The 144,179-nt window shown below is 41.8% G+C and overlaps 1 protein-coding gene across 1 annotated transcript; it reads right to left on the bottom strand.

Annotated features, from left to right (window-relative positions):
- Positions 1 to 29,127: 29,127 nt before the first annotated feature.
- Positions 29,128 to 123,098, bottom strand: LOC119653102 (disintegrin and metalloproteinase domain-containing protein 9). Its single transcript, XM_038057617.1, has 10 exons — positions 122,690 to 123,098; positions 64,465 to 64,571; positions 64,201 to 64,383; positions 63,995 to 64,137; positions 57,956 to 58,058; positions 55,626 to 55,796; positions 55,340 to 55,535; positions 43,771 to 44,931; positions 43,578 to 43,707; positions 29,128 to 31,409 (listed from the first exon to the last, which is right to left on the bottom strand). The coding sequence occupies exons 1-10, from the start codon at positions 122,952 to 122,954 to the stop codon at positions 29,357 to 29,359; spliced, it is 4,512 nt and encodes a 1,503-aa protein (XP_037913545.1). The 5' UTR covers positions 122,955 to 123,098; the 3' UTR covers positions 29,128 to 29,356.
- Positions 123,099 to 144,179: the final 21,081 nt, after the last annotated feature.

Genomic DNA, 144,179 nt, shown 5'->3' with positions numbered 1-144,179 from the left:
ACGCCGCTCGCAGTTTTTCCACGATCGGTGCAACCCCATATCGATTGCGGATATCCTTATTATGGATGTGATCAAAACGTGACACGCCACTAGTCCAGCGCAACATCTTGGTCTCCATTACCACAAGACCAATACTCAGAACCATAGACCAATCCTCAGAACCATAGAGAGCAAGGGGACGGACGACATTGTAGTAAATTTTAGAATTGACATGTTTGTTGATACGTCGATCACAAAGAACACCAGCTGTGTAACTCCACTTCATCCAGGTTGCGTTAATGCGTGAAATAATTTCATAGTGCAGTTCTCCATTGGCTGATAGTGTTGACCCGAGATATTTAAATCGCTCAGTTCTGGGCAGGTCGCTGCGCTGATAGTGATTGTGACTGCTTCATGCGGATCGGTCGTCCAAAATTTTATTCAGATTTATTTATTCAACACCAACAGAGACATGAAACGGTTTTGAGCAATGGTATCCAGCGCACGATTTCTTCTGGCACTAAATTTTGTCGTAGAGCATACCTGATGAGTTCGTGTGGCACACGGTCAAACGCTTTCTCTAGATCCAGAAATGCAATGTGAAGAGCGCGATGCTTTTCACAGTGTTCCTCCATGAGTAACCGCACAGCGTGTATTACGTCCGTAGTTCCGCATTTTTTGACAAATCCGGCTTGATTCACGGTTATTTCAACGATTTCGCAAATACGGTTGTCAAGAATGCATTCAAAAATCTTCGTTGTATGGAAAAGTAACTGGATCGGACGGTACTTTGAACATCTGTTTGACTACCTGTCTTCTTCCGTATTGGAACTGTGGTACTTTCTTGCCATTCCGATGGTGTTCTACCTTCATGAATAACCCGATTAAGCCACAGTGCTGGGTCCCAGCTGTTCGCTTTCCAGAGCTCAGATGCGATGTCGTCAGTGCCTCTGGCTCTCTGGCTTTCCACGATTTCATTCGTTTTATTGCCTCCTCGAATTCAGCTGTTCTGATAGGGGGAACTGCTCCAAATATCGGCAATGATTGTGGAGGTAGAGGATGAGCAAATTCTTCAGTTGAAATCTGCTCCAAGTATTCTCGGCATCTATCCGTCGCGGCTCGACGGTTGGTAAGCAAAGTACCGTTCTTGTCATTAGCGCAACAGAAGTGTGCGTTCATTTCGGCTTTTAGCAAGTCAATACAGATCTCTCTCGCCATCCCGAGTGTCCAGTTTATCATAAAGATTTTTGTAAAGGTCTGCTCGGGTGATACCATCGCTCTCTTTGCTTGTTGTAGGTCTTTTCATTGAGAAGTTGCCAGAAGGCATCTTTATCGGCATCAGTTTGACCTGTCTGTGGTGTGTATGCGGTGAAGAAGTGAATAGTGCTATCGGCTGATAAATTGGTGAGCTTCAGCAGCCGATCATCAAATCGTTCGACTTCTTTAATAGCATCACGGAGACCCTCTGAAATGGCAATGCCAACTCCGTATTGAGTATGTGGACTACCAAAATAGAGAAGTTTATAGCCAGTTTTATCGCGTTGACTGTAGCAGCTTTTCGAACAAGGCCACCTGGTTTCTTGCAGAGCGCAGATATCAATACGCCTTTTCCGAAGGACTCTTGCGAGTTCCTCGGTCTTTCCAGTTAGGTTGCCAACATTTAGCGTGCAGGCACGTATTTGTTTTGTTCGGACTAATTTACTTACGTCCTGATCCCGTCCATGCGTCAAGAACCTTTGCTCATTTCTCGACAGGACAGGGGTCCGTCCTGCCGCGCCGACTGAGGTGGACGCCCTATCATTTTTTTGAGGCTTCTTGCTTGATCCGATCATCTTGTTTCTATCGACATTGTATGCATTTTCTTGTTCGGCCTGTCGCGGGACCTGTCACCAAGAGAGAATAGGTAGGATTTAGTATAGTGGAATAACTCCAACTATACTTTATTTATTCCTTTCCCTGATCTCAGCATTTTATTTTTGTTTTACTCTTCCTCCCTCCTCCTCCCTGGGTTTGGGACGAGCATACTATGTTGATAGCATGGCGGAGTTGAACCCGGAGCACTATATCAACGAAATGTTCTGACATTCATTACGGCTGGGAGGTGGCGGCTTTTAGTCAATTTGGTTGAAAGTGGTCCTGGCTGGAGAGACCCACGGCGCTTTCTGTGCAAACCAGGTCCGTTACCCTTGGTATCCTCATGTAAGCTATGGGAGCCGACGTATCGTCTGAATGCAGACCGTTCCTGCTTGTCTGTTGAAATCTCCAAGTATGATTTTGATATCATGATATCACGGGTAATTGTAAGGGCCAACGCCTAGCCAATTGTAGAGGCGGTGAAATATTGCAAGCATAATAGATGCTAGGGCGCAAAGGACGGTTGCGCCGAAGTTAGCTGCTCCTGAAAAAAATAACCAGAGCCACACCTGCTCCGTCCAAGAAGATAGAATACTCGCAGATGGTAAAGCAAGATGCACTAACCAAAAGTAATGACGATGGTAGCCAGATATTGAAAACTATCTTAGACAGACTTGACATTTTAAACAAAAGACTTCAAGTCAAGTCTTTTCTTTAAAATGTCAACCTTTGTTAAAGAAGATATCAAACACCACGAGGTGGTGACTATTGGTGTACAACTATTTAACACAGTTGTGAAAATCTCTTCAATATACTATTCGCTCCGATCTAGTGTTTAAATAGAAGATTTCGCTAGGTACCTCCTTCGATTTAGGCGGTGACTTTAATGCAAAGAAGTCGGAATACCGGAAGCTCGGTGCTTCGGGTACAACGCCTTTGCGTTCACTTTATGTGAGGAACTCTCTGTGCACATTTTTCCATTCCTTCATAATTAAGAATTCAAAATATTTCTCCATATATTGCTAAACTCTTAAATATAAATATGTACACACATATCAAAACAAACCAATATTATTGCTTCTTTCGAAGAATGTATCTAAATTACTCAAGAAACAATTGCTGAAATTGATTTCATTTCTTCCGTTTACTACAAATAATTCAGGCTTTCCGTTATTATACCTTGCGCCTATTCATATCGGATACTACTACATACATATGTGCGCAGATAAATTAATCTAACGCTTCTCCATTTACTCCTACTTTACCCCCTGCTCAAAAGCATACACCAGTAAGTAAATTAAATACCACTGGTACTAACATACACACATGTCCATCTGATTGTATACTACTTGCAAACTTCATTAGCACATACATATACACACACATGTCGGTCTCCAGTAATTGATACTGATATACAAATAACTAAAACAAGTCGGAATACCGGAAGCTCGCGCTTCGGATATAAAGGTTTTGTGTTCATCTTATCTAAGAAATTTCAACTAACATTTTTCTATCCGTATAGAGCTACAAAACTACGAGACATACGTACATATTACAGCCGTAGATGTTACGTTCACCCTAAACAAACAAACTGTATATTTTCGAATACTGTACACATATAGGCACGTATATAAATTGATCGTACCCATATTTCCGATTTACTTCTTATATCTATCTGAATTAGGCACTACCCGCAAAGTCCATTAGCACGCATATATTATATACCTACATACACACACGTCCCGTTGGAATAATTGATAATCACATACAAATGACTTAAAATCTAAAACAAAATAATCCTTTTCCACCCAATTCATTCGTGGTGGTATTGACGAATTGATATATGATGATGACGTCATGCAGGTTGTAGAGTGCACGAAATTCACAAAAAATTGTAAAGTTTTACCCCCTATAACTTTGTTAATAATTGTTTGATTTTCTTCAAACTTCACCAAATTGTGCATTATGTTCTTTTTTATACGTATGCCAAATTTTGTACTTCTGGGATGAAGATAAGGGGGGTGCCGGGTAAAATTCTAAAATGTGGAAATATACTATTATTAACTTTATTTGTGCAGATATCGGAACCGGATATATTTTGAGGCCTAGATTTCGTAGAGATACACTACTGCGATTTTTTTCAGATTTTTCGGTTGGATAAGTTCTGAGAACGAGACCTGTTACACTTTTTGGGGGTCATATTTTGAGCCCTCACTCCCCTATGTTTCACCCAATATCAAATATTGAACCAGTTTCGAAAAGTACTAATTGAGACCTTTCATTCGATATCCCACATGGCTACATTCCGTGAAAAAAAATTTTTCACCCTCCTTTCACATGTATGAGAAGCCCCCCCTTAAACTTAACACAAAGTGGCGTCAGTTGCTGCATGTAAAGGGAACGGCAGATTACACACTTCTACCAATTTTCGTGACAATAGGTTCAGCCGTTTCCGAATAAATCGGCTGTGACAGACAGACAGACAGACAGACAGACAGACGGACAGACAGACAGACAGACAGACAGACAGACAGACGGACAGACAGACATCGAATCGATTCTAATAAGGTTTTGTTTCACACAAAACCTTAAAAAAAGACTTTATTTGTGCAGATATCGGAACGGGGTGTATTTTGAGACCTAGATTTCATACAAATGCACCATTGGGATTTTTTCCAGATACCGCGGTTGGATAGGTTCTGAATGCGAGACCTGTTTCACTTTTTAAGGCACATATTGTATTTTTAGTCTTCACTTCTCTGTGTTTCACCCAACATAAAAGTAAGACCGGTTTCGAAACGTATTAATCTAGCCCTTTTATTTGATACCCCACATGACTATGTTTGGTGAAAAAAAAATTACACCCTCCTTTCTCACAAACACACTCTCAAACACAAAATGATGTCATTAATTTCATGCAAAAGGATACATAGTCCATATGTCCTCACCAAATTTCGGGTCAATCGGTGCAACCTTTTTCGAGTAGATCGGGCGCAACAGACAAATAGACAAACGGACACACAGACATTGAATCGATTTTAATAAGGTTTTGTTTTACACAAAGCGTTAAAAATGGACTCTGGGGAACTAGGCTACCAACACCCAGAGGCTGAGCATTATTTGAAGCAGGGATAGCGCAAAAATGTAATTTCCAGTCCAGTCGTAAGCTTACATACTTGCCGACGTGCGTACCAAAAACAACCGAAGTCATTGATCTGTAACTAAGAAAATCCATCTTGTCAATAATGGAAACATAATGTCCGATTTTGCGCCTGTCGTGATGCTGGTTAGCGAAAAAGTGAAGAGAAAAGATTATCCTTCCATATTGACAATAGAAAGCGGAAGCTGGACACTACAGGTATGAAAGGACATTTGAGTGTGCATTTGCCCCATTAGTACGTAGCACGTAATATATTATGTTAGAGTATCCACTTTCGGGTGATACTGACATTCATAGTTTTGAATTTGTAAACAAACGACAACTTTGACCTAATATAACTTTGTTAGTAATAGTGCGATTTCCACCAAACTTGGCACGATTATGCCCTATATTATAGCCTACGTGGTACTTCGATGAACTTAAGAGGGGTGGTGCAGTCACTTACTAAAAATTATAGTAATATACTATTATTGCCTTTATTTGGAGGGATATCGGTATGGAAGATATTTCGGAGCCTAGGCACCATATAGTGGCAGCCTCTTGATTTTTTTCAGATTTTTCGGTTGGGCAGTTTCTGAGAATGGGCCCGACACTTTCGACTCCCTTCCTTTTGAATCACAACCGATAACAGCTACAATGATGAAATCCGCGCACGGTTGTTTCCAGCCAACAGAGCCTATTTCAGCTTATAAAAACTGTTCCGCTCGAAACGTCTCACCATAGGGTCAACACAAAGTACAGGACAATGATCTTGCCAGTCCTCATGTATTCCTCGGAGACTTGGGTTCTTAGCAAGAAAAATTGCGAACTTTTGGCCGCGTTCGAGAGAAGAATCCTCCGAAGAATTTTTGGCCCCCAATATGAGGATGGACGATTCCGTAGCCTACACAATGACGAAATCTATGAGCGACACCATGACCGTCCGTGTGGATAAAATCCGGCTCAATAGGTTACGGTGGGCGAGTCACTTAATCCGTATAGATGAAGATGATCCAGCCCAGAAAGTCTATAAGGGCAATATGTGTGGTAGAAAAAGAAGACGAGGCAGACCCTGCCTAAGGTGGAGCGATGGCGTAGCCAGACAGCTTTTGGGGATATCGAATTGGTGGACCTCGGCGCAAAACCGGGATGTCTGGAGTTGCTTATTAAGGCAGGCCTAGACCGGATACCGGTTGTTGCGCCGTTGATGATGAAATCAAGATTAAATATTTAGGCATGACACTTAATGCTCAGCTCAGCTGAAAATGCTAAGAAAGAAGGACTTGATAAATGCCAGATGCAGACAGATGTACTGCCTTTTGGGAACTCATCGTCGACAATAAGTTGCTTATTTTACAGCAGATCCTAAGACTCATATGGACGTACGGCATCTACTGCGCGTGTGTGGCAGAGAATCAAACTTGAAGATAATAAAAATGTTCCGAAAGAAATTGCTTAGGAGCATAGTAGACGCTTCCTGGTGCATTCGTAATGAGGATCTACATAGGGACCTGAAAATACAGTTGGTTAGTGAAGTCGTCAAAGAGTGAGCAATTAAGCATAGCCAACGATTACGCTCACACGAATGTAGCGAGGTTCGAAATTTGACTGATATCTCCAATATGGTAGAATTAGACGACTGAAAAGGGTAAAGCCAATGACTTATTAAAATAGAGGATAACCTGTTTCATGACATAAGTTACCAAGGAACCGCAAATTTCTCAGCGAAGCCAACCAAAGTGTTGGTGTTGTCTCTCATCTCTTAACAAAAAAAACTATTCAGGCACTACCATCACTGGATATCGTTTTTTTGCCTACTCCAGAAAATCTTAAACTAGACCCTTTCTATAACAATGTATGTGGTCCAATATTTTTATCGTATAAAACTTTTTTTTTCAGAATTGTGAATAAGTCCTCATCAACTTAATGCCGGACCGGACCAAAGTTGATGCGGACTTAGGACCCCACAATTCTCTCTCTGGCGGATTTGCGCTCAATATAATTCGTAGTCATGTTGTGTTCTTCGAATTATGGAAAGGAGCACTTCACATCTGCGAGCCGCTTCGGTCACGCCGCTCCCAGGGTAGAGGTGAGGCAGCGTCTGACGATTTGCCTCTGCCCTGGTAAGAAACCGTAAAGCCGCCATCGCCTAATTTTTTTTTGTATAAAACTTAATGCTCGAAAAGAAAACTTTCAATTAGCTTCGATTTGATAATAATTTGCGACTCCGATAAAAACGAATTTGGTTGTAAAAAAGAGGAAAGGTTCACTACTTCTCATAATCATATAAAGATTTAGACAAGACAGTGCTGGATGAGCCAATAACTTCACATTGAGACGAACTGTTCAGCGCTAGAGAACATCGACTGTGTAGAGCAATATGAACGATGCTGGTATTTGTATGGGCTGCTTGCATTATTAAGTTTAATAGTCGTATTGTTAACCGCAATGCTGCATAAGCTCCAGTTGATTCTAGACTCCTTAGTAAGTTCGTCAATTCACTAACATGATTTTCTGCCAGAGTTGACGTCGCCAATTTTCAGACTGAATGTGAAGTAGCATATACCAAGCTTGAAAAATTTTCCTGCTTGTTGTGGCCTACACTCCAATAATAAACATCTCAGAACCCAGCCTGACTACGACAGTGAATTAATATATGCAGGTTCGCAAGAATTAAGTACTCAGGATACTCTCTAAATGGAGGAGCTGTGCGTTAACTATGCTGCAATTGCTGTCGATATCAGTTTCTGGCATTAAGCGTCACTGTTCGCTCGATTTCCTGAAAAGCCTTATATATACGTATATTTTTTTGTGAAACGGAGGTGTAAACATCTTAGACAGGTCGGGTCTAGCTCCACTGCTCCTGAGTGATGCCCAAGCTAAAACGGATGCATGTAGAACTCTTACGCATTAAAAACTACGCTTTCGTCTCTGATCCTGCACTGGAAGCCCACAATTTAAGAATTATTTCGTGTAGTGAGCTTGCCTGTGAACTTTCATGATTCTGGCGCTTCTATCCTTCCTTGTTCTTGCTTCCTTTCATAGCGGGTTCTGTACTTTTATAACTGTGGAAATAATTCCGTCTTGACCATCTCCTCACCTTCCACAATCGAATTCTTGGAATGAATAGTAGGGATGTACGCAAGAGGACTTTGTTGTTTTGGGTGTTTATATCAGAATGCAGTTCGATTTGGACAATGTTGACCAAACACAATTATTCGAGGAAAACCTGTGAAAACGAAGGGTACAATCAATAATTTCGAAAGTGGAGGTGTCGATTCGAACGACTATACAAGTTCCTCGGCATATTACAAGCAACAATACATGCTAGGCTAGTTATCAAGTCTAGCTTCCAGAGGGAAGAATAAATCGTGTCAATCAAACATCTTCATCATTACCCTCTTTATGAAGCAGTGAAATGACATAGATTTAGAGTCCGTCAACAGACAGTTAAGGGTAGTTTTTGCAAACAAGAACATGCACAATGGTGCTGCCGGAAAATCAAGCATCATTATTGAACGTCGTCAGGGACGAAGGCCGGTGCTGAATTCATCTGTTCTTCAGTTTTCCTATGAAAAACAATCCTCTAGTTAATTACATCAAGGTACCGCCATGGCAGATAACATACTGTCTCCTTAGAGTGCGATTCCATGCCAAATATAATTTCACTCCAGTGGGAAATTGACATAGGTATGAAGGATCGAAAAATCAGAGAAACTGATTTACGAAGGGCAGATGAAACATTTATTTTTCCCAGGTATCGACACCGAAGCCACTAAGAAATGATGCTTCATCATTGGTCCCGCCTTATCGTCAGAACGTTGCTGAAAAGCAGCAAAAAATACGTCGGAAAAGTATGGTGGATTTATGGATTTGTACAAAGCTCGTAGTGTATATATATATAGTGCGGTGCAAAATTTTTCGACACTCCACTTTATTGATTGCAACAACAAATATTCATCTTTTTTAACCAGATGGATGTATATCCTAATGCATTGAGCATAGCTCACGCTTCGGGTATAAAGGTTTTGTGTTCATTTATGTGGGCAATAATCTGCGCACGTTTTTTCATTCCTCCATATCTAAGGCTGCCAAATATTCGTTCATATATTGCCAAACAGACATTGAATCGATTTTAATAAATTTTTGTTTCACCCAAAACCTTAAAAAGGCGGTCGACGAGTAGTGTAGGTCCAAGGGCGAAACGTGGATTGGTACCCACGATAGAGCATAAAACCTGCGAAACGCTGCTGACCCAACACCAACAGCTTTACTACCAAACTCTATCTCCACTCCAACTGCTCGGACGGAGAAGGATGGAGGCGAGTCTCCCGCGCCTAAAAGCGGGACAAAATGAACCAACTGGTCGTCCAGGTTGGGGTTGGGTAGGGCTGACAATCCTACACGGAAAACCGATGTTACGAAGCCACGAAAGGAGCCTCGGACAGGATGAATCTTACAACTACGAACCCGGCAACAGCAACGGATTAATGATTTGCGCATTTTCTCATGGAGCGTGCACTCCCTGTACAGACCGAATGCTGCTAGTCGATACCCTGTTCCAGTATAAGGCTGATGTAACAGCGTTGCAAGAGATGCGATGGACAGGGACCGGTTTCCTGGAAAAGAGCCACTACACCATATAGACCATGTGCTCAGAGTAGGTTTCTTAGTCAGCAAAAAATGAAACCTGCTGTTATCGGCTTTGAAAATATAAGCGAAAGGCTATGCTTCTCTGCGTTTGCGAGGCAAGTTTAGAAACATAAGCTTCATAAACGTTCACGCCCCTACAGAGGAGACTGCAGAGTGGTAGAAGGATACCTTCTATGAGGCAGTTGAGCGGACCCTCGACGCCTGTCTCAAGAATAATATCAAAATCATACTTGGAGATTTCAAGTAGGGACGGAGCCCGTATTCAGGCGATACGTCGGCTCCTATAGCTCACATAGGGATACCAATGACAACGGATTGCGCATTATCCAGTTAGCAGTATCGCACGAAATGCTTGTTGGAAGTACCTGGTTTGCGCGGAAAGCGGTTCACAAACATACGTGGGCCTCTCCAGACGGGACCACTTTCAACCAAATTGACCACGTGTTGATTGAACGTCGCCACCTCTTAGCCTTGATGAATGTCAGAACATATAGGGAAGCCAATATAGACTCGGACCACTACCTCATTGGCATGATGCTCCGAGCTCGTATTACGACACCACCTAAAATCCCCTCTGACAATCAGATGAGAAAGAATACTGAAGCCATCTACAACGTAGCCTTCCGCGACACCTATAAGAGGGAAATGGATGCCGCAATAATCGCAATCAACAGAAGTCCTGGAGATGGTTCCACGATGAATGTAAGCTAGCAACGGAACGGAGAAATGCTGCATACCGAGTAATGTTGCATTTTCAAAGGACGCGGGCACGCACAGAAACTTATCACGAACTCTGTCTCTTCACAGAGTTCTTCACAGACGGAAAAAGGAAGTCTGGGAGAACCAACAAGTCTGTGAACTAGAAAAGTACAGGGAGCAACCGCACCATGCGCGCAAGTTCTACCAACAAGTCAGCAGGATGAAGCCTTATACACCTCGATGCTCATCCTGCCGAGACAAAGAGGGAAATCTGATTTCCGATAGAATGGGCAGATTGGAGCGATGGGTTGAGTACTTTGATGAACAACTAAACAACCAGAACACCGGCGAGTTGAAGATCCCGCCAATTGAAGACGGCAGGAGCCGATGGAATTACAGCCGAATCAGTTAAATATGGAGGCGACTAGTTACACCAAGTAGTTCATTAGCTTGTGCTCAAGGTATAGGACAGCGAATCAATGCCTGACGATTGGCAACGTAAAACATAAACGTAAACATAACATAAAAAGGAAGATATCAGACAGTGCAGCAATTACAGAGGTATCATGTTGCTGAGTACCATCTATAAGATATTCTCCGCTATCTTGCTAGGCCGGATAGCACGATACGCCCAGAACATCATTGGCCCAAACCAAAGAGGCTTCACTCCAGGCAAATGGGCAACAGATCAGATCTCTGCGGCAAGCAATGGGGAAACTGTTGGAATATGGACAACAGTTGCACCATCTTTTCATCGATATGATAGCATAGCCAGGGTAAAACTGTACACGGCCATGAGAGAATTCAGTATCCCGATGAAATTGATAAGGCTCGCTAGGCTGACCCTGACCAATATGCGAGGCCAGATAAAAGCAACAGGATCACTCTCAAGACCATTCGACGTCAACAACGGTCTACGACAAGGGGATGCCCTATCATGCGCCCTCTTTAACCTGGCCCTCGAAAAAGTGATGTAAAGTAAGTAAATGATGTAAATGCAAGAGGTACGATCCTCTTTAAGTCCACCCAACTACTGGCCTATGCTGACGATATCGACATCATGGGAAGAACCACCCGAGACGTACAAACTGCCTTCATCCAGATCGAGCAGGCAATCGGCGCGAGATCTTGGCCTGCACATTAATGAAGGCAAGACAAAGTATATGGTGGCAACGTCAGTACCGAACCAACCAACCAAGAACATCAAACCGCACTGGTCAAATAAGAAGAATAAGAATAGGAGAATACAGCTTTGAGACCATTGATAATTTCTCTTATCTAGGGTCGAAAATCATAACCGACAACAGCTACGATGATGAAATCCGCGCACGGTTGTTGTCAGCCAACAGAGCCTATTTCAGCTTATAAAAACTGTTCCGCTCGAAACGTCTCAAAATAGGGTCAAAGCTCTTGCTGTACAAGACAATGATCTTGCCAGTCCTCATGTATTCCTCGGAGACTTGGGTTCTTAGCAAGAAGAATTGCGCACTCTTGGCCGCGAGAATCCTCCGAAGAATTTTTGGCTCCCTACATGATGATGGACGATTCCGTAGCCTACATAACGACGAAATCTATGAGCGATACCATGACCGTCCGGTTGTGGACTAAATTCGGCTCAATAGGTTTCGGTGGGCGGGTCACTTAATCCGTATGGATGAGGATGATCCCACCCGGAAAGTCTATAAGAGCAATATCTATGTAGAAAAAGAAGACGAGGCAGACCCTGCCTAAAATGGAGCGATGGCGTAGGTCAGGACGCCAGATAGCTTTTAGGGATATCGAATTGGTGGACCTCGACGCAAAACCGGGATGTCTGAAGTTCCTTATTAAGGTAGGCCTAGACCGGATACCGGTTGTTGCACCGTTGATGATGATGAATATGTTATTTATCTCCCAATCAGGGTATTGTAGGGAATTAATGTCTTAATTATTTTTAAATGAAAGCTTGATTGAGAGTGCAGGCTTCTTATGGACAAGCTAAAGCACATTATTAGTAACCGACAGCGATGACATAGGTATGTTTGGCGCGCTATGCCCCACATAGGAGTGTTATGACCAAAGATGTATTATTTTGTCCGACCGCATCCCCAACAAGAAAACCATGGCGTGGATTTTTCTGAAGACTTTAAGAGAAACGGACGCTAGATTTTACGATCTATCTCCTTCCACTTCAGCATCTAGCACGGTGAAGATTTTTCAAAGGAAAGGTAGCGAAGGATTTGTGAAATGAAAGTGGTAGAGGTTGGATAATTCTTTTTTTTTACAAAGGGCTGAATTATGTGCGCGGATGTGGATGAAAGTCACTTTTATTTATTTGGTTGATTGTATCTGGAACGCTATTAAAGAAATGTTTGCTGAGAACCAGAAATTATCTTCCCTTAACATCTTTTCATTGACACCCAGGGAAATGCTACTTCGTAAGGAATAACATAGATACGTCATTTAAAACAGAAATGCTTACACTTCAATCTTATCTTTGAAAATGCAACCTTCTTCAAGCGCATTGATTCTCCCCATTTCCACTAATGTTTAGTTACTTTCGTAGTCGCATTAACCATTAACCCTTAAATAGAAATAATAAGTATGTGTTTCGACTTTAATCGCCAGAAAAAAACTCTCTTGAACTTGATTAATTCGAAAAGAATTAATTGATTTTTAATGTATTATTGTTTTATGCTTCACTATCTGGACACACTCCAAAACTTTTTGCTGTGTTTGAGTGGCTATTATCAAGGACTGCAACAGTATCCTGGAAATGATTTATTACTTGTTTCGGAGCTGAAAATCGCTTTTAATACGGACGGTGTTACTACGGTGGTTGTTTGCTAGTTAGGGTGACCCCAATGGGTGAAATGAGTGCTGGTGCCTGGTATACAATGATAACCACCCAAAATCAATGCTTCCGTGAAGGTTACGGTCTTAATATATCTTATTACGTACTTGTTCATCTTACACTTTATTGTGTAACAGATCATGCTATCAAAACATGACCCATCCAGTCTGCTATTAAGTCAAGTTAAATAAAAACTTCTAACATTTCTGAATAATAAATAAAAGGACAACCTATTCTGAATTTCTTGTGTTTAATTCCACTGATATCTGTAGAAATTTTCAGCTAAGGATATACAGAAACCATGGTGACTCGCCTGGGAAGTCAGTTCTTGTTCATTGTGCGTTTTTAGTTATTCAGATTTCAGATTTATTTATTGAGCAAAGAAATAGAAATACATGTGCGGTGCAAAAAAATATATATCTATATTAACTTGAAAGCTCAAGCATGACTATTTAGGTATGTAACGCTAACCTACGAAAATATTCGCCGGTTACATGATGTAAAGTGTAAAAGTGTCAACCCTCATTTGAGAAAGCATGTGCGTAAATTTTAGAACAATTTAGAACTTTCAATCAAACAAACAGATAACACAAAAGAACACAAAATAGTACCCCGTCCTGGAAAACGAGAAAATGAGAGTTTTTAGGCACCGGTGGACAGCATTAAGTGACGAATTTGGAGTAAAGCGCAGTCCTTTCTCGTTGGTGATAGCACTCGATTTGGGCCTGTGCAAGGGCAGGCATGAAAAGGACTATGGGATTGCGGGAGCATGGATTGTGGAGCATAATTGGTAGAAAGAGGGACCTTAATTCAGGGGGGAAGTTAATATTTACAGATATCACATATTGTACAGGCTAATTGATGTCGATTGACTTAATCTAGACTAGGTAAAAAATAATGAAAGGTGATCTATGTACAACTGCGTGAGGATTGACTGCCGGAACATTGGTCCTACGCGGCTAGCCACTGTGAAAGTCCGGTACCTGAGTATCGCCCTTTCGAAACGTTGGAGGGCTTCTGCTACGTAAGGTGACATGGCAACCCGTGTTGGGAAACCATAAGTCAGGTTTGGTCGAATAAGAGTTTTGCATAAAAAGGTTTTGAAGGCAGGAAACAGGGCCCGAGATGAGAGGAAGTTTTTTTTTGAGGCAGCTGAGGCCTTAGAAGCATTGGCAACAGCAGATCTGACGTGGGGGTTGGATTTAAGTTTTTTGTTTAGAGAGATTCCTAGGTATTTAATGTTTGGTTTTGGTTTGAGAGTGTGGTTGGCAATGCGTAATTTGAGGTTTTTACTTTCTGGCACTCCCCGCTGGGGTTTCTAGAGCAAATAATCTCAGACTCAAGAGAATTAACGGTGAAGTTCCACCGGTTGAAATACGCAATGGCCCTATTGGTTAGGAGTTTGAGAGAAAGAGAGAGGCAAGTGAGGGTCTGGGCCCGCTCGTGTTTAGTATGGTGTCGTCAGCGAAGAGGATCCCTCCTGATGCGGGAGGACCATTGTCATTGTGGAGAAAGGCAGGATGAGGGGCCGCCTGAGCTGCCGTTGGCGTGGGGAAGTTGTTAAAAAGTTTGGGGCCTAGAATGGATCCCTGAGGGACTCCTGAGTTTACCGAGAAGTCGATGGAACAAAATCCATCCAAGCGCACGTGGCAAGTTCTGTTGGAGATGAAGTCTCGAAGGATTCTGAATAAGGGAAGGGGAAATTGGTTTGAATTAATTTGTAGAGCAAGCCCTCTTTCCAAACTGAATCAAATGTCTTCTCAAGGCCTAAGGTGCAGGCTACGGTGCAATACCTATTTTTCAGGTGATTAAGGATGTGGTCTTGAAGGTATAGAATTGCCTGCTCGGTGGATCTGAGGTTTTCGAAACAGAATTGTTTAAGTGGAATGATAGGGGTTAGTGCCTATTGAGGTGACTTAGTACTTACGTTCGAAGATTTTTCCAATATTGGAAAAAAGAGAGATAGGCCTCATATCTTTGAGATCGCCCGAGCACCCCTTCTTAGGGATAGGTATTAGGAGGTACGGGGGAGTGTCCGTTGTTCAGGCAGTTGTTGAAGAGGATGACGAGTCGTACACTGACGGTAGGCGCACACTTCCGCAGGACAAAAGAAGATTTTTTATTGTTGAACCGGGTGATGCAAGTTCAACTTTTCCTAGGAAGGTAAAGAAGGAACAGGCCAGCTGGTCCGCCAACAAAGTAGGATATTTTGTTTAGTGACTATGTTGGCATCTGCCTCGGAATTAAGGATCACATGGAAGGTGTTAACCCTTTAATTTTCGAAGACGTTGCATCGGGAATTACAGAGTTAATACAGGTTACGCCGATCCGCGTATGAAGGCTTTCCACCCCAGGACTGAATTCGTGAAGGGATGAGGATGAGAGTTGGCTTCCTTCAGGGTGACGGATTGACCTTCCAGTTTCGTGATCTTGGTCTTATGGGTGTTGGAGTAAATGAGCCAGCCTGTCGACCGGTAGCTTCGCAATCTCAAATTTGGCACTTTTGTCGATGTTCTTAATAACCAGGCCCAGTCTCCTGACAATCAAGCTATATAGAAAAAATTGAGGGAGAATGCTAATTCTATTCATATCTTTAACTACCAGCAGGTTGGCCGTGTCAGCAGATTTCGAAGTTCCAGGACATACGAGGCGATACTCGTTGTCAGAGAGCAAGAGGGGGCGGTTTTTATTCGCTGGGGGCTCGATGTCCAAGATGCCCGAATCCGTTTGTTTTCGCTTGAAGACAGGCTTACCTGAAGCAAGTTTAAATTCGTCTTCAAATTCTTTGATGTAGTTATCAGAGGATTTTGCTTCACCGTTCCGAGCGTCCGGCTGGTCCCCTTGAATAAGAATGGGTTCCGCACTAGCGACGCGAGGCTTGTTTCGGCTCCACTTTGTTATCGAGGCACGTGGATTAAATCTCTAACTAACACTGGTTTACCGTTAAATCGGCGGAACAGCCCGACCGAAGCACAGGCGAGAACAATCGCCAGAACGAAACATTCGCTTAGGCGGACACAAACAAACTCGCGTTTTTTAGTTGTCGATATATTGGGTTTAAGCACGTAATTCTCAATTGTACTCACAAAATGAGTTGAACTAATGTTGTTTACAAAGGCAAAATTCCTCTGAACTTATTTGTGCCGACGCGATTCAAATAAACCATGATTATCATCAATGGCGCGTCAACCGGTATTCGGTCTAGGTCTGACTTAGTAAGGTAATGCAGACTTCCCGGGTTTACGACACCAATTCGACATCCCTAAAAGCTATCTGGCTCTGCTTCTGAGTTCGTCAGCGCTATTTGATATTGCCGTTTCTTTCGATTTTGATGCTGACATTGCTACCACATACCATGTTTCTATGGTATGGTGGTTGTATTAATGTGCAGCGTACGCTCACCGCCTGCTCGATCTAACTGAAGGAAGTTTGAAAATCTTGGGTTGTTCTTCCCAAAACGTCAATATCGTCAGCGTAGGCGAATAGTTGAGTGGGCTTAAGAGGATGGTGCCCTTCATATTTGGATCAGCATTGCAGATGACTTTTCTAGGGCCACGGTAAAAAGGGATGCATGATAAGGGGTTCACTTGTCTTACACCGTTATGAATGTTGAATATTCTCAAGAGTGTTCCCGTTGCTTGCATCTGCCCTTGCACATTAGTCAGGATCGGCCTAGTCAGTTTTATCAATTTGGTCGTGATACTGAATTCTCTCATGGCCATGTACAGTTTTACCCTGGGCACACTATCATAAGCAACCGTGAAGTCGTTAAAGATGGCTTGGCGCAGGGAGAAGATCCGATCTGTTGCTAATTTGCCTGGTGTGAAGCCTCTTTGGTTTGAGAGGGCTTCGGCACAAGATTGCGCCGTAATGTTCTTCAGAGGTATTGCCTCAGGCCACCGCGTAAACATGTCGATGATTGTAAGGTAATACTTGTAACCATGCGAGTCTCGCAAAGGTCCTACAATCCCGAGGTGTACAGTGTGGAACCGCTCGGAAGTGCGGGGGAATGAGCCCACTTCTTTCCTTATATGCTTGGTGACTTTACACTTCTGGCATGCGATGCACTCTCTGGCCCAGGAGTTGACATCCTTGTTCATGGAGGGCCAGAAGTATTTCTCGGTGACTAACCGATTTGTTGTCCTGATGCCTGGATGCGCTAAGTCGTGAACTGCGTGGAACACTTCCTTGCGAAAGGTGGCCGGAATATATGGCCGAGGTCCCTTTTCCGAGTCTTCGCAGCACAAAGAGAGGTTCGAGCCGAAGATGGGCAACTCCCGAAATTTGTATTTGGGGTTGGATTTGAGGCTCTGAAGTACTGCGTCATCCTCCTGCGCCTTGGCAATAGCCGAGAAGTCGAGTGAGGCGGGGATGTTAACCTCGGAGACACGAGACAAAGCGCCAGCAACTATGTTGTCCTTGCCGGACACGTGCTGGATGTTTGACGTAAACTCGCTTATAAAGCTCAGGTGTCGTAGCTGACAACAAAACAAAAAAGGCTAGGGTTGCATCTTGCAGAGGAAATGCCAAGAGTGTAGCGTCAGCCAGTTGTTGACGGAATTTGTTAAACGCGCAGACAGCCTCTTCAGACCACACGATCTCTCGTCTGTCCTTAGTTTTGGGGCCAGACAAGTACGCGTTCAAAACGGACTGGTGAATGGCGGCCTTGGGCAGGAAACGACGATAGAAGTTTAGCATGCCCAAGAACCTCCTCAATTTTCTTACTGTTTTCGGACGCGGGAAGCTTGTAATCGCTTGCACCTAGTCTGAGTCGGGCTGTATTCCTTCAGGGGAAATGGTGTGGCCGAGGAATCTCACCTGTGTTTGAAGGAACTTACATTTCTCAACGTTTAGGACTAAACCGGCCTCAAGGAGACGTTGAAAAATGCACTCGAGATGAGCTAAGTGCTCAGACTCAGCGGAAGGAGCGACCAAAACATCATCCAAGTACACGAAGCAGAAATCGAGGTTTCGCAGGACTGAGTTAATGAACTTTTGAAAGGTTTGCGCCGCATTGCACAATCCGAAATTCATCCAGGTGAACTCGAAGAGTCCAAAGGGTGTGCATATTGCCGTCTTGGATATCTCTTCTGGAGGTACAGGAATTTGATGATAAGTCTTGGTTAAGTCCAAGGTCGAAAAATGCCGCAATTCGCGAGGTGATGCGCAAAATCGTGGATGAGTGGAATTGGATATCGGTCAGGAACAGTCTGTGCATTTAGCCCTCTGTAATCCCCACATGGGCACCATTCGCCGTTTGGCTTAGGGACCATATGCAGTGGGGAAGACCAATAGCTATTTGTTGAACAAGTTGTTCAAATTCTTTCGGCACAATAGCCAGTTTCTGGGGTGGTAGAGGACGCACCTGTGGTGCTGCACATTGCGCTTCACTAGTTTTGAGAGACTACACTCGGTAGTAATCTGGCTGAACTTTTGGAGAAGTGCCCGAACACGAGAGTCGACGAATTAAGGTTGGTCGTGCGATCTATAAGGGACTTATTTTGAAAGTCCACCAGCAATCCATAGTGACACAAAAAGTCTGCGCCTAGTATGGGGAAGCTGACATCCGCCAGGATGAAACGCCACGAAAACGCCTGAACCCGTAGGTGTTGATACGGGAGGAATTTGCTGCTGCCAGTTTCAGTGGTTGTGGAAACAGTCGATGCTGCCCGGGTACGGGAAGAACCGAAACCTGAGAGGGTCGTAAATTGTTAGGGGATGTGGCGCTGCGTTCTGGATGCCCCTCGCTAGGACCTCCCACGGACCTAGTTTTTAGCGTCAGGCACGAATTTACACAATCTGGTCGCTTTATCGTCGAATCTGCGATGGTACCAGCAAATGCCTCGGTCCGTAGGCTGTCCTGACGATCTGCTACCCGATCGCCCTTTTCGAGCAGTAGACCGCGAGCGAGCTCGTCATCTGGCGCCCGAACACTGAGCGTCCAGCGTCGCTCGCATTTCGGCCACATTGGCTGTTAAGGCGGCTATCTCGTGCCTTAAGTCGCAAACCTCGTCCGACGTCCGCTACGGTCGGGCGTGCGTGCACCTCGTGCACTTTGTCGGCCGCAGCTGCCAGTTCCTCCAAGGAACCGGAGACGCACGCGAGGACCGTCTGGGTACATTCCGGGAGCCGATGCAGCCAAACCGACTTCATCAGTTCATCGTCGACCTTGCTCCCACCCAATTGTTTCACCACCACGTTCAACTTTCCTGCAGTTTCCGTTCTTAAAGTACCAATGTAGGCTTTTGCAACCCTCTTATCGAGGATTCTGCGAAGTGTCCCAACGTCTAATTATGACATCTTCGCTGAAGTTAACGATTGACTTTACATGGCATGGTTGCAATGGGCAGTGTTTTTTGAATTCGACTCTTTCTCGTAAACCAGCGTTTCGCAATGTTCGACGAATTGTTTTAACTGATATGATAATATTTAAGTCTGAATTGATGGCGCGTTTAATTTGAATCAGATTTCTAAATTTTAGACTTCGCAAATCAAGCAAAACTTTTTTTTCCATTTTTGGCTGCAAAATTGTCTATATTTTTGCGAATTATACTTATTAAGCTAAGGGATACCTTCTTCAACAATAAAATACGCTCACGAGATAAACTATTTCTTTGAAAGTCTTTGCTGGTTGTTTGCTCACATTTCGTTCTTAAAGAAATATTATTTAACTTATTTATTTCCACTTAGATTTATTTTCTTTTTATTTTCACACATACACTTTGCTTTTTACTTACCAGAAATTAATATTAGCCAAGCTTTTTCCAAGCACTGTATGTTTTTATTCAATTCTTCTCGAAAATCAAAATGTGATGCAAAAATAAAACTATTGGTAGAATCCGTTAGAACCTATTGCTAGACATTTCGAGTGATTTCAGCCCTGCATTTACATAAAATATAGATAGAAATTCACACTCATAAGAAGCGTGAGTGGTTTTGAGGGTAACAACGTGATCAGATCATTAGGGTGCCAATAAGTATTCGCTATCCGGGCGAATATTAACATTTGAATACAGAATTCGTATTGTAGTCGTAATCACGAGTGAGCGACTAATAATCTCTCTTCTCTTCAACAACTAACATTTAAAAATCGGAAAAATTAGATCCTCGCTTATGATTACGACTAATCAATTGTTATTTGTTATTAACATTCTAATTCTATAGGAATCGTGCGTACGGAAATTGTATGAGTTGGAAGTTGAAGATTTCATAAAGGAGAGAGGTAGGGTTTTCAGTGGAAAATAATGCACTTTTTTTAAGAATTTCGTTTTGAAAAATGGCTTATTGAAACCTTTTCTATATTATTAAGTATGCTTTTCTGTATTATTTTGATGCAAAAATATATACAAAGAAGACGGTGACAGGGTTTCTCCCAGAGCGCCTTTGTCATGTTCACTGCATGTCAGCTGAAAGTTATTTGAAAGAAAAAACCACTTGAATTTAGCCAAAGTATTAATAAATCCTCAGATATTTTTTTTTTTATTTTAAAATTTTTAGCGGCGATTTTTGCCCTATTTTTCACGAAAAATTCCGCCACTTTGTAAGTAAAAAAACTCAAAATTAAAAAAATGTGAAACTCACCTAACAAATGACACACTTTACGTATAGCAGTTTTTGAAGAAAAAACCCAATTCAAATCGGCTGTCTGTCTAGCACAAGCCTTTTTGTCAAAAACAGTTTTACATGAAATTTAAAATTTACCGCAACATAGACACCATATGTACATAGAATGTCAGTATCACATCAAAACTAATAGTTTGACATACTAAGTACAAACACACTACGAACTTAAGGGGGTCATCCCGTGTGTCGGATCCGCGGAATCGAATTTTTTTTTCGGCATCAATTGTATCTAGATATAGTGTAGAATATATAGGCAAAGTGATTTTCTGATATTCGCAGTCGTTTGGAAATTATGGTGTTGAACACGTGATAAGTCACATGCCAGATTTGTGTCGATCGCCGTAATAAACCGCGTATTTATCTGCCCGAATGACGTTCGAATTACTTCGCTAAACGGACAAGAATTAAAGCCAAGGCTGTACATGTGTTTCTTGAGGAAACCTAAGGTATATGGATTAGGTATAGCAGATTAATGATCAGTTAAGGTTTTATGGCTAAAAATCGCATTCTACTTTTTAAATGCGTTTTTCTCGAAACCGCATGTTGAAAATCGGTTGCCACAATAGCCCAAAATCTATCCAACGAAATTCTTTGAAATTTTCACGACTTATTCAGAACATATTTCTACGGTCCGCAAACTAGGATAATTCATTCAGTAGTTTTTTTCTTTATTTAGTAAAGAAGCCTTGAAGAAAGACCAAAATTCACAAAAAAAAAAAGTTTAACACGGCACCAAAAATTGAGCTTTTAATATTTTTTTAATAATCCTAGTTTGCGGACTGTAGTTAAGTCTTTACATTAAAATGCCGTTTACTTTTTTTCTTCAAGTTGATCACAGCGCCCTCTAGTGTGGCAGCAGAAAAACACCTTTTTTGGAGATGGGTGTATAAATTGCTCTGTATTTCAATAAAGAACTATGCGATCGGGCTGGAAAAATTACAATACACGCTCAAGATATTAATGAATCTATGGTGAAAAGTTCGTATTTGTATCTTTATCCAGTTCTTCACAAAAAATTTCTAAAAAAAACCAGAATAACGGCCTTTACACGGGATGACCTCCCTGATACAAATCGAGCACCTAAATATTCTTACATAAAAATCCACAAAACCATTCGTACTTAAAGCACCAAGCTTCCGGGTACTAAGGTGTTGTTATGGTAGATGTTGCAGTTTTCCACAAGAGGTTGACCAGTTTATGATTTCGGCCCTGCAATGTAACGGTTACACTCCTCAACTGCTTTAAGCCCGTCAGTGGCACCTTTTTCATAATTGGATAATCCAACAGCACGCAAAAAATTAACTGAAGCCCGTACACTACTAAAAAGTATGAAAACGGAAACGAATTTAAACAAAAGTATTTAAGGAAAACTACACTTACATAGGATAAACTAGGTTAAGGAGCATTTGCAAGAAGTAGAGATAGTAAAACGGGGGAGAAGAGCACAATTCTGCAGTCGCACGAAATGGTGGAGGTAACGGTTTTCAAAGACAAACACACATAACAAATTGAACCACTACGAAACCTTCTTTGTTGGAGTAGAGGACCAAGAACACCGTTTGAATACAGATATAGGCATTGCGCACTCATATCTGTTTTCATAGATACCATATATAAAATACAATATAATTATGGTTAACCAATTAAGACAATCGACTCCCCGTCTTATTTTCGCTAATGACGGAAATCATTTCTGTGATGCAATCTAACAAAACTATCAAGTGCGTTTTTGAAAAAAAAAATGTATTTTTAGATTATCAGCATTTTAAATTTCAACCAAATTCAAATGCGCTGAAAAATTCGCGCCATTGTGTGTCATCATCATCATCAACAACGGCGCAACAACCGGTATCCGGTCTAGGCCTGCCTTAATAAGGAACTCCCGACATCCCGGTTTTGCGCCGAGGTCCACCAATTCGATATCCCTAAAAGCTGTCTGGCGTCCTGGCCCACGCCATCGCTCCATCTTAGGCAGGGTCTGCCTCGTCTTCTTTTCCTACCATAGATATTGCCCTTATAGACTTTCCGGGTGGGATCATCTACATCCATACGGATTAAGTGACCCGCCCACCGTAACCTATTGAGCCGGATTTTATCCACAACCGGACGGTCATGGTATCGCTCATAGATTTCGTCATTGTGTAGGCTACGGAATCGTCCATCCTCATGTAGGGGGCCAAAAATTCTTCGGAGGATTCTTCTCTCGAACGCGGCCAAGAGTTCGCAATTTTTCTTGCTAAGAACCCAAGTTTCCGAGGAATACATGAGGACTGGCAAGATCATAGTCTTGTATAGTAAGAGCTTTGACCCTATGGTGAGACGTTTCGAGCGGAACAGTCTTTGTAAGCTGAAATAGGCTCTGTTGGCTGACAACAACCGTGCGCGGATTTCATCATCGTAGTTGTTATCGGTTGTGATTTTCGACCCTAGATAGGAGAAATTGTCAACGGTCTCAAAGTTGTATTCCCCTATCCTTATTCTTGTTCGTGTTTGACCAGTGCGGTTTGATGTTGTTGGTTGATTCGTCTTCGGTGCTGACGTTGCCACCATATATTTTGTCTTGCCTTCATTGATGTGCAGCCCAAGATCTCGCGCCGCCTGCTCGATCTGGATGAAGGCAGTTTGTACGTCTCGGGTCGTTCTTCCCATGATGTCGATATCATCAGCATAGGCCAGTAGTTGGGTGGACTTGAAGAGGATCGTACCTCTTGCATTCACCTCAGCATCACGGATCACTTTCTCGAGGGCCAGGTTAAAGAGGACGCATGATAGCGCATCCCCTTGTCGTAGACCGTTGTCGATGTCGAATGGTCTTGAGAGTGATCCTGCTGCTTTTATCTGGCCTCGCACATTGGTCAGGGTCAGCCTAGTCAGTCTTATTAATTTCGTCGGGATACCGAATTCCCTCATGGCCGTGTATAGTTTTACCCTGGCTATGCTATCATAGGCGGCTTTAAAGTCGATGAACAGATGGTGCAACTGTTGTCCATATTGCAACAGTTTTTCCATCGCCTGCCGCAGAGAGAAAATCTGATCTGTTGCTGATTTGCCTGGAGTGAAGCCTCTTTGGTATGGGCCAATGATGTTGTGGGCGTATGGGGCTATCCGGCCTAGCAAGATAGCGGAGAATATCTTATAGATGGTACTCAGCAACGTGATACCTCTATAATTGCTATTGTGTGTCACGTCAAGAAAATTCAGTAACTATAAAACAAGTCGAGGAACCGGAATCCCGGGGCTTCAGGTATGAAAGGTTTTGTTGGTTTCTTCTGTGACTATATTTGTACGTAGCCCGTTATATATACGCAATTAGTATATCGGTCTACTCACTTTAGTGTGATATTGATATTTAGTTGCAGTAAATTGACACGGTAAAGTCAACTTTGTTAATAATGATTTGATTTTGATCAAACTTGGGGATAACATGCTTCATATTATATTCTATACTACTGCAAACCCTTATAACTCTGGAATAAACTTAAGAGGGGTTTTTACTCAATTTCCCCCAAAAAAATGGTAATATACTATTATTAACTTAATTTGAGCAGCAGTTTATCGATATGAAGAGTATTTTAGTCCTGGACATCATATAGAGGCAGTTTCATGATTTTGTTCAGATTCTTCGGTTCGGATATGTCCGTTAAAGAAATCATAACTTTCTATTTCTCCCACTCCTCGCCCTTGTAAGAAATCTCAAAACTAAGACCAGCTTCGCAAAGTACTAATCGAGACCTTTCATTTGATATGCAACATGACTATATTCGGTAAAAAACAGTTTTACACCCCCCTTTCGCATGTATGGGGACCCCCCTAAATCTCAATGTAGAAGGATATCACTCACTGCATGTCTGGGCGTTCACAGTTTCCACCTTCTCACCAAATTTCGTGTCAATCGGTATAACCGTTTCTGAAAAAAGTGCATGTGACACACAGGCAAACATTGAACCGATTTTAATATCGAAGTTTTAACCGGCCCAAGGGTCGAATTCCGCTCAGTGCAAATCCATTTTGTTTGCGACCTGTGAATACGTTTTATCACCGCCCAAGTAAAGATGCGAGTGAAGTTTCTTGTTCACTCGCATTCGGGCATTATTTCCAAAGCCGTGGAAACATTGTCCTTACGCATTAACTGCATTCCCCCCGCATTGTCTCTATAACTTTCACGCTGGCATATGTAAATCAATTATTGCATTAATTTAATGTCACACTTTTAAAATGCAAAATATATTTGAAGCAATCGATGGAGACAGATGTTCATCAACATTCATCATCATCAACGGCGCAACAACCGGTATCCGGTCTAGGCCTGCCTTAATAAGGAACTCCAGACATCCCGGTTTTGCGCCGAGGTCCACCAATTCGATATCCCTAAAAGCTGTCTGGCGTCCTGGCCCACGCCATCGCTCCATCTTAGGCAGGGTCTGCCTCGTCTTCTTTTCCTACCATAGATATTGCCCTTATAGACTTTCCGGGTGGGATCATCTTCATCCATACGGATTAAGTGACCCGCCCACCGTAACCTATTGAGCCGGATTTTATCCACAACCGGACGGTCATGGTATCGCTCATAGATTTCGTCATTGTGTAGGCTACGGAATCGTCCATCCTCATGTAGGGGGCCAAAAATTCTTCGGAGGATTCTTCTCTCGAACGCGGCCAAGAGTTCGCAATTTTTCTTGCTAAGAACCCAAGTTTCCGAGGAATACATGAGGACTGGCAAGATCATAGTCTTGTACAGTAAGAGCTTTGACCCTATGGTGAGACGTTTCGAGCGGAACAGTCTTTGTAAGCTGAAGTAGGCTCTGTTGGCTGACAACAACCGTGCGCGGATTTCATCATCGTAGTTGTTATCGGTTGTGATTTTCGACCCTAGATAGGAGAAATTGTCAACGGTCTCAAAGTTGTATTCCCCTATCCTTATTCTTGTTCGTGCTTGTGTTTGACCAGTGCGGTTTGATGTTGTTGGTTGATTCGTCTTCGGTGCTGACGTTGCCACCATGTATTTTGTCTTGCCTTCATTGATGTGCAGCCCAAGATCTCGCGCCGCCTGCTCGATCTGGATGAAGGCAGTTTGAACGTCTCGGGTGGTTCTTCCCATGATGTCGATATCGTCAGCATAGGCCAGTAGTTGGGTGGACTTGAAGAGGATCGTACCTCTAGCATTCACCTCAGCATCACGGATCACCTTCTCGAGGGCCAGGTTAAAGAGGACGCATGATAGCGCATCCCCTTGTCGTAGACCGTTGTTGATGTCGAATGGTCTTGAGAGTGATCCTGCTGCTTTTATCTGGCCTCGCACATTGGTCAGGGTCAGCCTAGTCAGTCTTATTAATTTCGTCGGGATACCGAATTCCCTCATGGCCGTGTACAGTTTTACCCTGGCTATGCTATCATAGGCGGCTTTAAAGTCGATGAACAGGTGGTGCAACTGTTGTCCATATTCCAACAGTTTTTCCATCGCCTGCCGCAGAGAGAAAATCTGATCTGTTGCTGATTTGCCTGGAGTGAAGCCTCTTTGGTATGGGCCAATGATGTTCTGGGCGTATGGGGCTATCCGGCCTAGCAAGATAGCGGAGAATATCTTATAGATGGTACTCAGCAACGTGATACCTCTATAATTGCTGCACTGTGTGATATCTCCCTTTTTATGTATGAGACAGATTATGCCTCGTTGCCAATCGTCAGGCATTGATTCGCTGTCCCATACCTTGAGCACAAGTTGATGAACCACTTGGTGTAACTGGTCGCCTCCATATTTAACCAATTCGGCTGTAATTCCATCGGCTCCTGGCGACTTATGATTTTTTAGCCTATGGATTGCACGGACTGTTTCTCCTAAACTTGGTGGTGGCAGTATTTGTCCGTCGTCTTCAGTTGGCGGGACCTCCAACTCGCCGATGTTCTGGTTGTTCAGTAGCTCATCAAAGTACTCGACCCATCGCTCTAATATGCCCATTCTGTCGGAAATCAGATTTCCCTCTTTGTCTCGGCAGGATGAGCATCTAGGTGTATAAGGCTTCATCCTGCTGACTTGTTGGTAAAACTTCCGCGCCTGGTGCGGTTGCTCCCTGTACTTTTCTAGTTCACAGACTTGTTGGTTCTCCCAGGCTTCCTTTTTCCGTCTGTGAAGTCGCTTCTCCGCTCGACGGAGTTCGTGATAAGTCTCTGCGCGTGCCCGCGTTCTTTGAGAATGCAACATTACTCGGTATGCGGCATTCTTCCGTTCCGTTGCTAGCTTACATTCATCGTCAAATCCTCAACTCAAATCATCAACATTACAAGACTATTATTCTACTTAGTATAATTAACATGCGATAAACATCTTATTGGATGGGTTTTTATCAAGAAAACTTGACCGTATTCGGGAGAAGAATCCTCTGAACAATTTTTGGCCCCCTACATGAGGATGGACGATTCCGTAGCCTACACAATGACGAAATCTATGAGCGATACCATGACCGTCCGGTTGTGGATAAAATCCGGCTCAACAGGTTACGGTGGGTGGGTCACCTAATCTGTATGGATGAGGGTGATCCAGCAGGGAAAGTCTATAAGGGCAGTATCTATGGTAGTTAGGCAGTTCTAGATCGGATACTGGTTGTTGCACCGTTAATGATGATGAAACAACACCTTTCTTTTCGGGGACGTTGTACTTGCCAAATTTGCTATATAGCTTGCTATCATTATTGCTGAAACATAGGGTATATTAACAACAGTTTCCCACTTTTATGTTAAGAACTGATTACTTAAAAGTAGAAAGTAACGTACGCGTAGATAAGATTCAAATTGCTCGCCCCGAAACGTCACTTAAAGTGTGAGCCATTCAGCACGTTTTCTGTTCCGCCTTGTGAGAATTCAAAATTTAAATCATTATAATCAATAAATGAGCGTTCCAAATTGTTTTTTTTTTTCAACGGATATGGTAATTGGGCAGGTAAAACTACTATTTCGGCGTAAAAAAACATATAGTTATTTTCTAACGCGGAGAGTCTATTAGATGTTTTTAATTGTTATGGACATCGTCACACGCGCATCTAGCTTTATCCAGATGTTTTCTTAGGCTGATCTAGAGTGATTTGTTCAAAAATGGGATTATCGCTTCATGCAACACGGTGTCAGATTGAATCTGAGTGAAATAGAACTTTTGACGAGCGATCTTAATGAAATACGCACTATCAGTATCAATGGCAGTAACTCGCCAAGAATTGAGCTATTTAAATATCTCGGGCCAGCCAATGTTGAAATGTGTTATGAAATTGCTTCACCCATTAGCGCAAACTGGGTGAAGTTGTGTTGCGCAATCGTATCAATGAACATCTCAAATCGAAAATTTACCGCAGTGTCGTACGCCCTGCAGGCCTCTATGGTTCTTAGTGTTGGCCAAATATAAGAGACAATGAACGGCGCCTCGCGGTAATGGGGACGAAGATGTTGTGTTGAAACATTGGCGCAACACGCCACATCCGAAATGAGGATATCCGCAATTGATATGGGGCTGTACCAATCGTGAAAAAGTTGCGGGAGACATCTCCGACGGTATGATTCTGTAATGCCCGCTAGCGGGAATCCACTCGCCAAGATTGGTCTAAATATTGAAGTCGATGGGAAACAATCGGCCGGCCGGCCGAAACAATGGTGGCTTGAGAAAAAAAGGAGCAACTGATCAACACGAGTTGACCTTGCTTCTGAACGGGACAGAGGTTGAAGAGGAAGGAAAAATTAAATTTAATTTAAATTTAATTTTTTAATTAAATTAAGAATTGTCTTGGTTCATTCCGCTCAAGAAGGCAGCAAATGGCTGCCAAAATACCCATACGGTTATAAATAAATTTCTGTTGACTATAAGGAAGATGGATTTTTTTGCAGGTTTTGAGTTCTCATTCGATATTTTGATGAACTTCAAAATTCCATTGAATATGGTTCACTGGCTTTCGAGAAATTATCAAAAGATGGGTGAAGCTGAAAGCATTCGCGGCAGTGTATATAGCGAATCAGTTCGCGTAGTTTATTTTTGAGATGACTAGCGTAATTGCTACTTTTGTTTGAATCGTCTGCATGTCGGTAAACCGTGAACAGTAAAGATTTGCTATTTTTCGGGTTTCTTTGATAGCTCTGCTTTCATGAGTGCAAAGCATACTACGAATAGTATCCGACTTGGAGTTGGCTCGATCCTCTCTTGTTGCCGGTTGAGTCCAAGTGGACGTGCCTGACAAAGGTTGTTTCGGGTTATTCAAATAAAAAAATTATATAACTTTTAATGTTTACATGGGCTTTACGGTGGCCGTGAGCGACCATAACGGTTTTTGCGAGCCCATAGTTCTTTGCAATTGATTTAAACAATTAAACGTAAGAATATCCAAATTTATTAAAAAAATCATACAAAAACAAAAGGTTTAAGCATTTCGAAATAATCTCATAAAATTGTGCTAGTTTTGGAAAATCATTTATTCGCGCGTGTATGATATATGTATAAATATAGGTGTTAAATTTACATTTATTCTATATATATGAATATATACAATTTAACAATAAAACATAGTCAAGAGTCTTTTAAGAATTCGTTTAACTAAAGGACATTACGCAGAAGCGGTATTATTTGGTTTAGAACTGGACGAGGAATTACTATTACTTGTTGCGAAGCGAACATTTGTTGTTGCATTGTCTAACTTATTGTTCTTCGTTTCGAACCTATTAACCACGGATGAGGAAACATTCGGCTGCCTATCGGCAGACGAATGCAAATCACTTAGTTTTCGTTTGTTCACGGAGGTATTTGTTTTTGCCGGCCCTGACGCTGATGTCGATGACGGCGTGAAGCTTTTCACCCTCTTGCTGATTGTGGCAGGTTTAGTACTCGCACCACTAGTGGAGTCTGAAGCCGCAGGTGACGACCTACCGGCACTAGACACTTTATTATTATTACTACTATTACTACTACTAATTTTATTTCCTAATTTAGGTTTCGCATTATTCTCCCACAACTCTGCGCGTTGTGAAACTAAATTTTTCTTGCCGCCAGGAACGGATGCTGTTGAGGTCGACTCCGGTTTTTGCGGGGGCTTTGAAGTGGACGAAGTCGATTTTCGTGTGGACTTTGTTAACTGTGTGTTAGTGGAGGGTTTGCTGTTTGGTTGCGATCCGTGAGTTGATGTAGGTTTATTAGTGACTGATAAACTCAACTCAGGCTTCGACTTTGCACTGGTTGTGGAGGGTTCTTTTGATTTTGGAACGTTTCCACTGCTGGGTGTGTTCAGCGGCCGCTCAGCCTTAAAACTACTGAATGAATTGGGCTTCAACTTCCCGACAGAATCAGGTATGTTCGGAGCAACGCGAGCTACTGGCGTTCTTACGTTCTCATTTATTTGGATAACATTATTTGCTGAATTGTTATTTGAAGAACCCGTCTCTGGTAATATACCTCCCGCCGGTCTTGTTGTTTGCACATTTGCATTCGAATAAAGAGTTGGGCCATTTTTCTTCTCAATTTCACTAACGATTTCATTAAGTAGTCCCATACTATCATTACTTCCCGCATTGGGATTGGAGGCAAGTGCCTCCTTGTTATTTATCACTTCGTCTATATCTGCATAAATATTGTCTGATTCACTGGACGACGTATCATTTATTTCAGCGATTGCTTTTTTTACAAAGTTCGCATTTGTTCCCGTTAAATCGGTTTTAACAGTTCCCGATGGCTTCAATGTAGTCGGCACAGGCGGCCGAGGCGGCGGACTTTTAGGTCGCAGTCCCACTACACTTTTTGGCCTAACAGTGCCCGGCTGACGCATGGATCCAAACGTTTGTACGTTTGACTTTCGATCGAAAGAGGATGGATCCCGCATACTTTGCGTTCGTTGAACAAGATTAGTTTGATCAGGCTCTGGCACCTGCAACTCGTTGTCTACTATCGGAATTGGAGAGGATATTTTTATATCTTTCAATTTTTCTCGATTTATCATTGGTTTTGCTTTGAAGGATTGCTTGGCGTTTACCGAGGAATTGGATTTTTTGTCGTTTTTCAAAAACGATGCTATTCGCTTAATGGTTCCTTCTTTTGAATCTTTATTTGGTGCCGTATTAGAATCTGATTGGAATTTTACCTGTGGCGGAGGCTTCGGAATTATCATTTGGGACGTATTGTCATTGTTAGGAATTTGCTTCACAGATTCCAACTCTTTTGCAGTGCATGTGGACGCCTTCAGAACGGGGTCTGAAATTAATGGACGAGCAGTGTTAAAACCTGCATTTGGCGGCGGAAGGGCTGGTGCTTTCATCGAATTCACATTGGGATCAGTATTTTCATTATCATTTCTTTCCACACTTGAAGGCGGCCGCTTTGGTACAGGTGGTGCGGCGCGGAAAGGCACAGAACCGGCTTGTTTCGAGGGATCCGGTGGTTTTGCCACTGGATGCACCAGAGCTACTTTCGCACCAGTGTTGTTTGAAATATTTGTCGAGTTTGGTAACGGTTTGAGAGTGAACCCTTTGAATTTACCGAACATGGAATTATGCAAGAAAGCATTGTCGTCAGTCGGTGATTTAAGTAGTGCTGAGTTCATATCATCCGTACTTGGATTAGATGGCGGCATTCTTTGCGATGTAGGGCTTGTCTTCAAAGTAACCTTAGTACTGGAATGTGAAAAGATAGCGAAAAATATTTAGTTGCTTTTAGTCAATCGATATTCCCGCTATAAACAAACAGAAATTCAATGCTTACGCAAGCAGCAACAACCGATACAGGAAAATTAGGTATGTTAAACTATTAATGTAAGAAGAAAACTACAAAGATGAAGAAGTTTTAAAAATATTAATAACATAATAAAGCCCCAAGTCAATATGAGTGCTAGACATTCCATGGCATTTAACGTTCGTTTTCTCAACAAAATGTAATGCAAGTGTGTTGGGGGTTTACCAAAAAAAAATTCACAATAGAGAAAAACATTGAACATTCAAATTGTTACATTTAAATAATAGTAATGACTTATAATGTAGGCTGAATTCGTGCTCGATTAACGGGTAACAGATGAAAAAATTGAAAACTGGTTAGACAACTTTTAAAAACTTGACTACCCAAAATTTACTCGCGGAGATTGTGATACATCCCACATTATCACCAAATCATGGCACTGTTGAAATAATTAAGACAACCTTTATTTCACGACTTAGGTAGATGGTGTATTTGAAATTCAAGGAAAGAACGACAAGGATAAAATGTATGCTAATAAAAAATCATTTGAAAAATTGAATTTTTTGAAACAAGGTTGAGAAGATTTATGTAACAAGTGAGAATTACTTTTATGTGCCGTTACAGCTACTCTCGATCCAATTCTTATAAATGTAGGAGGGGTTATAAATATTCGGCGTTGTTTGAATCTTCTAATTGGTCGGGGATAAAAAAAAACTAAGTATACTCCGAATATTGCTTAATAGTAGCAAAAATTCTTGCGAAGGTGTCATCCAAGTAAAAAAAGGATATTTAACAGATCACCCAAAAAGAAATCTGGAAGCAGGCAAAGTGGAAACGCCACCTTCCCGTGGTGTCTGGCGGAAAGCGCTAACGACGCTCATAGCGAGTACGAGACACAAATATGTGAGGGATGACCCCTCTCGCAATCCACAAAATAAAATTTCCAAGCAGCGAAGTTATGAACATCAAATGACACACAATCTTTAAAAGCGAGAAATTTACGCGAAAGACAAAAATTGGAATGAGAGATTTGAACCATGACCTTCCGTACGACAGCATTATGCTCTAACCACTCAGCTATCATCATGGTTGAGGATTTTAACGCCCGAATTGGAAAGAATCCGCACCAAGGGACATACAGAGAACGAGGCCAATAATAACAGTAAGGATATGATAGTGAGCTCTATTTGCTTCTCACATTAGCGCATATATGAAAGAAGCATCTCCAGATGGCCGAACTTAAACCAAATCGACCATGTGCTTACTTAGAAAAGTTGGGTTTTTAATATATTCTATGTTTGTACATGTCAAGGAGCAAATTGCGACTCTGATGTCGCATGGCAACACTGTATGAAAGTAAAGCCAGTCTCATTAAGAGACTCAACTTTGATAGATATCAAAGTGAACCACTTTCGACTTGACATGAGAAATAAACCCGTCAATGATATGTGGATAAAAGTAAGAGAAAAGAATAAAGATTCGGTTACAACCAGAAATAAGTGTGTGTAGACATGATGGCGGTAGCATCATCAGCGGAAAGGAAAAGGTGAACTAATATTGAGCATCATACTTTGCAGATCTCCTCAACCAGAGGGACATCTCACTGCTTTGTTCGACTTACAAAATATTCACTAAAATCCTGGGAAACGCGCTCAAACCCTACGCGGAGAAAGTTGCAGCAGCGCGTAGCAGGATATCTTCAAAGATGGGCTTTCAACAATAGACGAACTCTTCATCGTGAAACAAGTGGTCGAGAAGAGTTGTATTGGTTGCAAAATAGTCTCAACTTTGTCATCTCAGCAAAACTAATTCCTCTCATAGACGCAATCATGACGGGCTCAGCTTCGCGCCAATTCTAAACCACCTGACAGATCTATTGATGGACTGGCCCAACGCCCTTTAATTTGGGCCTTAAACACGCAATCATACGCCGACAATATCAATATCTTATCGTGTTTTCTCGTCAGTGCCAAAGACACCTTTGATACAGCGAAGAAGATAAGACTACGTTCAATTAATTAAGAAGCAACTAGAAAACATTGGCCAATTAGACAAAATATCACAATTGGTGAATACGAATCGAAGACCGTCAATAACTTAACATATTTGGTTGAACCCATGTAATAAAAAGGAGAATACAACTTGCAAATACGAAACTTTGACTTTAACTCAGGCTTCTGAAAATTTCTAAACGCCTTTGGAAGGAAGGTGTTAAGAAAAATCCTTGGAGCATTATGTTATATATGAACTAAGGTGATAAAATTGCGAAAGATTCACTGAGCTAGTCAATGAATGGGCAACTCGAGAATGCTCAAAAGGATATTCAAAAGGCAAATCAATGGCTCCAGACCAGCTGGGAAACTGAAAAAATCACGGAGGGACTCAACCCGCGTCTACAGTGCTTAATTTTAGGTATAAAGAATTGGTGGGTGGGGCCATTGAGCCGAAAGGCTTGGAAGCAATACATTTGCAAATCCAACGCTCGAAACGGGCTGTAGCGTTGCAAAGTAGAACAATTTCGACTTGGATGGTAGATTTAAAAGCAATTTTAATATAGGAAATAATGGGAAAGCGATGAAGGCACGTCGCAATTAGTTGGAAACAAGAGTCAGTAAAGAGACGTTCCTTGACAAAAATCGTTCCATTTCGTTAAAGAACTTCGTGAATGAAAGTGTTATTAATTTAAAGTTAAAATAAAAATAACATTTATATCAACAATTAATAAAATTATTGAAGTTGTGCCCTCTACCCTTATTTTATTAAGGCGTTAAGAATAATAACAAGTGATGCACAGCAACATACCATTAGGGTGACTGTAACATAGGTCCTTGAAAATCATCTGAAACTCAAGGCGAGAAAAAATACTAAACAAACATAGTTTGCAAAGGACACCTGTATCAGCCAGAGACATGTTAAATATTGAACTTTCTTTTGTGAAAGCACAGAGCAAATAAACTTGCTCTAAACAGATTCAATTGCATGACAACCTCAATAATGGGCGGCTAGTTTCTATGGGCAAATCAACAATATAAAATAATTTCAAATCGTCTGCATAGCGAATACCGGGACAAGTAAATAAGGAAGAGATCATTAATGAGAAAAAGAATCAAAATGGATCATTTGTGGAACCCTGGGGAATTCCAAATGAGGGAAAAAGGAGTTGATATGCAGTTTGTAGCGTTGAACTCTAAGCCAAAATATCGATATTTGCAAATGAATACAAAAGGATTGTCTCTAATCAAGAAAACAATCTTTTCGTTTCAATTGATATGCATTTGTTGATGGGGATCCTACTTAATCTACCACTTAGATAAGAAAATCATTGAAAATTTTTGAGCTTTGGAGAAGTCGGTGTAAACTGTGTGCACGCCTTTTCTTTCATTCAAAGATTTAGAGACAAAGTTGGTAAAATTCAGCAAGTTAGTTGCGATCGAGTGGCTCCTTGGACGTTAAATTGTAGGTGAACGAGGAAGTGAACACTGATCCCTAGAAACGAGGGAATGATATGTTTGAGAAGGACAAATAGGCAAGAAGAGGTTGGATATTCAATTGAGGGAAAATTTAAGTTTCCATAGAGGATGAAAAGCTAGTGTAGAGAACATCTGCCAGTGTACCAAGAAATTCTTCTATCAGAAAAGCTGGACTGTGGACCGGTACTGTTAAGCCACTTTCAATGAGGCAGATGATATCGTGCATTCCGGACGCGGGAAGTATCCATAACTCTCCCTTCAACAAAAAAATCACTTCGGCCTGGCTTAGGTCTGAACTTATCACGGATGTTACTTGAATATAATTCGTACCCATTACGTGTTTGCGATTATATTTAAATGGAGCGATTACCATTTGTCGTTACTTTCGGTCACGCTGCTCCCGGGGCAGAGGTGAGGCAGCGTCTGAGTAGCCTCTGCCCTGGACGAAACCGTCAGCCCACTTTTTCGTTCTGTATTCGTTTATAAAGTGGATTGGAAACATAGAAAGGTACAGATCGTTTGCATATAGAAAACAAAGACCGGAAAAATGAAAACAAAAATAATGCAAGGACCAAAGCCTAAGAATAAGAAACACATGAGGAAAGGAAAAACTAACAAACGAGTCGTTAGAAAGTCATTCAAAAATGTTTGATTTATTCGTTTGATGAATTGTTTGATCTAAGTAAGATTATGCTTGGAACAAAACAAACTTAGAAGATTATTAAATTGATACGAATTGGAGACACGTTGGGTAAAACTGAGGTACTTCTAAATTTGATCGGGATTGGTAATTGAAAAATAGAGCATATTAACCAGCGCCCTACACACTGCTTTATGCAGATGATGTTTTCCTAGCATCTGATAGCAAAAATGATCTCGAGCAACTTGTTCAAAAATGGAATGATCGCCTCGTGCAACACGGTCTCAGATTGAGTTTAAACAAAACTGAATTTTAGACGACCGATCCCCATGAAACAGGCACAATCACTGTCAGCGGCAGTGATCTGCCCAGAACTGAGCGATTTAAATACCTCGGGTCAACGCTATCAGCCAATGGAGAACTGTGTTATGAAATTGCTTCACGCATTAACGCAACCTGGATGAAGTGGCGTTCCACAACTGGTGTCCTTTGTGATCGACGTATCAACGAACGTCTCAAAAAAATTTACCGCAATGTCGTACGTCCAGTCGCTCTCTATGGTTCTGAGTGTTGGCCGACCATAAAAGACAATGAACGGCGTCTTGCGGTAATGGAGACGAAGATGCTACGTTGGACTAGTGGCGTCACACGTTTAGATCACATCCGAAATGAGGATATCCGCGATCGTTATGGGGTTGCACCGATCGTGAAAAAGTTGCGAGAGAGGCGTCTTCGATGGTATGGTCACGCAATTCGTGCAAACGAGAATTCACTTGCCAAGATTGGTCTGAACATCGAAGTCGATGGAAAACGATCAAAAGGTAGACCTAAGCAACGGTGGCTTGATACGCTGGATGGGGATTTGAAAGCCTTGAGATTGCACCCAGATCAGGCATTCGATAGAGCCGAGAGAGTAGAGAGCAAGAAGTCAAATCAGAAGGTGCTCGTAACTAAGAACAGAAAGGACGACACATAATTACCGCGGGATCAAGAACATTCGGCAATGCACTGCAAAAATTGAATTGTAAATGGACGTCAAACTTGTTCATGATTTGCAGGCAGATGCGACTGCGTTCAGACAAGCCTGTGAGAAAAAGTGAGCCTGTGGAAAACAAGACCATCCATCGATATGGGAAAGGGAGATATTTCATAACCACTTTCTCTTCTGGCTTCGCAGGGCTAGAGCAGGACAATTGGAATTATATTCATCGGCATTGAGTGCTGGTATGAAGTCGATTAAAAAGTAATATAAAATGGAATCCATTCGGAAGGTAGAACGCTTTTCAGGGCTCATCGCTCGGTATCAAGAACGATTCAAATCTGCAACTTTCCAATCAAAGGTTGAAGCATCAAGAAGGGCTAATATCAAGTCGACTTACTATGTTCCATTCCTTCGATAGGAAACATAAAAGAGAATAAAAGGAAATACGAATACGAATAAATTCGTACGATGATTTTCTATGAATACGAACATATTCGTGAGAAAGTCGCTCAAAGACGTTTGATTGGTGCAGACAACAAAGTATGTACACATAAACACGAAAGATATTTTCAAACCTGAAGAATTGTTTTGTGACGAGAAAGCACTTAAAAGCAATGACATATTCTTCTTCCTCTGTGTGTTTTTGAGGTAAATGTCTGTGCGTGTTTCACCCATCAGACAGACAAATGTCTGTTTCAGATAAACGCCCGTTTCAGATAGTCTGTTTCTATATCAGACAAATGTTTAAGCCCGCAGATGAATGTCTGCTTCTGTAGCAGACAAATGTATGAGGTTGTCTCAGATATCAGACAATTTGTATTAGACAACCGGCAGACAGATGTCTGTGTCTGAAGGAAACAGGTGGTTGGGCAATTTACTCACGCAGTATGTGCATATAAATAATTGTCACTTACGAAATACACATAGACATCTGCCTGTCTGATGTCTAGACCCTAGAAGAAGAATAATGTCTTTGCTTTGCAATTCTTCAGGTTTGAAAATATCTTTCGATTTTATATTACATACTTTGTTATCTACACCTGCAACGCCTTTCCATTCTTGGATTGGATATCAAGTATGGTAGATGTGCATACGTATAACAGATCATTAAGCCGTTAATATTTACTTATCAGTCGAATATTACCATTTCCATACAAAAAAAAATCGAATTCGCTCCTGAAAATACAGGCATTCACCCAATAGAATTGATATTCGTACTCGTAAATACGAATACGGTTGTATTCATTTTCGAACGTGAGAATACAGACGTATTCGTACTTACTTGCGTAAATACCAAAATATTCATTTCTTATAATAATTCTTTCATAATTTCGTATTCATAGAAAATCATCGTACGAATTTATTGATATTCGTATTTATGAATACCAATATGCCCAACACTGATGTGGAGTAACAGCAGTGCCCATGGAAGCAGCAACAAGGGCAAACCAGGGATTTAAGGTCAACGAAGTGGCTCTTTGCTTGTGCATACGAGAAGAAAAAGGCGAATTCTCAGTGATAATTTATGTGGACGATAGGCTGGGCTGATAACAAGGACCAATGCCGAAGCACTAGCAAATTTTTTAGCGTGCTGAGAAAAGGGTAAATCAAAGGACTTTCGCAAAGAAGATGTTGAAAACACCATTCAATTTTTAGGCTCAGAAATTTTACAAGGAGTCATAGAAGGAACACACAAGCAGATTTTTCTATGAGTGGGTAGTCGCTAATGCACTTGATGGTTGGAACGACACCGGTCTTGGCCTACAGTGTCGATATCGCTACCAGCGCCCCAAAAATAGGGAATGTTGTACGAATCAAAAGAATTTTTGGATATTTTGTTGACACTGACAACTTCGCAATCCAATTGGCACAAATATTGGGAGTGCACGAAAATTGGACGATTAACTTCAATCACCGTCATCATTAACGTTAAGGCTATCTTATAGCTGAGTCAGAGATAGGCATGGCCACCGCATCGACGATAGAGGCCAAATTGTAACAGTGAATGAGGGAACCAAGAAAGTTATTTGGATGAAAAAAAAAACTTTGGTTAGCTAATTATCCATCCCAAGAGATTTTCAATCCTTCAAGTCAATAACGCAGCAGCAACTATACAACTAATACATATATTTACGCCTGAATAAATGGTTCATATTTTGACCAAGTTGTTAACCTGCTTAACGAAGTTCAATATTGCCCCATGCAGAGGAAAGATTGCTAATTTTTGGATCAAGGAAACTTCAAAGCAGGAAGATAACAACTAAACTACTGTTTCGCAATTTTCGTAGATGGTTTATTCCATCGTTGGTGTAGGTCAACTTCCAGTCAACTTTCCAGTTATTTCAAGCACATATGTAAGTTTATCCGACTACTTTAGAATCGCGAATATATGGATCCTGGATTAGAAAATACGCTACATGGCGTGGCTGATATCGGTAATTAATAATAATAATAATCGTTGGCGCAACAATCTAATCGGATCAGGGCCTTGAAGTGTGTTAGAGCACTTCATTCAAGACCGTAACGGTACAACAGGATTATAGTACCCTATAGGAGGCAATGTAGTCAGCATTTCGCTCGCCCGAGATTATTACCCTGATTTAATTCAGCTACTCATTCACAGCTGAGTCGACTGGTATCCGACGTCAAATTATGATGCAAATCTCACTGCCACCAGTGAGATTCGAACCGCGACCTTCGGTACGACCGCCTTGTGCTCTAACCACGCAGCTATCCGAACACAGACATTGGTAATTAGAAATGAAATATGCTGGAAAGTTGCTTGTACCGATTGTGACACTAGTCACTGGATGATCAAATTCAAGTTCTTATATAAAAAGCATACCGGGAGATTGCAAAACTGAAAGGAAGATGATATGAAAGAAGATAATATGATAAAACAAACATGCCCATCGAAAATATGTGACAAATGGTCAAAGCTGGCATCACAATTGTTGCAGAGGAGGTGATAGATGGATACTGGTGGCAGTCAAGGCGACGGCCTAACCCCAATTTTATACGATTTGGGTGATTCAGCAAATTAAATACTGTCTTATCCGGTCTACGTAACAACGGAAACAAAAAAAAAATATCACCTAAACATGATAGAGTCAATCAGATAAAATATGACAGTAGCGAACCTCAATTTAGAAAACGTAGCCAACGTTGTACATCTGTCTGAACGCAGCGAAATGAACGAAATCAAAAGAGGTACCTTACTTGCAAATAGGATGTATTATACAGCACTTTTCATAATAAGGAACAAAAATGCGTACAATGAAACAAAACTAACATTCTACAAGATAACAATAAGACGCGCTGGATGGTAACGAAACATTGACTCTCACTCAGGCATCAGAAAAACTAAAAAAGAGTCCTCAGAACAATTCTTGCACTCATGAGGAAAGAATCGTTATGGAGGATCCGGAACAAAAATGTTTTATGATCTTTTATAATCTGCAAGTTTCTACTTTCATTAAATTCAAAAGGCTGCAATAGGCTAGACACGAAGCGAAAGATGATAAATAATAAAAAAAAGGCCAAAGACCAGTCAGCAACTGATTCCTGTCCTGCGTGTCAAATACTTCTATGTGTTAAGGATAAGGCGTTAATGTATTTACTAACTGACGGGCAACAATGAATAGACGGCGATAGTACTTCGAGCAGATATCAACAGAATCAACTACTTCCGCAAGCGCTGTCGGGTTTTGGAGCAACTTCATCGAAGTCGAAGAGGGAATCAAGCGATTCCAACCGGGAAAAACAACAGCAGTTCAGCTCTGGAGATCGAAGAGCTAGAATTCAACACACTGCTCCAATAAGTTCTTTGAGTTACTGATGGGCAATACCACCTTTTTAATATTGTCGTCCGATTTGGTTATTATCCATACCATGAAGAATTTGTAGCGCATTTTTGACAAACGAATTCACAAAGTTATTGAAATTACCATGAACTAAAATGGGTTTGTTAAGAATTATGCAAATACTGTCGCATGCTACGCGGTTGTTTATGGAGAAATATCGTGAGCAACATCGGCTTCTTGAAATTGCTTTGATGTATCTATTAAAGGCGTATGACAAGACACTACACACAATCAGCTGGCATGCAATATACAGCATAGCAGGTAAATCTCGTCTTTATCCGTGTTCATTAAGGAGGTGTCTTAGACTCGCATAGTATATTTCGCCACAAAGCAAAAATCTGAAGAAAACGAAATTTTTGACATCTGACTCCATTGAATGCGAGCAAATCAAGACAGTCACCAATATTTCGTCAGAACAAGATATCGATACTGGTTAGCACAGCCTCACCAACTATAAGATTTGGAAAGATTGAAAGGCTCCATAACGAAGAAATAGCACGGAAATATGTCGGAGTATAAGAAAAACAATTGCTGCAGATGATGAACCGATAATATCGACGTGATGTGGACTCAGTTCAAAGACACAACCAAATCGGCTACAAACAAAAAAAAAACCATTAAACACATAGGCCGCCGCAAATCAACGGCTTTACGAAGAGTGCCAGTAGGCCATCAATTGAAAAAACGCTGCATAAAAATAATATCAGGAGTAGAATTGAAAAGCTCTGTAGAAAGAAGAATCGTTAGCAATAAATTAACAACGATAACTATAAGAGACATCATTTAAGATCCGCTTACAACTTGACGAAGGGAATGAAAGCAGCATTCCAGCTCAGAAATAGATTTTGCAGGAACGCAACGGAACCGGAACCTCATTGAAGACATGAGCAGAATAGGAGTATTTGCTTCATCAGCCACAGTGGGAAAATCAAGGATGTACTTAAAACGCTGAGAAACAACAAAGGGGCGGATATGCACAGAATGCCAGACGGGAGATTAGCGCAGAGTGTCATTTCACTTATCTACGAAAAAGGTGGAAGACTCTGCCGCACGAGCTGCAGAGGAATACCATTGTTGTGTACATATTACAAAGAATTATCGTAAATAATCAAAAGATGGTCGAAGGCTTCTCAAAAAGTATGGTTTGCGAACACCAGGGAGGATTTCAACGTGGATAGTCAACGACGCATCAAATAGTACTGTCAGTAAAATCAACACTGGAGAAATATTGAACATATAATGTTGATGTCCACCAAAATTTGCGTTGATTTTAAACAACCACACGATATCGATTGCTCCTTACTATACAAAATATTGCCTGAAGCAAAAGTTCCAGCGAAATTGACTAGATTCATCAGAGCGCTCAAGCGAAGTGGAAACCAATTAATAAAATGATTCAGCGTAGACTCCGGATTAAAGCAAAGTGATGGGCTGGTCTCACTATTTACATCGCTCTGGAGTATATAATCCGAAAGATGCCTTTGGTTGTAAATGGTACGGTACTGTACAACTCATCCCAGACAGTCGCTTATGCGGATATCAATATCCTAGAAAGATCGAAAGAGCGCGAAGTAGGCCATGGTGAAACTTGATGAACTGACGAAGGAAGTTGGTCTAAAAATAAACGAAGAGAAAGCAAAAATCATGGTACAAGCCAGAAGAAAGACGTCTATTACATAAAACGCAATAATAAACGATTACAACTTGGAGCCAATCGACAGTTCTGTTTACTTAGCCGCAACTCTCACAAGCAACAACAGTGAAATAAACGAAATGAACAGGTGGATTATGCTTCCCAACAAAACATTCCACCTGGTACGGCCAATTTTATCAAATAACAAGAAAACACAATATATTAAACTATGATTCGGCCGATTCTGTACTGAAGCCATGTTCATTCTGTCGCTGTGATTACTTTGAAGACATTCGTGATTGATATGGCGGTACATCCATCGCGGAAAGGAGCAGGATTGGGAACGATCCACAGATCGTTCGAAATAGCGATGGCCCTATATTGATTTGAAAATTTTTCTACTCAAGTCATACCAACGATCGACAGAACTGATAAACCCGGTTTTGAAAAACCAATTCCGCTACCGAGCGGGGCAAAGACTGAAAAAGAAAAAAAATTGACTTTATTTTCGATTATATTAATTGGACGCTAAGTTGCAGAAAATAATTGTTGTCAGTGTCAGTTTTATTTGAATTTCAGGGAACAGTTCGACTAATTTTCGAATCCCTCATTTTTGGATCCAGATGTAAAAATATTGGGGAAAACGGAAAATATACCCTTTAGCAGTGCAACGCAGTTAGATAGACGATAGAACTTTCCAGCCTTTGAAATAATGAACAAAACAAACTTTAACTCAGATCTTCCTTATCTGAGCAATTTAATCTATGATTTCGGATACAGAGCAGAATTTAGAAAGTAAAACTTTGGATTGCAACTAAGCCCTTATGTTATTTCCAAGGAAGATGACTCTATCTAATACTATACCCTTCACAGGAACATAAAAAACATTAAATTTGCCACCATTTTGCCTCAAAAGTGCACAAAAGAAACAAAAACAAATATTTTACAAAGAGTATAAAAATCCAATTCTTATTAGCTAGAATTTAAAACGAACAAACTAAAAATAAAAAAAATACGGAATATGTGCTGGTATCTCAATACATGCACTTGTCTAATTTTCTTTCCTGAATGGCCATCACATTAGTTTATCGACAATAATAAAAACTTTAGAACATATCACAAACTCAGCAGTAATACAAACATTGATGGGTAAAAGAATGAAAATTTAGTACAAACACAAATCAATTCTTTTGACTAGAACCAAACGTACAAGCATTACGTACAACAGCACGATCGTTTTCATTGCCATCTGCACCCAACACTAAGCTTAGTCGTTACAACTCTTACCAATAAACATGCACATACCAATTCTAGCTTTAAATCTACTCGAAATAAAAATGACTAAATAGTATGTTGATGATATGACGACACGTTACAGAAGTATGATTAAACCAACCTATTGGGACTAATGATTAATTCAGTGCTATTAAATAGGACATGTTGATTAGTGCTAGAAATTAACTTTACATCACTTATGATGGGTTTCTCTTTAGTGGTTAAGAGTTTATCTGTTTGTACGTACACATTCGAAGGTTTACGAAACTGCAACGGGTGGTTCTGTTTCCAATAGTAAGTAAGAAATGATATGATAGCTATGCACGGTACGATGCCTAGGAAAAATATGTACATAGCACGTGTAAATCCGATTCGACCTAGAGGAATAGAAAGAACAGTTTTAACCTGATGTTAGGAAAGATTTTTATTTCTGTACATACCATTTGGATTGCTTGCCGGCCCACTATCGATGGAACCTCCTTGTCCGGGATTCGAGCAATCTGGAGGCGCGAAACCAACGTTACAATGGCAGTGACCCTCACTGTTACACACTCCTTGTCCGTTGCAATCATTCGGGCATTTCGGACCAATTCCTTTAAGATGCAAAGCTTCTATTCCCACACATTTTTGATCAACACACATTTTATTCAATCCACACTTTGATCCGTTCGGTGCTAGCCCCGGATCAGGTGATTGGAGGCCTAAATCTACAATAGCAGTTCTACATGGTATGATGGTTCCTCCATGACTCATGAAGCTGTGTGATAATATAGCAACTGACTCCATGCCAAATTCCAAGCGTTCATTCAGATGTTTACAATGCAACATTCCACAGTGCACATCCGCTGCTGCACAAGGAATATACTCATTTTTCAAGCGATCGTAACCACAGTTCCCATGCCGGTTGCCGTCGACGTTCTTTTCGTAACAGTGATCAGATGAGTCTCCTGATGGTCCCCACAAAATTTTGCATTGATTGGCCCGTGACCTGCATGAGCCTCTATAGCAGTATGCATTTCCATTATCACAAACTTCAGTATCACGCTTATAAATATCCGGCGGGCAGAACTCAGACTCTCCTGTGCAATACTCGGGTAAGTCGCATTCTTCATCAGCCGATCGACACTCTGTTCCAGGATTTTTTGGCCGACACGTTGTTAAATCGCAACATTCGCCCGTAGCGCATGACGCGTTTGCATGAAGCATGCACGTACCTGGATCACAGCAGCTATTTTCGCAAAATTCTGGTAGACCACAATCACACTGTTCACCGGGTTCCACGAAACCATTTCCACATTGTGGAGATTCAAAGAGTTTTGTCGGCTTATTTCGTAGGCAGTAATTCATACCATGAGAAAAAGCTACATTCAATTGATCTATACTACATGAACTCCAATGGCGAGGAACTAAGGAGGTACTTGATGCTGACATGATACATTTCTCTTCCACACATTTACATTCGGTGGAATCGTGCTCCATTCCAAAATTGTGTCCCATTTCGTGGGCAACCGTTGTGGCCACGACAGCTACGAGTTGACTGTGCTCCATAGATACGCCGCCGGAGTACTCATAAGTACAAATTGGACCCTTTAACGCCTTACCTGGAATCGAAGAAATGCCTTTAGGAAAAAATCTCAGGATACTTTCAAAGCTATAAAGGTAAAATCATAGAATCTGGGTCAAAATATTTATCTTATGGCTTTCGTTTGTACTTAAACGAAAATAGTTTCCTTGACAAATAAATATAATATCGTGAATAAAACATCGAGACATGATTAAAGAGGGGAAGAAGCTACTGAACGATTATTACAAAATACCGCGACATCGACGGTCTTTCGACTGTCAAGACATTTTACCCATTGACTTTTGCCATGACAGACGAAAAATCGATGCCGTTGTTGGAAAAAGTCAAGGCTGCATATCGGTGCAAGATAACGCCAGGTCCTATACTGCAGCTACCATAGTGTGGAAATTCAACGAAATACACCGGACTGCACTTGATCATCCACCCTACAAAGTAGACCTATTGGCCTATGATTTTTTTGTTTGGGTTGCTTGAAAAAGCTTTAGGCGTCAACGATTCAAAGATGATGCAAGAGCGGAGGAATTCATCCACAACTGACTTCTGACCCTACCTAACTTCATTCTGCGAGACTGGAATAAGAAACATTTCCCTCTGGGAAAAATGTGTTTATATAGCAGGAATGCTCTGTGAGTTGGGACTACACTCAGTCTTCCCTGCTCGTTGTAAAAGGAGACTGAAGAGGACATAAATTTCGAAAATGGACTATGATTGACCTCTAGAATGTGCGCACGCGCATCGACAACGATATCGAGGATCCCCTGAAATTTAGGCCTCAAAATACATCACCTTCCGATATCTGCTTAAATAATATGTATAGTATGTTACCATATTTTAGAAATTTACCCGAAAATCTCCCTAGTTCATCCTAGAGGTACAAAATTTGGTACGATTATAGGTAGTAACATAGTGCGTAATTTTGGAGTTTGCTAAAAATTCAACTATTATTAGCAAAATTATAGAAAGTCAAAATTGTGTATTTCACATGAATTTATCCAACTCTAAGACGTGTATGACGTGAACATCATGCAACATGAACTCATATGAACGGCGGAGTTTCAGTTTGAAAATAACTCTATATCAAGGAATATTTTGAATTAGAGGGAAAACGTGAAGAGGGTATTTCTCACACAAAATGACCACAAAACCCTTATATCCGAAGTGTTCAGCTTCCGATATTCCGTGTTCGTTTGGCAGATGTGATTGAGCGGAAAGGAACTTTAACTAATCTTCACTGTTGGAATCGAACATTGTCCGTTCGCACGACAAGCTCGCTCTTGTGAGATGCCCGGGGAATTTTCGTTGTGACTTTTGGGTGTCGAGGGCAGTAAATAGAAAAGTCGAGATCGGATCGAAAGCAAAGAAAAGGTTGGACTTGTAATGATTTGACTTGATTTACTTTAACTATTTAACTCTTATTTTTTTGATTATAATATTTTTTATGATCGCGCTGAAGTGTTCCGTGCCGCGGTTGGGAACAGAAGAGACCGACTTATTTCCATGCGGTCCTTACTGTCCCAACCAACGGCATTTTTTTTTACCGCTGGCTCTCCACTCCCCCGGTGCGTTCTGAAAACGAGTGAGTGGAGAGTTTCCACGTTCAGCGCCATCTACCCGTCCGCATCCGCAACATCCGAAATAAATTTCGAATGCTGCAGATCCTGCCGCGCCACATCACTCCGCCCCCAGACGAAACCTAGGGGGTTTCGGCGACGGATCCCCGAACTTCGTTCGCCGTTAATCCACAAAGCGGACACGACGTTGCTTCGGGGCGCACACGGGTTTCAGCCTGGCCAAAGAGACCGCCTTTTTGTGACCACCGATCTCGAGCTGGAAGAAATGTTCTCCCCTCTCGAGAACGCGGTACGGGCCCTCATATGGAGGCTGCAGCGGCTTCCGGACGGCATCCGTCCTGATCAGCACGTGCGTGCACGTGTCCAGTTCCTTGGGCGAACAAGCAGGTATGGACGAGTGTCGAGTGGGTGGTGGCGCTTTGATGCGTCGGAGATTGTCCCTCAGCAGACGCACCAACCCCGACTCCGTGAGACCCGATCTCTTGTCGAAGACCGGATCGCTTGGGAGTCTTGGGTTCTCCCCGTAAACCAGCTCCGCGGGGCTGGCAGCAAATTCCTCTCGGCGGGTTGTACGAAGGCCGAGAAGGACGAGAGGCAAGACTTGAGTCCAGGACGGGTCGTCGCGTGCCATAATGGCGGCTTTCAGCGTCCGGTGCCAACGTTCTAGCATCCCATTGGACTGCGGGTGGTATGCAGTAGTCCGCTGGCGTTTAAAACCCAGGAGTTTGCCTAACTCGGAGAAAAGGGTGGACTCAAATTGCATTCCCTGGTCAGTGATGATCACTGCAGGGACGCCAAAGCGAGGTATCCACTCTCGGCAGAGGGCTTCGGCACAAGATTGCGCCGTAATGTCCTTCAGAGGTATTGCCTCAGGCCACCGCGTGAACCTGTCGATGATTGTGAGGCAATACTTGTAACCGTGCGAGTCTCGCAAAGGCCCTATTATGTCGAGGTGTATGGTGTGGAAACGCTTGGTAGTGCGGGGGAATGAGCCCACTTCTTTCCTTACATGCCTGGAGACTTTACACTTCTGGCATGCGATGCACTCTCTGGCCCAGGAATTGATATCCTTGTTCATGGAGGGCCAGAAGTATTTTCCGGTGACTAACCGGTTTGTTGTCCTGATGCCGGGATGCGCCAAGTCGTGAACTGCGTGGAACACTTCCTTGCGAAATGTGGCCGGAATGTATGGCCGAGGTCCCTTTTCCGAGTCTTCGCAGCAGAGCGAGAGGTTTGAGCCGAAGATGGGCAACTCCCGAAATTTGTATTTGGGGTTGGACTTGAGGCTCTGAAGTGCTGCGTCATCCACTTGCGCCTTGGCAATAGCCGAGAAATCGAGTGAGGCGGGGTTGTTAACTTCGGAGACACGAGACAAAGCGTCAGCAACAATGTTGTCCTTCCCGGACACGTGCTGGATGTCTGACGTGAACTGGCTTATGAAGCTCAGGTGTCGAAGCTGACGAGGGGACGCTTTGTCGGGCTTCTGTTTCAAAGCGAACGTGAGAGGCTTATGGTCCGTGAACACTGTGAACGGCCTGCCTTCTAGGGAGAAACGGAAGTATTTGATGGACAGGTATGCGGCGAGCAGTTCGCGATCATAGGTGCTGTAGTTCCGTTGAGCGGGATTCAACTGCTTCGAGAAGAAGCTCAACGGCTGCCAAACTTGGTCCACCTTTTGGTGAAGGGCAGCACCTACTGCGATGTCAGAGGCATCAACAAAAACGGCTAGGGGTGCATCTTGATGAGGAAATGCCAAAAGTGTAGCATCAGCCAGTTGCTGTCTGGATTTATTGAACGCGCAGACAGCCTCTTCAGACCACACAATCTCTCGTGTGTCTTTTGTTTTGGGGCCAGACAAGTACGCGTTCAAAATGGACTGGTGATGGGCGGCCTTGGGCAGGAAACGACGGTAAAAGTTTAGCATGCCCAAGAACCTCCTCAACTCCCTCACTGTTTTTAGACGCGGGAAGCTTGTAATTGCTTGCACCTTGTCTGGGTCGGGCTGTATTCCTTCAGAGGAAATGGAGTGGCCGAGGAATCTCACCTGTTTTTGAAGGAATTTGCACTTCTCAACGTTTAAGACTAAACCGGCCTCAAGGAGACGTTGAAAAATGCACTCGAGATGGGCTAAGTGCTCAGACTCAGTAGAAGAAGCGACCAAAACATCATCCAAATAGACGAAACAGAAATCGAGGTTTCGCAGGACTGAGTGAATGAACCTTTGAAAGGTTTGCGCCGCATTGCACAATCCGAAAGTCATTCGGGTGAACTCGAAGAGTCCAAAGGGTGTGCATATTGCCGTCTTTGGAATGTCTTCAGGAGCTACTGGGATTTGGTGGTATGCCTTGGCTAAGTCCAAGGTCGAAAAGATGCGGCAATTCGCGAGGTGATGCGCAAAGTCGTGGATGACTGGAATTGGATATCGGTCAGGAACAGTCTGTGCGTTTAGCCTTCTGTAATCCCCACAGGGACGCCATTCGCCATTTGGCTTAGGGACCATATGTAAAGGGGAAGACCAACAGCTGTTTGAGGGCCTGCAGATACGCTGTTGAACAAGTTGTTCAAATTCTTTCCGCGCGATAGCCAGTTTCTGGGGTGGTAGAGGACGCACCTTTGAGAAAATCGGGGAACCAGTAGTATTTATGTGGTGCTGCACATTGTGCTTTACTGGTTTCGAGAGACTACATTCGGTAGTTATCTGGCTGAACTTTTGGAGGAGTGTCCGAACACGAGAGTCGGAGATGTCTTCCAAAAGAACGGAAAGGTTATTGTCAGCGTGAGATACCATTTGGCCCGACGAATTTAGTTTGGTTGTGGGGTCTATAAGGGACTTATGTTGCAAGTCCACCAGCAACCCATAGTGACACAAGAAGTCTGCGCCTAATATGGGGAAGCTGACATCCGCCAGGATGAAACGCCACGGAAACGTCCTACGCAAGCCAAGACTCACGTCCACTTGCCTGTACCCGTATGTATTGATGCGGGAGGAATTTGCTGCCGCCAGTTTGAGGGGTTGTGGGTATAGTCGATGATGCTGGGGTACGGGAAGAACCGAAACCTCCGCACCCGTGTCGACGAGGTAGTTGCGCCTGCTGAGGGGGTCGAAAATAGTTAGGCGACGTGGCGCTGCGCTCTGGGTGGCCGTCGCCAAGACCCCCCGCGGACCTAGTTTTTTGTGGTAGGCGCGAATTTGCAAGGTAGCGTACATCTTGTCGCTTTATCTCCGAAGTTACGATGATACCAGCAAATACCCTGGTCCGCAGGCTGTCTTGACGACCTGCTACCCGAACGCCCTTTTCGTGTGGCAGACCGTGAGCGAGCTCGCGGCCTGGCACTCGAACGCTGAGCGTCCAACGTCGCCCGCATCTCGGCCACGCTGGCAGTTAAGGCCGCGATCTCGCGCCGTAAGTCGCCGACCTCATCCGACGGTGGTTGAACGGCCGCTATGGTTGGGCGAACGTACACCTCCTGTACTTGATCGGCCGTTGCTGCTAGTTCCTCCAAGGAACCGGAGACGCAGGCTAGGATCGCCTGGGTGCCCTCCGGGAGCCGACGCAGCCAGAGCGACTTGATCAGGTCGTCGCCGATCTTGCTCCCACCCAATTGCCTCATTTCACGAAGCAATTGGCTGGGAGTTCGATCGCCCAACGTTAAACCCGCCAGCAAGTGGTCTAATTTTGCCGACTCGCTTGCCGACAGGCGCCTGATCAACTCGCTCTTGAGCTGAGCATACGATGCCGACTTCACTACGTCGGACACCAGAAGTATGGACTCTTCGTCCAGACCGACCACCGCGTAGTTGGAACGGGTCGCGTCCGATGTGATGCCGGACATTTGGAACTGTGCTTCCAAATGCATGAACCACAGCTCGGGGTTCCGACGCCAAAACGGAGGAACGCGTACGGCGAGGGCGGTCACTTGTGGGTCCGATGGGCCTGCCGCGTCTTTATTTTCAAACGACATTTTTCCTACCGAGAAGTACGAGATTGTGATGCAGACGCGGTGAGTTTATACTGAAACGCGGTGAAATTTACACAGACACGGCAGGCCGTACCCACAAATGCACGCACGAACCGAGAAAAACGACGACCGAAGCGGACGCTCTCCAGCGCAGACCAAAAACACCGGGAAAACAGAGAACCCGCGATTCGAAACACCTCAACGCCGTCTCTTGCAGCGGCTTTAATTTTATTGATTTTCCTTTTTTTTATATTTATAATATTTAAATTAATTTGTTGTAACAATGTATGCACGAAATCACTTAATTTAGCAAATGACTTAATTGTCCGCTGTGGTGGCGGTGGCTACGGCGTCTGCAGCGGCTACGACGTCTGCGGTGGCAACGATGGTGGCTATGTCTGAAGAAGACGATGATGATGATGATGAAAGTGTTGGCGGTCAGGTTGTTAGAGATGTCACGACTGCTGCTGATGTAGAATTCTGCTGCTCTAGATACTTCGGCGGCTTCCAAAAGTGTAGTTCCTGTGGAGGATTCCCGGCGGAGTGCCACTGAACAACACACTCGGATTCTCGTCGCACTGCTCGGAACAATGTAATTTTCTGCGGAGTCGCTGGTGCATACAACACGGACGACACGTCGAGCTCTGGCTGACGGCAGCGGGCTGCCCGAGGGCGTCGTCGACGGGGCGGCGCAAAAGAAAAATAAAACCCCTGACACTATGCCGAGTACGAGAGCTGCGGCTGCACCCGGGTTCCTTGTAATATGTAATCGGTCAAGCCGTTGTCCAAGATGAAAAGAAAATGCAGAAAGAGCGGCGCGAGCTGGGCACGGACTCGGAACAGCTGCGAGCGACACAGCCACAATTCAAAGCGATTACCAAGAAATGTCTGGCGTTTACAGGAATGCAATATGGAGATCTCGTCGACACTTTCTTTTTGTTGACGAACGTCGTCAGATTTTTACGCCATTAATCCGCACACACCTTGGGAACACTTCTGAAGCGCGGATAGTATTTCCTGCAAAGATTGTCGGAAGGTCGTGGCAATGATGGCTGGTCCGGCGTGTGAAAGGCGTTTGAAAGTTCTATTTCTGCCGTGTTGCTCGGACGAATTTTGTCGTCAATAGAACTTCACCAATTGCGGCGATGGCGGATAATTTGTTACTTTTTCTTTTTTTTTTTTATCGGGGTCACCAATTTAACTAATCTTCACTGTTGGAATCGAACATTGTCCGTTCGCACGACAAGCTCGCTCTTGTGAGATGCCCGGGGAATTTTCGTTGTAACTTTTGGGTGTCGAGGGCAGTAAATAGAAAAGTCGAGATCGGATCGAAAGCAAAGAAAAGGTTGGACTTGTAATGATTTGACTTGATTTACTTTAACTATTTAACTCTTATTTTTTTGATTATAATATTTTTTATGATCGCGCTGAAGTGTTCCGTGCCGCGGTTGGGAACAGAAGAGACCGACTTATTTCCATGCGGTCCTTACTGTCCCAACCAACGGCATTTTTTTTTACCGCTGGCTCTCCACTCCCCCGGTGCGTTCTGAAAACGAGTGAGTGGAGAGTTTCCACGTTCAGCGCCATCTACCCGTCCGCATCCGCAACATCCGAAATAAATTTCGAATGCTGCAGATCCTGCCGCGCCACAGAACTCTAGCGCTCAGATATACTGTTTCTTATATGATCGTATCTTGTATATTGTATAATTCTCTGCCATTCCTGGGGGTTTTCTGCGATAGTATTTCTTTTCCTTTTTTCTTTATTTTTGGAATAAATTTAAATTTAGTTAAAAAACAAATTTTGAGAGGAAACCAGGTTGAGATCATCTTAAATTCAGTTGAATAAAACGAAAAGCAATTTCTAATTGTTTGTGCAGACACTTTCCCTAGGCCCAGAGGTTCAACTCTTTTTAGCCTCTTGAATTTTCTGCGAGGTAAAATTCCCTTAGCCATTGCGCTGAATTGACTAAGTCTGGCTAAGTGTTTACTACCGGAGCATTAAAATGCTTTCACAATTGTTCTAGTTTCCAAACCCCCACCGAGGTCAACGTTATGGAAATACAAGGGAGCTTCGGAGATAAATCTCAGAATTTTGAATTGAGAGCGCTATGGCAGATCAATATTTCATCGGTTTGCAGAGTGCGATAGTTGAATCCCATATATCTATGTAGACTTAAACCGATTTGAGTTGCTTGTCATTCACCTCTATATGTTGTCTACAGTTGAGCTTGTTGTCTTCTTCGGCTTATTTACCTTCTTCCACTACATTTGAAGCGAGTCTGCTACTTGCCGTGGAAGCCAAACAAGCCAGTAAAAGAACATATGCCGTATAGGTAAGATACAGTTTAGGACCGAGTTTGTTCCACTGAGAAACTTCTGCCCTGAAACTTATGTTGTTCACTATGATAATAACATCTCTGTATTTCATCTGGAACTTACGTTCCGTTACATACCATACCTTATCAAAAATTTACAGAAACAGCTGAAGTGCAGGCGTTTGATTGTATTAAGAAGACCTGCATGCAACTGGCGCGACATTTAGGAATATTGTTGTGCAATATTTCTTTCCCGGCTTATTTCTAAGACAACTCGGCGAACGTGTTCTCTTGTTTTGTGTTACTTTCTAAATCAAGCCGATCTGATGATCTGGTATAATGTTGATATCTACTAGGATTCTTAATAGTTTCTAGGGTAGAAATTTTCCGAATATTTTCAATATGGTGGGAATAAAGCTTACCCGTCCGTACAATTTTATTTATGTTGCATCCTTTCCAGAATTTGCAACATCGTCACAATTGCATATAATCAGTTTGGGAAATATCTGATTATCAGGAGCGCATCGAAAATGTAACATAACCCTTTGAGGGTTCTTACTCGTGGCTGTTTAATCATGAAAGAAGTGACTAAATTATTACCTGGAGCCTTTTAAATGTTGATTTTTCCCGTAAGGGGGCCGTCTGCTATCTTTTTTTAAAAAAATACAATTTCACTTTTGCATTATTCTATGTATGGACCTATAGAAATGACATACAAAATAGTATACATGCCTGCGAGCTCAGCAAATGTGTATATGATATTTATTGAGAGTGCGCGCAGATTACGACCTTCTAAACACAATATTCTCAAAACTAAGTTTTTTAGACTAAGTGAGGTGATTTTGGACGATCTATTCAACCAATTTTGGAAATTTTGAAGGATCCCTGTCCAGATGTATAGTTATAGCACATACCAGAATTATGAATTTTCATTAATATTTAATTCTTTCATTAACTTAAAAACAAGTGGGGAAACGCATCAGCTTTCATACCTGTAAATTCCTCATATAAAAACATTGGAGTGGACATTTGCCCCATTAGTACCTAGGACGTAATGTTTACATATACATATATTATGTCAAAATATTCACATTCGCGTGCTACTGACATTTAAAATTTTAGAATTTGTACTGAAGCGATAATTTATTATAACTTTGTTACTAATAGTGCGATTTCCACCAAACTAGTAAGATCATGGTTATCATGCCTTATATCACTGTTAAATTTCATTATTGTGAGATGAATTCAAGCGGGCTTTTGCAGTCAAATACCAAAAATTATAGTAATATACTATTATTAACTTTATTTAAACAGATATCGGTAGGGTACGTATTTCGGAGCGCAGACACCGTATTGTGAGAGCTTCGTGATTTTTTTCAGATTTTTCTGTTGGGTAGGTTCTGAGAACGAGTCCGTGAAAGAAATTACCACTTTCCAGCCTCGCTCACCCCCTTTGTGCATTAAATGTCAGAACTAAAATTATCTTTGAAAGGTACTAATCGAGACTTTTCATTTGATACCCTACACTACTATATTCGGTGAAACAAAATTTTACACCCTCCTTAAATTCCACGTAGAACTATGTAACTCACTGTATGCATGGGCGTTCCCAATTCCCACCAAATTTGGGAGACAATAATCCGATTCTAATAAGGATTTTTTAAGCTACCTTATTCTTCAATTTACGCTTGGAATTCTTTTCGCCAGAGTTTTTACAGCTGACATATTGTGTCAACCAAATTGGAGCCCAAAGCTACCATTTCTTTTGTATAATTCAATATGTGTACTTTCTTGTGTGAAAAGTGTATAATATATAAATAGATCTTCGTTGTGGAAAAAAAATTCTTAAAAAGTTGCTAAAAGATATCTTCCAATGTCTTTGGACATTTGTAAATGGGTTAGCTTGCTTTTGATTGGGCGTCTACGAAAATCAAGTGGGGTTTGGGGCTCGGTTGGTCTAATTTCTTCTTTTAGGTGAGCCAGAGTATTCGGACTTTGTCTTTACTACTTTTGGCCCAATTGCCTGTGGTATTTACTAATGGAATTCTATGATTGTCGATTTATTGATCTTCTAAGCTGCTTTCAGAGGACTCAGAGGTAAACAGCCCTCCAAAAAATCGTTGGATATCATATTCTTGACCTTCTGTAGACTCTAACTTAGGAAGTTTTGTGACAATTACTAATTAAAGTATTCAAGCGACAATAAATTAAAGATACAGCGAATGGAGAAGGGTGAGAGAATTGGGATTGAATTGTGTAAATGTTACAAATTTGCATCCAAAGAGCGAAATTTCATTGTCATGATAGAAAAATAACAATAATAAAGAGGCTGGCTAAATTCTGTATGTATTTTCATAACAATATGGATGAATGGATAGCTTAAAGATGCATTCTCCCCTTCCTTATTGGGGACAAATGAAAGTTTAGATATATAACCCATATTTACCAGTGTTGGTGTTTTAAATCCAAGATAATTCTCTTAAAACGCATGTTTGTTGTAATTCGATACATTGGCATAGTTTTTGTACCTGGTAAACGCAAATATACGAATATGACCCAATAAATTATGCACTTACCTACAACTCCACCTTCAAACTGTTCTTTCGTCAATAACTGGGCATTGTCATTTGGATAAGACAATAAAGAATTCCTTCGGTAATGTAAAAATTTTTTCAGTGTATCATCTCCATCGCTAGACAATTCGATTTCGTTTGATTCATTCCAAACAACCACACCAACCAACGCGACAAATATATTAAGTGGGACATAGAGCTGAAATGGGGATGAAGAAAAAGTGTTGTTAAAAGATAAATGCTGAAAAGTAGTGTTGTGATTTTAGCGAGAATAGGTTTAAATACTTACAGCGTTCACTATATTGGCGATATCTTTGCAGTGATTGTGGACCTTTTTCATATTCTCTCCTAAGCCTTTGTAAACTTTATTATCAACAACTATAACAAGTTCAACAAATGATGAATGTCGATTAGCATTGTATGGACCTCGGATGATATTCTCTTCTTTCGATCTTTTGTACTAAACAGAAAAGAAGGGAAAATATGGAATCAAAATGGAAAGAAAATATTTTTCATTTTAATCGTAGATATTTTAAATAATTGTTTTTGAATCGAATCTTAAATTATGCAATTTCTAAGGGCTACTTGCCAGATTCGGCATACCTTGAAATTAGCATTGCTGAAGTTGTGAAGAGGAGGAAGAAACTGTCAGATATATTCTTTGCAATCATCTCTAGCTAGAGCCAGGCTGTCATATTTACTTGATTGGGTTTGGCCAAGGTAGGCTGCTTCTTACTAAAGAGTTCATTACTTGTATTTGAATATCGTAGAAAAAATTACTATATTGACCATAACGTAATCAAAAAATGTACTAATACTTCAATCAGTGAACTCGTGTTTTCATATGCTGTCTCGATTGTGTCTCTGTTTAGACTGGCCTTATTATTCTGGATTTTAAATTTGCCATAGTATAATGGATATATAACTACACCACGAAGGCAGCGTAAGTCAAATGGTGATCAAGGATAAAATCAAAACACCCAAGCGATCAAATCAGTTCAAAAGGATTGTGGAGTAACAAACAACAAAAAAAGTATGCCTCCAATAATGTTTTACTATTATATTGTACGATAGCCTGATAAAGTATTTGAAAGCGAAAAAGGTATTTTTTTCACATATCAAAGCTCAGATATACGCTTAATCAAAGTATCGTTTCCCTTTTCAATCACATAACATGGTTTGCAATCAGTTATTCTGTAACATTTTAAAGAAGAATTATGTGAAAATTTCCTGCTTGGATATAAAGAAATTTAATATGCGAACGTCAGAATGCGGAAATTGAAATTCTGTTGTACAGTGGGATATCATTCGGAATAGAAACGAGGTCCTACGTTATGTAGGAATTTGCAAAGGTTTGGTCTTGCCAAATGACAGCCAAAAGTGCATTGCAGCAGTTTGACCTGCTTATATTAGTGGTTTAAAATCGTTGCCAAATCTCCAATTGCTTAAAAATATATATTATAGCCTATTTAAATCACAACAACTTCCTAATATTTCCACTGAGACTAAGTAAAATATGCGTCAATGTGAAACTAGAGTGGATCAGCATCGACAGTACAACTATTGAGCTTATCATGGAATGCACAACGCATTCAGAAGAAAATATTTGAAACATTCGACTTTTGCAAACGCAATAATATTGATTTAATTTTAATAACCGAAATTTACATATTTATTTCTTCCAAATTTCTCATTCTACAGGAGTGATGCTAATGAAGGTGGCTTACTAATCCGTATAAATGAAAAGATAAAGCATTTTTTACTTCCCCGTTTGAACACAAAAAGCCATTGTAGCGATCGGCATTTCATAGGTGGTTTAAATTTCAAAATTTCCCAAAATTAAAAACAACAAAAACCTTTTGAAGACGATATTAAACGCTACACAAGTGCAGATGGCGAATACTTTATATTTGGTGAATTGAATGGTCGGCATAAATCCTGGAGTTGTTGGACTAACAAAACTAGTCCTTTATTAGTTCAGGCAAGATAATTTTCGATATAATGTGTTAATAAAATTTTTTTCTGCATTCCCCTTCAGAAAATACTATATAGGTGATGGAAAAGTTCCAATTTCTCAGCCTGAAAGTAAGCATACACTGTCGCCCCCACATTACATTCTCCTGGTGCAATTGGTAACGGATAAACAGAGACAAATGGACAGATGAATAGGGGACCAATTAGGAAAATTAGGAAAGTTTCTGCAACCATAAATTAAGAATTCACAGAGTCTAAAATTCTTCCAGAACTGACAATGCTACGTTTTCCGAAAAAGTGAAAATCTGCACTAAAATATGTGACTTCCGGAACGAGAAATTAAACTTGCAAATAAACGTTGTTCTAGTTCGTTTTGTTTATGTTATTTTGACCCTTTTATACCAAAAAGTCTAATAAATTTCAACGTATCTAGTCTCCGGCATGCTTATTTGCATAGAGTATACGAATATTCCCCTCCTAATATGGTATAGTAACATAACCATTGAGCTTACATTCGAAACGGTAACAATAAGTTCCTAGCGAAATATTTTCACAATATCGTATTCACAGGTAAATATTAATAAATTCTTAATGTGCGATGTTGTTATTATGATCAGTTTGTTAAAAACACATTCCGCTACTTACACGAAGAATCCTGTTTGCTGCTTGACCGATAAAAAAATCTTCACGTTCATGTTCATGATCTGAATGTACACCACAAGTTGCGTTATAAAGCATATCTGAATTTCTGGAAAATAAAAAGTATACAAGTTATAAAACATGGTATGATTATTCGTTTAGCGGAAATCGTTGGATTACACTAAAGATAACAATTTCTATATGGTTGCCGTTTACCTTTTGGTGGGGTATGGGGCGTCAATCACACTTACAAACCATCCTTCATGGTTTGCTGAAATGCATTTCAGCTCTCCCCCGAACTTCCCGAGACGCCCCTTGACCGCCATCTTGGGAGAGTGGTTTCCACTGCATGGCGAAGCCAGGAATGCAATTATCACTTCTCCATAATGTGTGACCTATCCACTGCCACTTCCGTCTTCGGAACACGTCAGGTAAGAGTGACGGACCTATGACCTATGACGGTTTCCAAAAGGAAATGCTCCTTGTAACCACTGTACAGTTACTACTTCTACTTATCAGTATCCTGCGCTTCTAAGATATTTTCCAGTACATATAATAGTGTTAAGATTCCCAAGAAGGGTTTTATCCCAACCATATAAATATAAAATAAAATTTTTATGGATTGAATTTCAGGCAGATACTAAATTTCTCTCTATCTACAATTAAAAAAAATATTTCTCAACAGATTAGAATCATCAATATACTTTTTCTCATTTACTGTTACCTTCCAATTTCAAAGGCTAGTCTATGCAAACTGTCCTTCTTTTAGTACCTTGAGCTACAAATACATAATTCTGCCATGGAGTACCTGCACATACATAAATCTTTCACAATAGCAGAACATCTATTGACAGCAGTTCAAAACATTGTTATCCCGAAGATATTCTCCTTTATGACTTGTGTTGGAGATTATAAACTCTAATTGAATCTTTGCAAATGGACTTGGTTAATCTGTTTATACGATGAAATATCCAAAAGCATTGCTATTGGCTACGATTACCTGCAGAGTAAAACGACTAGTATGAACCAGTTTTTTATAGATAGAATAAAATTCCGAGAAGTCATGTGCACGTGTTTCGTCCCTAGACTGCGGGTCCTTTACAGAGCAGGTAGTACTGTTCCATGGTGAGATTTGAACACCTGCAACAGGAAGGTGTGAGCCTCATTAGGCTTAGGTAAATATGGGAGAATTACGAAACGTGCCTCGTTGGAATGAAAGATTTGATTTTATGAAATGTGACATGGACTTTGGTCGATTGTAAAAAGGGCTAGATTTTTACACTAAAATGATTTTGTTCCTTATTGGGAGTTGAAGCTGTGAGTCTTGTTTCGGTGGATTGCTCGAGAACCGGACACAGAAACATGTTGTTTCATCATGAAAAGGCATGAGTTTTAATCCTGAAAGGTGTAGGTTTATCAATGCATTCAGTAGCTATAAAAGTTGGAAAATCTCTGTGTATGATAAATTTTTATCCCTGCAAATATTTATAGTGCTTCCCCAGCTTTTTAAATAATGTAAACATTTAAGTAGTTTACATTTAGTAAGAAGTTATAGATTTCACTGTTTTTAATATTTGTAAACTTTTATATAAAACAGTATCTTATTAAAATTGGTTCGGTTCACATGCACTTTTCTCAGAAACGGCTATACCAATTGACGCGAAATTTGAAGGGTAGGTTAAAACTTTGAATATCCAAGCATGTAGTAAGTAACACTGTTCTACGTTGAGTTGAAGGAGGGGGAAGGGAACATACAATTTTTTTCTCCGAATATAGTCATTTTGTGTATGTATGAAATAAAAAGTCTCGATTGATACTTTTCTAAACTGATATTAGTTTCGCGTGGGGGCTAGAAAGTGATAATCTCCTTATCTACCTTACCCTTATGCAGTGTGTACAGTTGGCCGTTATCTGCTCAAGTAAAGTTAAGGGGGTCATCCTGTGTGTCAGATCCGCGGAATCGATTTTTTTTTTCTGGCATAATTGATGCACACACTACGAACTTAAGGGGGTCATCCCGCGTGTCGGATCCGCGGAATTGAATTTTTTTTCGGCATCAATTGTATCTAGATATAGTGTAGAATATATGGGTAAAGTGATTTTTTGATATTCGGAGTCGTTCGGAAATTATAGTGTTAAACACGCGATAACTCACATGTCAGATTTATGTCGATCGCCGTAATAAAGCGCGTATTAGTCAGTCCGAATGACGTTCGAATGACTTCACTAAACGGACAAGAATTGAAGCTAAGGCGGTGCATGTTTCTTGGCGAAACCTAAGGTTTATGGACTACTTATACCAGATTAATGATCAGTTAAGATTTTATGGCTAAAAATCTACTCTTCTCTTCTACTTTTTAAATGCGTTTGTCTCGAAGCCGCATATTGAAAATCTGCTGCCACCATAGCCAAAAATCTATCCAATGAAATTCTTTGAAATTTTCATGACTAATTCAAAACATATTTCTACGGTCCGCAAGCTAGGATAATTACGATTTATTTAGTAGCTTTTTTTTTATTCAATAAAGAAGCCGTAAAAAACGCCAAAATTCACAAAAAAAAGTTTAACACGGCACCAAAAATTTAATTTTTAATAATCCTAGTTTGCGGACTGTAGTTAAGTCTTGAGGTTAAAATGTCGTTTACTTTTTTTTTCTTTAAGATAATCACAGCGCCCTCTAGCGTGGCAGCAGAAAAACACCTTTTTTGGAGATGGGTGTGTAAGTTGCTCTGTATTTCAATAACGAACAATGCTATCGTGCTGGAAAAATTACTACGCATGCTCAAGATATTAATTAATATATGGTGAAAAATTCGTATTTGTATCTTTATCCAGTTCTTCACAAAAAATTTCTAAAAAAAAGCGAGAAAAAGCGGCCTTCACACGGGATGACCCCCTTAATAAAAATCGGCAGACTAAATGTGGAAAACTAATAGCAGTCTGGCCCACTAGGTTGAGGGAAAGTAAAAATCTTCAATGGTTTTAGAAGATATAACCCTTGAGCGATGGGAGGAAGAAGATTTGTGCTAAACAAACTGGAGGTAATTTCCAACGCTTTTTTTACAAGCATCGAACTTACACCGGTTGCACTTAATTTCCCATCACACCTAAATACTATTTTGCCACGTTGTTGAGCAGAAACCTAGATCAATACTGATATGCTGAGTTTCAGGTTCAAATCAATTGAAAATATTACAATGAGTGTATGAATGTATTAAAGATGACATAAGAAAATGAAAGTTAGTTTAGATTCAACCAAACTATGGACCGATTAAGATAAATGCAATCGAAATAAAGGATTTTGCATAATTATATGGATAAAATTGAATTTAGGTTAAATAGGTTTAACAACTAAGTTTCCGGGAGATTTACTGGCTAATTGAAAAGTGATCATCAGACATTTAGCTGAGATCCAAGGTTTCGCATAAGCCAGTATCCAAAGGAATCTTTCATTCGCACTTTGGGTGCCAAATTTCAATCAAAGAAGACTAAGAAGATAACCTCATCTCCTTTCATTCAACTACAACGCAATAATTTAGCTCCTAATCGTTCGACCGTCAGTAAGGAATGTACCATTCGGAATAACGCATTGCATCATTTTTAAAAGTTCTATTTACTTTGAAAATGTTCTTTCTTAGATTTACGCGGGTCTTCTTGTAAAAAACGTCCAGATTTTCAACAAAAATAAAATTATAATAATATTGTTTTAGAAACGATGAGGCGATGGGTGAAGCCTATCTCTTTAAGATTTTGTTGAAAACGATCTAATATCTATATTTGTAACATTCTGTAATTTAAAACAAGTCGGGAAACCGGAAGCTGGGCGCCTCAGGTATGAAAAGTTTTGATTGCTTCTTCTGTGAGTATATTTGAGTGTAGAACCATCCCATTTGTATGTAGCCCGATATGTATATGCATTTAGCATGTAGGATTTAGTACTTCGGGTTGTAAATTAACGCGGTAAAGACAACTTTGAGCTACTGTAACTTTGTTACTAATGGTATGATTTTGATCAAACTTAGGGATAATATGCTTCATATTATATTTTATACTACTACTAAATCTTTTATAAATCTGGGATAAACCTAAGGGCGATTTTACTGAATTTCCCCAAAAATATGGTAATATACTATTATTAACTTAATTTGAACAGATATCGATATGAAGAGTATTTTGAGGCCTGGGCATCATTAGAGGCAGCTTCATGATTTTTTTTCAAATTTTTCGGTTGGGTAGTTTCTGAGAATGGGTCCGTTAAAGAAATCATCACTTTACACCCCTCCCACTCCCCGCCTTTCTAATAAATCTCAAAACACCGACTTCGAAAAGTACTAATCGAGACCTTTCATTTGATACCCAACATGACTATATTCGGTGAAAAAAACTTTTACACCCCCCTTTTGCATGTATGGGGACCCCCCTTAATTTCAAAGTAGAAGGATATCACCCGCTGCATGTCTAGGCGTTCACAGTTCCCACCTTCTCACCAAATTTTAGCCTTATACGAATGGATGCCCGTAGAAAGTTTCTCACTTAAGATGAACACAAAACCTTATACCCAAAAACCAGCTTCCGATATTCTGGCTTGTTATTTAATCTTGTAGCTTCAATGTGCAGATAGCACTTCACATTTTTGTTATTTAGTGTTTTAATTTCCATTATCAACATATTCCTAGATTCAGCCAGAACTAACGGTATATTAATTTTGGATTTTGTGACAAATGATCGTATGATGAATTTTGTAAGTTTCTCGCGTTGTGTAAAGCCCGTGCGTGACAGCTGTGTTCACTGTGTAAAAGGTGTCAAATTATTATAAATAAATGTAAAGGCAAGCCATACAGATAATTTCAAAATTAATCATGAAGTTGCTTATTATCGTCGATAGGCACCGGATAAGAGAACAACACCTTAATCCACACCTTCACAAGGAAATTGACAATATGCTGCGTAGTAGTGAAATGTATTGGAAAATTTCAATGGAAGTTGGAATTACTGTCGACGTGGTAACTATAATTCGCCAACAAAAATCCTATTTGCCTGTAAAAAAATAAGGCAAACCACACGCGGATTTTTAGCGAAGTGCTGGAGCAGTAGTTTGTGTGCGGTATAACAAATATGCCACAGCCTTCAACAGATTGACAAACTGGAAAAATTCACAGAAACTATTCGACGACACTGCAAAATGAGGTTCTTAGAGGACGCGCAAAAGTTAAGAAATCCATATTAACAGAGAAACATCAGAAATTGCGTAAAAGTATAAAACCTGGACTGAAAATGAGTGGGCGAAGCTTATATGGTCAGATGAGACCAAATAAAGCATTTTGAATCTGATGGTCGAGAATGGGTGTAGAGGAGTCATGGAGGGAAAATATCATGCAAAGCCTACACTGAAGGATGAGGTTCATTTAAGGTATGGGACTGTATGAGAAGGGAAAGCTGCGAGATTGGAGAAGATGGAGGGAAAGATGACAGCGAACTCTTATATAAAGGTTTTATAGGATTATTTGTTTGACATCATGGAGGATTTAAGGGTTAATGGTTTAGACATCATCTTTCAACAAGACAATGATCCACAGGGCACATAAAATCGACCATAAAATGGCTCCAGGACTACGGGAAAAACGCTAGACTGGCCTGTCCAATATCCAGACCTAATCCGACCGAAGACCTATGGACAATCAGTCGCCGGGGAATCGGGGACATTAACCAGATCGTGGCCGATTATGCAGAATATATTGAACGCAATACTACATGAAATTTGTAAAAACCCAGCTTGTGGTATGACTACGAGGATCCAGCACGTACTAGATGCCAGAGGAGTATTGGAGTTTTACATAACCATTAAGTTTCAAATTTAAATTGCTGCCCCGCTTTTATTCATTTCTACTTTATAGTTTGATTAAAATAAATATTTTAATATATCAAAATGTTTTAGGGTTTTTAGTAACAGATTCAATTTACAGCGTCATTAATTGCGTGAGTCACTGTCTGTTGATGCTGTTAGTGGATAATACAATAATTATAATAAATGTCTAAGCACTTACCTGAACAAATAATGATCACTTTGCAATTCTCCCTCGGAATCGGAATAAATGTAATAGGATTCAGTGCCATCGTACACAAGTCCATTTATTCCATTGCAGGTAGAAATGGCAACACGTGAGTTAGCCTTACCTCTAATAGCACCCTTAAATTGGATAAAAAGTGGTAATTATCAAAATTATTTCCGAAATTGTCAAAAACGACTTACTTGGTAATGGCAAAGGTTAATATCAGTCTTATTAAAAGTTTTCAAAGCATTTCCACCAGTTCCATTTTGGTAGCGTAAAAAATGCCCTTGAGGAATAAGCTCCTCATTAAGTTTCAAATCTGCAATTATGCGTTCACCATCATGAATGTATGATAGTGAAATATGGGACGCATGAGAACCTGCCTGGAAAAAGAACGATATTGAGGCATTAGGCATTAGCATGATTTCACAAATGCAGTTTGTCACTAGTCGAAATTTACTTACCTCTTCCAATGTATTGCGTATCGCCCGTTTATGCCTTCCATGATAAATTTCAGGTTTAATGATAAAATGTTGTGAAAACTCATTTTTGGGATGACCAGTCGTAAATGCTGTAAATGAAGAATGCAAAAATATTTTATTTATACAAGGTCTTGATACGAGTTCAAAGTTTACAAAGTAAAACAATCAATCAAGTTGGAGGCTGAAAGCCATTTCTTTCGCAGAACATTGCGGGAAGTAACCTCAGTGACAACTTGAACCAATTCAGTAGAAGAAAAACAAATCAACTTAGAAGCTGAGCTTGAACGAAAAAATTATCTAACGTTAGCTTATCGTTTTATTCACCAGCACCGGCAAAACATATTTGATCAAAAGTTTGAAATTTCGCTCTATACAAATATATAATTCAGATTTAACTTTTCTAACAATTTGGCGAAATATAGGTCGCTTGCTTCCCCAAATGTAATAAACTACAGAATACAGATTCTAATTTCCGAAATACACTTCACACGCCAGGGAGAATGAATTTTTACTTTTGGTAGTCATAACATTCGAATAGGAAACAGATTAAAAGAGTATAAACAGATTCGTTGAGGACTTGAATAACGAGAGTCGGAAGTGGTTGATGGATTCATGTATAAGTTGTGAGTCATGCGAAATATTTTTTTTAATTTCCTTTGGAGAATGTAAGAGGCTGCGAATCAACAATAAACTGTGCAAAAATAAATGGAGATAGACACTCATCGGAAATGTCGAATGACTGCACACGTATTTCTGAATTGTGAATACTGAAGCATCCAGAATGAACTTACTTACGATGTTAAGCAATAGAAATACCACATATTGCATGTTAGCGAAAAAGTAATTATATCGCTCGATTGTGACAAAGTCACGATTTCTGCAGCTTAGCAGTTAAGAGAGTGAATATATTGAAACTCGAGTCCGAATGTGTCGACTAAAAATCATCAACGACCATCCGATAAAAAGACAACTTAATGCTTTATTATATAAAACATCTGGTCGTTCTGATAGTTTGCAAATTTATTGCTTGTTTCGGCTATTTATGTATCGTCCGTTACTTTCAAATGAACAATTTTTCGCTATTTCAGCTGAATATAGGACGAATTCCAAGCGCGAATCTTATCTAACATCATTTAATAGAGGCGTTAATTTTAGTTCGAAATTCTGCGAGGTGTTAATTCCTCAAAAGGCAAGAAAAATATGTCCGATGTACAAATTAGGCGGGCAATGAAGGGGGGCAAGGTCAAATGTACAACTCAGAGATTAAAGCGTGCATAGATTTGACCGCAATGTATAACTGGAAATAAAAGATCGACTGATACAACTGTAGGCACTGTTTTATTTTACTTCATATTATCGGAACATATTCAAGTCGATAATGGTGTTTCAGATAAGAAGCTTTTTGTAGTATTTTATTCAAGAAACTTCAGGGGACCAAATTCAATTTATTTGTTGAGGTGATTTCTGAAATATATCTACTAAGAAAGAAATAAGGACGTAAAGCTCCCGCTGGAAAGGAAGGTGATGCAAGAGACAGTCAGCCTGCTTATAAGGGAATTTTAAAAAAAGAAGAGGACCTTGACCCATGAGGAAAATCAACATTAACCAACCTTTAATTTTGTTTGTCGGCAGAAGCAGAACAACAAATATGTTATTATCAGGTTTGTTAGTCCTTTTCTTACGCAGCTAAACCACAAAGAATACCTCCTAAGCTCTAAGCACATAGTTCGAGATCATCTATTGCTATAGGGAACACATCATACATTACCACCAGCAGTTATATTGCATCAAGTCATAAATTTTCACTCATTCGGAGCTTTTAGTGATAGAAAGAAGTGCCCCACCACAAAAGAAGCCTTTTACATTTTGTGTGAATTTTGTGCATTCTAAAACATGTATGACGTCATCATAACATATCAATTGGTCAATACCACAACAAAGTGAGCCCATGTGAATGGGAGGTCGCAGGTCAACATTTCGTTTTAGTTTTTTAATCATTTATATACCAATATCAATTACTCGAGACAGACATATGTGTGCGTTTCTATGTATATGTAGGTAGATAGTGCTTAATTCATGATAAATATATTTGTACATTGAACAAGCGATATTCAATATCATCATCATCATCAACGGCGCAACAACCGGTCTAGGCCTGCTTCAATAAGGAACTCCAGACATGCCGGCTTTGCGCCGAGCTCCACCAATTCGATATCCCTAAAAGCTGTCTGTCGTCCTGACCTACGCCATCGCCATCTCAGACAGGGTCTGCCTCGTCTTCTTTTTCTACCATAGATATTGCCCTTATAGACTTTTCGGGTGGGATCATCCTCATCCATAATTAAGTGACCCACCCACCGTAACCTATTGAGCCGGATTTTATCCACAACTTGACGGCCTTGGTATCGCTCATATATTTCGTCGTTCTGTAGGCTACGGAATCGTCCATCCTCCAAAAATTCTTCGGAGAATTCTTCTCTCGAACGCGGCCAAGAGTTGGCATGTCAACTTCAGGTACACTTTTTGACATGATACGACAGGCAATCGAACTGAAATTCCTACAACTTAAGGGGGTCATCCTGTGTGAAGGCCGTTTTTTTTCGCTTTTTAAAGAAATTTTTTGTGAAGACCTGGATAAAGTTACAGATAGGAATTTTTCACCCTATATTTATTAATATCTTGAGCATGCGTAGTAATTTTTCCAGCTCCATTTTTTTGGCTATGCTCACCCATTTTCGACGGCGATAAATCAAGGCTTTGATATAGCCACTCCAAAATGATAAAATTCTCCTCAGCTATGTATTTTGAAACAACAACTGCGTTATCCAGTTGCAGAATAAGGCTTGCGCCGATTAGACGCTTCCCTTCACTATGACATTTTTCATCAAATTCGGATAAATTTGAGAATTTATCTTGCTTTCCAGTACTACAATTTTGCACCAAACTTACATCTGACCACTACTATACTTCATGCAAATTACCGATTCGTTATTCCAAAGTATTTTATGCCAAAAGATTATCGGTTTTATAGCATTATCTGCATAGAAATTTATTTTCTTTTGCAGGTTTGCTTTATTTATATATAGAATTCTTTACATAACTCGGACCATATTTTCCGTCTTGATAGGGTCTTCTGTGAATAGTGGGTGATCAAAGGGTCCGCCAGAAGTTACTGATTCTACGTTATTTGTCCTTGAAAGTATTAATTTTTATAGACATTGCGAATTTACGTTTGACGACCCATAACTCTGTCCATATTGTACCTCCAAAAAATAGAATAATATGCTTTATTTCCGTTTAATATCATTTCTATATAAAATGTATGGTTTTCGGATTATTTGCGAAAAATCGTTGAAAAACATGCATTTTTAAGATGAAAAACTTTGATTCGATGTTTGAACATAAATATTATAACTCGAAAACGACTACTTTTACGAAAAATTGTCACTAAACATTTTGTGATTCGCATGGACCATTTAATCGATTTCTGTGGTTATTTTAAAGGAAAAAATGCACACCTCTCCCGGAGGGGCTATATAACTTTTGTTTCTTTTTGTTTCTTATCCCACCCCAAATTTCATGTTAATCGGTTTTGCTGAAAGAATTCGAAGGTTGAAAGCTTTAATGGCTCGACTATAAACTCGGTTTGTTTACTTGTTTTTGACGCGCTCAAAAATCGCATCTCGGTAGGTCTTCCCGTCCAACAAAATAACGGTGGGCAAAATCGATATAAGTTTCACCTGCTATAAGAGATAACAGTATGGTTGTATCAAAAAAGTAAAAAAATAAATAAAGAAAATGAAAAGTGTTTCTTTACTTATTTATGATAGCTATTGTACATACATATGTTAACCTCGAAATTTATCAAACGCATCTGAATATTTTGACTTTACTCCGGGAACAAAAACATACCTATGTATATGTAGGTAAATTGCATACCGCTAATACTAACCTACGCACGTACATGTCCATCTTATTAGATGCTACCCGCAAACTTTATTAGCATATACATTCCTCTGTTTGCAATATTTGATACTGATATACGGACAACTAAAAGAAACTAAAAAAGGGAAACTAAAATGTTCCCATGGTCTCCGCCATTCATATGTATTCACTTTATATGACGATGACCTTACGCGTCTTAGAGTGCAATAAATTCACGTGAAATACAAAACTTTGATCTTCTATAACTTTGTTATTAATAGTTAGACTGCCTAAAAACTCCTCAGAAATATGTCTTATATCATCACTCATATTAAATTGTGCCAAATTTTGTACTTGCATCACTTTGATTTCTTCAGACTTTTCGGTTGGATAGGGTCTGAGAACGAGACTTTAAAAACTAGTCTGTTACCCTAAGCATTGTTATATTCTTAGAATAAAAAAAATGTAGTTTTCCAGTCAATTTCTTTTGTAATAATATACTCTCATGAACATTCTGAAGGCATGTACTTTGAGGCTAAATTTTATGTAGCGGCAACCTCATGATTTTTATTGGGCTTCTCGGTTGGATAATTTCTAAGAAGGTGCCCTGTCTCATTTTATGTCGGTAGTTATCTACCCCTCATTCCGGTTCCGGGGTCGATATTAAACAGAAGACAAGTTTTAAACAAGTCGGGAAATCGGAAGCTGGGCGCTTCAGATATGAAAGGTTTTGTTTGCTTCTTGTGTGAGTATGTTTGAGTGTAGAACTATCCCATTTGTACGTAGCCCGTTAAGAATATGCATTAGCATGTCAGATTTAGTACTTCGGGTTGTAAATTTACACGGTAAAGACAACTTAGAGCTACTGTAACTTTGTTACTAATAGTATGATTTTGATAAAACTTGGAGATAATATACTTCATATTATATTTTATACTACTACCAACTTTTATAACTCTGAGATAACCTTAAGGAGGGTTTCACTCAATTTTCCCAAAAATATGGTAATATACTATTATTAACTTAATTTGAACAGATATCGATGTGGAGATTATTTTGAGGCCTGGGCACCGTATAGAGGCAGCTCCATGAATTTGTTCAGATTTTTCGATTGGGTAGTTTCTGAGAATGGCTCCGTTAAAGAAATCATCACTTTACACCCCTCCTACTCCCCGCCTTTTTAACAAATCTCAAAACTAAGACTGGCTTCGAAAAGTACTAATCAAGATCTTTCATTTGATACCCCAAAAAAATTTGTACACCCCCTTTTACATGTATGGGGACCCCCCTTAAATCTCACCGTAGGAGGATATCACTCACTGCATGTCTGGGGGTCTACAGGTCCCACCTTCTCACCAAATTTCGTGTCAATCGGTATAGCCGTTTCTGAGAAAAGCGCCTGTGACAGACAGACGGACAAACAGACAGACAGGCATTGAACCGATTTTAATAAGGTTTTGTTTTACAAACATTAGCAGTTTAGTTTTGTTTTACAAACAAAACCTTAAAAAGATTGATCGATGTGTTATACTCAGAAAAAAATAAACCCTCTTTTGCATGTATAGTAAGCCCCTCGACAGTCATGCCACGGGGCTTGCTATAATATTTTGCTTTACGTAAAATCTTTCAAAATAAAAGTATCATATCCGAATCTAATGGAATTAATTCTATAACATCCAGCGGATGACCCTTCACTAGACTGTATCACTCCAAAAAGTAAAAGTAAAATTCAAAGATGAGTTATTTACAGCGAAAATGATAAGGAAACGTGAATTGTGCTATCAGCGCAAACAGTGTTATGTTGCGTTGTGTTTGCATCCCTTGTCTCAATCTTTTAATGCTTAAGCAGACAATAAAACGGCACAATTAAGTTACTTATATTGTAGCATATTCTCTGTTTCCTTGGCTTGCTGAAGTCATTGTTTTTCTCTCTGCGTGTATCAACGACCTTTTGATATCAGTTTTTTTCATTCTGTAAACTCTGCGACTCTACGCCAAAGCTCTATCAGCATTGTAAGTTTTATTCTGTATTTCGAAACGTGTTGGTTTTGAGAATGCGGAAATATTTTAAGTTCAGCAGCATATTAAACGGACATAACTCAGTCTGTTATTTTTAAAGGAAAGTAAGAGAAGTTAATTCCGATATTGAATTTGGTGTTCTGCAAGAAAAAGATAAGACGTAGTTCAACAGGTAGAGTGGCAAGGTAGACGTCATTGAAAAGCCACAAAGTAGGAGAGAAGGGCAACACCCAGAGGAACCCTTGGACACTAATGAACATTTTGAGAAACATATTCAACAACGAGATGGCGAAATCAACTGCTAACTATCACAATATCTGCCTCCATCTGCCACGCACTATTCTAGTGCGTCTATAAAAGATTGTATCAACTCGATGACGTCCGCTAGCCAACTGAAAAATCGCCCTCCATCCGAGGGACAGGTTCCCTACGCAGCATCAGATGCGCTACGAACTTCTGGCGTTTATCCTACAGTCGGTGTATTAGCACCACCGCACGCTTCCTCCTGTGTATCATCGACGCCCGCCACCGCTGAACCGCAGGCCTTTCTGACCTCACGTCGGCCGAGCGGCCCCCAATTGAACGTCGCCTCCCCACCGAAACAGCTGTTCGTGTCAAGGCTAGTCTCCTCCGCCACGCCTGACGAAATACTTGCCTATATCAGAAGCAAAACCAACTCAACTTTGTCATCTCTTTCATGTGTGAAGCTGACGAAGGATGGCTTTCGTAGCTAGCTTCCTTCAAAGTGACATATCCCCATGACTTCAATGCTATCGTCTATCAGAGGTGTAAGCTTCGTGAAAATTTTCGGCCCGCCCACCTGCCTCGCCGAACTTGAATGATTCCAACAACTATACGCTATTTTATCAAAATGTAAGGGGTCTAGGCACCAAGCTGTCGGATTTCAAATTGTCTGCCTTAGCAGTCCAACATCATATCATCTGCATCCTCCTCTCGAGTTCGATGTTCAGATATCCCGACTTTGCTCTCCGGTCGCTCGCGCTGTGGCCTCCAATCTGCTTGACTTTACCAACTTTGCCGCCAAATGTCTAAATTCACGGCAAGAAGTGCATACCATTTACACTGACTTCGCTATCCAAACTCTCGTCTCTAAACGTTCCCATACCACTTGTTTTATGGCTTGCCTCTTACGGTTCCAACCGATCCTGCCGCGTCTCTTTTGACGGCTGTACTTCCCACTCCTTCTGGCGTCCCACAGGGATCTATTCTAGGTCCTTTGTTATTTTTATTTTTTATTAACGACCTTCCTCCCCTCCTTACTTGTCCCTGTTTGCTCTATGCAGACGACCTTAAGCTGTTTTCCGCTATATCGCCGCCAATGCACTGTGTTTCCCTTCAGTTTAACCTGGACACTCTGGTTCGTTGGTGCTCGACTAATGGTTTAGCGCTAAACGTCAGAAAGTGTCGCTCTATGTGCTACTCCCTAAAATCCTCACTCACTTCTTTCTCCTACTCTCTTAACGGTCATTCCTTATCCTGCTTAAATTCCACTCAAGACCTCGGAGTCACTTTCGACAATAAGCTCCGCTTTGACACCCATTGCTTCGATGTCATCAATCGAGCAGCAAAATTGTCAGGCTTTATACTTCGCTCCTCCTCTGATTTTGACTCCATCCAACCCTCCTTAGCTCTCTTCAATTCCCTCATGAGGAATACCCTCGAGTATTGCTCCGTGATCTGGTCACCCTTCCGTAACTGTAATTGGCTTGCCCTTGAAAATGTACAACGTAAATTCACCCGTTCCCTCTTCTTTAAGAAAAGCTTCCCTCGTGTGGACTACCCCTCCCGCCACCGCTTTCTGAACCTTCCCTTCTTACAACAGCGTAGATCCTATCTGGATCTATGCACAACTTTCCTCGGGTCTGATGGACTGCTCCGCCGCGGACGAGATCACCAGCCGTCCTGCGTCTTATAATATACGTAGCGCAGACATTTTGTAACGCGCCCTTCGCAGAGCTCGAAGTCTACTTTCATTCCCCGATTTCTAGGCTTTGCCGAAATTATAACGCAGAACAGCTTAGTCCTTTTAACTTCTCTATTTTAAGTAGTTTTAAACGTAGGATAAGTTTTTTACTTCCTCCTCCTCCTGAGGACAATAATTAATTGGAATTTACTGTTTGTTGTTCGTTAAATGAAATAAATAAATAAATATTTGATAGTGATGCTTACAGGAAGTTTAGACACCGGCCCAGGTTGAATGATTGTCGCGTTTGTCCTGAAGGTTCTTGTACGCCTGAAGGCTCAAAGTATGTCACGTTTTACTGCCCATAATTTTGCAGAGTGGAGGACTTTTTAAGATGCTGTTATTAATTACTTACTAAAACGTCCAGTAACAGAAGACAAATTTGTTGCCTACATATATGATAAGAAAAATTTCCCTTTTTCTTCGAGTTCATCGTAATTGTTAAATGTTCTCAATCCTAAACAAAATCAAATCCCAAAATCAAGGGATGAAGGAAGGTATGTCGAAAAAAATGAAACAAACCGAAAAATCCATTTCCATCCCACTTTCATGAAAATATGAGTTGGAAAATATAGTGCACAAAGAAGCATTGATTCAGAATCAATGCTTTTGACTTTATCTAGATAGTGGTGAAACGTTAGATACTTTAATATATAACAACAGAGGAAAGTGAAAATACATGAAAATATATATATATGCATCGTCATACGGGGGCGGACAAAGAGTAGTATACGTCTCAGTGCGAAACGTGGATTGGTCCCCTCGATGGAGCATAAAACCTGGGGAACGCTTGCTGAACCAACACCAACAGCTCTACTAAACCCTATCTCCACTTCTATGTGCTGACCGCTGGGAGCTCTTTCTTAATGAGACTATTCAGACGGAGAAGCATCAAGGCAAAACCGGGACAAATTGTACCGACTGGTCCTCCAGGTTGGGAGTTGGCTAGCGCTGACAACCCTACACGTAAAACAACCTGTTATGAAGTCACGAAAGGAGACTCGGACTGGATTGACAACACAACGACGAATCCGGCAACGAGAACGGAATAACGATTTGCGCATTTTCTCATGAAACGTGGGCTCCCTGTAGAAAGAAATAGTTGCCAAGGAGCTAGTCGATAGCCTGTCCCAATATAGGGCTGATGTAACAGCGTTGCAGGAGATGCGTTTGGTAGGGACCGGTTTTCTGGAGAAGAGCTACTACACCATATGTCATAGTGGCCATTCAGTAAACCGAGTGCTCGAAGTAGATTTCTTAGTCAGCTAAAAAATGAAACCCGCTGTTATCGGCTTTGAAAACATAAGTGAACGGCTATGCACTCTGCGCTTGCGAGGCAAATTTAGAAATATAAGCCTCATTATCGTTCACGCTCCTACAGAGGAGACTGCAGAGTCGATGCCTGTCCGAGGTAAGATATCAAAGAGAAATTTTAACGGTCAAGTAGGGATGGAGCCCGTTTTCAGGTGAGATGTTGGCTCCTACAGCTTACATAAGGACACAATGATAACGGACTGCGGATTATTCAATTAGCAGTGTCATACGAAATAGTTATTGGAAGTATCTGGTTTGCGCCTAAAGCGATCCATAAACAAACGTGGTCCTCTCCAGACATTACCACTTTCAACCAAATTGACCACGTGTTAATTGAACGCCGGGGTTGACATGGTGCTCAGGGCTCGAATAACAACACCACCTACAATTTCCGCTGACAATCAGCCCTCCGTAACACATATGAAGCGGAAATCGATGCCGCAATAACCGCAGTCAACAGAGGTTCTGGAGATGAAGCATCAAAGAATGATCTTCACAAACACCTGAAGCAAAAAAAGTTCGAACGGCTGATTTCCGATATAATGGGCATATTGAGTATTTTGATGAACTGCCCAACAACCTGAATATCGGTTAGGTGGAGGTTCCGCCAATTGAAGACGACGGACAAATACGACTCCACCAAGTATAGAAGAAACAATCTATGCAATTCATCGGCTTAAAAATCATAAGTCGCCAGGAGTCGATGGAATTACAGCTGAATTGGTTAAATATGGAGGCGACCAATTACACCAAGCGGTTCATCAACTTATGCTCAAGGTATGGGAGAGCGAATCAATGCCTGACGATTGACAACGAGGCATTATCTGTCCCATACATAAAAAGACAGATATCACACAGTGCTGCAATTATAGAGATATCACGTTGCTGAGTATCATCTATAAGTTATTCTCCACTATTTTACTAAGTCGGATAGCCCCATACGCCCAGAACATCATTGGCCCATACCAAAGAGGCTTCACTCCAGGCAACAGCACAATCAGCAACAGTCGCCTATGGTAACACAGCTAGGGTAAAAGTATACATGGCCATGAGAGAATTCGGTTCCCGACGAAATTGAATGCCAAGCCAGATACAGGCGGCAGGCTCACTCTCGAGACCATGCAACATCAATAACGGTCAATCATAGACAAGGGGATGCTCTACCATGCGTCTTCTTTAACCTAGCCCTGGAGAAAGTGATTCGTGATGCTGAGGTAAATGTGAGATGCACCATCCTCTTTAAGTCTATCCAACTACTGGCCTATGCTGATGATATCGAGATTATGAGAAGAACAACCCGAGGTGTACAAACTGCCTTCATTCAGATCGAGCAGGCCACACGGAATCTTTGACCGCACATTAATGAGGGTAGGACGAAATATATGATGGAAACGTCAGCACCAGAACTAACCAGCCAACAGCACCGAATCGCACTGGTCAAACGAGAAAAACAAATATAGGAGACTATATCTTTGAGACCGTTGATAGCTTCTCCTATCTAGGGTCGAAAACCACAGCCGATAACAGCTATGATGATGAAATCAGCTTTCAGCTTACAAAACCTGTTTTGCTCGAAACGTCTCACCACAGCGTCAAAGCTCTTACTGCACAAGACTATGATCTTGCCAGTCCTCATATACACTCGGAAAGAAAATTTGCGAACTTTTTGGGGATATCGAATTGGTGGATTTCCGTGCAAATCTGGGATGTCTGGAGTTCCATCGCCATACGACAATAGACAATGTTTGTTTAATTATATAAGAATTAAATATTTTGTATTCTCAGGTATGTATGAGTGGAAAATCGTGCATAGAGAGTTTCTTACATAAAATGAACACAAAACCCTTATACCCGAAGCGCCCAGCTTCCGTATTCCGACGTGTTTTGTTTTAACCAGACGGGACCACTTTAGAATAATGGTATTCTGCGAAAGATACAATGTATCAGAAGACCTTGAAAAGCAGTTAGAATTTTAGGCAGCCTAAATGTAGATAACAGCAAGCGATATTTGGCCTCATAACCGTACAATGGAAAATAGCTATGATGCAATTTTTTGTATTTCAGAAACGATAAGTGCAAACTTTGATTAGAAATAATCATAAATTCTTTCAGTCACTACAAAATTATGGAACTATCAATGCCCGGAATACCCAAGTGATACTGAGAATAAAAAGCTGTTTATATGTATGTTTGTTATTAGATAAGGGGCTAAAAAATGGTCATATTAAAAACACATATGCTATTTCCTTCCTCCCTTTTTTTAAATTAGTTTTTTGTATCTTTCTGAGGGAAATAATAAGTTGCGTTTTTTTGTCAGTAATATATAATACAGTGTGTCCAAAGTGACTGTTGAAGCGTTGTGCGTCTATAAGATTGGGATAGGATGCTAATCTAATTTTAAGGTTTCGTAGTTGATTGCATTTTCACTATATTGTAGTGTGTACCGGTGATCATTTGTAATATTGGGTTCTGTAGCATATTATAGGCATATATTGGATGGGCACGTTAAATCCCAGAACTAGATCTCATGGATCCAGATTGCCATTATGGCAGCTTTGGTACATGTTGAGAGTAAGGAGGGAGAAAACAGAGATCCCCGTAAAAAGTTATGCACCTGAAAATAATGACAGGATTTCAAACTTCACCATAGTAAAGTTTGAAATTTTAAACTTACTCCGGGAGGGAGAATATACGCAGTAGGAAGGGGGTAGTACCCTTCTAACCTAGTTGAAAACTCACGGAGGACATATCCCTTAAAATTTTTATAACTTTCACGTGGGGCTATTTTCACTTAATAAATGAACCTACCGTTGTTTGCAGTGCTGTTGGTTTTAGGGGTGTGAAGGCTTCCTTTTATTTCTGAATGAAGAACCTTTCCAAGAATATTGTGAGAAAATTTTAGATGAATTGGCGCAAAACTAAGGAAGATGCAGCGATTTAAGCATCCACACCTCATACATGACTCAGTGCGGACTCGTGGTTCGAATGGCACTGTATGAACACATGTATGGTGCTCTTTCAGAGGATATTGTGCAAGTCATCAAGCTTGGAGCGATTTGTCGGAGGTTTTACGCAGAATAAAAATGAGAATTTGAACTAATTTATTTGGAAATCTTACCAAAGCACTTGAACGGAACCTCTGTTATCGTTGATATTGCAGCTTATGTCGCAGCCTGTGTTTTCAGTAAAGGTTCTTTGTTTCACTAACCTTTGTGCAAGGCATGAGAATCAGTAGTGGACCAAGCGCGAATAAAAAGGCGCGATAAGCTGAGCGGAGCCGGGCCAAACAAATTTTAACTTTTTACCTTTTCTTTCTGTTTGTATGTTTTTAAGGTTTTGGTTTCAAAACAAAACACCCCCCTTTTACATGTATGGGGACCCCGCCTAAATCTCAACGTAGAAGGGTATCACTCACTGCATGTCTGGGGGTCCACAGGTTCCACCTTCTCATCAAATTTCGTGTCAATCGGTATAGCCGTTTCTGAGAAAAGTGGCTGTGACAGACAGACAGACAGGCAGATATGGCAAAAGAGATGGAACGAGGCACAAACTGGCCGTTGGACCTACCGTATCATTCCACACATTCGAAGATGGATGGAAAGGAATCACGGGGAACTGAGCTACGAGCTAACAGTTTTTAAGTGGACATGGAGGTTATCGGGCTTATCTTTATCGATTTGGACACGACGAGCCACCATGGTGCCCAAGATGTGGTAACGTGGCTGAGAATGTGGAGCATGTTGTGTTTGAGTGCCCAAGGTTTACAGCGCGCGGCGCTTAACACCTGGAAATATAGTGGAGTTTATGTTGCAATCAACGGAGGCTTGGAATCAAGTGGTAATTGAGCTGAAAATGATTCATCAACAGCTAAGGCATGAAGAACTGCGAAGAAAGCAAGAAAGGGAGCGAACAATAATGCGCCGCAGTTAAGAACTGATCCAGCCCCACGATGCAATGCTTATAGCAGTCCCGTGGGGAGAGTGGAAGAAGAAGAAGGTGCAAACAAAACCTTAAAAATCAATTTTTTTTTAATTCCAAAAATGTGAAAAAATACTAAAGTACAAAAATGTAGTCTTTTCTCACTTAAATATTAAGTAATCAAATTTTCACTATCATTTTTTTGAGATATTTTTGAAAAAATTAACTATGCACTTTATTTTTACCAAATTTTCAGAATTTAATTTCTACATGAAAACCATAGTTTTCGAGTTATTTGCGAAAAACCGAGTAATTGAAAAAACGACATGTTCTCAGCAACTTTCCCAAAAGCCATCCAAGAGTTGGCCAGCGATTTTCTGCACAATTACATTTTCTTGGCTGTTGGTCGTGTTGGCTCAACATCTGAAAATATAACACAAACTATTCTACATGTTTCCGAACAGGACAAACGTTCATATTTATTAGATCTTCTGAATAACATAAAGAACGGAAGCCCCGAGTATTCGAAAGATTGTCTGACCCTGATCTTTGTTGAAACCAAGAAAGGAGCCGACGCTCTCGAAGAATTCTTGTACAAATGCAACCACCCGGTAACTAGCATTCACGGTGACAGATCTCAGAAGGAACGCGAAGAAGCATTGCGTTGCTTCCGATCGGGTGATTGCCCCATTCTAGTAGCAACAGCTGTTGCCGCTAGAGGACTTGATATTCCTCATGTTAAACATGTATAACTCGAAAACTACTATTTTTACGAAAAATTTTGACTAAACAACCCGATTTACGGCTTTAATGACTGGAGTTGAAATATTTCCTCATTCGAGACTTCGTGAAAAATCAGAAGCATTTATTCTGAGAGCAGTTTCATTCGATTGCTATAGCTGAAATTGTTCCGCAATTTTTCGAAAATAAATAATAGCAAAAAAGGCCTAATTATTTATATTAGTATAACTCAGTATTGACGGTTCGTGTTGGGTGTAAATTAAATCTTCCAAATGCGAAGCTAGCACACATTACCCCCCAAAAAAAAAATTCAACAATTTGGCCATTATATAAATTTGCACCATCCCTTAAGCACGTACTCAGCTCGTAATTTCCGGACAATCTTCAATTATATTTCCAAGTTTGTATCGAAAATTATCTCTATGAGTTAGATCAACATCAAACCTTATTATGTAACGCCAAATAACAATTTTTAGATAGTGTTGTTTCTGCAGCAAATTGAGATTGGAGTTCATTAAAACGACAGTCATGGAAAAAATCCGAGGCAAAATTATTATCTAGTTATCATCATTGGCCCCGCTCTAGCACCTAATCGTTAATCGACACCAACAAATTCGGTGCAGTGATCTTAGTAAAATCTTTCAACAATAGAGATCGGTCGAAGAAAACTTCTAGTTAGAGTGGGTAATAACACAACAATGGATACGAACTGGCCAAGTTCTTACAACACAAAATTGGTTATATTTGTATGTGTACGGTGTCTCCCATTAATTTGGCGAGAAACAGCAAACTAAACTCTGGCAATTAGTTCAACATTCACCAACCACTTTAGAAAAACTGGGATAAAACCATTCATTTTATTTGGAGCAGTCGAAGCAAATTGCAGTTCACCTGATTCTATCAAATAAAATTTCAATAAAAAAAATAAATTCATTAAAAATTTAACATTCGGATCCAGCTATTGAGAGCTAAACTAATGCCGGTTTTCGGAACACTTCCATTTCTAAGCTTGGATATAACTATGTATGTACGAGCATAACTGCATCTTGGATACAATAGATTGAAAAGCGGGGCAAAGCGAATTCGAATATCGAATATATTTAGCAGACATTTTACATTTCCAGTGAGTTCTTCCTTGCCCCAGAAATTAATGAAACCGTTTAATTCTCAATATTAACGGAGATATAAGCGTTTAAAGTTTTTCCCCAGATTCCTCCAAAATTCTGAAATTTTCCTGGCACCTAGACCCCACAACCTATATACCATTTTGAAGCTCAGACCCTCTACCAGTAGTAGTGATCACAAATTAAGCTCCTTTTTGCGAAATTCTCAATATTAACGGAGGCTGACTGAATGACTATCATATGATAAAGACAAAGCAGAATGAAAACAAGAGTTCCAGCAAACTGGCTGAAATAATTCAAATCTTCTAACAGCTGAGTACGACTTTGTATATTTTTACGAGTACGTACTTTCCTTTTTGTTGAAGCAAAAATGGCTGATTACCATATCTCGATACATTTCTGACTCAAAGGATATTTTGTGGTGAATAAGCTGCTGCATTAATGTTAATCGTTAACAGACGAACGCTGACTCACAGATCAGGTGTCTTGTACCTTCGCTGTCGTGAACTATCAGGTTGTCCACAAAGTTTTCGCACAAATCAAAGACAGAATTCAGCAGATAAGTTTATAAAAACCTTTAATTATTTAATCTAATATATAATTGCCTCCATTAGATACGACTTCCCTCCATCTATCGGGCAACTTCAAAATCCCCCCTCTATAAAACTCTTCCCCCTTCCCCTCAAAGTACGTGCGAAGTGCACTTTGGAGGTCAGCTTCAGAAGTCATTTTTTTACCATCCAGAAAATGTTGGAGGGACCTGAACAAATGGTAATCAGAAGGAGCAAGGTCGGGACTATACACAGGATGACTCAAAACTTCCCAGCCAAGCTCACTCAATTTTCGCTGAGTAGTTAAAGATGTATGCGGCCGGGCGTTATCATGATGAAAGACAATATTTCGCCTGTTGACCAATGCTGGTCGTTTCGAACGTAGCTGGGTGTTTAATCTGTCGAGCTGCTCGCAGTACTTATCGGCGGTAATGGTCTCGTTTGGTCCCAAAAGCTCGTAGTGTATGGGGCCACGAACGTCCCACCATATACTGAGCATTCGCTTCTGCTGATGAATAGACGGCTTTGCTACCGATGGACCCGGTTGATCTCGATGAGTGTAGGCTCGTTTCTTCGCTACGTTTTCGTACACAATCCATTTCTCATCGCCAGTTACCAATCGATTCAAAAAAGGGTCGTTTTCGTTCCGTAAAAGGTTAGCGGAGCAAATTCTCACTCTATCGGCCAGATTTCGCTCAGTCAGTTCGTGCGGTACCCACTTTGTGCTCTTCAAAACATATCCAAGACGCGTAATGGCTACTGCTACTCCTGATTTTGATACACCGAGATCCTCTGCAAGCACACGTGTCGAAAGAAAAGGATTCGCTTCCAGTTTGTTGCGCAGGATATCGTCGTCAATCGTATAGGGTCTTCCTGAGCGAGGTTCATCTTCAAGTGTCAGGTCTCCGCTGTAGAATTTTTCGAACCAATCGTAAACTGTCCTGCGCTTTACCTTTCCTTCACCGAATACCTTCGACAAATTTTCAATCGCCTTCGGCACCTTCGTCCCCATTTGAAACTCGTACAAAATGCAATGACGAAAATGTACTTTGTCGAATTCCATGTTTATCCTTGAATATCCTTCACAACACTGATCCTTCAAGGATAATTTACCATGCATTTTATAGTTAGGACTCTGACCTTTCCATTGGGATATCACATGTTGTACCTGCTGTTTTGGTTTGTCTGCTAATTGCTTTTTAATTGTCACATTAATATTTGTGCGAAAACTTTGTGGACAACCTGATATATTGCAAGTGCTGGATTTTATACTAAAACCAGTTCTCCCGCCACTAACATTTGATTCAATTCAGATTAATTCATACATATATTTCCGTGACCGCATGACTAACATCGGGTTCCAAGTAAGACTTTTATACGTGTAAATCAGACACTGGTCTTGTTTTTACGGAATTTTAATTGCACGTGATGTTTGCGCTTCTGGTTATGTCTATGCATACCTTTGAAATGCAAGTGCATAGAGATTTAGATTGAATTTGCACGTAAAACGCAAATACATACAAAATATGGGAACGGATATTTGATTTGTAATGCCAATGAAATCTTCATTTTTAAGGTTTTGTGTAAAACAAAACCTTATTAAAATCGATTCACTGTCTGCTTGTCTGTCACACACACTTTTCTCTAAAACGGCTAAACCGATCCGAACGAAATTTGGTGGATAGATGGGAACTATGAAATCCCACGCATACAGCGAGTGGCATAAATTCAGATAGAGCTAAAAGGGGGGCTCTCCATACATGCAAAGGGGGTATTTAAACATTTTTTTCACCGGCTATAGTCGCGTATGGTATCAAATAAAAGGCCTCGATTAGTACTTTCCGCAACTGATATTAGTTTAGTCGTGAATTGCAAAGTGCACGAGTGAAGAGTCAAAATGTACGCACTTAACTCATTTTCGGAAACTACTCAACCTAAAATTCCAAAAAATCAGGGTGCTGCCTAGATGAAATTTAGGCTCCAAAATATGTCCCACTCCGATATCTGCTCAAATAAACTTGCTAATAGTATATTACCAACTTTCAGAAATTGACTGAAAAACTCCCCTTAAGTTCATCTTAGGTGTTTCATTAAAATCCAACTATTAGTGTCAAAGTTATAGCAGTTCAAATTTATCAATTTCGTGCGAATTAATAGCATCCTAAGCCATACAAATGAAATGATGGCGTCATAATTAACATTCGAGTGAAATATTAAAACTCCATTCAAGAAGAATCTCATTCTCCCCAGCCCTTTTTAAGGTTTTGTTTGCAAAATAAAACCTTATTAAAATCGGTTCAATGTCTGTCTGTCACGAGGACTTTTCTCAGAAACGGCTATACCGATTGATTGATTGATTGATTGATACTCTCCATATCGATATCCGTTCAAATTAAGTTAATAATAGTATATTACCACATTTTTGAGGAAATTGAGTAAAACTCTCCTTAAGTGTATCCCAGAGTTATAAAAGTTTATAGTAGCATAGAATGTAATATGAAGCATGTTATCCCCAAATTTTACCAAAGTGATACTATTACTAGCAAAGTTACAGTAGCTCAAATTTGTTTTTAACGTGTAAATTTACTGCATTTGATAACATGCAAACAAAACACATACATATATTTTTCACAACAAATTTCCTTTTTAGGCTTTAAAGGTTTAGGTGGTCCTGTACCAGACGGAGAAAAACAGCCCAGACCATCACGCTACAGCCATGTTTTACTGCTGACGATTGTTGCTTACTCGTAATGTGATATTTTTTTCCCACTGGTTTTCTCAAATACAATCCACTGTTAGAGCCAAACATGTTGATCTCGCTTTCGTCACCTTAGAGGACGGTATTCCAATTTTGATAAGTCTAATTCAAGTCTACAGATTTTAAAACATCGATTTGATATTGTCTACATTTTATTCTACCTTTACTTGGGGTTGTTACTACAAGCAATACAATGCCATGTATACATATAAACGTACTGCAATATTTTTCTTATGTACTCTACTCCGAAAATGAGTCGGAATACTGAAAGCTGGACCTTCGGGTAGGCAGGTTTTGTGTTCATTTTGTGTGAAAAATTTTCTATGGATTTTTTTCCATTCGAATCTAGGTAAAAATTCAAATATCATATTTCACTTTATATGATGACGATGTCATACACGTCCTAGATTGCGGTCACTTCACATGAAATACAAAATTCTGACTTTCTACAACTTTGTTAATAATAGTTGGATTTCCAATAAACTTTACAAAATTGTGTATTATACCATTACTTATAATGGTGTCATTATGATTTTTTTCAGATTTTCCTGTTGGATTGATTCTGAGAACAAGTCCTGTTATACTCTTCGTGGCGTTCTCCCCTACGCTTCACTTAGTATTAGAAATAAAGTCAGTTTCGAAAAGTACTAATGGAATCCTTTCATTTCATACGTGACATTACCATATTTTGCGAATATATGACAGCTTAAACTCAACAAAATTTCCGTCACTTGCTATATGTAAAGGGATTCACAGACCACATACTCTCACCAAATTTCGTGACAATAAACCCAGCTGTTTTCGAATACATAAATGGAGTAGGATAGACCGACAGGTCGCTGAGAGCCAGATCAACCACTGATGCCATCAAATTGGTTACTGGCTTGGCAGAAAATGCAATTAATGGAAAGCGTATTACCAGCGAATATTGAGTGGTAGGGACCCTAGACGTGAAAAATTCATTCAATTCAGCCGATTGTAACCGTATATGGAAGTCCTTGGTGCCGATTGGCGTTCCCGACTATCTCGCTGCCTTTGTGGATAGCTACTTAATCTTCTGGTTCCGGAGGAGGCCACGGTTTTGGGTTACGCCGATGACTGGTTTTGGTTGTAAAGCAGCTTGAAGATGTTGAGTTGTACCAATCAGTGCTGGTTGGCAGGTGCTGCGCTGCTTCTCAAGGAGAAAAAGATGGTAGGGGTCCTCATCACCAAACTCCGGAAAAGGCGCTCGCATTAGAATTGGGAGTCATGTCATTACTTCCAAGCCTGCCACCAGATACTTAACAGTGATGATAGATGTAAAGCTGGAGTATATTTGCGAAAAGCCATCTACCGCCAGTATAGGTCTGGCAAGAATGATTCCAAATGTAAGAGTTCTGCGGCACACTTCTAGGCTGCTTGTAGCCAGGTTGGTGAGTTCCATATTGCTCTATGCAGCCCTAGTTTATTTAGCACACTAAACTGAGTGCGGTCTACAGATCGACAGCCTTAAAGGTTTATTTTGCCTTCCGGACCGTTTCAGATGATGCGCGGCTCGTCATTTCAGGAATGGAGCAGATTAACATCTTGGCATCTAAAGTGTTCTAGCCCCCGGTTTTTTGATTTGTTGGAATTACTAATATTGTCTTATTTTCATTCATTCATTTCACGCGTAACATGAAAAAATATTGTTATAATTTTTTTTAGATTTCCCAATTGGGTAAATTCTAAGAACGAGGCATATTTCATTTATAGTACCTGCATTTTGTCCTCTCATTCTCCTATGCAACATACTATATCAAAATCGAAGCTAGGTTCGAAAAGTACTAATTGATTTTTCTCTGATATCCTCCATAGTTATATTATAACAAGTCGGGAAACCGGAAGCTGGGCGCTTCAGGTACGAAAGGTTTTGTGTATTTCTTAGTACGTAGCACGTAATAAATACATATATTATGTGAGAATATTCACTTTCGGATGATATTGACATTCATAGTCTTGAATTTGCAAGGAAGCGACAACTTTGACGTATTATAACTTTGTTAGTAATAGTGCTATTTCAACCAAACTTGGTGAGATCATGCTCTATGTTATAGCCTATATTATTGCGAAATTTCATGGTGCTAACGTAAACTTAAGGGGGGTTTTGCAGCCAATTACTAAAAATTATGGTAATATACTATTATTAACTTTATTTGTACAGATATCAGTATGGAAGGTATTTCGGAGCCCAGGCACCATATAGTGGCAGCCTCCTGATTTTTTTCAGATTTTTCGGTTTAGTAGTTTCTGAGAATGGCCCCCTTAAAGGAATAGTCACTTTCAACCCCCCGCACTCCCCACCTTTCCAACAAATGTCAAAACTAAGACCGGCTTCGAAAAGTACTAACCGAGACCTTTAATTTGATACCCCACATGAGTATATTTGATGCAAAAAAAATTTACACCCTCCTTTTGCATGTATGGGGACCCCCCCTTAAATTCGACGTACAAGGATGTAACTCAGTGTATGCGTGAGCGTTCACAGTTCCCATCTTTCTACCAAATTTGGTGTCAATCGCTATAACCGTTTCCGAGAAAAATGCGTGTGACGGACAGACAGACAGACAGACAGACAGACAGACAGACAGACAGACAGACAGACAGACAGACAGACAGACAGACAGACAGACAGACAGACAGACAGACAGACAGACAGACAGACAGACAGACAGACAGACAGACAGACAGACAGACAGACAGACAGACAGACAGACAGACAGACAGACAGACAGACAGACAGACAGACAGACAGACAGACAGACAGACAGACAGACAGACAGACAGACAGACAGACAGACAGACAGACAGACAGACAGACAGACAGACAGACAGACAGACAGACAGACAGACAGACAGACAGACAGACAGACAGACAGACAGACAGACAGACAGACAGACAGACAGACAGACAGACAGACAGACAGACAGACAGACAGACAGACAGACAGACAGACAGACAGACAGACAGACAGACAGACAGACAGACAGACAGACAGACAGACAGACAGACAGACAGACAGACAGACAGACAGACAGACAGACAGACAGACAGACAGACAGACAGACAGACAGACAGACAGACAGACAGACAGACAGACAGACAGACAGACAGACAGACAGACAGACAGACAGACAGACAGACAGACAGACAGACAGACAGACAGACAGACAGACAGACAGACAGACAGACAGACAGACAGACAGACAGACAGACAGACAGACAGACAGACAGACAGACAGACAGACAGACAGACAGACAGACAGACAGACAGACAGACAGACAGACAGACAGACAGACAGACAGACAGACAGACAGACAGACAGACAGACAGACAGACAGACAGACAGACAGACAGACAGACAGACAGACAGACAGACAGACAGACAGACAGACAGACAGACAGACAGACAGACAGACAGACAGACAGACAGACAGACAGACAGACAGACAGACAGACAGACAGACAGACAGACAGACAGACAGACAGACAGACAGACAGACAGACAGACAGACAGACAGACAGACAGACAGACAGACAGACAGACAGACAGACAGACAGACAGACAGACAGACAGACAGACAGACAGACAGACAGACAGACAGACAGACAGACAGACAGACAGACAGACAGACAGACAGACAGACAGACAGACAGACAGACAGACAGACAGACAGACAGACAGACAGACAGACAGACAGACAGACAGACAGACAGACAGACAGACAGACAGACAGACAGACAGACAGACAGACAGACAGACAGACAGACAGACAGACAGACAGACAGACAGACAGACAGACAGACAGACAGACAGACAGACAGACAGACAGACAGACAGACAGACAGACAGACAGACAGACAGACAGACAGACAGACAGACAGACAGACAGACAGACAGACAGACAGACAGACAGACAGACAGACAGACAGACAGACAGACAGACAGACAGACAGACAGACAGACAGACAGACAGACAGACAGACAGACAGACAGACAGACAGACAGACAGACAGACAGACAGACAGACAGACAGACAGACAGACAGACAGACAGACAGACAGACAGACAGACAGACAGACAGACAGACAGACAGACAGACAGACAGACAGACAGACAGACAGACAGACAGACAGACAGACAGACAGACAGACAGACAGACAGACAGACAGACAGACAGACAGACAGACAGACAGACAGACAGACAGACAGACAGACAGACAGACAGACAGACAGACAGACAGACAGACAGACAGACAGACAGACAGACAGACAGACAGACAGACAGACAGACAGACAGACAGACAGACAGACAGACAGACAGACAGACAGACAGACAGACAGACAGACAGACAGACAGACAGACAGACAGACAGACAGACAGACAGACAGACAGACAGACAGACAGACAGACAGACAGACAGACAGACAGACAGACAGACAGACAGACAGACAGACAGACAGACAGACAGACAGACAGACAGACAGACAGACAGACAGACAGACAGACAGACAGACAGACAGACAGACAGACAGACAGACAGACAGACAGACAGACAGACAGACAGACAGACAGACAGACAGACAGACAGACAGACAGACAGACAGACAGACAGACAGACAGACAGACAGACAGACAGACAGACAGACAGACAGACAGACAGACAGACAGACAGACAGACAGACAGACAGACAGACAGACAGACAGACAGACAGACAGACAGACAGACAGACAGACAGACAGACAGACAGACAGACAGACAGACAGACAGACAGACAGACAGACAGACAGACAGACAGACAGACAGACAGACAGACAGACAGACAGACAGACAGACAGACAGACAGACAGACAGACAGACAGACAGACAGACAGACAGACAGACAGACAGACAGACAGACAGACAGACAGACAGACAGACAGACAGACAGACAGACAGACAGACAGACAGACAGACAGACAGACAGACAGACAGACAGACAGACAGACAGACAGACAGACAGACAGACAGACAGACAGACAGACAGACAGACAGACAGACAGACAGACAGACAGACAGACAGACAGACAGACAGACAGACAGACAGACAGACAGACAGACAGACAGACAGACAGACAGACAGACAGACAGACAGACAGACAGACAGACAGACAGACAGACAGACAGACAGACAGACAGACAGACAGACAGACAGACAGACAGACAGACAGACAGACAGACAGACAGACAGACAGACAGACAGACAGACAGACAGACAGACAGACAGACAGACAGACAGACAGACAGACAGACAGACAGACAGACAGACAGACAGACAGACAGACAGACAGACAGACAGACAGACAGACAGACAGACAGACAGACAGACAGACAGACAGACAGACAGACAGACAGACAGACAGACAGACAGACAGACAGACAGACAGACAGACAGACAGACAGACAGACAGACAGACAGACAGACAGACAGACAGACAGACAGACAGACAGACAGACAGACAGACAGACAGACAGACAGACAGACAGACAGACAGACAGACAGACAGACAGACAGACAGACAGACAGACAGACAGACAGACAGACAGACAGACAGACAGACAGACAGACAGACAGACAGACAGACAGACAGACAGACAGACAGACAGACAGACAGACAGACAGACAGACAGACAGACAGACAGACAGACAGACAGACAGACAGACAGACAGACAGACAGACAGACAGACAGACAGACAGACAGACAGACAGACAGACAGACAGACAGACAGACAGACAGACAGACAGACAGACAGACAGACAGACAGACAGACAGACAGACAGACAGACAGACAGACAGACAGACAGACAGACAGACAGACAGACAGACAGACAGACAGACAGACAGACAGACAGACAGACAGACAGACAGACAGACAGACAGACAGACAGACAGACAGACAGACAGACAGACAGACAGACAGACAGACAGACAGACAGACAGACAGACAGACAGACAGACAGACAGACAGACAGACAGACAGACAGACAGACAGACAGACAGACAGACAGACAGACAGACAGACAGACAGACAGACAGACAGACAGACAGACAGACAGACAGACAGACAGACAGACAGACAGACAGACAGACAGACAGACAGACAGACAGACAGACAGACAGACAGACAGACAGACAGACAGACAGACAGACAGACAGACAGACAGACAGACAGACAGACAGACAGACAGACAGACAGACAGACAGACAGACAGACAGACAGACAGACAGACAGACAGACAGACAGACAGACAGACAGACAGACAGACAGACAGACAGACAGACAGACAGACAGACAGACAGACAGACAGACAGACAGACAGACAGACAGACAGACAGACAGACAGACAGACAGACAGACAGACAGACAGACAGACAGACAGACAGACAGACAGACAGACAGACAGACAGACAGACAGACAGACAGACAGACAGACAGACAGACAGACAGACAGACAGACAGACAGACAGACAGACAGACAGACAGACAGACAGACAGACAGACAGACAGACAGACAGACAGACAGACAGACAGACAGACAGACAGACAGACAGACAGACAGACAGACAGACAGACAGACAGACAGACAGACAGACAGACAGACAGACAGACAGACAGACAGACAGACAGACAGACAGACAGACAGACAGACAGACAGACAGACAGACAGACAGACAGACAGACAGACAGACAGACAGACAGACAGACAGACAGACAGACAGACAGACAGACAGACAGACAGACAGACAGACAGACAGACAGACAGACAGACAGACAGACAGACAGACAGACAGACAGACAGACAGACAGACAGACAGACAGACAGACAGACAGACAGACAGACAGACAGACAGACAGACAGACAGACAGACAGACAGACAGACAGACAGACAGACAGACAGACAGACAGACAGACAGACAGACAGACAGACAGACAGACAGACAGACAGACAGACAGACAGACAGACAGACAGACAGACAGACAGACAGACAGACAGACAGACAGACAGACAGACAGACAGACAGACAGACAGACAGACAGACAGACAGACAGACAGACAGACAGACAGACAGACAGACAGACAGACAGACAGACAGACAGACAGACAGACAGACAGACAGACAGACAGACAGACAGACAGACAGACAGACAGACAGACAGACAGACAGACAGACAGACAGACAGACAGACAGACAGACAGACAGACAGACAGACAGACAGACAGACAGACAGACAGACAGACAGACAGACAGACAGACAGACAGACAGACAGACAGACAGACAGACAGACAGACAGACAGACAGACAGACAGACAGACAGACAGACAGACAGACAGACAGACAGACAGACAGACAGACAGACAGACAGACAGACAGACAGACAGACAGACAGACAGACAGACAGACAGACAGACAGACAGACAGACAGACAGACAGACAGACAGACAGACAGACAGACAGACAGACAGACAGACAGACAGACAGACAGACAGACAGACAGACAGACAGACAGACAGACAGACAGACAGACAGACAGACAGACAGACAGACAGACAGACAGACAGACAGACAGACAGACAGACAGACAGACAGACAGACAGACAGACAGACAGACAGACAGACAGACAGACAGACAGACAGACAGACAGACAGACAGACAGACAGACAGACAGACAGACAGACAGACAGACAGACAGACAGACAGACAGACAGACAGACAGACAGACAGACAGACAGACAGACAGACAGACAGACAGACAGACAGACAGACAGACAGACAGACAGACAGACAGACAGACAGACAGACAGACAGACAGACAGACAGACAGACAGACAGACAGACAGACAGACAGACAGACAGACAGACAGACAGACAGACAGACAGACAGCCTGTGAGGAGTTGCCAGATCTCCCATCAGGCGCGACCCCAGGTGGCGGATAGGGGCATACCTATTGATGTGTAAATATGTGTTCATGCACTTTTCTTTTCTGACTGTGTATGGGCTAGTGTTTGCTCATCTCTGGTGCGTGGACCAAAATGGCTATGGGAAGGATACCCAGAACATAAAACCACCATGGAAGACGAGAGAAGGAGTAAACTTACGGTGCAGGGGCTCGGAACCCCAGTACCGGCGGCTTTTGGGAGTGAGCAAGCGGGCTCCCGGTCGTCGATATCCCTCGACCGCAGTGCCTCGGTGGTGGACAACTTGGCCACCCTGGCATATAATGTTACAAGTGATTTGGATCTGGAGAAGGAAGTGTTCAAGCGAAGTACGACCTTACCGAGAACACCAGTAGCAAGAACAACCAAGGATGAACTGAAGATGGATCGTTGGACGACAAAAACTGTAACAACACCCACAGCATATGTTCAAGATGCGCGACAGCAAGAGGTGCTCCAGGAACAAGATAAGGATCCATTCAAAAGAAGCTCGTCAACTTTGAGATCTCCACCAATGCTAAAGGCGATGAAGGAAAAAGTACAGGCAAGATCAATAACTGGCAAAAGTGAAACAGCGTATAAAAGGAGTAACCCTGTCGGGGCTTATAAGGAGCGGAGTCCCGATCCGGAGGAATTACCCTTCACCCAGCTTGGGGCAAAGATAGTTGAGCTGTCCGAGTTTATCAAAGACAAACACAACGTGCACCAAGCCATAAAGAATATGGTGAGGGCCATTAGAGTCCTCTATAATAGATCACAGATGGAGGAGAAGAATAATAACAACACGCCGAACCCCGCTGTGCCAACAGTATCACAAGCGACCCAAGTGACGCCTAACCGTACTACCATCGAATCCCAGCGAAATAAGCGAGTACGTGAAAAAGAGGGGGATCCTTTAAATAATCAGCAGGCGCCTAAGAGAAAAAAAGGCGGACAGGACATCCTGAAAACCAACACCAACAGTTCAGAAGGAGGAAAGCATACAGCGAATCTAGGAAACTCGACCAGCGTTGCGAAGCCCAAGACGAAGGAAAACGATGGATGGACTAAAGTAACCAACAAAAAAGCGAAAGGAAAAGCAAAATTGCGAACTCGTCCAGATGCGATTGTTATCTCCAGTAAGGGCAATCTGTCCTACGCGGAGATACTCAAAAAGGTCAAAGCTGATCCCGACCTAAAAGATCTGAGCGGAAATGTGAACAGAATCCGAAGAACCCAGAAAGGGGATCTCATGTTCGAGCTGAAAAGATCCAGCGGTGGCAAAACTGATGACTTTCGCACTCAAGTGAAAAACTCACTTGGGGAGAATGCCGCAGTGCGTGCCCAAAAACATGAGATCTACATACAATGTAAGGATCTCGATGAAATAACATCAAAAGCAGAAATTTGTACTGCTCTCAAGGAGCAATTCAAGTTGAAAGAACTTACAGAGGAGTCTGTTGTCGGTCTACGGAAAGCCTATGGTGGCACTCAAACGGCCACCATACGAGTGCCAGCGGAGGCAGCGCAGATGTTGTTAGCTGCCGGAAGGGTTCGGATTGGATGGGTTGTTTGCCGTTTAAGGGAGCAAACTTCACTAAAGAGGTGCTTTAAATGCCTCATGTTTGGACACTTCGCGAAGGCATGCACCAGCAACATTGATCGGTCCGATCGATGCAGAAGGTGTGGGGAGAAAGGCCATATTGCCAGAGAGTGCAATAGGGACCCCAAATGCCTATTATGCGTAACCAAAGAGGGACAGGATAACAGGCACATTGCCGGAAGTGCCAAATGTCCGGAATTTAGGAAGGCGCTCACTGCAATGAGAAAATGAGGTTTATTCAAATAAACCTCAATCATTGCAGGGTCGCTCAGGATTTACTTGAGCAGACCACGTTCGAATCTAAGATGGAGGTTGCCATCATAAGTGAACCGTATAGAAACCGCCACGGTGGCGTATGGGTCACAGATTCGACTGGTGGAGCGGCGATATGGGCTTGTGGTCGACAAGCCATACAATGTACTGCAAGTCAGGCAGCCAGTGGCTTTGTGTGGGCGAAAATAAGTGGTGTATATGTATACAGCTGCTACGCCCCACCAAGTTTGACACTGTCTGAATTCGAGCAAATGGTTGATAATCTTGTTCTCGACGCAAGGGGACGAAGTCCAAAGGTGATTGCTGGTGATTTCAATGCTTGGGCCCTAGAGTGGGGTAGCAGAGAATCAAATGCTAAGGGGCGCAGTCTATTAGAGGCTTTTGCGCAGCTGGACATGGTTTTGGCTAACGAAGGTGCCGTAAACACCTTTCAGAAAGGGGGGTCAGGGTCGGTTGTAGACCTGACCTTTATCAGCCCTTCCCTGGCGCGTGGTATGTCCTGGTGCGTCAGCGAACGCTACACCCACAGCGATCACCAGGCAATCTTCTTTGAGACATGTGTCGAGCCACAGGGCAAAGAGCTATCATGCCCGAAACCGAAAAAGGTTTCAGGCTGGTCTGCAAAATCTTTGGATGAGCAGAGCTTCTTAGAGGTGTGGTTAGATCAACCTGACATAGCGGGCGCCTCTACGGAAAGAGCCGTCCATCTGGCTCAATGCATCGCCAAAGCATGTGACGCGTCTATGCCTAGGAGGTGCTCATTCCCCAGTAGAAGACCAAACTACTGGTGGAATGATGAACTGACCGGTCTTCGATCAGCCTGCCACCGAGCCAGAAGAGCGGCTCAGAGGGCGGTAGGTAGAGTCGATCAGGGGCAGAAAGAGTGCGCCTATAAGGCAGCCCGCAAAACCCTCAAGCTCGCCATCCAGCGAAGTAAGACAAAATGCTTTAAGGAGCTCTGCTCAGATGCGGACATCAACCCGTGGGGGAGTGCTTATAGAATAGTGATGGGACGATTCAGAGGCCGCTCCTCTCCGCAGATCACGTGTCCCACCCTCTTGCTGAAAATCATCCAGGGGTTATTCCCCCAGCAAGAGGAGAGCACCGACATATTCCAACCACCTCTGAATGTGACGGCAATTCCTCCAGTCACCAGAGACGAGCTGCTGGAGATCTGCAGCAGAATAGGAGACAATAAAGCGCCGGGCTTGGACGGAGTGCCGAATAAGGCCCTTAAGCTTGCCGTGAAATCCAGGCCGGACATGTTCGCTGAGCTGTTTGAAGCGTGCATGTCCGAAGGAATATTTCCGGCGGCTTGGAAGCGGCAGAAGTTGGTACTTCTGCCTAAGCCTGGTAAACCTCCAGGTGAACCATCGTCATACCGACCCATATGTCTTTTGGACACGGTGGGGAAAATCTTAGAGCGGGTAATCTATAATAGATTACTCCCGGTTGTTGAGAGCCAAGGTGGCCTTTCAGATCGGCAGTTTGGGTTCCGAAAAGCCAGATCAACCATTGATGCCATCAAATTGGTTACTGGCTTGGCCGAAGATGCAATTCACGGAAAGGGTAGTACCAGCAAATATTGCGTGGTAATAACCCTGGACGTGAAAAATGCATTCAATTCGGCCAATTGGAATCTAATACGCAAATCCTTAGCGAAGATTGGTATTCCCCCCTATCTCGCTGCTATCGTCGATAGTTACTTAACTGAAAGGAGGCTATGGTATGACACTGATGACGGACCGCAGGAGTACGTTGTTTCCGCCGGTGTCCCACAGGGCTCCGTATTGGGCCCACTATTGTGGAACATCATGTACAACGATGTACTTAATCTTCCCCTTCCGGAGGAAGCCACAGTGGTGGGTTACGCTGACGACATAGCGCTGGTTGTTGTCGCAAAGCATCTTGAAGATGCTGAGTTATACTCAAGCGAGGCAATCAGTGCTGTCAAATGCTGGTTGGAGAGCTCTGGTTTGACGCTTGCGGAGGAAAAAACAGAAGCGGTCCTCATCACTAAGCGCCGGAAGAGAAATTACGCCTGTGTTAGAATCGGGAATCATATCATCACTTCCAAGCCGACCATCAAATACTTGGGGGTGGTGATAGACAGGAAGCTCAGCTATAAGCAACACTTACAGTATGTTTGTGATAAGTCATCCACTGCTAGTATGGCCCTGGCGAGGATGATGCCAAACGTGGGAGGGCCACGGCATACCTCTAGGTTGCTTATAGCCAGGGTGGTGACCTCGATCATGCTCTATGCGGCCCCAGTTTGGAGGGAGGCGTTGTGGATGTCAGGGAATGCTACCAAACTGAGTTCAGTCTACAGGAGGACAGCCCTGAGGGTATGCTCTGCCTTCAGGACTGTCTCAGATGATGCAGCATTCGTCATCTCTGGAATGATGCCCATTGACATCTTGGCAGATGAGATGGCGAATATATACAATGCAAAGCCAACCTCTTCCTCATCGCGGACAAAGAACGCTGAGAGGGAGAGATCCATAAATAGATGGCAAGAGCGGTGGGAACGCTCGGGAAAGGGCCGGTGGACGCACAGGCTCATTCCTGCCATCAAGGAGTGGTTGGAGAGACGACACGGTGAGATTAATTATAATCTCACCCAGTTTCTCACGGGACACGGAGGATATCTCCAATACCTTCACAGGTTTAAATTGGAGACCTCACCCGATTGTCCAAATTGCAATGGAGTCCCAGAGGACCCAGAGCATGTATTCTTCCACTGTCCGAGATTTGTGGAAGAAAGGAGGAATCTAGAGGAGACTCTAGGAGAGGTGCTGGTACCAGAAAATCTGGTACCGAAAATGCTAGCGCATCAAGAGAATTGGGATGCGGTCAACTCCATGATCGCATCTATTCAAGATAAATTGCGAAAGGCAGAGGAAAGGAGAAAAGCGCGGTCACGTGCGCCGCGTATAGAAGAAAGGTGACAAAGCTAGAGTGAGCTGACTCCGCCCCGTGATGTAATACCTTATGGTGGTTCCGCGGGGCAGGGAGGGAGTCGGGGGTGGTTTTAGTGGGTAAAAATCCCACACGCTGGTGTGTCTAGACCAGTGTCTTTTTGAAGATTTCCACCTCCTCAACAAAAAAAAAAAAAAAAAAAAAAAAAAGACAGACAGACAGACAGACAGACAGACAGACAGACAGACAGACAGACAGACAGACAGACAGACAGACAGACAGACAGACAGACAGACAGACAGACAGACAGACAGACAGACAGACAGACAGACAGACAGACAGACAGACAGACAGACAGACAGACAGACAGACAGACAGACAGACAGACAGACAGACAGACAGACAGACAGACAGACAGACAGACAGACAGACAGACAGACAGACAGACAGACAGACAGACAGACAGACAGACAGACAGACAGACAGACAGACAGACAGACAGACAGACAGACAGACAGACAGACAGACAGACAGACAGACAGACAGACAGACAGACAGACAGACAGACAGACAGACAGACAGACAGACAGACAGACAGACAGACAGACAGACAGACAGACAGACAGACAGACAGACAGACAGACAGACAGACAGACAGACAGACAGACAGACAGACAGACAGACAGACAGACAGACAGACAGACAGACAGACAGACAGACAGACAGACAGACAGACAGACAGACAGACAGACAGACAGACAGACAGACAGACAGACAGACAGACAGACAGACAGACAGACAGACAGACAGACAGACAGACAGACAGACAGACAGACAGACAGACAGACAGACAGACAGACAGACAGACAGACAGACAGACAGACAGACAGACAGACAGACAGACAGACAGACAGACAGACAGACAGACAGACAGACAGACAGACAGACAGACAGACAGACAGACAGACAGACAGACAGACAGACAGACAGACAGACAGACAGACAGACAGACAGACAGACAGACAGACAGACAGACAGACAGACAGACAGACAGACAGACAGACAGACAGACAGACAGACAGACAGACAGACAGACAGACAGACAGACAGACAGACAGACAGACAGACAGACAGACAGACAGACAGACAGACAGACAGACAGACAGACAGACAGACAGACAGACAGACAGACAGACAGACAGACAGACAGACAGACAGACAGACAGACAGACAGACAGACAGACAGACAGACAGACAGACAGACAGACAGACAGACAGACAGACAGACAGACAGACAGACAGACAGACAGACAGACAGACAGACAGACAGACAGACAGACAGACAGACAGACAGACAGACAGACAGACAGACAGACAGACAGACAGACAGACAGACAGACAGACAGACAGACAGACAGACAGACAGACAGACAGACAGACAGACAGACAGACAGACAGACAGACAGACAGACAGACAGACAGACAGACAGACAGACAGACAGACAGACAGACAGACAGACAGACAGACAGACAGACAGACAGACAGACAGACAGACAGACAGACAGACAGACAGACAGACAGACAGACAGACAGACAGACAGACAGACAGACAGACAGACAGACAGACAGACAGACAGACAGACAGACAGACAGACAGACAGACAGACAGACAGACAGACAGACAGACAGACAGACAGACAGACAGACAGACAGACAGACAGACAGACAGACAGACAGACAGACAGACAGACAGACAGACAGACAGACAGACAGACAGACAGACAGACAGACAGACAGACAGACAGACAGACAGACAGACAGACAGACAGACAGACAGACAGACAGACAGACAGACAGACAGACAGACAGACAGACAGACAGACAGACAGACAGACAGACAGACAGACAGACAGACAGACAGACAGACAGACAGACAGACAGACAGACAGACAGACAGACAGACAGACAGACAGACAGACAGACAGACAGACAGACAGACAGACAGACAGACAGACAGACAGACAGACAGACAGACAGACAGACAGACAGACAGACAGACAGACAGACAGACAGACAGACAGACAGACAGACAGACAGACAGACAGACAGACAGACAGACAGACAGACGGTAAACCGATTTTAATAAGGTTTTGTGTTTACACAAAACCTTAAAAAGGAAAAATATACGCACATCTCCTTATATGAAGAAAATTCCCTCAAATTAAAATCATATGTTATGATCTACACTCTTAAAAAATTAATTTCATAACCGAATCTACTGCCAAATAGGATACCAAATGAATGGGAATTCATGCTCAAGTGGGTATTGTACAAGTACCTGGAATTTTGGGAAAAGATAAACCTTACCGATTAGAAACCGTAAACCGATATCGTCAAAGACTGTTTCAAATTCGAAGAGTCAACAGACGTGATAAACGTTGACATTGTTAATTGACCTCCCACTGCTTCAACACGATCAACACAACAGTAGTGAATCACTCACAGCATTGCCGACTGCTAAACGTCATGAAAATGGATAGTTAATTGCTGGTCAGAAATCTTGAAACTTTATTGCGAAAAGAAGCTGAATCGCGCTTCTTGGTTACAGATTTTTGATTCACAACTAGCGAGCGTTGATTTTGGAAAATGTGCATGCTCTTTGCAGGTGGTGACAAATTCAATCGAGTCAAGCTCCATATTTTCGGTTTATGAAAAGAGATTGGATTCCCAAATGTATGTGCATCCCGTCATGTAAGTATCTGTAACTGACCATAAATCTTCAGATGGTTCCGCTAGGACCTTAACAGGAAAGTGCAATCCGCGATACGATGGTAGCATTTATATTATAGAAAATGGAAATATTCAAAATAGCGACGAAACATTCTTGTATCGCTTTTGGGACAGCTGACCATGATGTGAGCGTAAATGTTATTTTATTCTGCATTCTTTTTAATTAAAGTACTGAATTATCATATAAATATGGTGGGGGGGCATAGTTCACACAGTTTACACAAAACTATTCGGAGGCAAACTAACACTATGGGGTGTTGCATTTGTTTCCTGTGGGAAGTTTTTTTCACAGAATATGGTCAGGTGGGATATCAGTTGAAAGGACTCGATTAGTACTTTTCAGAACTGACCTTATTTCTGACACTGGATGAAACATAGGGGAGTGAGGGCTCAAAATGTATCCCCTGACAAGTGTAATAGGTTTCGTTATCAGAACCCACCAACCGAAAATGTTAAAAAAATCAAAATGCCGCACCTATTAAAAATTCAAATCTCAAAATGCATTCCATTCCGAAACCTACTCAAATAAAGTTGATAATGGCATGTTATCATACTTTACAAATTTACCCGAAACCCTGAAACCTCGTTATAGAAGTACAAAATGCGGTACCAGTACAAGTGATAATATAAGATAATATAATTCTGAAAATGTGAAGGCAACCAGTTATTATTAACAAAGTTATAGAAAGTCTAAGTTGTCTATTTTACGCGAATTTATTGCAATGTAAGACGTGCATGACGTCGTTATATAAAGTGAACTCATTGGAACGACGGGACCCATGGGAAAATTTTAGATTTCAGTTTCTAGCTTCTTTCCTTATTTGTATATCAGTATTAACTACCCGAGTCAGACATATGTATATGTATATACTAATGAAGTTTGCGGGTAGTGTCTAATTACAGTGTGTGTACGTTAGCACCACCGTATGTACATATATACATACTATCGTCCAAAAGTTTGAAAATTAATTTTTTGGCGGATTTTGTATTGTCTGTCCAAAAAATTTTAAGGACTGCTTTTGAAAATAAAAATATATATGCTCTTGCCATAAAAGAAATGAAAACCATAAGTCGGTCATAATTTTTTCCGGAAATATATTGAGTTCAATTTTTTTTTGCCATCACGTGCCGTGATTAGAAGACTGTGATTACTTTTTTTCTTTTTTTTTGAAATATTTTTTTTTTAATAGAAAATCTCACATATTTCTAGTGTAATGCCTAAACAAAAGTAGTTATGAAATATTGGCAAATATAATGCTATTTGCGTTTTACACGAAGAATTCTATGGCGTGTCAAATTTCAGGAAGACTCGAAGTATCGTGTAACTGTGAACACTCGCTTCGAAAACGAAAAACCGAGACTAAAGTCGACAGAAAAAGATCTCGTCGACCCAAAGATACAACAAAAGAGGACATGTTTATTGCAGGGATTTCTAAACGTAACTGACATTTAATTGTTCCTCAAAGCACTGCTGCCTTAAATGAAACGCGTGGAATCCTGGTTGCAACAAGAACGGTTAAAAGACATTTACTGGCCGGTGGTTTAGAGGTTGCGTCACCGTCGAAATTAACGGTCAAACATAAGCAGCGGCGACTAGCGTAGGTTAAACACACAAGAATTGAACAATCAAGCAATGGAGAACAGTGCTCCGGACAGATAAATAAGTTTAAAATAGTCAGCCTCAATAGACGAGTGACTTCGTCCTTAAACATTTGTACTGCGCTGATTGTAACGTACGCAGGAGGTGGCATCATGGTCTGGTTGTGCTTTGGTGGCGGAAGGTCTGACAGGAGGAGGAGGAGGAAAGGATATTTGAGAATTTTGCAAGTACATGGCATAGAATCTGGACTCAACATTATTGTACAGAATTTTGCTTTCCAAAAAGATAATGACCCGAACCACTCCTTTACACTGTGTCAAGAGTTTCTAAATAGAAGAGAAAAAGCAACATCTTACAAATCTTGAAATGGCCATATCTAGTGCAGGACAACTCTGGACATTATTACAATCCGAATGGAAAAATTTAGGGGAAAATTATTTCAAGAAACTCATGAATAGGATGTCCAGAATTTGTGAAGAGATAATTAAAAATAAATCTCACTTCGTCGAAGCTAAAATTCAACTTAAAAAAAAATTAAAAAAATTATTGCTTTCGTATACAGTTAAACATTGTCATCCTGCGAAGTGACATTTTGAAACAAATAAATGTGATTTCTTTAAATTGATTGGTGTCTTTTTCTTAAAAATTTTCCTAATTTTTGTGTATGTTTTGTGCACGAAGTAAACTGAAAATATTCAGATGCGTTCGACGTTAATAGGCAATATTGGTTTGGTTAAGATGAGCAAGGTATTCACGTCTTTAATATGTACATAGTTAGGAATATTTTCTTTTCTTAGCTATGTATGAATGGAAAAACGTGCATAGAGAGCTCCTCACATAAGATAAACGCACAATCTTTATACCCGAAACGCCCAAGTGGAATGTGTCTGTTCAAACAAGTTTGAATTACCGATAATTTGGCTCTATGAAGTCGATCGTAGTTATTAATCATTTAGATATTTTCCTATAAAAATGTATGCTCTTTGCTTTTAATGGTAAATCCAATGTTCGCGAATATGGGGAAATAATATTCCTGAACAGTTTTATCTCTATATTCTCTACATATTACTTTTATTTTTCTAAAATCAGGAAGTAAAAACTTATGAGCAGTTTCAAGTCGCTTCTCTAAACGTAAATCATTCTGACCATTGCATAAATTCCATTAATCTTCAAAAAACATGACTGGTAAATTGAACCATGCACGGATATGCCTTTTCACTGTTATATCTCGATATACCTTCCGCTTGTACATTAACTCATTAGATTTTAATGTATTTTCTTTTCCATTGTCTATTCACGTAGAAATGATACTCGCTCCAAGATTGTGCGAAGGTATCTTATGACTTATGGATCCAATTTGTGCAGATGTACTTCTGTATTCGGAAGTCAGGGAAATTAATGGTTGACGTGATTGAATCTATCTTTAAAGGTAACGTCGATGTACGACCGTAAATTGAGTTGACGTTTCGCATATCGATGTACCCTCCTTTCGCACTTCGCTATATACTTGAGTTGTTTGAAACAATTCCAGTGAATTAAATAGTTATGCGATGCGCTCTACCAAATGAGTATTACGCTTTACACGTAATGCTACTTGACCTTGCTTGGCTTGCGGTGGGTTCAGTTTTTCTTTCGAAAGTTAATGAAAACTAATTTGTGATAACGCTTAGCATCACAATGAATGAAGCATTCGAAGAGATTACAGAGGTGTTTTATGTTCGAATATCTAACATTCCCGAATTTAATTTTAATCGACTGGCCAAACATGGATTTATATCGAAGGAACCATGAAATGAAAAGAACAAAATCTTAAAGCTGAGCTCTCAAGATTATTGGACTTTATCGTCGTTGCTAATTGCCCCCGTATTCTGCTTCATGATTTCAGCGGTTGGATTAGTGCACGATAGCTAAGTTTCATTACTTCCAGTTTGTAGTTAACGTAAGGGTTTAAGGAAGCGTCAAAATTTAGGTCTATCATGCGGGCAGAGCTTTTCCAAAAACGGAATAGTGGAAGTTGATCAGTTCCGCTAACACCTAAATATAGCTTCTATGAAATGTTCCGCCGACATGTCTTTGCACTCCCTTACAACTCGAGTAAGGAACGCGGGAGGATCTTCTTGAACATTTCAATCCATTTCATATCAAGTGTAATTCATGACCCATTGGAATCGCGTCTTGATGGACCTGGAATCCATAAAAGTATGGAGAAATGAATAGCAAATTAAAGCGGAAGTGAAAAAATACCGGAAAAGTCGGCAATCATATTTTCTAAAATGCCTGTAAACATCTGAATTCAAACATTCTTCTGTGTTGAAAGAAGACCCCTATTTGTGGGTCTGGATCATACGTATATAATGTGTGTATATATAGTGAAAGCTCCAGTAGGCGGATATCTCCCTTGGTCAGACTAACTTACATTCCCATTCCCATTTTTTAAGGTTTTGTGTGAAACAAAACCTTATTAGAATCGAGTCGATGTCTGTCTGTCCGTCTATCTGTCTGTCACACCCGATTTATTCGGAAACAGCTAGATCGATTGTCACGAAAATTGGTGAGAGTATGTGATCTGCTGTTCCCTTTACATGCAGCAAGTGGCGCCATTTTGTGTTAAGTTTAAGGGGGCCCCGTATATGTGAATGGAGGGTGCAACATTTTTTTTGACAGAATGCGGTCATGTGGGGTATCAAACGAGAGGGCTCAATTAGTACTTTTCGAAACTGGTTCCATATTTGATATCGGGTGAAGCATAGGAGAGCGAGGGCTCAAAATATGACCCACAAAAAGTGTAACAGGGCTCGTTCTCCGAACCTATCCAACCGAAAAATCTGAAAAAAATCAGTGTTGCATCTCTACAAAATCCGATATCCGCACAAATAAAGTTAATAATAGTATATTTCCACATTTTAGAAATTTACCCGGCAACCCCCCTTATGTCCACCAAGTACAAAATTTGGCATGGGTGTAAGGGATAACATAGTGCACACATAGTGTCAAGTTTGAAAAAAATCCAAGTATTATTAACAAAGTTATAGGGGGTGAAACTTTGCCGTTTTTTGTGAATTTCGTGCACTGTACAACCTGTATGACGGCATCATCACATATCAATTCGTCAATACCACAACGAAATGAGTTCTTATGAATGGGGTCTCAAAGAATTATTTTGTTTTAGTTTTTTAATCATTTGAATATCAATTATTCTAAACAGACATGTGTGTATGTATATAGATATATAGTATATGCGTGCTAATGAAATTTGCGGGTAGTGTCTAATTAAGATAGATATATTTGTAAATTTGTTTTTAATATACGTACTATATATGTACATATGTATGCTTTTGCGCACGAAGTAAATCGGAAATATGGGTACGATCAATTTATATACGCGCATATCTTGGTGGTCAAAGGGTAGTATAGGTTCCAGGGCGAAACGTGGATTGGTACCCACGATGGAGCATAAAACCTGGGAAATGCCTGCTGAACCAACATCAACAGCTCTACTACCAAACCCTATCTCTACCTCCACGTGGTGATCACTGGGAGCTCTTTCTTAATGAAAAGCTCCAGACGGAGAAGGATGAAGGCGAGTCTTCCGCACCTAAAAACGGGATAAATTGTACTAACTGGTCCGCCAGGTTGGGGGTTGGGTAGGGCTGACAAACCTAAACGGAAAACAACTTGTTACGAAGGCACAACAGGAGCCTCGGACTGAACGGATTACACAATGACGAACCCGGCAACGACAAAAGAAGAACGATTTGCGCATTTTCTCATGGAATGTGCGTTCTCTGTACAGAGATGAAGCTGTTGAGCAGCTAGCCGATACCCTGTCCCAATATAGGGCTGATGTAACAACGTTACAGGAGATGCATTGGACGGGGACCGGTTTCCTGGAGAAGAGCTGTGCTTCCGAGGCAAATCTAGAAATATAAGCCCCATTAACATTCACGCCCCTACAGAGGAGACTGCAGAGTCGGAGAAGGATACCTTCTACGAGACAGTAGAACGAATCCTCGAAGCTGTCCCAGATATGACATCAAAATCATACTTGGGGATTTTAACAGCCAAGTATGGAAGGAGCCCATATTCAGGCGATACGTTGGCTACCATAGCTTACACCACAATACAAATGATAACGGACTGCGGATGATCCAATTAGCAGTGTCACACGAAATGGTTGTTGGAAGTATCTGGTTTGCGCGGAAAGTGGTCCAGAAACATACATGGGCGTCTCCAGACGGGACCATTTTCAATCAAATTGACCACGTGTTGATTGAACGCCGCCACCTCTCAGCCTTGATGAATGTCAGAACATATAAGGGGGTCAATGTAAATATATAGGACCACTATCTTGTTGGCATGGTGCTCCGAGCTCGAATAACAACACCACCCAGAATCCCCTCTGACAATCAGATGAGAGTTAATACTGAAGCCATCCACAACACAGCCTTCCGCAATACCTTTAAGAGGGAAATGGATGCGGCAATAACCGCAGTCAACAGAGGACCTGGAGATGAAGCATCAACTAATGATCTTCATAACCACCTGAAGAACGTTATCATGGATACGGCCACAAACATACTTGGCCCCAGCCGCAAAAGGAGTCGGAACGGCTGGTTTGACGATGAACATAAGCTAGCAACGGAACGGAAGAATGCCGCATACCGAGTAATGTTGCATTCTCAAAGAACGCGCGCACGCGCAGAGACTTACCACGAACTCCGTCGAGCCGAGAAGCGACTTCACAGACGGAAAAAGGAAGCCTGGGAGAACCAACAGGTTTATGAACTTGAAAAGTACAGGGAGCAACCGCACCAGGCGCGGCAGTTTTACCAACAAGTCAGCAGGATGAAGCCTTATACACCTCGATGCTCATCCTGCCGAGACAAAGAGGGAAATCTAATTTCCGACAGAGTGGGCATATTGAAGCGATGGGTTGAGTACTTTGATGAGCTACTGAACAACCAGAACATCGGCGAGTTGGAGGTTCCGCCAACTGAAGACGACGGACAAATACTGCCACCACCAAGTTTAGGAGAAACAGTCCGTGCAATTCATCGGCTAAAAAATCATAAGTCGCCAGGAGCCGATGGAATTACAGCCGAATGGGTTAAATATAGAGGCGACAAATTACACCAAGTGGTTCATCCACTTGTGCTCAAGGTATGGGACAGCGAATCAATGCCCGATGATTGGCAACGAGGCATTATCTGTTTCATACATAAAAAGGGAGATATCACACAGTGCAGCAATTATAGAGGTATCACGTTGCTGAGTACCATCTATAAGATATTCTCCGCTATCTTGCTAGGCCGGATAACCCCATACGCCCAGAACATCATTGGCCCATACCAAAGAGGCTTCACTCCAGGCAAATCAGCAACAGATCACATTTTCTCTCTGCGGCAAGCGATGGAAAAACTGTTGGAATATGGACAACAACTGCACCATCTATTCATCGAATTTAAAGCCGCCTATGACAGCATAGCCAGGGTAAAACTGTACATGGCCATGAGAGAATTCGGTATCCCGACGGAATTAATACGACTGACAAGGCTGACTCTGACCAATGTGCGAGGCCAGGTAAAAGCAGCAGGATCACTCTCAAGACCATTCAGCATCAACAACGGTTTACAACAAGGGGATGCCCTATCATGCGTCCTCTTTAACCTGGCCCTCGAGAAAGTGATCCGTGATGCTGAAGTAAATGCAAGAGGTACGATCCTTTTTAAGTCCACCCAACTACTGGCCTATGCTGATGATATCGACATCATGGGAAGAACCACCCGAGACGGACAAACTGCCTTCATCCAGATCGAGCCGGCGGCCATTGGGGCGAGATCTTGGGCTGCACATCAATGAAGGCAAGACAAAATATATGGTGACAACGTCAACACTGAAAACCAATCAATCAACAACATCGAACCGCACTGGTCAAACGGGAATTATGAGGATGGGAGAATACAACTTTGAAACCGTTTATAATTTCTCCTATCTAGGGTGGAAAATCACAACCAATAACAGCTACGATGATGAAATCCACGCACGGTTGTCATCAGTCAACAGAGCCTATTTCAGCTTACAAAAACTGTTTCGCTCGAAACGTCTCACCATAGGGTCAAAGCTCTTACTGTACAAGAAAATGATCTTGCCAGTCCTCATGTATTCCTCGGAGACTTGGGTTTTTAGCAAGAAGCATTGCGAACTCTTGACCGCGTTCGAGAGAAGAATCCTCCAAAGAATTTTTGGCCCCTTACATGAGGAGGGACGATTCCGTAGCCTACATAACGACGAAATCTATGAGCGATACCATGAGCCCGGTCTATAAGGGCAATATCTATGGTAGAAAAAGAAGACGAGGCAGACCCTGCCTAAGATGGAGAGATGGCGTAGGTCAGGACGCCAGAGAGCTTTTAGGGATATCGAATTGGTGGACTGTATATTGTATATGGGCCTTCATTAGACAAACTTTTCACTTTATCATCCAATGATTGGTTAGCGTGCAATCAAATCGAATGGAATTCAAAAATTTCTTAATAATAGTGGTATTTTCTTCTAATTTTCAAATAAAATGCCTTACATTATGCTCTATGTTCCTGTGAAACTTTGTAATCCTAGGCTAAAGTTAAGGAGTGTTTTCCAGTGAATTTCGAAAATATAGTGCAAATTATAAGCCTATAGCAAAGGGGCAAGCACAAAAGCAAAAACATACATCCATAGCCCAATCGGGATTCATACTTGGGAACCGTTACGGAGTTGTCAGGCAATTTTAATATTTAACTAATGTCATTTAAAATGAACACTTTTGTAAACTGAAGAAAATTAATTTCGTACTCTTATTGAACATTTTCTAATAATAATAATAATCGTTGGCGCAACAATCCAATTGAAGCAGGGCCTTGAAGTGTGTTAGAGCACTTCATTCAAGACCGTAACTGCACACTACAGTACACTGTAGGAAGCTGCTTGCGTAATGAAGAAACTGTAAAAATTCCCGAAATTGTATTGTGGGAAATTAAAGGCCATCAGATAGCTGAGACCGCAGGCATATCAACTGATTTGGTGATTTAAATTTTACATGTTCGTTTGTGCATAAAAAGCTAACCGCAAAACACGTGCCGAGTTTGTAAACAAATCATCAACTGGTTCATGGTTCAACGAACTTTTTGAACATTTTAAACCACCATGAAGTTTTTTTTAACGGCCTATTTGTTTTATTGTATCTTTCTAAATAGAAACTATCAATAAGTTTTCAAATGTTGGAGCTAAATTTAGATTTATTCCTCTTCAGTGCTATAGAATACATTATTCTCTAAGTAAGATTACAGATTAGCCTAAATACAAAACGCTTTGTTTGTCCTTATTTACATTCCAGAATTTTCAATCGACTGTCATTAGGCTGTTGTAGCGGTCTCCTGACTAATGGGTTAGGATGGAAAACTAGCCTTGCTTTGCACTTTGTCACCTCGAATGAGATCTCCTCCCTCACTGTCCTAATTTGAAGGTCCCTTTGGATGTTTTCGTTTTTCGTATAGCACCGATGATCATCCGATGTTGGATGTACACGCTCAACCCCACAGCTGAATTCCGAAAGTCCATATTGGCTTTATGACGGCTTTGTAGATATGTTTTCCCCATGTTACCCGCCTATCCAGGTGCAAACCGAAATACTTTACCTCATTTTGTTGAGGGAGCGTTACACCATTGATTGAGACCTTAGTGCAGTTTCGCCGGTTCAGAGTGAAAGTGACGTGACAGCACTTCGTTTCGCGTAAGCGAATTTTTTCCACTTTTTAAACAACTTTTCAATTTCTCTTAGTAAGTTTTTTGATGCAACCTGAGGATTGATGTGGATACTCAAAACGGCACTATGATAGTGCAAACGTTGAAGTTATCAGATTAGGATCAGTTGGTAGATCCGAAGTATAGGTGAAGTACAGTTTCGGTCCAAGGACATTGCCTTGAACGACGCGAGTACAACACCCAAGCTGGTGTTGCACTCGCGAGACGTTAACCTTTTGTATTTCACCCTGAATTTGCGCTTCAAAAGAAAAGAATCCAAAATTCCATGAAACTGTACTGGAACAAGTTTCTCATTTTAAAATTCAGTCCTTCGTACCACACTTTGTCGAACGCTTTCGCTACATCCAAAAAGACCGCTGAGCAATACTTTCTATTTTTCTATTTTTTGTTTAGGGATCCTAAGTCTGCATCCACTTGATGTCGGACCGGACCGAATGAGTAGCAACTTGCCCCTATTCTTTATGGTCCATGGGCTCATCTTTCCAGATTTAACACCCAAAGTTCAAAAATTAAAAGACGGCTTACAATTTCGAACCAGGTCCGGTCCGACATCAAGTGGATGCGGACTTAGGACTCCTCAATCCCTAAATAAAAATTGTCTAGCTCTGACAACTAAACTGGTGCTGAGGAATTACTTCGTTTTCCACTAGATGTGGGGACAATTTTGAAATTACTAATTTTTCGATCATCTTTGAGAGGATGGGTAGCAGACTTATAGGCCTGTACGATATAACCTGCGTTTAGTCCTTCCCACATTTAGGAATCAGTTTAACTTCTGAAACCTTCTAACCCTTGGAAGAATTATAATTGCGTTGAATATGTGAGTCACGTGAGTGATTTCCATACCTGGAAATTCCTTTCTATTTTTCCTGTGATTGGGTCATATCCTGGAGCTTTCTTTTGGCTCAAGGAGAAGTTTTCCTCCGGTGTAGGTATGGATATTTTCGGAAGCATATCTTTTGCAGGTGTTTTGCAAATGACGCCCTTTTTCCGCATCACTTCTTGCACAACTGCTATCTGCTGATTTCAAAGGCAATTCGCATTGAATAGGTTTCATTAACTTTCTTCTAGCTTTTCAGAGGGAAAAACCTTAAGGGCTTAATGGAGCGATCGACTTGTTCTAGGTCTGGAGATCTGTTAGCCTGCCATTGTCTTTTCAGCTTCCGTTGTACTTTGACCAGCTGTAATGTGCTATGTGGTGTACTACTGGCATCGCTTGTTATAGGAGGTACGCTCGCAAGAGTTATAATGACGGGCGAGTCGTCTGAAAACATCTCTTAGCAGGACTCGCTCGTTATCAACTCCCGCTTCACATTTTTAGTAACACCAAGTCGATCTGCGGCCAGTAAGTGGATTGTCTAGAGGGGACTATGTCCAGTTTAGTGCCTCAGGCTAGCATATCCCACAACTGTCTGGAGCCCCAAAGAGTGTGTTCAACATTAAAATCTCCAGTGACAGAAAAATTCTTCGAATGTCTGAAAAGTCAGTTTAAACCTTGGAGAACAACAGACCGCGGTGATGGTTATCTCGCTGGATTGGACACTGGATTAGTAGCACTGGTGAAATTTGGATTCGCCAATGTTCGAAACAAAAGATCACGTCAGACAATGGATAAACGACGAGAACTGAGTGATGTATACGGGTTGAATAAGTTTATAGTCTTTTACGTGCTACCCAACCTCTCCTTGCTCCGGATCATGGATGTTTGTGTTCGTTTTAGTGCTGCCTCAAACAGCTATAAAATCCCAATAGTCACGCCAACGGAAAGGCAGACGCCAACTGTCAGCATGAGGTTAAAAACTTTCGCACACGTAATGAGAGTGGTGCGCGTGCCGTTTATTTTGCGACACTCTTTTCCTTATCAACAAACCGGTTATCGCATTTTCCTACTTTTTCTAGTAAGACAGTAATCGATTGCACTTCAATGTTGATCTTTGATTGATATCCTGTATATCAAACTATTATTGTTAAAACAACGCGAATTAAATGGTGACGATTTCGTGAGAAAAGAAAAAAATATCTTCCGCGACTACCGTCTACTAGGAGCGTCGAAGAGATGTGGAATCAGACCAGGATCCCCGATAAAACGGTAGCCAATTAAAATGCAAACCATACATTAAAGAAAGCGATCGTGGTTGAGCTCAGAAATGCGCCTAACTGGGAACAAACACATTTGCTTAGTAAGTTCTTCAATCGTGTTGACGAGGTTAGAACAGCTTCTAACTGAGCAAAAAAGCATGACCGTTTCAATATGGAAACAAGTCGAAATACCGGAAGCTCGTCGCTTCAGATATAAAGGTTTTGTGTTCATCTTATCTGAGCAACTCTCTATGAACCTTTTTCCATTCATACATATATGAAAGAGTGCAAAATATTACGTCATATATTGCCAAGCAAAATATGCATGTACACACATATTGAAGACATAAATATTGTGCACAAAATTTCATTAGCATATACGTATACACATACATGCCTGTCTCCAGTAATTGATACTGATATTCAAATAACTGAAAAAATCCCAAAAAAGAAAAGCCAAAGTGCCTCCATGGACCCCGCCTTTCATATAAGTCCATGATGATGACATCATACACGTCCTAGAATGCAATAATTTGATTTCCAACAACTTTGTTAATAGATTAGTTTAGATTGCCTTCCAGAATTAGATTATCCATAGTATCAGTTACACGGTTGCCAAATTTTGTACTTCTACGATGAGGGGGGAGTTTTCGGGAAAATTTCTAAAACATGGCAATATACTGTGATTTCAGATTTTTCGGTTGGATAGGTTCTGAGAACGAGACCTGTTTCACTTCTTGGGCACACATTTTAAAAACTCATTCCCCTATGTTTCATATAGCATCAGAAAGAAAATCAGTGTCGGAAAGTACCAATCAGTCATCTGACGTCAGATGACCATACTCTGTCAAAAAAAATTTTTACTACTCTTAGCGCTTAAATTGTGGTGGGCGGGTCACTTAATCGGTGTGGAGGGTATATAAGGACAATATCTATGGTAGAAAAAGAAGATGAGACAGACACTGACTCAAATGGAGGGATCGGGTCGGCCAGGACCCCCAACAGTTTTTATAGATATTGAATTGTTGAAGCTCGGTGCAAAACCGGGATGTCTGGAGTTCCTTTTTAAAGTACGGCTAGATCGGATACCGGTTGTTGCACCCTTGATGATGACTCCAAAGAAGCAACTACTATCAATTAGTGACAGTGACATGGTGGTCCACGACTGGCATCTTTTGTGATAGGCGTATGAAAGAACACCTCAAGTGCTAAATCTACCACAGTGTCATTCGCCGAAGGCACTTTATGGTCCCGAGCGCTGGCCGACTAATAACCTTAGCTCCTGTTGATGGAGACAAAGATGTTGCGTTGGGTTAATGATGATCACATCTCCAAATAAGGACATCCACGATCGATAAAGAGTTCCATCGATCGTCAAAAGGTGTCTTCGATGGTATGGTCATGTAATTCACGTTTATTATAACTAGTTAGTTAAGATTGTTCTGATAATCGAAGTCGATGGGAAACGATCAAAATCGATCAAAACCTGATAGTTTAATATGGTAGTTAGTGATTCGAAAGCCTTTCGACACCGATGTAGACGAACCGACCCTAACGGAAGAGAAGAAGTGGCGTGCGCTTGTATAGAGATCCGGGTTGGGATGCAGGATTGATAGAAATCATGTTTTTTTTGTTTTTTGTCAGATTTCATTTCATTTCAAAATATCATTGTGGAATATCATAAAGGAGAAAATTACAAGTTGTTCGCATTGTGCCACATGCTCCTCTTTGAAACAATTATACTGTTACCTCTTTTAGAAGGTGAAACTTATACGATATTAATTTTGTGTACCGTTAGTTTGTTGAGTGAGAAGTTGTGTCGAGATGCGGTGTTCGAGCGCGTCAAAAACTTATAAAACTAAAATAAAATAGTTTTATTTATTAAAAACAACTAAAACTAAAAAAAGGAAATAAAAATAACACAAATATTTTTCGACTAAATAAGAATAAATTTTATATAACATGATTTTTCAGGTTAATTAGGAATTTAGGCGGACAAAAACCGAAGGTACCGAAGTATAGGAGAGCAAACGGTTATCATTAATCTCCACAATAAAGGTGAAACCTTTAGGAGTATTGCCAATATTTTCAATAAAAGCACGGCTACTGCATACAAGGTTGTCAAAACTTGCGAGAAAGATGGACCCTTTGAGCGACGACGGTCGAAGGACGACCAGAAATTCCAACAAAAAGGATTAATACAAGGAATAAAAGCATCTCAGCAACGGATTCACTGCTTTCTGCTCCAAAAATTTTAAATATACTTGTATCAAAACAAGAAACAAACAACACCATCTTTATCTATTATTCACAGAAGGCCGCATGAACACGGCAAACACCATCGAGCAATGCGGAAAATTCTATATAAAAAATAAGCAAACTTTCAACAAAACAATTAAGAACATGTTAGATATCGCCTTCTGTTTGTAGTTAAGTCCAAAATTAATAGACCATTAGCTTAATCCCAACTACAATTTTATTTTATTATGTATTGTATATATGTATATACATAATAAAATAAAATTGTAGTTGGGATTAAGCTAATGGTCTATTAATTTTAAAAAAATTAAGTTCTATGCAGATAATGTTATAAAACCGGAAATTTTTTAGTAGAAAATATTATACTTTGGAAGAGCGAATCGATGATTTACATGAATTATACTAGGGACCAGATGTAAGTTTGATGCAAGCATGATGAAGCGTTGTCCTTTAAATGTACAAAACTAACCTTTAAGTCTAATGATAAGGGCTTGATAGTTTGGGCTCGTATTTCTGCCAATAGAGTGGAAAAAATAGTCGCGCTGAAAAGCAAGACAGATTCACAAATTTATCCTAATTTGATGAAAAATGTTATATTGTCGGAAAGGGAGCCTCTAATCGGTGTAGATGTTATGTTGCAACTGGATAATGCACCAATTCACAAGGCCAAAATTGTTTCGAAATACATATGTATCTGAGGTGAATTTTATCATTTTGGAGTGGCTACTTTAAAGTCTTGATTTATCGCCCATCGAAAATGGATCGGCGCAACTAAGAACAAAAATAATTGCGAAGGGTGCTTGAAATTTGGCTGCATTGAAGGATTTAATTTTGGATGTTTGGCCTACTTTTCCTCTAGAATTGTGCTGAAAGTAAGTGCTGTCCTTACTAAATTGGCTGGCAAGGATGTCGCCAAATAATAGGGGCCACTGTGAATTTTTTCCTCTTTCCACTAACCACTTTTATAAGTGAGTCGTTTGTTTTGATTTAATTTGGATTGATTTTTATGCATATAATTTAGTTACTGAAAGCTTCCATTTTCAAAAACAAATGCTAGTTTTTAATTTCTAAAAAGAAAACTTGAAAAATATGAAATTGAATTCCAGACATGGATTTGTTCACTTATTTTTGACAGCCACTATATTTCTTTCAAACCATTTTATCTGTAAGTGGCCTGCGTGGAATAACTTCTAGTCCCTTTCTTTCGTTTTGAGTAGGCGCAAATATTTATGTAAGTACAATGAAACTGTAATTAATACATATTTGTTTTCGGTGTAATAAATAACGCTCTATGGATAACCCAAAACAAATTTAATACATTTATTTGTGATTAATATCTAAAATATCTCTGTTTCTAGAACCTGAAAGAAAGGCATTCGTAGAAATTTCTCATCGGAACTACCTTCGAAAATAGTGGAGAATGGTAATCATAGATGAATGCACCCAGGAAGTGGTTTCTTAAGATTTCCGCTCTTCAGTTGCACAAGTTGATCGATTGAACATAAAAAATATTTAGTGTAAGGACTTTTTACACTGCAGTGACATGACAAGGATGTCCACTTATCATCAACACAATGGTACCATTTTTTGTCAGCTTTAAAGCGCTTTATATAATAACCTAATTTCAATCTTGTACCGAGTTCCTATTCAGTTTGCAATAAACGGTGTGTGCTTGCTCCGCACATAGTTATCAAACGTATATAGGAAGTACGAACAGCACTCAGGCTAAAATTCCAACTTTCATAAAATTAGTTAGGCTTTTATGTGCAGCGTTTGTGCGACACCCAACTCTGCTGATAGCAGGAGATAATGGAGTGCTTTAGACATAGTTTGTATGTTAAGTTGATTCTGCATTTATCACACAAAACGGTGCGCTACAGCACAAGTTCTTGGCAAATCATATGAACTTGCACTACAAGTGAAAGTGGTTATGGCTCGTTTCGCTTGCAAGTGGATAACGATTTTAATGTGCAACGACATAGTTTACATCTTACGTTAAGTCACTACTTAACTTCTTATTCAATTGCAGATTTAAACTTGCGGTGAAATCTGTTACAGTACTTCAATCTTATTCGTTTATTTTCATCATCAAAGATGGATAATGTAAATGGCAGAGTTGAATTCGGCTTGCCTCATGTTTGTCGGTTATTTTCATTCCTTATACCCGTTTATAATTCGATGCTCGCTACTGATTTTACGGCTCCTACTTGGAATTCTTTATTTTTATCAATGCTATCTAATATTGAGAGATACATTCATCTCCAATTGGTACTTTGTAAATGTGGCCTGTCCTAAATTATTTTAAGTTTTACCTCTAGTCATTGCTTCCAGCTTTTGCGATTTAGTCAAGAGAACTTGTAGACAGAAATTTGTAACAATAAAAGACGAGATCCCGCATCAACCGTTAAAATGTGGGGTATTGAGTCAAAGTGGTGAAAGGTGCTTATTTTAGCAACCAAAAAAGTCTCTTGACTTATCAATAATTTCAATAACAGCGTGTTCGATTCACCAAAAAGTGATTTACGCCAAGGTCCAGGGAATTGATTTCAGTGCTTCCAGTCGTTCCCTCTTAGGGCATTCAGGACCCCCTATTATTTTTATTCTGAACATCCTTTCGTAAACGTCGTTGACTTTTTTTCTTCTGTTTCGTCCTCAATAAAATCTGTCGCTCTACAATAGAAGTTATCTATTAATCACTACATGTCGGTAAATACGACTCGGTATGATACCACCCATTGTTTTTCTATTATCTTGGCGGATACTCTTAATCATTGGGTAGGTAGAGCTTCTGAAATGTCATGCCTCATATTGCGTTCCACTCCTGACTTGGACTCTATCCAACTCTCCTTAAGGGGGTCATCCCGTATGTCGGATTTGCGGAATCGAATTGTTTTTTTGCATCAATTATATCCAGATATAGTGAAGAATATATGGGCAAAGTGATTTTTTGATATTCGGAGTCGTTCGGAAATTATAGTGTTAAACACGTGATAAGTCACACGCCAGATTTATGTCGATCGCCGTAATAAAGCTCATATTTATCGGTTTCGAATGACCTTCGAATTTTATGGCTAAAAATCGCATTCTACTTTCTAAATGCGTTTTTCTCGAAACTGCATCTTGAAAATCGGCTGCAACCGTAGCCCAAAATCTATCCAACAAAATTCTTTGAAATTTTCACGACTTATTCGGAATATATTTCTACGGTCCACAAACTAGGATAATTGCGATTCATTCAGTAGTTTTTTTTTATTCATGGAAGAAGTCCTGAAAAAAAACCCAAAATTCACAAAAAAAGTTTAAGACGGCACCAAAAATTTAGTTTTTAATATTTTTTAAGTTTGCGGACTGTAGTTAAGTCTGTACGTTATTATTCTAGCGTGGCAGCAAAAAAACACCTTTTGTGGAGATGGGTGTGTAAATTGCTCTGTATTGCAATAATAAACTACGCGATCGGGCTGGAAAAATTACTATGCACACTCAAGATATTACTAAATCTATGGTAAAAAATTCACATTTGTATCTTTATCCAGTTCTTCACAAAGAAATTTTAAAAAAAGCCAAAAAAAACGGCTGTCGATATATGCTATGAGGCACACATGATGACAGTCATAGTTGCCTAAAATAATGATCTCCACATACGGCTGTGGATAGTGTTAAGAAGCAAAACAGAGGCAAAGAAAAACTCTTCCGGATCTGGTTATGGATGCCGAAAGGACAGACGCGAGCAAGGAAGTGGACCTGCTGCCTATTGAGGAGGAGAAGCTTGACGACTTGCATCTCGTAAGGGTCAAGAGGATCATTAATGTAACTAATGGCTGACACTAAAATGGCCCAAGTAAACCACCACAATGCCAAAGCTGCTTCTGGCAAAAAATGTCCGCTCTTGTGTCGAAGAAGTTGATTCGACAGGGAGCAGAAAAGATGGAAGTTTGCTGGCGCAGGATCTGCAAATATGGTAATGATAAAGAAACTTCCAGTTGAGTCCTTCGAGTGCGCTTTTGACCACTTGTGCATGGTTGCCGTGAAGCAGTATAGTTTAACCTTACCGCTCTTTAGCAGAATTGCTTCATTTACACGATGCAGCTGGGCAATTTATAGCTAGTTGCTGACCGCACTGGTCTTTCTCGTCACACAAAGTGCCAAACATGGTCTTCTTTATTTTGAGGTCCTGCTTGATGTTTGATGCTGTTTCTTCTAGAGCCATTTTTTCTTTGCCTCATATTGACTGATTGACTGACTTCTTTGCCTCATATTTCTCATCCCCCATCATGATTCCATGTGTTGTTCTGTGGCGGGCAAGATGTTGAGAGGTAGTTTTAAGGACTCTTTCTTTGTTTTCTTCGTCAGCTTAAATGAAAATGATTAAGCACTGTTACATGACCGCAGCTTATTGTTTCGACTAATTCACCACTTGTTTGCCGACCGTCGTGTCTTTGCCCGGAGTATTAAGAACTCGTGTGGGAAATAAATTATTCAACAACATCATTGGGTTTTGCAAGCAAATCGATTTTTTCAGTATATCTTATAAGATATGATCTCAAGCAATATTGGGACATATTTCTCCTTGTCGCTGACTGGAGTTGTCCGCCAGGAAGCTTTCATTGGCTCACCAGTAAAGGTTGTTGATTCATCAGGCAGTGTACCCTGGCGGAAAAGGAACCTAACCAGGGGGTAGAGGTCCGAAAACTCTTCAACCAGCAAAACAAACTGGGAGCTCGTCAAGGCACAAAAATACGCTGTCGATGCACAGAATGCTTCTCTGATCGCAAAGCAAAATAACTTCAGGAAATTCTGTGAAGGTTTCAAATAAACCACAGAAACATTCGGACATTACAAAATTTTAGCTAAGAAGAGGATATTCTGTTTGAAAGAGAAAAATTGTACTTTCTCCGAGAAGCAGCTGTCAGGGTGCACCTGCACATAATTTTTAAGATTTATTTCCTATGGTTCCATTCCACGGAAGTAGAAGTAACATTCTATCTGACACCCTAATGACAAGGGTATGTTCGGCAACTAGACTAAGGTGACCAGTATGAACTTTTAAATCGCTGAAATAAAATGGAGTAGATGGCATATTCCCTGCACAAGTTCAGAGGGGCCTAGAAATCATTCTGTGCTCCGACTCGAGGGGTAGTGTAGCCTTGAAATATACACCGAACGCATGGAGGCAGGCAAAAGTTGTCGCTATTCCAAAAATGGGTAAAAAAGATCGGTTTCACCCTAAATCTTCTAGACATTCTGGATTTCGGGATCGGCCAAATACTACAAAATAGACAAATAAAAATACCAAAAGATAGCAATTCTATTGTCATGAATACTTTACAGGTTACATGATGAGTTAATATCACCGTTTGCATGCAATATAGTAGTTGACGAATTATTAGGAGGATCAACTAATACTAGAATAAAGGTTAAGGTTAGGCAGTAGAACAGAAAAGAAGACTCATACGCCGAGAATTTTCTTTACTATTGACGTTCTTCGGTCGAATACAAGAAATTTCGGGCTTTCGATACACCCTACAGATGTGCAATGTTACCCAAATAAAATTATAGCATTGTAAAGCCGCCAATGCACTATCAACCGTCAGATCGATAATTTTAAAACATTCATGTATCTCATGCAAGAACCATGGGGTATTGATGGCGAAATTGGGGGCTGATCCTTCTGACATGCTGACCTGTTAAATGTTATTTTAAGTCCTAGACCTCGCTCCTGCATGGTGACCACCAAATTAATCATGAAAAGTCAACAGGGAAATAAAGTGTCGAGAAAGAAGTAATCACTGGAACATTCACAAGAGTGATCTAGTATGTCAGGAATAAAGGTTAATACCAGGATGCGGTGACAAGATTCATCATATTTGTTGGGGAAGTTTTAACATCAACACAAGGGCTATTAAAATACCTGGTAGGTATCGAACTGTAGGTCCCCAACGTGGGTAGTGAAAGCAGTATCTTCAATCATCGGCATCGCAGTGGCCTCCGTTGATGCAGTAGTCCCTATCGGAAAGTGGCGTGTATTGATTGATATCAGATCACAAGCGCATTGATTTGGTAATGGGCATTGACCCAGGTCTAACAGCTCCATTTCGGAATCCGTGGAAAACAGATTGTGCAGGGTACAAATGAGAGCTGAGCGCCCGAATTGCGATCCCGGGAAGCTTCGCGGCAGAATGGGCATATTGAGTTGAGTATTTTGATGAAATGATCAGCTACCAGAACATCGGCTAGTTGAAGGTTTCGCCAAATTAAATCAACGGTGAAATGCTGCCACCACTTAGAATGAAAGAACAAGTCCGTGAAATTCATCGGCTCAAAACCATAACTCGCTGGGATTCGATGGAATTACAGCGGAATTGATTAAATATGGAGGCGACCAACTAACCAACTGCTTCATTAACTGATGTTCCGGGTGTGGGGAAAGATCAATGCCTGACAACTGGAAAAAAGGTATTACCTGTCCCATACATAAAAAGGGATAGTGGTATCTTGCTAAGTCGGATAGCCCCATAGGCCAGAACATCATTGGTCCATACCAAAGAGACTTCACTCCAGGCAAATCAACAACAGATCAGATTTTCTCTCTCTGGTAAGCTATGGAAAAACTGTTGGTATATGGTAGTTGTATCAATTTTTCATCGACTTCAAGGCCACCTATGATAGCATAGCCAGGGAAAAACTGAACATGGCCATGAGCGAATTCGGTATCCCGACGAAATTGGCAAGGCTGACTAGGCCGACTGTATGGTCCTAGCAGTTTAAGGTTGGGTAACTATAAATTGCTTTTAACTGTACTTTACAGAAACGAAAATTTTACCCGCATTTTTTCAGAACATAATAATAAAATAATTTATTCTAATTAAACATTTTTCATTGGCTGATTTGAATTGACTTTAGGGAGCTGGGCATTCAATAATAAAGATTAAAGGAGCCAAGCTTGAGCAGTTGTAGCGCGCCATTTTTTTCTTATAAAAAAATTTGCTAATGTACATTTGAACATCAATCAATTCAATGTAGTAAATATTCTTAGTTTTTTGCAAAAAAAAGAAAATAATTGAAAAACCTGGAGAGTCCTTAAACCACCATATGGGGAAAATTGGAGAATGTAAAGAGGGGAGAAGACGTGCTTGCATTTCATATTCAACTGATCGGTCTTGAAAAGGGTTTCTTCGACGAAGAAACTACAAACTGTCTGCCTCTGAAATATAGTCTCAAAATCAGGAGGGAGCCCGTTGAATAGATGGGGGGGCAATGGGTTTAATAAAAAATTTGAATGCAACGGCCAAACTACCCTCCTTAACTTCTTCGCAAACAGTTTCATGTTTTCACTTTCTGAATAACTCCACGGCAATTAAGCTTTGCCTCAGTTTTGTAGAAAGGACCAGGAAATTGTCTGGAATGTTATATACAAAGTGAAGGTTCTTTGTAGATTATTGTATGAAACATTTTGTTTTTGAGTAAGGTAGGTGAATGCGTGTGTGCTCAGAGTGTTGCACTATCCCAACGCGACAGCGTCGGGCTAACAAATAAACAACTCCCCGTCGTCGGAGAACTAATCTCCAGACTTAGTGAGCCGTCAAGCTAGAGTGCTGCTGTCACTACCCACTAACCCTCTGTCATCCGGCCCCGCCACCAGTCGAGGACTATCTCTTCTTTGCAGCAAAAAGAACCCAAACGTAACGCACAACACGGCTATATTTGTCAACGCTCCTAAGTATCTCCCTGACAATCCTGTCAGGAAAGAGGTTCCCTGCGTCTACATAAAGTTGTTAAGGGATCTCATCCCACTTTCCACAAGAAACAAATCGGAATACCGGAAGCTGGATAGTATAAAGGTTTTGTGTTCATCTTTTGTGAGAAATAATCTGTGCAGATTTTTCCATTCGTTTATAGCTAAAAACCCAGTCCTTGATATATATATTTTCAAACTCCACCGTTTATATGAGTTCACTTTATATGATGAGAACCTAATACACGTCTTAGAGTGTGGTATTATTATTAACCTTGTGCAGTAAAACTAAAAACTCCTTGCCTACTTAGAACTTGGGTGAAGAAATAGTCAGTCTCAGCATGGTTCCGATTCAGCCACGCATCTAAGTTCCCAAGGATACATAAGGTCCATCTCCGTTTACTGTTTGTCGTCCTTCTTCACGAGCAATTGCCTCCCCTGAGTCTTCCCTCTTGCACCTGTACATGGCTTTACGTTGCTTAGCACGAAAAGTAACGGAAATCACTCCTCCTCTGATCCTACCTCAATATCCATAATAGAAAGCCCAGTACGTGGAATGAATTGTCTAATTTGTCTAGCACGTCTTCTCATCTTAAGGGATTGAAAATATTTCTGACTTCAAGTGTTACGAGGAGCACCACTCGTTGAGATTGACGGGTTGGGGCCTCAGCTTGATGAAGCGCGTCTACGACTTGCATGAGAGCATCCACCATGGATCTTCCTGCTCTAAAACCTGACTGCCTTGTAGATAAGTCCCCGGCAGCATGTACTGTCTCAGCGAGCCTATTCCTGATGAGTTTTTCGAGCAATTTCATGGCCGTTTCAAGCATATAGAATGGTCGATACGCTGATGGCAGTTCAATTTCCCCTTTCCTTTGGTTAATCAGCGCAAGCCTCGCCACCTTCTAGTGGGAAGCAAAAAGTTCTCTTTCAGGCAAGCATTGAACGCACCGAGCAGTTAGTCTGGCTAATGATGGAACACTAGATTGTATACTTTCTTGTGGGCAATCCCCGATTGAGTAAGGACTTGGCACGGCGGGAAGTGCAGGCACAAATGGGATTGTACTGCAACCTAAGACATTGATCACGATTGAAAAGTGCCAACCGTTAAGTAAACCCAAAGATCTTTTCGCTGCGATGGTGGGTATTCCCCATAGCCAGAAGGGTTACTCTAAAAATGGGGTCTGGTGTGCGGGAGCGAAAGTAAAAATCGTAAACCATTCAAATCGATTCCCTATCAAAAGATATCCACGGGTAAATAACGGTTGAATTGTAACCAACGTGACGTTTGTCTATGCAATGCCAGCTTTGATTTCGTTTCATTGTAGTAATTTTGTAAGAATATTTTGCTAGAAAGGTAAGTGAACGCCTGGAGGATGTTGAATGTAAATAAATTTTACAATAACAAACCCATTTCAATTCACCTCAAAGTTATAATCGAGGAAGACGCAGTGCCTGAAGTATTTTCAGGTGTTCTGTTGTTTGTAGACAGTTCCCTGAAGATCGAGTTCATGCTTCCCGCAATCAAATTCACCAGAAATGTTGATAAACAACGAACCGCAGCTGCCACAATTTATCTTCGACGTGATGATATGAGCAATATTTGCGCTCAGGTCGACACTGATAATGTATGCAAATTCGGCGGCTACTGAGCTATAAAGTCAATATTTGCATGATGTCAGCCCATTAAATGTCGTCTTTGGCTATGGAAAGCGAAAATAGAACCATGGAAGCAGGGACAGCTACGAGCATATGTTTACATCGGTGTAAATACTCAAAAAGAATAACAGCGAAAACTAGAACTGACCCTAATTGGGTGCGGGCTCTTTGGGAGCGTCACAGCCGATCCCCTGAGGTGGAGTGAGAGCCAAACTTGCACGTCCAAATCGGGGTCCCATAAACGAATCCGGGGTTCATATAAGGAAGGTTGTCTTGGATCGTGATGCTTTGCACTTTATGCACGTGAGGGAGAGTGCCATTCGCATGCAGCACGGTAGAAACAGCTGTCGCTTCTTCGCGCCCCCGACACTTGGTAGGTGCCGTCAGCAGCCGTCCAATGCTCTCCTCTAAATGATTCACGTCCCATTGTTTGGTTCTTCCATGCAAGTAGCCCGGCTCCCAGCCGCAAGCTTTTTATCCAAGAAAAATCGATTGTGTCGATTGCGACCTTGGTGCCGCGACTTTTTCAGTTTATCAAGGTTCTAGCTCTTGTTCCGGCAGAACTCAGCGAGATTAGCAAAAGCCGCAATAAAATTAATCACGCTTCCGTGTCTAGAGAATCCCTTGCTCGCGCCCTGAGCCGGACACGCCTTTCAGCGGGCCAGCAGGCCAGTACAAGCGACTGAACCGCTGGACAACTCATGCGAATTCGAAAGAAGATATCAATTAGCGGAATTAAGAATTAATTAGCATTACATACATACATAGCGGCCCCATCTCTCCAGCGAGGCGAGTAATCGAGTGGAACAGAGCCGCCCGAGCCAGAGTCGTGGAGTGTAGGCTGAGTCATCTGTTTGCATGCAGGCAACAGCACCAGCGAGCAGCCAGTATTTCCGCCGTTCAACCTAGTTCGGCCCCACACATATTCCTCCTCACAGCCGCGAGCAGCTGCAGCCAGCCGCGGGTGACGCGAGTGTGTACGGTTGAGTGTGGATGGAGTGAATGCAAACGCACACCAAGGGAACAAAGAATCTGCTGGCGACCTAGCCAAAAACAAGGCGAAGGCGCCCGCTAAGCCGTGAAGCCTTACATTAAACCAATGCTGACCGAGAAAACTACCCAACACATACGTCGTCCTAGTTAGGCACTAGCAGGACTTTCCCAAACTCACCATTATCAGCGAACGTGGAGTGGGCGGCTTCCGCAGGCTCCAGGGTTAGCGCCAGCAACACAAGGCCCAGTGTCCGCAGCGACAACTTATCAGCTCGCAGCGGGACCGCTTCGTAAACAAGTCGCGGAAGATTCCATTTCCCTAAAACTGTTCGCCATCGGGAACCACTAAACATCACTTGCAGGCAGAGAAAAGCGTTGTCGATGACGGCCGCCAAGCCCTGCCTGCCCAGAACGGCACTAATTTCATTTCGCCTTGCACCCATCACAATTATTGTTCGTCATTGGTCACTCGCGCGACGATCCGAATTCCGATCACAGAGAAACACTCGCCATTGCGCCACGACCGACTAAAAACATAGTAACCGCAGCACAACTACCAGCCATCAACTACCCAAGCGAACACGAAAATGTCACTTGACAATTTGATTTGACAAAGGCAGGGCGACGAACTAGACCCAATGGGGATAGGAGCCCTCTAGTTGACGACGAGATGGCGCTTGGTAGCTGAGAAAATATTCGCTCCCATCAGCGAAGACTCGCACCAACGAAAGAGTGACTCCGGTGCGGCTGAGTTCAATTCAGCACTGCCCGAATGTTTTTTCTGCCGTTACTTTTTACAACTCCTATTGGGCTGCTACGAAGTTTCTTCAACAAACAAGAATCCACTAGAGTTATTCTAGGGCCTAAATTTTCCATTTGTTTCTTTCGCACATGTCTCGCTTTCTTTTTAATCCTATAAGCACATATTCCCCATAAACAAGTCGGAGAAACCGCGAGGAAGACGCTTCAGGTATAAAAGGAAGACAGTTCCGTGCGTATATAGCAAAAAATTCGACTGACCTCCATTTTTGAAATAGTCATTTATGCAAATAATTTGATCTGGAAAGCACTGTATTGGTAGCAGTCTACCTCATACGCTTCATCCTAGAGTTCAAAATTATTAACAAATGTGAAGAAGGAAACCCACAACAGATACAGAAAAAGGCTGGAGAGAAGTAAATTCTTCCTAAATGGAATTTTAATGTTGTAATGTAATGTTTAATTATTTTCGTTAATTATGACGTCAGCATTTTATTTGCATGGCTTAAAATGCAGTAAATTCAGGTAAAATTGATAAATTTGAACTGGCATGCCAGTATTATGCGCGGCAATGTCCTCTAGGCTGCAAAATTCAGTCCTCTACAGTAGAACCCCGATAATTCCTATTTCCTAATTCGTATAATTTTGCGGGTCCCAGGGTTAATTTTCTTTAGTTTGCAGTTTATTTGAGCAGATATCGAAATGGGACCTATTCTGAGGCCTAGATTTCATATAAGCGCAACACCCTGATTTTTCGCTTCAAATCTTTAGGTTGGGTATTTTCCGAAAATGAGTCCTGTCTCACTTTGAATGTGTACATTTTAATTCCTTACTCGCGCACTTTATAATTCCACATGAATAAGTTAACAAATAACAGTTGACAAATGGGTTAACAAATGAAACGATATTTGTTTTATACTTTTTTATTCATTCACGAGGGCCAGAGTGCTTACGCTCTGGTAGTACTCGAGGAACTGCTGATCTCCGTTTTCTACATCTCCTTAAATACTACGTCTTATTTACTAATGAGTCGACATCGAAATATACAACACATATTTCCTTGTGACCCATGGTTCTTATCTTTAACACAGGGAAACTATACAAACCATGTTTCCCTATGACCTGTGATCTTTATTATTATATGGGTTCAGACTTTTATTACCCATGGTGATAATGTTCCTGGAAGGTCGGGGATTTATTTATCTAATGGGATGTTATTGCAGGAAGGACTACAGACATTGTTATCTATTGAATTGCAGATGGTTGGCATCTGCTTCGTCGACTATGACTAATATATTAGATGAAAAAATTTTTACATCTCTCCTTTGAAATAATGGGGGGGGTCAGACTTCCCGAAGATGTATCGCCTTGTAAGTGGACTTCCCACTCGCACCTGTCAGTGGGACGCCCATGCTTCTCCCCGCATTAGCGAAACCGCAACCCGGGTAGGGTTGTGACTGCACGGTTGAGGTGAACGTTTCCTGCGGGTTTGGGAATCCAAGACGCTACTTTGTCGCAATCCCGAGAGTGGTGAGCCACGGTTTAATGGAGGTGGCACGCGCTAAAAAACGTTTGAGTTAGTCCAGCTAACCCAGGGGGAACAATTACTGAAAGGCTATGGAACTTTCGGGGGTCTACTCTTTGGTGGTGGGCAGTTAAAAGAGGAAAGAACAGCTGTATGAATAGGACCTACTATGGAGCACACGATTTCCACGGCCGTGATTAGTGAGCGCGAAGCTGCGCTTGAATTTGGGGCAAATACCCGAACAAAAATTATGGATGAAAGAAACGAAATTCCATTAATATTGAAGAACAAAGGGGATATTGGCACCATTCTGGTTTGCTTATGGGACCATCGGAGCAGATACTGCAACAAGTGATAAGGAGGAGGTAACGAACTTGTATCCGTTTAAGCGAAGTGGTAAAATGCTATGTTCTCTACTCAGGTATTGATAGCGGCAAAGGTTGCACCCAAACAGCAAGAAGGTTGCGCATGCCAACAACGAGAGAATTGATGCAGTGTTAGCAAAAGTACCCAGTGTGGAAAATTGCCTGAAGGAAATGGGTAATACACTGTACACGCTCTACGAACTCGTCGAACCGAAGCGTAATGTTCACCGCTACATTAAGGTGGTTGTTCGAAACTATAAAGGCACCTGCGAAAAGGTTGGTTCGACGAACCAATGCACGGCCAATACAGGACAGTTACAAACTCCTACAGTCACTCAATTGGGGCAGGTACCTATTGCTCCTAAAACGATGGAACGAACCACTCAGACAAGTCCAAAGTTGTAGAGGTCGTAAAAAGCAGCAGAGAAGGAATGTATTACACTAGCGTAAAGCTTTCAACACCAAAGAAAAGCCGAAGCAAAAGAACCAGTAACGGAGGGATTGGAACATTTGGACTTCAAATTGGGTTCACAAGTGAAATCCCAGAAGAGAGGAGCAAATGTTTGGAAAACTGTGAATCAAAGGAAGCAGGTAAAATGAAGAAAGCTACGTCCCGATGCAATTGTTATCGAAAGCACAGGTGGTCTCTCTTACGTTGAAATTCTGCTAAAGGTCATGTTAGACCCAACGATAAGTGGCCTGGGAGACAATGTCATTAGAGAGAATGCAGAAGGTAGAACTGCTCATGGAGCTTTGGAAGACATAGGACGCTCAACCATCAGATGTTGGCTGGTAGATGCATGGGTGAGGAATTTACGGTGAGGCAACTGACCCATGAGATAACTGTGGAGTGCAAGCACCTTGACGAGATTACTTCGAAGGAGGATATATGGAGAGAACTAGTGCGACAATTTTAAGTTCCAGACGGTAACGTTGAAGAAATAATGAACTTGCGGAAAGCATACGGTGGCATGCAAGCGGCAATCATAGCTTGTCAGCTGTTTGTCAAGTTCGGATGGGCTCTTTGTAGGATTCGGGTTCTGCTGCTAAGTGTTTTAAATGTGTGGAATACGGTCATGTAGCCAGATCACAAGGAACCACCACAGGTCTGACCGATGCAGGCGGTGTGACGAAAAAGGACATTTAGCACGAAATTGTGAGAAAGACCCTTAATACATGTTGTCTAAAGATGCAAGTGTTGACAATAAGAGCTACGCTGTAGGAAGCGGAAATTCCCGCTGTCTAGGAGGCAATCGAAAGCAAATAGCAAATGACATTTATTCAGATAAGTCTTAGCCGTTGTAAGGCCTCATACGATCTTTTGAGCCAGTCAGTCTAAGAGATCGATGTGGACATGGCGATTGTTAGCGAACCATGCAGAGGAAAAGACAACCCAACGTGGGCCACCGACAAAAGTGGAAAGTGCGCAGTTTGGGCGGCAGAACGATACCTATTCGAAGAAATAACCCCAACGCCGTTTGTAGGAGCTCAATTTAACGGCGTTTATGGCTATATTTGCCACGCTTCGCCAATTGTAACAAGCGTGGGATATGAGCGAATGTTACATGAACTGGCGTTAGACGTAAGTGTGCGATCCCCCATTATCATCGCGGGAGACTTCAACGTATGGTCCACCGAGTCGGGAGGCAAAGTCTCTTATAACAGGAGGCTGATACTGGAAGCTTTTCCTTCGCTGGATATTCTTTTTGCTAATGTTGGAAGTACTTATACCTTCCGTAGGTTCAGTGGTAGATATTATCTTCGTAGGGAGTGTGTTGATGAGGGACATTACCTGGAACATCCCCCAAAGGATATCCCGGGTTGGACGGAATACAGAACGTGGCTTTGAAGGCGGCGATAAAAACAAGACCGGAATGGTTCATTTCCACTTTTAATATCTGCTTGGAAGAGGGCAACTTCCTGACTCAGTGGAAAAGGCACGTGGTGAGCCATCGCCATCGTCGTATTGTCCCATTTGCTTGCTGGACAGTATAGGAAAGCGTATTATATGAAAGAGGCTGCTCCCAATCGTAAAGGAAACAGGAGGCATGTCCACATAACTATACGGTTTTCGGGCTGGCCGATCAACGGTGGAACAAACAATTGCAAGTGACAAGGCGGTACCAAAACATACGGTGATACCATCACTTTCGATGTGAGGAATGCTTTCAACTCAGCGCCATGACAGCATATAGTAAGATTCTTAAGTCAGCTGAATGTGCCCACGTATATTCAGCTAATCATCAGGGAATATTTCATTGAATATTTGGTAAACGGCGGAGAACCGCACTACACTGGAACGTGATGTATGACCATGTGTGAATCAAACTTCCGTGCCAGGCTACCCTAATTAGCTACACAGGCAGCCGACAAACATCGGGAGGATGTTGTTTGGGTATGTGGGCCATCCGTTAGGCTGATGAAGATTGTTTGGTATCACATGAATTATAGTTGACGGAACACAAAACTGAGGCTTTACTAGTCAGCACCCGCAAACTGCAAGAAATTCTACGGTCTCGTGCCTTTCATCACATACCTAGATGTTATACTGGATCTTGGATTGACCTTCGAGGGACTCCTGAAGGGGAGGAGAAAGCTAGGAAAGACATAGCTGCGCTAGCTGGCATGATGCCCAATATGGGAGGACCCAAACCACCGAGGAGGCTGTTGCTAGCCAGAATGTGTCCATCCATTTTGCTGTACACAGCACCAGTTTCGACAAAAGTCCTTAATATTCAGGCGTATAGCAGACAATTATCTTGAGCATATCGTGTGAACGTGTTAAGAGTTGCTAACGCATTCCGAACAACTTTTGCAGTCCGGGATTGGTGCCCATTGATACTTTGGCTGCGGAGGTGCGAGGATTATACAACTGCAAAACAGGCATTGACTATAATGCTACGGGTCGAAGATGGGAAGAGAAAACGCGCACAATCAGGGTGACAGGAACGTTTGGATAATCAGGAGTTGGACGCACAGGCTAATTTCAAATATCCAGCTTTGAATTATGTGCAGCCATGGAGATGTCCACTATCACCTGGCTCAGTCTAGGCATGGTGGATACCGTAGGTGGTTACATCATTTAAGACATGACGATTCTCCCTTCTCTCGTGAATGTCTAAACTCGTAGTCGGAAGAGCTTGAACCACCCCACGATATAATGTTTCTAGATAGTTCCGTGAGGCATAGCGTGGGGTGGGGAGGAGTGGTTTCAGTGGATTAAAGTCCCACACTGTTGCTTTCGATGCTTTCCACCTCTATATATAAAAGCATATATACATATATGACTGGTAGCACAAAAAATCCCTAATGAACCGAGTAAATCCAAATTTCTGTTTTTCAACAATTCGTCAACTGAAAATATGAACATGTATGTAGATGACGAAATCAAGGACTGGTTGAATTGGGAAACACTTTTGGAGCGAATCCGATCTAGACAGCCGACCTCGTTACCGAATGAGACAAAGGCCAAGAAGATTTTCCGCCGTAGTAAAGAAACAAAAACAGGAGTTCCTCGATATTATGTGACTGTGTAAAGTTGAAAGATCTTCTATCAGACGCTTCTCTTGGTTTACCGCATGGTCCCTAGGATCATAGTCCCTAAATTGCTAGGCTAGAAGGGAGTAGAACTGTTAATATATGCTGGGGATGATATAACAGGGGCACACATTGTGACGGCGTGCTTTCTTAAAGCAGTGGTACTAGACGCGATTGTGGAGAGCCTTGAGAACCAAAGTGGAATGCAAAGGTAAACTTCTCACGATTGTGGTGGATGACAGATCCCTGGAGGCAATTAAACGATGAAATTGCTTTATCAACTATAAATTTGGCAACATACCTGTACATGTACACTGGGAAAAGACGAGCAAAAATACTTTGGAGAAGACATCGAGTGAAAAGCTTGCCGAGATCCCCAAAGGAATCGCGAAGGAAATAAACGCTGAAAGAGCAGGACCAAGCGAGGAAATGGACCTGGCTACCCACTGAGGAAGAGAAACTGGGTGACCTAGGCCTGGATCTTTTAGGACTCAGTAATATGCAGCAAAATTTCATTTTGGAGAAGGAGCATGACACTCCTACAGTGGAGCCAATGAATCAAGCCAATGGACTGCACTAAGATAGCCCAGGTAAACCTCCACCATGCAAGAGCTTCATCTGCAGTTATTGCAAAGGCAATATCTAAGGACAATATTGAAACAGTCCTGGCTGAAGAACCCCGGGTGTATGGGTGGCAGATTCGTCGTCTGGAAGGAGAAAGTATTCAGGCAATTTAGGGGGGGGGGCTACTTCTTAAGAGACGGCATCTGGATCCCACAGGAGATAGTCGTTAGACTGGTGAAGTTTTGCTATTAGAAGACGCTACAATTTCTCCCCGGCTGCGGAGATCACAGCACATCTATTCATTTCCCGGGATCTTATTCCATGACGGAAGACAACAATGTTCGGAAGAAAACCCAACACCAGACAAAAGGGGGTAACGGAAAATTGGAAACTAGCAAAAGAGGTATGCTCGGAAGCTGAGTAAGATGGTGGGGGGTAAGTGGGAACCTTTAAGTCACTGAAATCACTCGGAGTAGCGCGAGAGAGAGGACTAGAAATCATTTTAGGAGGCATGCAGTAGGTTAAAACAGGTATTTATTCTGAGAGCGGGTAAAAAGGATTCTTTTCACTCTAAATTTCAACTAAAGTTCAACACGCTTAGCGACTATGTAGGTTTTTGGACATCGAAGGAACATTCGATAACAAAACATACACAGAGATACAAGATGTCCTGATCCGCAAGCCAGTGAAAAACACCCTGGTCTTTTGGATGGACAGAATGCTATAAATTCTATTGTCATGAGCACTACTCAAGGTTGTCACCAGGGTAGGATAACATCACCGCTTACCTGGAGTATGGTAGATGATGAAATCTTAGGACAGCTAACAAACCCTGGAATTTAAGTTCGGGTTTACGCCGACGACATTGTTTTAATTTGCGAGGGTAAATATGAGGATACCCTATGTGACAGAATCCACTAAAAACTACCAGTACCTGGTGCGGAAAGGCGGGACTGCGCATCAGTCTTGCCAAAGCCATCTTAGTACCATACTTGGTATGGAGGTGAAACTAGAAACGGAGGTCGAATATTTGGGAATTACACTAGACCAAAAATTACTGTGGAAGACCCATATTGGAATCATATGTTGGGAAACTAGATATTGCTTTGGATATACATGGGAATAGTAAGGCCAAGAATAATGTATGGGCGGTAATTTGGGTGGAAAAAATTGAACTCAGCACCACAGTCAGAAATTTAGGCAAACTTCAAAGACTGCTTGCCGGAGTGTCAATAAGGCGATGAGAACATGGTGAACGGCATCCATTAAGGTCTTTCTCTGTATCAGTGAGGTGGGGAGCTGTCTAAATCGAAAGGAAATTGATATTCTTTACAGGTATTCCGAATTACTGATACCAAGGGAGAGCATGACAAAGAGGTTTCATTTCGACAAAAAAATTTAAACACATTTGAGTAACAGGGCAAACTGGGAGAGCGTGGCAGTGACCTACGATCTAAACAAGCAACTGAGTAGCTGGTACACACAGTAGAGGAAGCAGACGCAGGTCATTAGTCCAAAAAAAACGCACACTAGTAGATTTCTGGCGGAAATATACGCCATAGATAAATGTGCTTTCTTCAAAATATATACAACCAAGTGACCAAGGCATTCAGGCCCAACCAAGTGAACTCCAAAGGGGTAGATTAACACTCTGAGAGACTGGACACGCTTGGTTCGCACAATAAGGTGTAATACTCTGCGTTCCTGGCCATATTGGGTTAGGAGACAATAAGGCAGCTGACGAGCTGACCAGAAAATAAGCAGGGATACCTCTACACGAACCAAAACTCTTTCATGAAAAATGGGTTCATGGCTACGTCGTTGAAAAATGAAGAGCAACGGTTGAGGGAAACTATTAGGGGGATGCGAACCCATTAGGAATGGAGTAGTCCAGGTTGCTCATGGGGAGATATGATCCCAAGTGCTCAAGGATTGTTTAAACCTTACCAAGAAGGGCTTCCAGATCGTAGTTGGAAGCTTCATTGTCGATTAAACTATCACCTGGAAAAGCCATTTATACGGGCAGTATCTGCAGATTTTGTGTGGAGAGTGACGATACCTCCATAAATGTTCTGGGACAGTTTCCGGCACTTGCGTAAAGTAGGTTGAGGCACTTGGGAGAATGCTTGATACCAGACGCCAAGTTCAAATACTTGGAGGTAGGGAATATACTAAAATTCCTGTGGTACCTTCCCTTTTGGGCTCTTCAACCTCTCTGATGCCAAGATGTTCCATTTTCCCTGGAAAGATGTGAACTGTAGAGCATCATCTTTATCTAAAGAGTGAAGAACAATTAATGATCTAGACTGAAACAAAGTAAAACAAATTGCAGCAATATCAGTGCGCTTCTTCCCATTGGACCTGCGGTTGGAGGGCGGCTCGTATTGGCAAAGAGGCTGCAGGGCAGATCCTAGCTGATTGTACTTTCTCCTACACCTCTAACGGATCGAATGGGAGAAAGGATAGCTAGAGCTAAGCTAAGCTGAATTGAAAACAGAAGAATGCTCTGCACGAAGAGATATAGCTGTTCTGATAGAAATCGATCAAATCTTTGATGATAGAGTTTGAGAGAAACCTGGTTAGTAGTGGCAAACCCTTCAAACTGTTTTCCATTACATGTAGGACTCCGCTTGTGTTTGGCCAAATCAACCTATAGTATGCCAAATCCCCTTCCTTTCGACTGCCAGCAAAGCTGTCAACATTAACGGACTGCCCTTGTATCTCTCTGGTCTAAGCGCCATGGATTTAATTTAACAAAATATAATGAATAAGTTAAGTGGGCTAGGCCCTTTTGCGATGAAGGATAGACAAGACCGAGAGTCTAGGTCCTGATGCCAAAACTGTTAGAGACAATCATACCGAGACAATTCTGTTGCCAGGAACTAACTGCAGTCATCTTACAATACCAAGAGGCAAAAGGGAAAACGTCATAGTTGACTCTTCTTATTTACGCTATTATTATTTGTGTCTTCAGTCAACGCAAGACCGAAGAGAACTGGTAGAGTATTGAGAATCAAGTGATCTTGAATTTTTAATAGGTTGTGATGCAAATGTTCAACACATATGTTGAGGGGAGCAGCAAGTGCAAATCCTAGCTGAGAGAATCTGTCCGATACCATCACTTCTGCTAGTCTTATGACTGCGAACGTGCATTTCAAAGATGTTAGAGTTGGTTAGAGACAGGAGAGCGCATTGTCAGACCACCGTTATTTGTAATTCAGTCTGACTTTTGTCTCTCGACGAGATTGGCAAAAGAAGGTCAACTGGGAGCCCTGAATCGCAAATTTTTAGAGTGCTTTGAAGGGGCTTGTCTTATTACCTCGAGTAAACGCGGAGATAGAGAGAGAATTGCAAATTGCAGGAAATTAACCAGACGATTTCTGAATGGTATCAAGCACCACAAGAATGAATACTGATTAAACTGTAGAAACTTAGCATGAATATAAGAGGCACTTAAAAAGTTTGGAACGAGACTCCTTTAGAGCGTACTCTGAGAAACTGAAAGACGAAATAGAGACCTCAAGGATCTGCAGAGCCCTTAGAAAGGATGAGCGGGCCAAGCGGGCCAAGCGGAACTCTCTTAAAAAGCCGGATGGAACTTTCACGAACTCCACAGTAGAGTCAGTGCAGACTTTGTTGGAAGTACGAAAGTGTATAAGGGGAATTGCAACACGGCGAGACTGGTCACCAATGAAAAAGCGAGAGTTGCTATACTGCCTTTTGAGCACTTTAAAGCACCTGGCATGGACAGTAACTATCCGGCGATGCTGTATGAAGGAACAGAGTAGGAGGAGTGACTTTTAAGAAATATTTTTCTAGTATGTTTTGCTTTGGGCTGCTTGCCTACTTCCATAAGGTGAAGATTGTCTTGATTCGGAACCCTGGACAAGATTACTATTCAAACCCAAAGAAAGATCGAGATGTTCATTCAGGATAAAGCTCGAAGACGCACCTATTAAATGAAAACCAATATGCTTACTAATGTGGAAACTCCTGGTAATGTATTGTTCCTTCCTTGGTTTCAAAGACAGAGGGCGCAGCTCTGGAAGGCGAGTACGTGATGGAGGTGTATGTGAACATTGATGGACTGTGCGCCGTTCCAAAAACTTTGTAATGCCGTCAGGAAGCAGCTAACTCAGAGATTTCTGTGTGCTTGATCACTAAGTAACAACATAAGGCAAGAGGCTGCCCCAGGGAGTTGTGATGTCCGCTCATATTATTGTGGGTGTGCACCCCTATTGTAGTAGGTTAAGGTGAAACAAGTGAGTTTTCACTTTAAGGTAGCCTCACTGCAAAGAGTTGTGTGTTTGTTTATTACCGGTGCCATGTGTACGATATCCCATGCAGGTCTGAAAGTATTATTTAATTTCTAGGGTTTGAATATACCTAGATTCAAAGCACTACAATCAGATCAGTTCATAGGCTAATTCATTTAGATCTAGGGAGAAATAGCGAACATGAGGGACAGAGTTATTGAAATAACCGAATTTTGCAATACCTTCTCTTGGATCGCCGTATGTTTGGTAGAATATATGGAGTTACCCTCAAATTCAGAGAAAATTGGGACGAAGTAGAAGAATGTATGGTAGGATATACCGACGTCCTGTACTCTTCAAAAAGAGAAAATGGTTCTGGAGCAGGAGTCTATCTTTAGAATAAAAACGAAAAGTAATTAGAAAATTCTAATTGTGAAATCAGTAGCATTAGCTAAAGCTGCTGTCAAAAACTGGGGATAACCCGCACAAAGGACAGATAGTAAAACGTTAGTCCGGCGGGTCCAGCAATGGGAAACTTTCTAGCTGCGCAAACCACCCAACCTTTAAACAGCCACACATTCAGACAGCATGCAATCCTAGTTGATTGATGATATAGCTAAGTTGAGAGCGTCGAAGTTGACTTTGGGGTTGGACCAACAGAATTGGCTTCGAATTATTTTGACATATGGCGATGTACAAGGAAATATGATGTGGTAATACTCGGGTGGGTTGGAAAGGAGGAGAAGTAGGCCGGAGAAGGCCGGTTGAGAATGAGGAGATTAAAATCGTCGTAGAGGAAGAAAGGGAAAGAAGCCAATCTGCCAGTAATTAGTTCAGACAAACTGTCAAATAATTCTTCATGTAAGTGGAGGAAGCAAACGCAGGGGAAGTACATACAAGATACAAAGAACGGAGTGAACGATAAGCGGAGCGAGAGGAGGCGAGGATGGGTTCGGCGCCGAGTCGATGTTTAATTGCAATTAGGACTCCTCCACCAGTGGACTTAAATAATTCAGCTCGGTCTCTGTCACAGCTAAAAATTGAGCACCCTTCGAGGAGCTCGTCATTTAATATTTAATAGTCAATCCAGATCCCTTAAGTACAGATAATGTAACATTATTGAGCCAGCACAGGCAAATTTAAGGATCTCAGCTTGTTTCTTAATCCCCTAACATTCTGATTGCACAATACGACAGTGAAGACGTAATCAACAACATAGGAGTAGGCGAGTTGCCATGAAATTTACCCACGAATTGGTGTTCTTGTATAGAGATATAGGAAACCCGCCTATCACCCAGGGCCACTGGTCTGAGTAGATGAAATACTTGAATTGAATGCAGTTGTGGGGACTGGTAATTCAGCGACGGATTTTCAAATTTGCAAAATGGGCTCCGATAGACAAGGTAAAGTTGCTGAACGGCAACTATCGTTATTATTTCCGAATCAAGTCGTTTTACACCCGATAGTTGGTGACCCAGGATAACCACCCATGCTCTCGGTTGCGGGTGGTGCCAGGCCTTCAGAGAAGGGTTGCGAAAATTTCAAAAATTCAGGCACCATAGCGCACATTCTGCAAGCAAACTTGCATAGGAATGCAACTGCTCACTTCCTGATTGAGCAGATGGCGTAAGAGAGAAGTGCTGACTTGGTGCTCCTCATCAGCCAGTATGGAGATAGGAGCTCACCATTTTGATATGCCCATATAATTGCCTGCTGCTGCGATTTGGGTAAGAGATACGATTAACTTGTGGGTGCGAGGCCATGGCTGCGGAGATGGTTTCGTTTGAGTTTGTTGAGCCAAAGTGACTTTTTCAACGTTTACCTCACACTGGAACACTATGAAATATTTGAAGGACGAGAATCGAAACCGATAAGGGAGGATTCTAGTTGAATAAGGAGACTCGGTGACAGGAAGTCACCTCTGAACTGGTGGACGGTTGAAATTGCAAGTATACGAAAAAATGCATTAGACTTCAGCGGATTGCTCTGCGTGTAAAAGACCACGATGTAAACCTTATATCCAGAGCGCATAGCGTAAGTACAACGGTGAGGAGCTTCACGACGCGTCCATCTCGGCGCCAACAGTAATGATGCTAGGTCAGCTAACGGCAACAATCGTGGGAAAGAAAATGGGTAGATGGACCGTGCTTCACATCAAAGGCTTGCGGCCGTGGTTCAATCAAAAGCAGTTGCTCAGCAGACACGGGTATTTTCAGTCTTACCTGCACACAATCGGGAAATCATGGTCGACGGAAGGGTGCCAAGTGTCTCCGGATACGTTGCAGGGCAAGGAAATGTGGAGTAGTATGATACGTTACAATCAAGGCATTAAAACGAAAAAGGAGAAAATGGGTAGGAGAGGTGGCAGGGTAACTGAGTCTCCTAGAACCACGAGGTTGTGTTCCTACACTGAATATGCCTGGCCTAAACTAATGTGTCGAACGGTTCTGGGTTAGTGTCCTAGACGCAACAGAGAGGTCTTTTAGCCAGTAGTCTGTCTGAGACATGAAGATTAACATAAATGTGAATGTGTTTTACCTCCGTACGAACAAAAATATTTCCTAGATATAGATGTTGTTCGACCCGCTCCTGAACCCGTTGAGGAGTAACGTTCCCACGTACTCGAGGTGGGCGATCAGAACCGAGTCTACAAGGTACTCATCTGAAGTGGCTCTTGCTTTCAAGCCTTACCGGAGGTTATCAGGTACGATAGGATGCGGGATGGCTCTCTGAGAGAATATATTCGAGAAGGATATGTCCTCGGCTCGGTTTTTTGCAATTGTGGGAATTTTATGGGGGTTGCGATTGCGTTCATGTTGTGGACAAGCTCCTTGTGGGCTTAAGTTTGGAGTCTTAGTTGCGACAGAGGTGTTAGATAGGCTTCACATCTACTGCTATGATTGTTTAGCCTGCACTCAGTATAAATTAGTACCGCTGTGCCAGTCAAGGCGAGGTTTCTATTGTGTTTTCCTAATCAATCCGTATATGAAGAGGACCGTGGGATTCTGCCTACACGGCAGAACCTTCTTGTCCATTCTTGAAGGTAGGAAAAGCGCGATGACCAGTCAAACTAACAACCCTGACCATCCAAGGAAAGCAGCCTGAAGAACATTACTAAGGACGACAAGAAAACAAGTCGGAAATTGAAAGCTGGACTCGAGGTATAAAAGGTTTTGTTGATCTTTTATGAAAGAATATTTATACATAGCTCTTAGTGTATATATAATACATAGAATTTACCTGATATTCAATTCGATGTGGTACTGTCTTTGGCTTTGAGGGAGTAGTAATTTGATAGGAAAGAGGGAATTTTGAAAGTTAGAGTACTTTGTTAATAGTGGTAGGATTTCCACTAAACTTTCCAGAACGATGCCTCATATGGGATGAACTTAAAGGGGGTTCGTAGTAAATTTTTAAAATATAAATCTATAGTACTATTACCTTTATTTGAGCAGACATTGCAAAGGAGAGTATGAACGGGTTATTCAAATAATCGACCCATTTTGGACCGTCCCACTCCTTCCGTTTGCAACCAATATAAAAACCAATTCGCTTTGAAAAAAGCTAATGGAGACCTTTGATTTCATACATCTTTTTTACGTGTATTAGAATCCTCTCCCCCTCTCCCCCTTGACGTGGAACAATATAATTTACTTCATGTCAGGGAGTTAACAGTTCCAACCTTTCTATCAAATTTCGTGTCAATAGGTGTAACCGTTTCTTCGAGTGGCAGACGGTCAGATAAACGAAGTTGTCAAATCATCGTGCGTTTGATATCCACTTGAATGTATACGAAGGCGTACGTGCATGGGCAACCTCAGTACCGGCAGCTTTTAGAAGTAGGCAAACAGGCTCGCGCTTGTCGATATACCTCGACTGCAGCGCTCGGTGGTGGACAGCTTGTCCACAAACAGTTTAGATAAGAAGGATTTCGCTCTCTATAACATCCATAAGAAAAGCGCAGAAGGATGCGTGGGAACTAAAACCATCTATTAAGGTAAAGCCCAATGATTATGAGATCTCTTCCAATATCCAAGGAGGTAAGTTATCTAGGCCAAGGAAGCTCAGTAAACGTTCCGAAATACGCGGAAAGAAGAATGAAGGCCACTCTGGAGAAAAAAGATTGTGGAACAGAAGTCTGCCGCTTTAGAGCGCGAATCTTTTGAAGCGATGCTAGAGGTGTCTCTTTTGTATGGTTGGTCTTTGACGAAAAAGGACGAAGACCAAAACCATCGTCGGTCAATTCAATGCATGGGCCACAGAGTGGGGAAATTCAGTGATGAATGCAAGACGGCGCTGTTTCTTGGAGACTTTCGCGCAGTTAGACATCATATTTTCGAACGGTGGTCAGGTTAATTCTAACCAAAAAGGGGGTTAAGTTCGGTAATGGATCTGACTTTTGTTAGCCCTCCTCCAGCTCGTGATATGTCCTGGAATGGCAGTGAACACAACATGCACAGTGATCACCAGGCAATCGTCTTTGTACCGAAAAACGAAAAGGTTAGGTTGGTCTGCGAAAACAATTGTCGAGCAAATATTTATAGATGTGTGATTGGGCCAGGAACTGTATGAGGCATACCTACGGAGAGAGCCTTCCATATCCAGGAGTGCATCATGACGCGGAGACGTTATACTTTCCCCAATAGAAGGACTAACTGTTGGTGGAGCAGAGAATTATTTGATCTTTGGTCGGCATGTTATCGGGTTAGATGAGCGGCCCAGAAAGCAATAGGTTGGATTGACCAGGAGATCAAGAAACCTCAAGCAGATGAGGAAAACGGACTGCTTGAAAGGACTCTGCGCAGAGGTGAATATAAACATATGTGAAGGTGCCTACAGATTTGTAATAGGGAGACTCAAAAGTCATTCAACTCCACAAACTGCATGCCCCGCTCCGAGGGTTTGTTAACAAACGCTCTCTTTCTCTTCCCATTACAACAATCTTCAGAAGAACACAAGCGGTAACTGCATCCAGAGACCTTTAGCTGTGACTGTATTACCCCCAGGAACGGTGAAAGAAGTACTGCAGATTTTGAACTTTGCAGGCTGGGAGACAACAAGCACCGGGCCTCGATGGTATACCAAAGAAAGGCCTTAAGCTGGCTGTTAAGTCGAGACTGGACATATTTATAGAGTTGTTTGAAGCATGCTTGGTAGATGAGATCTTTTCTGTGACACTAGGCTAAGGAAAGGGCTAGTATGGTTGTCTAATCCTGGTATGCCTCCTAACATCATATATCATTCCAATTAGCCAGGCTAAAATAGTGGGTTACGTCGATGACATAGCTTACTTTTATTTAATGGGGGAGCCGCAGCTCCGAGCACTCAACTACGACGTTTGCACGCTTTTGCGAATTTGAGAACATTCTGCAGAGAAAGAGAGTGTGCAGATTCTTTATCAAAGAAAACCTTACCAAGGTGTTTTCGTCTGAGATCTGAGGAGGCCGGGTACATTGGCTACGTATAGCCGAAACCACTACCCCAATCGTTTCCGTTTGGTAGTTTAAGGAGCGGTGTCCCGTTAAAAACGGGTTTCCATAATCCACTTCTTAAGGGACAACAAAAATGCCACTCTAGTGGCCTCAGATTGTTTCACAAGGATTTTCGCCTGCCGTAAGATTTAAAATTTCTTCACTCGGCTGCGTGAATCCTTGCAAGTGAACCCTTCAGAGTAGACTTGATAGTGGATGGCTGGATGCCAAAATCTAGTTTTGGCCCCACCATTGTGGATCTAGACCCTTGGCGACTCAGTCTGTCAGCCTCCTCATTACCAACGATGTTTAAGTGCCCTGACACTCACATCAGGAAGTTCCGTTCAGTGGGCTAAGTTTCAGCAGCGTGTGCCGTAGTCGGCGTAGTACTCATTGTTCCAGTACTACTTAAGTAACCGAGCCTCTGGATCTGGGTTAACTGTTAGCAAAGTTTAGTCTTAGTTAGGCCAGCAGGCGATGCATATATATGTTATGAATGTGTACACCCAATGAATCTATTACCACGAAAGTCACAAGGTCTTAGCTATCGCAGTTCTATAGCACCAGAACTATCTGCAGGATTTACGGAATTGTTCCTGGATATGGGTTTTCCACGTTAGCTGGAGGTCGAAATATATTCGAAAATACTTGACTGTTTGTACCAGCTGGATTCCTCCCTCCCCCCCTGATAAGTTGGGTAGCGTATAACTGCCCAACTTGACGTTCCTGGTGAACATAATTAGTCCAGTCTTCCTTGCCTTTACCATTGCGGAGGCACCAACTGTGGATTTCATGCAGAGTCGCATACAAGCGGTCACAAACTGTGTCCGCAAACTGCCCGTAACTATTACGGCTAGATCATCCGCAAATGCTACCACGAAGACTTTGTTGCCCTCCAGGAGCCATAGCAAGGTGTCCATTACCGGAAGCCATAACATAGGGAAGCCCCGCGTCTTCCAGTCGGCGCTGATACGGGACGTCCTCTGCAGAATTCAATTACGTGGCGGCCACGACCACGACGGCGGCGTTCCGCAAAATGGATTCATTGCGATCGCTTATTCAAAGCCGCGGTGCTGCGTCTGGCTCCTCCTGGGGCCCGGTTTAACCACCATTTGCCGTCTTCGCAACGAGCAGCACACAAAAAACAGCCCGAAACTGGCCCTGCGACGGCTCTCGCTCAAGTCCTGGCTGCGCTGCCTCGCTCCACCTGGGTACAATCGTCGCAATTGCAAATTTCCACACAAACCTGCCTTTTCTCATCGTTCCAATCAATCGGGAATTACATTCCAATTATTCTCGAACCGGGCAAGTTCTTCGGGGTTAGCAATTTAATTAAAACATTTTTATTTATTTTACAACTTATATTTACAATTATTATTTTAGTTTTAGATAAAATACAAATGAAGTCGACCAGTCCGGTCGATGGTTAACAACTTTATAAAATCATATTCAATTATTTCACAATCTAAATTAGTTGTCAAGGCCTACTACGCCACGGAGTACACCGGTGGTGGCATCTGTCAGTAGAATTAACAATATTCGAAATAAATTTCGAATATTGTCAACCCTGCTGCGCCACAAGTAGGTGTTTCCCAGGTTTTATGCTCCATCTTGGGTACCAATCCACGTTTGGTCCAGGGACCTATACTATCCTTTGACCTAACCTCTCTCTCGGTTGTGAGCTGTATGCATCTGCCCTCGAGATGATATTTTGGATGTTGCCCGGGAAGTACACTTCAAGCAAATGGTTTGCCGTTTCTTCATCGCTTTCTGTGGACTTCCCGCCCTGTAAACGTAAATAATCCAACTTCTGGCTATGTTCTTTACCGAGGATCCACTTCAGTTTTGAGGTTGCCTCAACAGAGTTAGTCTCTTTGCAAAAGCGTCTCCATGATGATTGTTTAGCCGATTCTTCTTTAAAGCTTTCTGTGCCATTTTATACCGATCCCAACCAGCGGCTGAATCAGACTGCAAAACAGGATTGAGGAGCACCTTTGTCGTGTTATCAAATCTGAGTCCCATCACGGTGTTTTACCCTTCTTTGGCATCTCTCATGCTAGCTGTGATCATGTGGGTTGTCTTCTCAATTTCAGCAATGAATTTGATGATCCCAGGGATCGTGTCTCGGGCGCTCAGTCCTGACTTATACGTCGCCCAATCTGTCTTCTGCGGATTCCGAAATGGAGTGGCCGGAGGTGGATCGATGCCTATTACGAAATCAATGCGCCTGTCATTCGAGAGTGTGATATCGTTTGATACTCTCCACTCTCCGATAAGAGCCGCAAGGTTAGGGGATGCCACCGTAATGTCGATGATGCCATGCTTTTACTTTTGGCATATTGAACAGCCATCGCATAGGTCGTTAATATCTTTTGAGGCACCCATGAAGGAGCCGGGTCAATCATTTCCATTGGCATACAACAGGTCAGCACGTTGGAAGTTTAGGCCCCTGACTACCTCACCAACAATTCATGATTCTTGTACAACTGATGAGTGCAGTTACCGCTTTACAATACTGCACGTTCATTTGCGAAATATAGCGCCTCATCTACGGTACCGATGAAGATGCCGAGGTCTGCGCGTCCCGTTCAATGGTTTTAGGAGCCGGCACTTGTAACGCGACACTCCCTAACCCGTAGTAGAGCCGGCAACCTCGTTTATTCCCGAACCACCTTAATGTCCGGTTCGGGAACGCCGATAGTAAGGAAAGTTCTGTCCTATCGGCTCTTTCTCCTATTTTGCTGCCTAACAGCATTCAGCATCCATGGAGATTTTGAGGTTATTGTAGATACCAAGTTGTTCCGAAACCTCAGAACTGTTACGCTCTTCTTCTGGAAGCCAGAGGAAGCGCTTTTTGAACGATGGCAGCTCAGAAACCGTTCTCAGGGTTAGTTACGCTCCTCTCACACATTGCTGAGAGGTTTTCGTCGACGTTTGACGATGGTGTTATTGCAAAATATCTCGCGGATGTGGAGTTTTATTCATCCGAAGCAATTACTGTTACATAGAAGTGGCTGAAAAAACTATACTGTGGTTTTAGAACCATTTCAGAGAAATACTGTGATCGGCACGTAAAGAATGCCAAAGGGGGGAATCATTAAAGCTGGCAACGACGGTTGGAAAGGAACAATGGATCCATAGATTGATAGAATAGACCGGAAAGAATAATTGGGAAAATGCTTGCGCGCCAGGAGAACTGGAATGTAGTTAATAGTATTGTGGGGCCCGATTCAATGCAGGTTGATAAAGGTAGATGAAGCGAGAGAGGCGTGGATGCGAATGCAATCCATGGGCGAAGGGACAGGTTAGAGCCATGTCCACTCCGCCAAATTATGCTTGTGTGCTTCAGGTGAGGGAGAGGCAAAGCCTCTGACCACTCAGACTCTAGTGGTCGATTGTATTCCATTCCCCCGGAATATTTCCCGACTAGTTTATGTATCGCATAAATTCCTACCCGCTACCCCCTGCAGTAACAAAAATCTGATGTCTGATGCGTCCATACCACACTCACAAAGAAAATGTTCCGTGGATTACAGGAAGGGCACGTATCTTGGAAAATTCCTATTCTGAACATATGTCCAGCTAGCGAACTATGGTCATTCCGAATGCCCACAATTTTTTTAAAAGTCTTCCTGCTTTTCAACAGGATAAACTTTGCAGTATGTTTGTTTGGTTCTGACAGGATAAGCTTGGTGTGTTAGCAATGTTAGGGCTCAGCCACCTGTCATTATGGGAAGCTTGTTCCCAGTTTCTGATAGCAGTACTAGCCAATGTTACTAACACACCAATTGCTGGTACTGGTTCGGACATGAGGAAAATTGAAATTTCATCTCATCTACACCACAATGTCCGGGTACCCAGAGTATTTCCACCGTATTGAATCTAGAAGCAGAGTTCAATCCATTTCTAGGTTCCTGAACAATTTTTGAAGTAATCAAAGGGCTGATCAACGCTCTCAATGCAGCTTGACTGTCACTATATATTGCGATGCGCCTGCCCTTCAACCGCTCGTCAATAATCCAGGTTGTCGCCTTTAGTATCGCATACACTTCAACCTGAAATGCCGTTGTATATTGTCCCAAGGAAAAAGCCCACTTTTCGTTTTTATTCGAGATGTAGACTCCTGCTCCAGAACCCTATCCCGTTTTTGAGCCATCGGTGTAGAAGATGTCAATATATCATGACACGCATTCTTCTGGTTCATCCCAGTTTTCTCTTCTTTCCAAGATAACGTCGTATCTTCTACCAAATAGATGTATGGGGATCCGAGAATCAGATGGCATTGCGAAAACTGGTTTGAGTTCTTTCAATAACTCTTCCAATGCTCTGTGTCCCCACGTCCATAGATCTAATCGAATTAATCTATGAGCAGCTATCATTGAAGTACTCAGAATAAACAAATCCTTGGATTTATTTGGGCCCTTGGGCTGTAAACTGAATAATGCATTCAGAGCTGCGCCGGATGTCGTGCTTATGGCACCGGTGATACCCAGACACACAGTTCATTGTAGTGTGGCTAGTTTACGGCGAAAATTTTTTTGTTTCACCTTAACCCACCGCATTATGGATGCATAAGCGAATATCAGCCTGATGATGGCAACATATAGTATATGTACGCTATTACCTGGGGCCTAAGTCTCCATGTCAAGGGAAAGGTCCGCCTATACAACCCATAAGCTGTTTTAAAGAAACTTCTTGTCTAGAATAACTCCCAGATATATCACTTTTTCGGAGAGTTAAAAGGTTGTACCTCTCAGCTTTGGAAGGCAAAAACCATTCAGTTTCATCCTTTTTGTGAATAATACCATCGTGATTTTACGGCGCATTGTTTGTTTCTACGCACCATTCCGAGATCTCGCCCAGCTGCACAGCCACGTCATCCGCATAAGTTTGAACGCAGGGGCATCACAGAACTTTGCTCGCAGGGGGTATCACAGAACTTTTGGAAGGACGCGCAGTCAAAAGCCTCTATAATGTCCACGAACATCCCCATCGCGTTCTCGCCTTTCAGAGTTGCATCTTCTGTCTTTGAAACTAAAGATTGAAGAGTAGATTCACAGAACTTTCCACGTTGGTGAACATGTTAGTTTTCAATTAGTGGGTGTGACCTTAGTGCCTTCTCGCGAATGTGACGCTCAACCAGTCTCTCCAGACATTTTAGCGAAAGTGATGTTAATCTCATTTGCCTGAA

The sequence above is a fragment of the Hermetia illucens genome, chromosome 3 (assembly GCF_905115235.1).
Source record: "Hermetia illucens chromosome 3, iHerIll2.2.curated.20191125, whole genome shotgun sequence".
Taxonomy (NCBI): Eukaryota; Metazoa; Arthropoda; class Insecta; order Diptera; family Stratiomyidae; genus Hermetia; species Hermetia illucens.
This window is presented reverse-complemented; position numbering and strand designations above follow the sequence as displayed.

Coding starts and splice junctions, on each gene's coding strand:
- LOC119653102 (XM_038057617.1), bottom strand. CDS start 122,954: ATGGGTGCAAGGCGAAATGAAATTAGTGCCGTTCTGGGCAGGCAGGGC. Junction 44,932..55,339: donor GTTTGAAGGTGGAGTTGTAG/GTAAGTGCATAA, acceptor CTTCGATTCCAG/GTAAGGCGTTAAAGGGTCCA. Junction 31,410..43,577: donor TTTCGTAAACCTTCGAATGT/GTACGTACAAAC, acceptor TTCACATTCCAG/TACTAAGGTTACTTTGAAGA.